The sequence below is a fragment of the Triticum urartu genome, chromosome 6A, assembly GCF_056163025.1.
Source record: "Triticum urartu cultivar PI428250 chromosome 6A, HENAU_Tu73, whole genome shotgun sequence".
NCBI classification, from domain to species: Eukaryota; Viridiplantae; Streptophyta; class Magnoliopsida; order Poales; family Poaceae; genus Triticum; species Triticum urartu.
In genome coordinates this window covers 34863497-35007675 of record NC_141878.1, presented here as the reverse complement: position 1 = coordinate 35007675, position 144179 = coordinate 34863497, and the positions used below count along the sequence as shown (strand labels likewise).

The window sequence follows — 144179 nt, the reverse complement described above, 5'->3', positions numbered from 1 at the left end:
TTTTGTACTACATCTCACATGGTTCCTGATAATAAACTATGTGCGATCTACTTGATTTTTCATCTTGATTTGAATTACATAATGGGGTCACAGCGGCAATGGACGGTGTTTGAATTGCTAGACCTTTCACTACAGGAATCAGACAGTTTGCCATCAAGCAAGTACAGAAGGCAAAGGCTGAAATACAGACGGCAAAGATTTTGCCGGCAAAGAGTGACGGCAAAGACTAAGTCGGCAAAGAGTACTTTGCCGTCAGCCAAACTGATGTTTTGCCGTCAGGCGATTTAATAACAGACGGCAAAGAAAAGCTCGTTTGCTGTCAGCCGATTTAGTAACAGATGGCAAAGGAGAGCTCCTTTGCCGTCAGCCTCATAAAATCACAGACGGCAAAGAATTTTGTCTATTAAAATAATCTGGAACAACAATCAGAGGCTACAAGGAACTAAACGGACAAAGATGAACACCAGAGTATCCATCGACACTTTGTTCGACGAATCAACGATGAATGAACAAATTTCACAATACAAAATTACTATATTTACAAAAATACATCATCACTTGGTGATCCAAGGCAAAACAGAATACATCATTACTCTATTTGCACATAATATTTCACAATAGCAGCCCGAGATCCAGCACATGCAGCCATTTTGAGTTCGATCCATGCCAGCGCCTCCCCTGCGAACATCCCCTGTGCCCGTGGTCGCCGGAGCAACCAGCAGCTGCGCCCCTCTCCCTTCTCCTTTCTTTCTCCAAAAACAGAGAACACCGATGCCAAGGAGCTGCAGCCACTCCTCGAGGCCGCGGCCGGTGCCATGGGTCGAGGCCGGTGGGGCCTGTGGGGGTGACGGGGCCGGGGCCGTTGGAGGCCGGCGAGGGCGACGTGGCATGGAGGCTGCTGGGGGGGACGAGCGACAGGGCTCGGAGGCCGCCGGGGGCGACGAGCGACAGGGACCGGAGGCCGCCGGGGGGCAACGAGCGACCAGGCCGGGGCCGGCGGGCAACGAGGGCAGGGCCGACGGGCGAGATGATGGCCTGCGAGGCCGGGGCCTGCCGGTGAGATGGCGGCCAGCGAGGTGGTGGCGGGCACCGGTGGGCCTATGGTGGCGATAGGGGAAGCGGCCGGGGCCGACGGCACTGGGGGTGAAGGGGGCAGTGGCCGCGGCCGCCGGGCGGAGTGGTGGCCGGCGAGGCTAGGACCGGGGGGCGAGGTGCTGGCCGGGGCGGGGGTCAAAGTGGTGGCGGGCGCCAGCCGGTGTGTTCGATTTGGATCGAGGACAGAAACGAGAGAGACAGAGAGAGACGTGCGGTGCGGGATGGGGATAAGGGCGGCAGGGCGTGGGGCGCGTGGGTGCTACCTGGGGGTGTGTGCATCGTGGGTGGGTGGGGTGTGCGTCCAGATAGCCTGGTGGGTAGGGATGTACGTCTTAGATCTTGCCATGTCATCGATCCGCGTGATCGATCCGCATGCTGTGCTTCTTCTTTGCTGTCTGCAGAATAAAACACAGACGGCAAATAACTCACTTTGCCGTCTGCCAAAAAAACACAGGCGGCAAAGGTTCTTTGCCGTCTGCCAAAAAAACACAGACGGCAAAGGTTCTTTGCCGTCTGGTTTGTTTTTTGCAGACGGCAAATGACTCACTTTGTCGTCTGCCAAAAAAATGCAGACGGCAAAGATTCTTTGCCGTCTGGTTTGTTTTTTGCAGACGGCAAAGTGAGGTCTTTGCCGTCTGTGTTTTTTTTTCAGACGGCAAAGTCTATTTTGGCGTTAGTGTTTCTTTGCTGTCTGCTGATGATGGTAAACCCTTTCTTTGCCGTCTGCCTGACAAAAAGCTGACGGCAAAGACGCCCCCTGACGGCAAATTAGCTGTTTCCTGTAGTGTTTTATCTGGAGTGAACATGCAGCTATATGTGTGTCGTAAAAGAATTGGAATTATTCCGGATTCGTTTGAACATTTTATACATTAAATTGGTTTTCTAGCCATTTCAGGTGAACAATTCAAATTTGAGCTACATGCACATGCTCCAGTGCATATAAATTGGTTGAAAATTCAAATCTGTGTCCTTGGGTGCATGCTTAGGTCCCATGCAAGAAATGAGAATGAATTTCAAACACCGGGGCGCTGTTGATTGCCGGCAAAACATTGAGATGCCTGGTTTTTAAATTCTAGTAAATCCAGAACTCTTCTGAAATTCATGAAACTTGGCATGCTATCATGGAGCGGCATCAACATGCCGTGGTACAAATTTTGTCCCATTTGGGGCAGGTTTGGGTATATGCTTCTCAGAAATCGGAGCTTCTCACAACAAGCATGATGGTCTTCGGTAGGGAATGTCCCACCTTTGGGGATGAAATGATATCAATTGCCTCTTATTTCTTTCAAATTTTTTTCTCGAGTCAACATGGAACAACAGGAGTGTTGTGTGAGTTTTTGTGATTTTTTGGGGTTCGTTTGGACATTTTTATGCATTAACTGAGTTTTCAATGCATTTTATGTGCATAATTAAAATTTGAACTACATGCACATGCTCCAGTGCATATAAATTGGTTGAAAAATCAAATCTGTGTCCTTGGGTGCATGCTTAGGTCCCATGCAAGAAATGGGAATGAATTTCAAACACCGGGGCACCGTTGATTGCCGGCAAAACATTGAGAAGCCTGGTTTTTGAATTCTAGTAAATCCAAAACTCGTTTGAAATTCATGAAACTTGGCATGCTATCATGGAGCGGCATCAACATGCCGTGGTACAAATTTTGTCCCATTTGGGGCAGGTTTGGGTATATGCTTCTCACAAACCAGAGCTTCTCAGAACAAGCATGATGGTTTTCGGTAGGGAATGTCCAACCTTTCGGGACGAAATGATATCCATTGCCTCTTATTGCTTTCAATTTTTTCTCGTGTCAACATAGAACAACAGGAGTGTTGTGTGATTGTTTGTCATTTTTCGGGGTTCGTTTGGACATTCTTATGCATTAACTGAGGTTTCAATGCATTTTATGTGCATAATTCAAATTTGAACTACATCCACATGCTCCAGTGCATATGAATTGGTTCAAAAAACGAATCTGTGTCCTTGGGTTCATGCTTAGGTCCCATGAAAGATATGGGAATGAATTTCAAACACCGGGGCACCGTTGATTTCCAGCAAAACATTGAGATGCCTGATTTTTAAATTCTACTAAATCCAAAACTCGTCTGAAATTCATGATACTAGGCATGCTATCATGGAGCGGCATCAACATGCCGTGGTAAAAAGTTTATCCCATTTGGGGCAGGTTTGGATTTATGCTTCTCACAAACCGGAGCTTCTCACAACAAGCATGATGGTTTTCATTAGGGAACGTCCCACCTTTGGGGACGAAACGATATCCATTGCCTCTTATTGCTTTCAATTTTTTTTCTCGTGTCAACATGGAACAACAAGAGTGTTGTGTGAGTTTTTGTGATTTTTCGGGGTTCGTTTGTACATTTTTATGCATTAACTGAGTTTTCAATGCATTTTATGTGCATAATTCAAAATTGAACTACATGCACATACTCCAGTGCATATAAATTGGTTGAAAAAACAAATATGTGTCCTTGGGTGCACGCTTAGGTCCCATGCAAGAAATGGGAATGAATTTCAAACACCGGGGCACCGTTGATTGCCGGCAAAACATTGAGATGCCTGGTTTTTAAATTCTAGTAAATCCAAATCTCGTTTGAAATTCATGAAACTTGGCATGCTATCATGGAGCGGCATCAACATGCCGTGGTACAAATTTTGTCCCATTTGGGGCAGGTTTGCGTATATGCTTCTCACAAACCGGAGCTTCTCAGAACAAGCATGATGTTTTTCGGTAGGAAACATCCCACCTTTGGGGACGAAACGATATCCGTTGCCTCTTATTGCTTTCAAACTTTTTTCTCATGTCAACATAGAACAACAGGAGTGTTGTGTGATTTTTTGTCATTTTTCAGGGTTCGTTTGGACATTTTTATGCATTAACTGAGTTTTCAATGCATTTTATGTGCATAATTCAAATTCGAACTACATGCACATGCTCCAGTGCATATAAATTGGTTGAAAATTCAAATCTGTGTCCTTGGGCGAATCCTTAGGTCCCATACAAGAAATGGGAACAAATTTCAAACACCGGGGTACTGTTGATTGCCGGCAAAACATTGAGATGCCTGGTTTTTAAATTCTAGTAAATCCAAAACTCGTCTGAAATTCATGATACTTGGCATGCTATCATGGAGCGGCATCAACATGCCGTGGACAAATTTTGTCCCATTTGGGGCAGGTTTGGGTATATGCTTCTCACAAACCGGAGCTTCTCATAACAAGCTTCATGGTTTTCGGTAGGGAACGTCCCACCTTTGGGGACGAAACGATATCCATTGCCTCTTATTGATTTCAATTTTTTTCTCGTGTCAACATAGAACAACAGGAGTGTTGTGTGATTTTTTCTGAATTTTCGGGGTTCGTTTGGACATTTTTACGCTTTAACTGAGTTTTCAATGCATTTTATGTGCATAATTCAAATTTGAACTACATGCACATGATGCAGTGCATATAAATTGGTTGAAAAAACAAATCTGTTTCTTTGGGTGCATGCTTAGGTCCCATGCAAGAAATGAGAATGAATTTCAAACACCGGGGCACCGTTGGTTGCCGGCAAAACATTGAGATGTCTGGTTTTCAAATTCTAGTAAATCCAAAACTAGTCTAAAATTCATGAAACTTTGCATGCTATCATGGAATGGCATCAATATGTCGTGGTACAAAATTTGTCCCATTTGGGGTAGGTTTGGGTATATGCTTCTCACAAACTGGAGCTTCTCACAACAAACATGATGATTTTCGGAAGGGAATGTCCCACCTTTGTGGACGAAACGATATCCATTGCCTCTTATTGCTTTCAAATATTTTTCTTGTGTCATCATAGAACAACAGGAGTGTTGTGTGAGTTTTTGTGATTTTTCGGGGTTCTTTTGGACATTTTTACGCATTAACTAAGTTTTCAATGCATTTTATGTGCATAATTCAAATTCGAACTACATGCACATGCTGCAGTGCATATAAATTGGTTGAAAAAACAAATATGTGTCCCTGGGTGCATGCTTAGATCCCATGCAAGAAATGGGAACAAATTTCAAACACCGGGCACCGTTGATTGCCGGCAAAACATTGAGATGCCTAGTTTTAAAATTCTAGTAAATCAAAACTCCTCTGAAATTCATGAAACTTGGCATACTATCATAGAGCGGCATCAACATGCCGTGGTACAAGTATTGTCCCATTTGGGGCAGTTATGGGTATATGCTTCTCACAAACCGGAGCTTCTCACAACAAGCATGATGGTTTTCGGTAGGGAACGTCCCTCCTTTGGGGACGAAACAATGTCCATTGCCTCTTATTGCTTTCAATTTTTTTCTCGTGTCAACATAGAACAACAGGATTGTTGTGTGATTTTTTGTCATTTTCCGGGGTTCGTTTGGACATTTTTATGGATTAACTGAGTTTTCAATTCATTTTATGTGCATAATTCAAATTTGAACTTCATGCACATGCTCCAGTGCATATAAATTGGTTGAAAAATAGAATATGTGTTCTTGGGTGCATGCTTAGGTCCCATGCAAGAAATGGGAATGAATTTCGAACACTGGGGTACCGTTGATTGCCGGAAAAACATTGAGATGCCTGGTTTTTAAATTCTAGTAAATCCAAAACTCGTTTGAAATTCATGAAACTTGGCATGCTATCATGGAGCGGCATCAACATGCCGTGGTACAATTTTTGTCCCATTTGGGGCAGGTTTGGGTATATGCTTCTCACAAACCGGAGGTTCTCACAACAAGCATGATGTTTTTCGGTAGGAAACGTCCCACCTTTGTGGAGGAAACGATATACATTGCGTCTTATTGCTTTCAATTTTTTTCTCGTGTCAACATAGAGCAACATGAGTGTTGTGTGATTTTTTGTGAATTTTCAGGGTTTGTTTGGACATTTTTATGCATTAACTGAGTTTTCAGTGCTTTTTATGTGCATAATTCAAAATTGAACTAAATGACATGCTCCAGTGCATATAAATTGGTTGAAAAAACAAATATGTGTCCTTGGGTGCATGCTTAGGTCTCATGCAAGAAATGGGAATGAATTTCAAACACCGGGGCACCGTTGTTGCCGGCAAAACATTGAGATGCTTGGTTTTTATATTCTAGTAAATCCAAAACTCGTCTGAAATTCATGAAACTTGGCATGCTATCATGGAGCGGCATCAACATGCCGTGGTACAAAGTTTGTCCCATTTGGGGTAGGTTTGGGCATATGCTTCTCACAAACAGGAGCTTCTCACAACAAGCATGATGGTTTTCGGTAGGGAACGTCCCACGTTTGGGGATGAAACGATATCCATTACCTCTTATTGCTTTCAAATTTTTTTCTCGTGTCAACATAGAACTGCAGGAGTGTTGTGTGAGTTTCTGTGATTTTTTGGGGTTTGTTTGGACATTTTTATGCATTAACTGAGTTTTCAATGCATTTTATGTCCATAATTCAAAATTGAACAACATGCACATGCTCCAGTTCATATAAATTGGTTGAAAAAACAAATATGTGTCCTTGGGTGCATGCTTAGGTCCCATGCAAGAAATGGGAATGAATTTCAAACACCGGGGCACCGTTGATTGCCGGCAAAACATTGAGATGCTTGGTTTTTATATTCTAGTAAATCCAAAACTCGTCTGAAATTCATGAAACTTGGCATGCTATCGTGGAGCGGTATCAACATGCCGTGGTACAAAGTTTGTCCCATTTGGGGTAGGTTTGGGCATATGCTTCTCACAAACCGGAGCTTCTCACAACAAGCATGATGGTTTTCGGTAGGGAACGTCCCATGTTTGGGGATGAAACGATACCATTACCTCTTATTGCTTTCAAATTTTTTTCTCATGTCAACATAGAACTGCAGGAGTGTTGTGTGAGTTTCTGTGATTTTTTGGGGTTCATTTGGACATTTTTATGCATTAACTGAGTTTTCAATGCATTTTATGTCCATAATTCAAATTTGCACTACATGCACATGCTCCAGTGCATATAAATTGGTTGAAAAAACAAATATGTGTCCTTCGGTGCATGCTTAGGTCCCATGCAAGAAATGGGAATGAATTTAAAACATCGGGGCACCGTTCGTTGCCGGCAAAACATTGAGATGCCTCGTTTTATATTCTAGTAAATCCAAAACTCGTCTGAAATTATGAAACTTGGCATGCTATCATGGAGCGGCATCAACATGCCGTGGTACGAAGTTTGTCCCATTTGGGGCAGGTTTGGGAATATGCTTCTCACAAACCGGAGCTTCTCACAACAAGCATGATGGTTTTCATTAGGGAACGTCCCACCTTTGGGGACGAAACGATATCCGTTGCCTCTTATTGCTTTCAAATTTTTTTCTCGTGTCAACATGGAACAACAGGAGTGTTGTGTGAGTTTTTGCGATTTTTCGGGGTTCGTTTGGACATTTTGATGCATTAACTGAGTTTTCAATGCATTTTATGTGCATAATTCAAATTCGAATTACATGCACATGCTCTATTGCATATAAATTGGTTGAAAGATCAAATCTGTGTCCTTGGGTGCATGCTTAGGTCCCATGCAAGAAATGGGAATGAATTTCAAACACCGGGGCACCGTTGATTGCCGGCAAAACATTGAGATGCCTGGTTTTTAAATTCTAGTAAATCCAAATCTCGTTTGAAATTCATGAAACTTGGTATGCTATAATGGAGCGACATCAACATGCCGTGGTACAAATTTTGTCCCATTTGGGGCAGGTTTGGGTATATGCTTCTCACAAACCGGAGCTTCTCAGAACAAGCATGATGTTTTTCGGTAGGAAACATCCCACCTTTGGGGACGAAACGATATCCGTTGCCTCTTATTGCTTTCAAACTTTTTTCTCGTGTCAACATAGAACAACAAGAGTGTTGTGTGATTTTTTGTCATTTTTCGGGGTTCGTTTGGACATTTTTATGCATTAACTGAGTTTTCAATGCATTTTATGTGCATAATTCAAATTTGAACTACATGCACATGCTCCAGTGCATATAAATTGGTTGACAATTCAAATATGTGTCCTTGGGTGATTCCTTAGGTCCCATACAAGAAATGAGAATGAATATCAAACATCGGGGCACTGTTGATTGCCAGCAAAACATTGAGATGCCTGGTTTTTAAATTCTAGTAAATCCAAAACTCGTCTGAAATTCATGATACTTGGCATGCTATCATGGAGCGGCATCAACATGCCATGGACAAATTTTGTCCCATTTGGGGCAGGTTTGGGTATATGCTTCTCACAAACCGGAGCTTCTCATAACAAGCTTCATGGTTTTTGGTAGGGAACGTCCCACCTTTGGGGACGAAACGATATCCATTGCCTCTTATTGATTTCAATTTTTTTTCTTGTGTCAACATAGAACAACAGGAGTGTTGTGTTATTTTTTGTGAATTTTCAGGGTTCGTTTGGTCATTTTTATGCATTAACTGAGTTTTCAATGCATTTTATGTGCATAATTCAAATTCGAACTACATGCACATGCTGCAGTGCATATAAATTGGTTGAAAAAACAAATATGTGTCCTTGGGTGCATGCTTAGGTCCCATTCAAGAAATGGGAATGAATTTCAAACACTGGGGCACCGTTGATTGCCGGCAAAACAATGAGATGCCTGGTTTTTATATTCTTGTAAATCCAAAACTCGTCTGAAATTCATTAAACTTGGCATGCTATCATGGAGCGGCATCAACATGCCGTGGTACAAAGTTTGTCCCATTTGTGGCAGGTTTGGGCATATGCTTCTCACAAACCGGAGCTTCTCACAACAAGCATGATGGTTTTCGGTAGGGAACGTCCCACCTTTGGGGACGAAACGATATCCATTACCTCTTATTGCTACCATATTTTTTTCTTGTGTCAACATAGAACTGCAGGAGTGTTGTGTGAGCTTTTGTGATTTTTCGGGGTTCGTTGGGACATTTTTATGCATTAACTGAGTTTTCAATGCATTTTATGTGCATAATTCAAAATTGAACTACACGCACATGCTCCACTGCATATAAATTGGTTGAAAAAACAAATATGTGTCCTTGGGTGCATGCTTAGGTCCCATGCAAGAAATGGGGATGAATTTCAAACACCGGGGCACCGTTGATTGCCGGCAAAACATTGAGATGCCTGGTTTTTTTATTCTAGTAAATCCAAAACTCGTCTGAAATTCATGAAACTTGGCATGCTATCATGGAGCGGCATCAACATGCCGTGGTACAAAGTTTGTCCCATTTGGGACAGGTTTGGGCATATGCTTCTCACAAACCAGAGCTTCTCACAACAAGCATGATGGTTTTCGGTAGGGAACGTCCCACGTTTGGGGATGAAACGATATCCATTACCTCTTATTGCGTTCAAATTTTTTTCTCATGTCAACATAGAACTGCAGGAGTGTGTGTGAGTTTCTGTGATTTTTTGGGGTTTGTTTGGACATTTTTATGCATTAACTGAGTTTTCAGTGCATTTTATGTCCATAATTCAAATTTGAACTACATGCACATGCTCCAGTGCATATAAATTGGTTGAAAAATCAAATATGTGTCCTTGGGTGCATGCTTAGGTTCCATGCAAGAAATGGGAATGAATTTCAAACACAGGGGCACCGTTGATTGCCAGCAAAACATTGAGATGCCTGGTTTTTAAATTCTAGTAAATCCAAAACTCGTATGAAATTCATGAAACTTGGCATGCTATCATGGATCGGTATCAACATGCCGTGGTACAAAGTTTTTCCCATTTGGGGTTGGTTTGGGCATATGCTTCTCACAAACCGGAGCTTCTCACAACAAGCATGATGGTTTTCGGTAGGGAACGTCCCACCTTTGGGGACGAAACGATATCCATTACCTCTTATTGCTACCATATTTTTTTCTTGTGTCAACATAGAACTGCAGGAGTGTTGTGTGAGCTTTTGTGATTTTTCGGGGTTCGTTGGGACATTTTTATGCATTAACTGAGTTTTCAATGCATTTTATGTGCATAATTCAAATTTGAACTACATGCACATGCTCCAGTGCATATAAATTGGTTGAAAAATCAAATCTGTGTCCTTGGGTGCATTCTTAGGTCCCATGCAAGAAATGGGAATGAATTTCAAACACCAGGGCACCGTTGATTGTCGGAAAAACATTGAGATGCCTGGTTTTTAAATTCTAGTAAATCCAAAACTCGTCTGAAATTCATGAAACTTGGCATGCTGTCATGGAGCGGCATCAACATGCCGTGGTACAAATTTTGTCCCATTTGGGGCAGGACTGGGTATATGCTTTTCACAACAAGCATGATGGTTTTCGGTAGGGAACGTCCTACCTTTAGGGATGAAACGATATCCATTGCCTCTTATTGCGTTCAAATTTTTTTCTCGTGTCAACATAGAACTGCAGGAGTGTTGTGTGAGTTTCTGTGATTGTTTGGGGTTCGTTTGGACATTTTTATGCGTTAACTGAGTTTTCAATGCATTTTATGTCCATAATTCAAATTTGAACTACATGCACATGCTCCAGTGCATATAAATTGGTTGAAAAAACAAATGTGTCCTTGGGTGCATGCTTAGGTCCCATTCAAGAAATGGGAATGAATTTCAAACACTGGGGCACCGTTGATTGCCGGCAAAACATTGAGATGCCTGGTTTTTATATTCTAGTAAATCCAAAACTCGTCTGAAATTCATGAAACATGGCATGCTATCATGGAGCGGCATCAACATGCCGTGGTACAAAGTTTGTCCCATTTGGGGCAGGTTTGGGCATATGCTTCTCACAAACCGGAGCTTCTCACAACAAGCATGATGGTTTTCGGTAGGGAACGTCCCACATTTGGGGATGAAACGATATCATTACCTCTTATTGCTTTCAAATTTTTTTGTCGTGTCAACATAGAACTGCAGGAGTGTTGTGTGAGTTTCTGTGATTTTTCAGGGTTCGTTTAGACATTTTTATGCATTAACTGAGGTTTCAATGCATTTTATGTCCATAATTCAAATTTGAACTACATGCACATGCTCCAGTGCATATAAATTGGTTGAAAAATCAAATAAGTGTCCTTGGGTGCATGCTTTGGTCCCATGCAAGAAATGGGAATGAATTTCAAACACCGGGGCACCGTTGATTGCCAGCAAAACATTGAGATGCCTGGTTTTTAAATTCTAGTGAATCCAAAACTCGTCTGAAATTCATGAAACTTGGCATGCTATCATGGAGCGGCATCAACATGCTGTGGTACAAAATTTGTCCCATTTGGGGCAGGTTTGGGTATATGCTTCTCACAAACCGGAGCTTCTCACAACAAGCATGATGGTTTTCGGTAGGGAACGTCCCACCTTTAGGGATGAAACGATATCCATTGCCTGTTATTGCTTTCAATTTTTTTTCTCGTGTCAACATCGGACAACAGGAGTGTTGTGTGATTTTTTGTGAATTTTCAGGGTTTGTGTGGACATTTTTTATGCATTAACTAAGTTTTCAATGAATTTCATGTGCATAATTCAAATTTGAACTACATGCACATGCTCCAGTGCATATAAATTGGTTGGAAAATCAAAAATGTGTCCTTGGGTGCATGCTTAGGTCCCATGCAAGAAATGGGAATGAATTTCAAACACCGGGGCACCGTTGATTGCCAGCAAAACATTGAGATGCCTGGTTTTTAAATTCTAGTAAATCCAAAACTCGTCTGAAATTCATGAAACTTGGCATGCTATCATGGAGCGACATCAACATGCCGTGGTACAAAATTTGTCCCATTTGGGGTAGGTTTGGGTATATGCTTCAAACAAACCAGAGCTTGTCACAACAAGCATGATGGTTTTCGGTTGGGAACGTCCCACCTTTGGGGACGAAATGATATCCACTACCTCTTATTGCTTTCATATTTTTTTCTCGTGTCAACATAGAACTGTAGGAGTGTTGTGTGAGTTTTTGTGTTTTTCGGGGTTCATTTGGATATTTTTATGCATTAACTGAGTTTTCAATGCATTTTATGTGCATAATTCAAATTTGAACTACATGCACATGCTCCAGTTCATATAAATTGGTTGAAAAATCAAATCTGTGTCCTTGGGTGCATGTTTAGGTCCCATGCAAGAAATGGGAATGAATTTCAAACACCGGGGCACCATTGATTGCCGGCAAACATTGAGATGCCTGGTTCTTAAATTCTAGTAAATCCAAAACTCGTCTGAAATTCATGAAACTAAGTATACTATCATGGAGCGGCATCAACATGCCGTGGTACAACATTTGTCCTGTTTGGGGTGGGTTTGGGTATATGCTTCTCACAAACCGGATCTTCTCAGAACAAGCAAGATGGTTTTCGGTAGGGAACGTCCCACCTTTGGGGACGAAACGATATCCATTGTCTCTTATTGCTTTCAATTTTTTTCTTTTGTCAACATAGAACAACAGGAGTGTTGTGTGATTTTTTGTGAATTTTCGGGGTTCGTTTGGACATTTTTATGCATTAACTGAGTTTTTAATGCATTTTATGTGCATAATTCAAATTTGAACTACATCCACGTGCTCCAGTGCATATAAATTGGTTGAAATATCAAATCTGTGTCCTTGGGTGCATGCTTAGGTCCCATGCAATAAGTGGGAATGAATTTCAAACACCGGGGCACCGTTCATTGCCAGCAAAACATTGAGATACCTGGTATTGAAATTCTAGTAAATCCAAAACTCGTCTGAAATTCATGAAACTTGGCATGCTATCATGGAGCGGAATTAACATGCCGTGGTACAACATTTGTCCTGTTTGGGGTGGGTTTGGGTATATGCTTCTCACAAACCGGATCTTCTCAGAACAAGCAAGATGGTTTTCGGTAGGGAAAGTCCCACCTTTGGGGACGAAACGATATCCATTACCTCTTATTGCTTTCAATTTTTTTGTCGTGTCAACATAGAATAACAGGAGTGTTGTGTGATTTTTTGGGAATTTTTGGGGTTCGTTTGGACATTTTTATGCATTAACTGAGTTCTCAATGCATTTTATGTGCTTAATTCAAATTTGAACTACGTGCACATGCTCAAGTGCATATAAATTGGTTGAAAAAACAAATATGTGTCCTTGGGTACATGCTTAGGTCCCATGCAAGAAATGGGAATGAATTTCAAACACCGGGGCACCGTTGATTGCCGGTAAAACATTGAGCTGCCTGGTTTTTAAATTCTAGTAAATCTAAAACTTTTCTGAAATTCATGAAACTTGGCATGCTATCATGGAGCGGCATCAACATGCTGTGGTACAAAATTTGTCCCATTTCGGGCAGGTTTGGGTATATGCTTCTCACAAACCGGAGCTTCTCACAACAAGCATGATGGTTTTCGGTAGGGAACGTCCCACCTTTGGGGATGAAACGATATCTGTTACCTCTTATTGCTTTCATATTTTTTTTTCTCGTGTCAACATAGAACTGCAGGAGTGTTGTGTGAGTTTTTGCGATTTTTCGGGGTTCGTTTGGACATTTTTATGCATTAACTGAGTTTTCAATGCATTTTATGTGCATAATTCAAATTTGAACTACATGCACATGCTCGAGTGCATATAAATTGGTTGAAAAATCAAATCTGTGTCGTTGGGTGCATGCTTAGGTCCCATGCAAGAAATGGGAATGAATTTCAAACACCGGGGCACCGTTGATTGCCGCCAAACATTGAGATGCCTGGTTTTTAAATTCTAGTAAATCCAAAACTCGTCTAAAATTCATGAAACTTGGCATGCTGTCATGGAGCGGCATCAACATGCCGTGGTACAAATTTTGTCCCATTTAGGGCGGGACTGGGTATATGCTTTTCACAACAAGCATGATGGTTTTCGATAGGGAACGTCCCACCTTTAGGGATGAAACGATATCCATTGCCTCTTATTGCGTTCAAATTTTTTTTCTCGTGTAAACATAGAACTGCAGGAGTGTTGTGCGAGTTTCTGTGATTGTTTGGGGTTCGTTTGGACATTTTTATGCATTAACTGAGTTTTCAATGCATTTTATGTCCATAATTCAAATTTGAACTACATGCAGATGCTCCAGTGCATATAAATTGGTTGAAAAAAAATATGTGTGCTTGGGTGCATGCTTAGGTCCCATTCAAGAAATGGGAATGAATTTCAAACACTGGGGCACCGTTGATTGCCGGCAAAACAATGAGATGCCTGGTTTTTATATTCTTGTAAATCCAAAACTCGTCTGAAATTCATTAAACTTGGCATGCTATCATGGAGCGGCATCAACATGCCGTGGTACAAAGTTTGTCCCATTTGTGGCAGGTTTGGGCATATGCTTCTCACAAACCGGAGCTTCTCACAACAAGCATGATGGTTTTCGGTAGGGAACGTCCCACATTTGGGGATGAAACAATATCCATTACCTCTTATTGCTTTCAAATTTTTTTGTCGTGTCAACATAGAACTGCAGCAGTGTTGTGTGAGTTTCTGTGATTTTTTGGGGTTCGTTTGGACATTTTTATGCATTAACTGAGGTTTCAATGCATTTTATGTCCATAATTCAAATTTGAACTACATGCACATGCTCCAGTGCATATAAATTGGTTGAAAAATCAAATATGTGTCCTTGGGTGCATGCTTAGGTCCCATGCAAGAAATGGGAATGAATTTCAAACACCGGGGTACCGTTGATTGCCAGCAAAACATTGAGATGCCTGGTTTTTAAATTCTAGTGAATCCAAAACTCGTCTGAAATTCATGAAACCTGGCATGCTATCATGGAGCGGCATCAACATGCTGTGGTACAAAATTTGTCCCATTTGGGGCATGTTTGGGTATATGCTTCTCACAAACCGAAGCTTCTCACAACAAGCATGATGGTTTTTGGTAGGGAACGTCCCACCTCTAGGGATGAAATGATATCCATTGCCTCTTATTGCTTTCAAATTTTTTTCTCGTGTCAACATAGGACAACAGGAGTGTTGTGTGATTTTTTGTGAATTTTCAGGGTTTGTGTGGACATTTCTTATGCATTAACTAAGTTTTCAATGAATTTCATGTGCATAATTCAAATTTGAACTACATGCACATGCTCCAGTGCATATAAATTGGTTGGAAAATCAAAAATGTGTCCTTGGGTGCATGCTTAGGTCCCATGCAAGAAATGGGAATGAATTTCAAACACCGGGGCACCGTTGATTGCCAGCAAAACATTGAGATGCCTGGTTTTTAAATTCTAGTAAATCCAAAACTCGTCTGAAATTCATGAAACTTGGCATGCTATCATGGAGCGACATCAACATGCCGTGGTACAAAATTTGTCCCATTTGGGGCAGGTTTGGGTATATGCTTCTCACAAACCGGAGCTTGTCACAACAAGCATGATGGTTTTCGGTAGGGAACGTCCCACCTTTGGGGACGAAACGATATCCACTACCTCTTATTGCTTTCATATTTTTTTCTCGTGTCAACATAGAACTGCAGGAGTGTTGAGTGAGTTTTTGTGTTTTTCGGGGTTCATTTGGACAGTTTTATGCATTAACTGAGTTTTCAATGCATTTTATGTGCATAATTCAAGTTTGAACTACATGCACATGCTCCAGTTCATATAAATTGGTTGAAAAATCAAATCTGTGTCCTTGGGTGCATGCTTAGGTCCCATGCAAGAAATGGGAATGAATTTCAAACACCGGGGCACCATTGATTGCCGGCAAACATTGAGATGCCTGGTTCTTAAATTCTAGTAAATCCAAAACACGTCTGAAATTCATGAAACTAAGCATGCTATCATGGAGCGGCATCAACGTGCCGTGGTAAAAATTTTTGTCCCATTGGGGGCGGGTTTGGGTATATGCTTCTCACAAACCGGAGCTTCTCACAACAAGCATGATGGTTTTCGGTAGGGAACGTCCGACCTTTGGGGACGAAACGATATCCATTGCCTCTTATTACTTTCAATTTTTTTCTTGTGTCAACATAGAACAACAGGAGTGTTGTGTGATTTTTTGTGAATATTCGGGGTTCGTTTGGACATTTTTATGCATTAACTGAGTTTTCAATGCATTTTATGTGCATAATTCAAATTTCAACTACATCCACATGCTGCAGTGCATATAAATTGGTTGAAATATCAAATCTGTGTCCTTGGGTGCATGCTTAGGTCCCATGCAATAAGTGGGAATGAATTTCAAACACCGGGGCACCATTGATTGCCAGCAAAACATTGAGATACCTGGTATTGAAATTCTAGTAAATCCAAAACTCGTCTGAAATTCATGAAACTTGGCATGCTATCATGGAGCGGAATTAACATGCCGTGGTACAACATTTGTCCTGCTTGGGGTGGGTTTGGGTATATGCTTCTCACAAACCGGATCTTCTCACAACAAGCAACATGGTTTTCGGTAGGGAACGTCCCATCTTTGGGGACGAAACGATATCCATTGCCTCTTATTGCTTTCAATTTTTTTTTCGTGTCGACATAGAACAACAGGAGTGTTGTGTGATTTTTGGTGAATTTTCGAGGTTCGTTTGGACATTTTTATGCATTAACTGAGTTCTCAATGCATTTTATGTGCTTAATTCAAATATGAACTACGTGCACATGCTCCAGTGCATATATATTGGTTGAAAAAACAAATATGTGTCCTTGGGTGCATGCTTAGGTCCCATGCAAGAAATGGGAATGAATTTAAAACACCGGGGCACCGTTGATTACCGGTAAAACATTGAGCTGCCTGGTTTTTAAATTCTAGTAAATCCAAAACTTTTCTGAAATTCATGAAACTTGGCATGCTATCATGGAGCGGCATCAACATGCTGTGGCACAAAATTTGTCCCATTTGGGGCAGGTTTGGGTATATGCTTCTCACAAACTGGAGCTTCTCACAACAAGCATGATGGTTTTCGGTAGGGAACGTCCCACCTTTGGGGATGAAACGATATCCATTACCTCTTATTGCTTTCATATTTTTTCTCGTGTCAACATAGAACTGCAGGAGTGTTGTGTGAGTTTTTGTGATTTTTCGGGGTTCGTTTGGACATTTTTATGCATTAACTGAGTTTTCAATGCATTTTATGTGCATAATTCATATTTGAACTACATGCACATGCTCCAGTGCATATAAATTGGTTGAAAAATCAAATCTGTGTCGTTGGGTGCATGCTTAGGTCCCATGCAAGAAATGGGAATGAATTTCAAACACCGGGGCACCGTTGATTACCGGCAAAACATTGAGATGCCTGGTTTTAAATTCTAGTAAATCCAAAACTCGTCTGAAATTCATGAAACTTGGCATGCTGTCATGGAGCGGCATCAACATGCCGTGGTACAAATTTTGTCCCTTTTGGGGCGGGACTGGGTATATGCTTTTCACAACAAGCATGATGGTTTTCGGTAGGGAACGTCCCACCTTTAGGGATGAAACGATATCCATTGCCTCTTATTTTGTTCAAATTTTTTTCTCGTGTCAACATTGAACTGCAGGAGTGTTGTGTGAGTTTCTGTGATTGTTTGGGGTTCGTTTGGACATTTTTATGCATTAACTGAGTTTTCAATGCATTTTATGTCCATAATTCAAATTTTAACTACATGCACATGCTCCAGTGCATATAAATTGGTTGAAAAAACAAATATGTGTCCTTGGGTGCATGCTTAGGTCCCATTCAAGAAATGGGAATAAATTTCAAACACTGGGGCACCATTGATTGCCGGCAAAACATTGAGATGCCTGGTTTTTATATTCTAGTAAATCCAAAACTCGTCTGAAATTCATGAAACTTGGCATGCTATCATGGAGCGGCATCAACATGCCATGGTACAAAGTTTGTCCCATTTGGGGCAGGTTTGGGCATATGCTTCTCAAAAACCGGAGCTTCTCACGACAAGCATGATGGTTTTCGGTAAGGAACGTCCCACCTTTAGGGATGAAACAATATCCATTGCCTCTTATTGCTTTCAATTTTTTTCTCATGTCAACATAGGACAACAGGAGTGTTGTGTGATTTTTTGTGAATTTTCAGGGTTTGTGTGGACATTTTTTATGCATTAACTAAGTTTTCAATGCAAAACATTGAGATGCCTGGTTTTTAAATTCTAGTAAATCCAAAACTCGTCTAAAATTCATGAAACTTGGCATGCTATCATGGAGCGACATCAACATGCCGTGGTACAAAATTTGACCCATTTGGGACAGGTTTGGGTATATGCTTCTCACAAACCGGAGCTTGTCACAACAAGCATGATGGTTTTCGGTAGGGAACGTCCCACCTTTGGGGACGAAACGATATCCACTACCTCTTATTGCTTTCATATTTTTTTTCTCGTGTCAACATAGAACTGCAGGAGTGTTGTGTGAGTTTTTGTGTTTTTCGGGGTTCATTTGGACATTTTTATGCATTAACTGAGTTTTCAATGCATCTTATGTGCATAATTCAAATTTGAACTACATGCACATGCTCCAGTTCATATAAATTGGTTGAAAAATCAAATCGGTGTCCTTGGGTGCATGCTTAGGTCCCATGCAAGAAATGGGAATGAATTTCAAACACCGGGGCACCATTGATTGCCGGCAAACATTGAGATGCCTGGTTCTTAAATTCTAGTAAATCCAAAACTCGTCTGAAATTCATGAAACTAAGCATGCTATCATGGAGCGGCATCAACATGCCGTGGTACAAATTTTTTTCCCATTTGGGGCGGGTTTGGGTATATGCTTCTCACAAACCGGAGCTTCTCACAACAAGCATGATGGTTTTCGGTAGGGAACGTCCCACCTTTGGGGACGAAACGATATCCATTGCCTCTTATTGCTTTCAATTTTTTTCTTGTGTCAACATAGAACAACAGGAGTGTTGTGTGATTTTTTGTGAATTTTCGGGGTTCGTTTGGACATTTTTATGCATTAACTGAGTTTTCAATGCATTTTATGTGCATAATTCAAATATGAACTACATCCACATGCTCCAGTGCATATAAATTGGTTGAAATATCAAATCTGTGTCCTTGGATGCATGCTTAGGTCCCATGCAATAAGTGGGAATGAATTTCAAACACCGGGGCACCGTTGATTGCCAGCAAAACATTGAGATACCTGGTATTGAAATTCTAGTAAATCCAAAACTCGTATGAAATTCATGAAACTTGGCATGCTATCATGGAGCGGAATTAACATGCCGTGGTACAACATTTGTCCTGTTTGGGGTGGGTTTGGGTATATGCTTCTCACAAACCGGATCTTCTCACAACAAGCAAGATGGTTTTCGGTAGGGAACGTCCCACCTTTGGGGACGAAACGATATCCATTGCCTCTTATTGCTTTCAATTTTTTTGTCGTGTCGACATAGAACAACAGAAGTGTTGTGTGATTTTTTGTGAATTTTCGTGGTTCGTTTGGACATTTTTATGCATTAACTAAGTTCTCAATGCATTTTATGTGCTTAATTCAAATTTGAACTACGTGCACATGCTCCAGTGCATATAAATTGGTTGAAAAAACAAATATGTGTCCTTGGGTGCATGCTTAGGTCCCATGCAAGAAATGGGAATGAATTTCAAAAACCGGGGCACCGTTGATTACCGGTAAAACATTGAGCTGCCTGGTTTTTAAATTCTAGTAAATCCAAAACTTTTGAGAAATTCATGAAACTTGGCATGCTATCATGGAGCGGCATCAACATGCTGTGGTACAAAATTTGTCCCATTTGGGGCAGGTTTTGGTATATGCTTCTCACAAACAGGAGCTTCTCACAACAAGCATGATGGTTTTCGGTAGGGAACGTCCAACCTTTGGGGATGAAACGATATCCATTACCTCTTATTACTTTCATTTTTTTTTTCTCGTGTCAACATAGAATTGCAGGAGTGTTGTGTGAGTTTTTGTGATTTTTCGGGGTTCGTTTGGACATTTTTATGCATTAACTGAGTTTTCAATGAATTTTATGTGCATAATTCAAATTTGAACTACATGCACATGCTCCAGTGCATATAAATTGGTTGAAAAATCAAATCTGTGTCGTTGGGTGCATGCTTAGGTCCCATGCAAGAAATGGGAATGAATTTCAAACACCGGGGCACCGTTGATTGCTGGCAAAACATTGAGATGTCTGGTTTTTAAATTCTAGTAAATCCAAAACTCGTCTAAAATTCATGAAACTTGGCATGCTGTCATGGAGCGGCATCAACATGCCGTGGTACAAATTTTGTCCCATTTGGGGCGGGACTAGGTATACGCTTTTCACAACAAGCATGATGGTTTTCGGTAGGGAACGTCCCACCTTTAGGGATGAAACGATATCCGTTGCCTCTTATTGCGTTCAATTTTTTTCTCATGTCAACATAGAACTGCAGGAGTGTTGTGTGAGTTTCTGTGATTGTTTGGGGTTCGTTTGGACATTTTTATGCATTAACTGAGTTTTCAATGCATTTTATGTCCATAATTCAAATTTGAACTACATGCACATGCTCCAGTGCATATAAATTGGTTGAAAAAACAAATATGTGTCCTTGGGTGCATGCTTAGGTCCCATTCAAGAAATGGGAATGAATTTCAAACACTGGGGCACCGTTGATTGCCGGCAAAGCATTGAGATGCCTGGTTTTTATATTCTAGTAAATCCAAAACTCGTCTGAAATTCATGAAACTTGGCATGCTATCATGGAGCGGCATCAACATGCCGTGGTACAAAGTTTGTCCCATTTGGGGCAGGTTTGGGCATATGCTTCTCACAAACCGGAGCTTCTCACAACAAGCATGATGGTTTTCGGTAGGGAACGTCCCACATTTGGGGATGAAACGATATCCATTACCTCTTATTGCTTTCAAATTTTTTTGTCGTGTCAACATAGAACTGCAGCAGTGTTGTGTGAGTTTCTGTGATTTTTTGGGGTTCGTTTGGACATTTTTATGCATTAACTGAGGTTTCAATGCATTTTATGTCCATAATTCAAATTTGACCTACATGCACATGCTCCAGTGCATATAAATTGGTGAAAAATCAAATATGTGTCCTTGGGTGCATGCTTAGGTCCCATGCAAGAAATGGGAATGAATTTCAAACACCGGGGCACCGTTGATTGCCAGCAAAACATTGAGATGCCTGGTTTTTAAATTCTAGTGAATCCAAAACTCGTCTAAAATTCATGAAACTTGGCATGCTATCATGGAGCGGCATCAACATGCCGTGGTACAAAATTTGTCCCATTTGGGGCAGGTTTGGGTATATGCTTCTCACAAACCGGAGCTTCTCACAACAAGTATGATGGTTTTCGGTAGGGAACGTCCCACCTTTAGGGATGAAACGATATCCATTGCCTCTTATTGCTTTCAATTTTTTTTCTCGTGTCAACATAGGACAACAGGAGTGTTGTGTGATTTTTTGTGAATTTTCAGGGTTTGTGTGGACATTTTTTATGCATTAACTAAGTTTTAAATGAATTTCATGTGCATAATTCAAATTTGAACTACATGCACATGCTCCAGTGCATATAAATTGGTTGGAAAATCAAAAATGTGTCCTTGGGTGCATGCTTAGGTCCCATGCAAGAAATGGGAATGAATTTCAAACACCGGGGCACCGTTGATTGCCAGCAAAAGATTGAGATGCCTGGTTTTTAAATTCTAGTAAATCCAAAACTCGTCTGAAATTCATGAAACTTGGCATGCTATCATGGAGCGACATCAACATGCCGTGGTACAAAATTTGTCCCATTTGGGGCAGGTTTGGGTATATGATTCTCACAAACCGGAGCTTGTCACGACAAGCATGATGGTTTGCGGTAGGGAACGTCCCACCTTTGGGGACGAAACGATATCCACTACCTCTTATTGCTTTCATATTTTTTTTCTCGTGTCAACATAGAACTGCAGGAGTGTTGTGTGAGTTTTTGTGTTTTTCGGGGTTCATTTGGACATTTTTATGCATTAACTGAGTTTTCAATGCATTTTATGTGCATAATTCAAATTTGAACTACATGCACATGCTCCAGTTCATATAAATTGGTTGAAAAATCAAATCTGTGTCCTTGGGTGCATGCTTAGGTCCCATCCAAGAAATGGGAATGAATTTCAAACACCGGGGCACCGTTGATTGCCAGCAAAACATTGAGATGCCTGGTTTTTAAATTCTAGTGAATCCAAAACTCGTCTGAAATTCATGAAACTTGGCATGCTATCATGGAGCGGCATCAACATGCCGTGGTACAAAATTTGTCCCATTTGGGGCAGGTTTGGGTATATGCTTCTCACAAACTGGAGCTTCTCACAACAAGCATGATGGTTTTCGGTAGGGAACGTCCCACCTTTAGGGATGAAACGATATCCATTGCCTCTTATTGCTTTCAATTTTTTTCTCGTGTCAACATAGGACAACAGGAGTGTTGTGTGATTTTTTGTGAATTTTCAGGGTTTGTGTGGACATTTTTTATGCATTAACTAAGTTTTAAATGAATTTCATGTGCATAATTCAAATTTGAACTACATGCACATGCTCCAGTTCATATAAATTGGTTGAAAAATCAAATCTGTGTCCTTGGGTGCATGCTTAGGTCCAATGCAAGAAATGGGAATGAATTTCAAACACCGGGGCACCGTTGATTGCCGGCAAAACATTGAGATGCCTGGTTTTTAAATTCTAGTAAATCCAAAACTCGTCTGAAATTCATGAAACTTGGCATGCTATCATGGAGCGGCATCAACATGCTGTGGTACAAATTTTGTCCCTTTTGGGGCGGATTTGGGTATATGCTTCTCACGAACTGGAGCTTCTCACAAAAAGCATGATGGTTTTCGGTAGGGAACGTCCCACCTTTGGGGACGAAATGATATATATTGCCTCTTATAGCTTTCAATTTTTTTCTTGTGTCAACATAGAACAACAGGAGTGTTGTGTGATTTTTTGTGAATTTTCGGGGTTCGTTTGGACATGTTTATGCATTAACTGAGTTTTCAATGCATTTTATGTGCATAATTCAAATTTGAACTACATGCACATGCTCCAGTGCATATAAATTGGTTGAAAAAAACCAATATGTGTCCTTGGATGCATGCTTAGGTCCCATGCAAGAAATGGGAATGAGCTTCAAACACCGGGGCCCCGTTGATTGCCGGCAAAACATTGAGATGCCTGGTTTTTAAATTCTAGTAAATCCAAAACTCGTCTGAAATTCATGAAACCTGGTATGCTATCATGGAGAAGCATCAACATGCTGTGGTACAAAATTTGTCCCATTTAGGGCAGGTTTGGGTATATGCTTCTCACAAACCGGAGCTTCTCACTACAAGTGTGATGGTTTTCGGTAGGGAATGTTCCACCTTTGGGGACGAAACGATATTCGTTGCCTCTTATTGCTTTCAATTTTTTTCTCTTGTCAACATAGAACAACAGGAATGTTGTGTGATTTTTTGTGAATTTCGTGGTTCAGTTGGACATTTTTATGCATTAACTGAGTTTTTAATGCATTTTATGTGCATAATTCAAATTTGAACTAGATGCACATGCTCCAGTGCATATAAATTGGTTGAAAAAACAAATATGTGTCCTTTGGTGCATGCTTAGGTCCCATGCAAGAAATGGGAATGAATTTCAAACACTGGGGCACCGTTGATTGCCGACAAAACATTGAGATGCCTGGTTTTTAAATTCTAGTAAATCCAAATCTCGTTTGAAATTCATGAAACTTGGTATGCTATCATGGAGCGACATCAACATGCCGTGGTACAAATTTTGTCCCATTTGGGGCAGGTTTGGGTATATGCTTCTCACAAACCGGGGCTTCTTAAAACAAGCATGATGTTTTTCGGTCGGAAACGTCCCACCTTTGGGGACGAAACGATATTCGTTGCCTCTTATTGCTTTCAAACTTTTTTCTCGTGTCAACATAGAACAACAGGAGTGTTGTGTGATTTTTTGTCATTTTTCGGGGTTCGTTTGGACATTGTTATGCATTAACTGAGTTTTCAATGCATTTTATGTGCGTAATTCAAATTTGAACTACATGCACATGCTCCAGGGGATATAAATTGGTTTAAAATTCAAATATGTGTCGTTGGGTGCATGCTTAGGTCCCATGCAAGAAATGAGAATGAATTTCAAACACCGGGGTACCGTTGATTGCCGGCAAAACATTGAGATACGTGGTTTTTAAATTCTAGTAAATCCAAATCTCGTTTGAAATTCATGAAACTTGGTATGCTATAATGGAGCGACATCAACATGCCGTGGTACAAATTTTGTCCCATTTGGGGCAGGTTTGGGTATATGCTTCTCACAAACCGGAGCTTCTCAGAACAAGCATGATGTTTTTCGGTAGGAAACATCCCACCTTTGGGGACGAAACGATATCCGTTGCCTCTTATTGCTTTCAAACTTTTTTCTCGTGTCAACATAGAACAACAAGAGTGTTGTGTGATTTTTTGTCATTTTTCGGGGTTCGTTTGGACATTTTTATGCATTAACTGAGTTTTCAATGAATTTTATGTGCATAATTCAAATTTGAACTACATGCACATGCTCCAGTGCATATAAATTGGTTTAAAAATCAAATCTGTGTCGTTGGGTGCATGCTTAGGTCCCATGCAAGAAATGGGAATGAATTTCAAACACCGGGGCACCGTTGATTGCTAGCAAATCATTGAGATGTCTGGTTTTTAAATTCTAGTAAATCCAAAACTCGTCTAAAATTCATGAAACTTGGCATGCTGTCATGGAGCGGCATCAACATGCCGTGGTACAAATTTTGTCCCATTTGGGGCGGGACTAGGTATACGCTTTTCACAACAAGCATGATGGTTTTCGGTAGGGAACGTCCCACCTTTAGGGATGAAACGATATCCATTGCCTCTTATTGCGTTCAATTTTTTTCTCATGTCAACATAGAACTGCAGGAGTGTTGTGTGAGTTTCTGTGATTGTTTGGGGTTCGTTTGGACATTTTTATGCATTAACTGAGTTTTCAATGCATTTTATGTCCATAATTCAAGTTTGAACTACATGCACATGCTCCAGTGCATATAAATTGGTTGAAAAAACAAATATGTGTCCTTGGGTGCATGCTTAGGTCCCATTCAAGAAATGGGAATGAATTTCAAACACTGGGGCACCGTTGATTGCCGGCAAAGCATTGAGATGCCTGGTTTTTATATTCTAGTAAATCCAAAACTCGTCTGAAATTCATGAAACTTGGCATGCTATCATGGAGCGGCATCAACATGCCGTGGTACAAAGTTTGTCCCATTTGGGGCAGGTTTGGGCATATGCTTCTCACAAACCGGAGCTTCTCACAACAAGCATGATGGTTTTCGGTAGGGAACGTCCCACATTTGGGGATGAAACGATATCCATTACCTCTTATTGCTTTCAAATTTTTTTGTCGTGTCAACATAGAACTGCAGCAGTGTTGTGTGAGTTTCTGTGATTTTTTGGGGTTCGTTTGGACATTTTTATGCATTAACTGAGGTTTCAATGCATTTTATGTCCATAATTCAAATTTGAACTACATGCACATGCTCCAGTGCATATAAATTGGTTGAAAAATCAAATATGTGTCCTTGGGTGCATGCTTAGGTCCCATGCAAGAAATGGGAATGAATTTCAAACACCGGGGCACCGTTGATTGCCAGCAAAACATTGAGATGCCTGGTTTTTAAATTCTAGTGAATCCAAAACTCGTCTAAAATTCATGAAACTTGGCATGCTATCATGGAGCGGCATCAACATGCCGTGGTACAAAATTTGTCCCATTTGGGGCAGGTTTGGGTATATGCTTCTCACAAACCGGAGCTTCTCACAACAAGTATGATGGTTTTCGGTAGGGAACGTCCCACCTTTAGGGATGAAACGATATCCATTGCCTCTTATTGCTTTCAATTTTTTTCTCGTGTCAACATAGGACAACAGGAGTGTTGTGTGATTTTTTGTGAATTTTCAGGGTTTGTGTGGACATTTTTTATGCATTAACTAAGTTTTAAATGAATTTCATGTGCATAATTCAAATTTGAACTACATGCACATGCTCCAGTGCATATAAATTGGTTGGAAAATCAAAAATGTGTCCTTGGGTGCATGCTTAGGTCCCATGCAAGAAATGGGAATGAATTTCAAACACCGGGGCACCGTTGATTGCCAGCAAAACATTGAGATGCCTGGTTTTTAAATTCTAGTAAATCCAAAACTCGTCTGAAATTCATGAAACTTGGCATGCTATCATGGAGCGACATCAACATGCCGTGGTACAAAATTTGTCCCATTTGGGGCAAGTTTGGGTATATGATTCTCACAAACCGGAGCTTGTCACGACAAGCATGATGGTTTGCGGTAGGGAACGTCCCACCTTTGGGGACGAAACGATATCCACTACCTCTTATTGCTTTCATATTTTTTTTCTCGTGTCAACATAGAACTGCAGGAGTGTTGTGTGAGTTTTTGTGTTTTTCGGGGTTCATTTGGACATTTTTATGCATTAACTGAGTTTTCAATGCATTTTATGTGCATAATTCAAATTTGAACTACATGCACATGCTCCAGTTCATATAAATTGGTTGAAAAATCAAATCTGTGTCCTTGGGTGCATGCTTAGGTCCCATCCAAGAAATGGGAATGAATTTCAAACACCGGGGCACCGTTGATTGCCAGCAAAACATTGAGATGCCTGGTTTTTAAATTCTAGTGAATCCAAAACTCGTCTGAAATTCATGAAACTTGGCATGCTATCATGGAGCGGCATCAACATGCCGTGGTACAAAATTTGTCCCATTTGGGGCAGGTTTGGGTATATGCTTCTCACAAACTGGAGCTTCTCACAACAAGCATGATGGTTTTCGGTAGGGAACGTCCCACCTTTAGGGATGAAACGATATCCATTGCCTCTTATTGCTTTCAATTTTTTTCTCGTGTCAACATAGGACAACAGGAGTGTTGTGTGATTTTTTGTGAATTTTCAGGGTTTGTGTGGACATTTTTTATGCATTAACTAAGTTTTAAATGAATTTCATGTGCATAATTCTCATGTTAACGTAGAACAACAGGAGTGTTGTGTGATTTTTTGTCATTTTTCGGGGTTCGTTTGGACATTTTTACGCATTAACTTAGTTTTCAATGCATTTTATGTGCATAATTCAAATTTGAACTACATACACATGCTCCGGTGCATATAAATTGGTTGAAAAAACAAATATGTGTCCTTTGGTGCATGCTTAGGTCCCATGCAAGAAATGGGAATGAATTTCAAAAACCGGGGCACAGTTGATTGCCGGCAAAACATTGAGATGCCTGGTTTTTTAATTCTAGTGAATCCAAAACTTGTCTGAAATTCATGAAACTTGGCACGCTATCATGGAGTGGCATCAACATGTCGTGGTACAAATTTTGTCCTATTTGGGGCATGTTTGGGTATATGCTTCTCACAAACCGGAGCTTCTCACAACAAGCATGATGGTTTTCGATAGGGAACGTCCTACCTTTGGGGACGAAACGATATCCATTGCCTCTTATTGCTTTCAAAAAAAATTCCCGTGTCAACATAGAACAACTTGAGTGTTGTGTGACTTTTTTTGATTATTCGGGGTTTGTTTGGACATTTTTATACATTAATTGAGTTTTCAATGCATTTTATGTGCATAATTCAAATTCGAACTACATGCACATGCTCCAGTGCATATAAATTGGTTGAAAAATCAAATCTGTGTCCTTGGGTGCATGCTTAGGTCCCATGCAAGAAATGGGAATGAATTTCAAACACCGGGGCACCGTTGATTGCCGGCAAAACATTGAGATGCCTGGTTTTCAAAGTCTAGTAAATCCAGAACTCGTCAGCTGGAATTCATGAAACTTGGCATGCTATCATGGAGCTGCATCAACATGTCATGGTACAAATTTCTTCCAATTTGGGCAGGTTTGGGTATATGCTTCTCACAAACCGGAGCTTCTCACAACAAGCATGATGGTTTTCGGTAGGGAACGTCCCACCTTTGGGGATGAAACGATATCCATTGCCTCTTATTGCTTTCAAATTTTATTCTCGTGTCAACATAGAACAACAGGAGTGTTGTGTGATTTTTTGTGATTTTTCGGGGTTCGTTTGGATATTTTTATTCATTAACTGAGTTTTCAATGCATTTTATGTGCATAATTCAAATTTGAACTACATGCGCATGCTCCGGTGCATATAAATTGGTTGAAAAATCAAATCTGTGTCCTTGGGTGCATGCTTAGGTCCCATGCAAGAAATGAGAATGAATTTGAAACACCGGGGCACCGTTGATTGCCGGCAAAACATTAAGATGCCTGGTTTTTAAATTCTAGTAAATCCAAAACTCGTCTGAAATTCATGAAACTTGGCATGCTATCATCGAGCCGCATCAACATGCCGTGGTACAAATTTTGTCCCATTTGGGGCAGGTTTGGGTATATGCTTCTCATGGAGCTTCTCACAACAAGCATGATGGTTTTCTGTAGGGAACGTCCCACCTTTAGGGACGAAATGATATCCGTTGCCTCTTATTGCTTTAAATTTTTTTCTCTTGTCAACATAGAACAACAGGAGTGTTGTGTGATTTTTTGTGAATTTTCGAGGTTCGGTTGGACATTTTTATGCATTAATTGAGTTTTCAATGCATTTTATGTGCATAATTCAAATTTGAACTACATGCACATGCTCCAGTGCATATAAATTGGTTGAAAAAACAAATATGTGTCCTTTGGTGCATGCTTAGGTCCCATGCAAGAAATGGGAATGAATTTCAAACACCGGGGCACAGTTGATTGCCGGCAAAACATTGAGATGCCTGGTTTTTTAATTCTAGTAAATCCTGTTGGGGAATGTAGCAGAAATTCAAAATTTTCCTACATGTCACCAAGATCTATCTATGGAGAGACTAGCAACGAGGGGAAGGAGAGTACATCTACATACCCTTTTAGATCGCTAAGCGGAAGCGTTCAAGTGAACGGGGTTGATGGAGTCGTACTCGTCGTGATTCAAATCACCGATGACCAAGTGCCGAACGCACGGCACCTCCGCGTTCAACACACGTACAGCCCTCACAACTCTTGGCCCATGCAACCTTCTGGGGTTGGTGGCCCCACTTGGTGGACCCCCGGGACCCTCCCGGTGGTCCCGGTACGTTACCGATAAACCCCGAAACTCTTTCGGTGACCAAAACAGGACTTCCCATATATAAATCTTTACCTCCGGACCATTCCGGAACTCCTCGTGACGTCCGGGATCTCATCCGGGACTCCGAACAACATTCGGTAACCACATACAAACTTCCTTTATAACCCTAGCGTTATCGAACCTTAAGTGTGTAGACCCTACGGGTTCGGGAGACATGCAGACATGACCGAGACGTTCTCCGGTCAATAACCAACAGCAGGATCTGGATACCCATGTTGGCTCCCACATGTTCCACGATGATCTCATCAGATGAACCACGATGTCAAGGACTTAATCAATCCCGTATACAATTCCCTTTGTCTATCGGTACGATACTTGCCCGAGATTCGATCGTCGGTATCCCGATACCTGGTTCAATCTCGTTACCGGCAAGTCTCTTTACTCGTTCCGTAACACATCATCCCGTGATCAACTCCTTGATCACATTGTGCACATTATGATGATGTCCTACCGAGTGGGCCTAGAGATACCTCTCCGCTTACACGGAGCGACAAATCCCAGTCTCGATTCGTGCCAACCCAATAGACACTTTCGGAGATACCCGTAGTGTACCTTTATAGCCACCCAGTTACTTTGTGCCGTTTGGTACACCCAAAGCACTCCTACGGCATCCGGGAGTTGCACAATCTCATGGTCTAAGGAAATGATACTTGACGTTAGCAAAGCTTTAGCATACGAACTACACGATCTAGTGCTATGCTTAGGATTGGGTCTTGTCCGTCACATCATTCTCCTAATGATGTGATCCCGTTATCAACGACATCCAATGTCCATGGTCAGGAAACCGTAACCATCTATTGATCAACGAGCTAGTCAACTAGAGGCTTACTAGGGACATGGTGTTGTCTATGTATCCACACATATATCTGAGTTTCCTATCAATACAATTATAGCATGGATAATAAACGATTATCATGAACAAGGAAATATAATAATAACCAATTTATTATTGCCTCTAGGGCATATTTCCAACAGTCTCCCACTTGCACTAGAGTCAATAATCTAGTTCACATCGCCATGTGATTAACACTCACAGGTCACATCGCTATGTGACTAACACCCAAGAGTTTACTAGAGTCAGTAGTCTAGTTCACATCACTATGTGATTAATACTCAATGAGTTCTAGGTTTGATCATGTTGCTTGTGAGAGAGGTTTTAGTCAATGGGTCTGAACCTTTCAGATCCGTGTGTGCTTTACAAATCTCTATGTCATCTCCTAGATGTAGCTACCACGTTCTATTTGGAGCTATTCCAAATAACTGTTCTACTTGGAGCTATTCTAAATTGTTGCTCCATTATACGTATCCGGTATCTCTACTCAGAGCTATCCGAATAGGTGTTAAGCTTGCATCGACGTAACCCTTTACGACGAAATCTTTTACCACCTCCATAACCGAGAAACTTCCTTAGTCCACTAGTTACTAAGGATAACTTTGACCGCCGTCCTGTGATCCATTCTTGGATTACTCTTGTACCCCTTGACTGACTCATGGCAAGGCACACTTCAGGTGCGGTACACAGCATAGCATACTGCAGAGCCTATGTCTTAAGCATAGGGGACGACCTTCGTCCTTTCTCTCTATTCTGCCATGGTCGAGCTTTAAGTCTTAACTTCATACCTTACAACTCAGGCAAGAACTCCTTCTTTGACTGATCCATCTTGAACACCTTCAAGATCATGTCAAGGTATGTGCTCATTTGAAAGTACCATTAAGCGTTTTGATCTATCCTTATAGATATTGATGCTCAATGCTCAAGTAGCTTAATCCAGGCTTTCCATTGAAAAACACTTTTCAAATAACTCTGCATGCTTTCCAGAAATTCTACATCATTTCCGATCAACAATATGTCAACAACATATACTCATCAGAAATTCTATAGTGCTCCCACTCACTTCGTTGGAAATACAAGTTTCTCATAAACATTGTATACACCCAAAATCTTTGATCATCTCATCAAAGCATACATTCCAACTCCGAGATGCTTACTCCAGTCCTTAGAAGGATTGCTGGAGCTTTGCATACTTATTAGCATATTTCAGGATTGACAAAACCTTCCGGTTGTATCACATACAGCCTTTCCTCAAGAAAATCGTCGAGGAAACAATGTTTTGACATCCTATCTGCAAGATTTCATAAATAATGCAGTAATCGCTAATATAATTCTAACAGACTCTTAGCATCGCTACGAGTGAGAAAGTCTCATCGTACTCAACTCCTTGAACTTGTCGGAAAACATCCTAACGACAAGTCGAGCTTTCTTAATGGTGATACTTACCATCATTGTCCGTATTCCTTTTAAAATCCATCTGTACTCAACAGTCTCACGACCATCGAGCAGTTCTTCCAAAGTCTACACTTTGTTTTCATATATGGATCCTCTCTCGGATTATATGGCCTCGAGCCATTTATCGGAATCCAGGCCCACCACCGCTTCTCCATAGCTCGTAGGTTCATTGTTGTCTAGCAACATGACTTCCAAGACAGGATTACGTACCACTCTGAAGTAGTACGCATCCTTGTCATCCCACGAGGTTTGGGAGTGACTTGATCCGAAGTCTTGTGATCAATATCATAAGCTTCCACTTCAATTGGTGTAGGTGCCACAGGAACAACTTCCTGTGCCCTGCCACACACTAGTTGAAGAGACGGTTCAATAACCTCATCAAGTCTCCACCATCCTCCCACTCAATTCCTTCGAGAGAAACTTTTCCTCGAGAAAGGACCCGATTCCAGAAACAATCCCTTATTGCTTTTGGATCTGAGACAGGAGGTATACCAAATTGTTTTTGGTGTCCTATGAAGATGAATTTATCCGCTTTGGGTTCGAGCTTATCAGCCTGAAACTTTTTCACATAAGCGTCGCAGCCCCAAACTTTTAAGAAATGACAGCTTAGGTTTCTCTAAACCATAGTTCATACGGTGTCATCTCATCGGAATTACGTGGTGCCCTATTTAAAGTGAATGCGGTTGTCTCTAATGCCTAACCCATAAACTATCGTGGTAATTCGATAAGAAACATCATGGTATGCATCATATCCAATAGGGTGCAGTTATGATGTTCGGACACACCATCACACTATGGTGTTCCAGGCTGTATTAGTTGTGAAACAATTTCCACAATCTCTTAATTCTGTGCCAAACTCGTAATTCAGATATTCATCTCTATAATCATATCATAGATCTTTTATCCTCTTGTCACGACGATCTTTCAACTTCACACTGAAATTACTTGAACCTTTCAATAATTCAGACTCGTGATTCATCAAGTAAATATACTCAACATCTACTCAAATCATCTGTGAAGTAAGAACATAACGATATCCACTACATGCCTCGGCACTTATTGGACTGCACACATCAAAATGTATTACTTCCAACAAGTTGCTTTCTAGTTCCATTTTACTGAAAACGAGGCTTTCAGTCATCTTGCCCATGTGGTATGATTTGCATGTCTCAACTGATTCAAAATCAAGTGAGTCCAAACGGTCCATTTGCATGGAGTTTCTTCATGCATATACACCAATAGACATGGTTCGCATGTCTCAAACTTTTCAAAAAATGAGTGAGCCCAAAGATCCATCAACATGGAGCTTCCTCATGCGTTTTATACCGATATGACTTACGTGGCAGTGCCACAAGTAGGTGGTACTATCATTACTATCTTTTGGCATGAACATGTGTATCACTACGATCGAGATTCAGTAAACCGTTCATTTTAGGTGTAAGACCATTGAAGGTATTATTCAAATAAATAGAGTAACCATTATTCTCCTTAAATGAATAACCGTATTGCGATAGACATAATCCAATCATGCCTATGCTCAACGCAAACACCAATCTCGATGGTAGAGGGAGCGTACGATATTTGATCAACCTTGGAAATACTTCCAACACATATCGTTATCTCACCTTTAGCTAGTCTCCGTTTATTCCGCAGCTTTTATTTCGAGTTACTAACACTTAGCAACCGAACCGGTATCTAATACCCTGGTGCTACTAGGAGTACTAGTAAAGTACATATTAACATAATGTATATCCAATATACTTCTATCGACCTTGCCAGCCTTCTTATCTACCAAGTATCTAGGGTAATTCTGCTCCAGTGGCTGTTCCTCTTATTACAGAAGCACTTAGTCTCAGGTTTGGGTTCAACCTTGGGTTTCTTCACTAGAGCAGCAGCTGATTTGCCGTTTCATGAAGTATCCCTTCTTGCCCTTGCCCTTCTTGAAACTAGTGCTTTCACCAACCATCAACAATTGATGCTCCTTCTTGATTTCTACTTTTGTGGTGTCAAACATCGCGAATATCTCAAGGATCATCATATATGTCCCCGATATATTATAGTTCATCACGAAGCTCTAGCAGCTTGGTGGTAATGACTTCGGAGAAACATCACTATCTTATCTGGAAGATCAACTCCCACTCGATTCAAATGATTGTTGTACTCAGACAATCTGAGCACAAGCTCAACAACTGAGCTTTTCTCCCTTAGTTTGCAGGCTAAGAAAATCGTCGGAGGTCTTATACCTCTTGACATGGGCACGAGCCTGAAACTCCAATTTCAGCCCTCGAAACATCTCATATGTTTCGTGACGTTTCAAAACCGTCTTCGGTGCCTCAACTCTAAACCGTTTAACTGAACTATCACGTAGTTATCAAAACGTGTATGTCACATGTTCGCAACATCCACAGACCGCGTTCGAGGTTCAACACACTGAGCGGTGCATTAAGGACATAAGCCTTCTATGAAGCAATGAGGACAATCCTCAGTTTACGGACCTAGTCCGCATAATTGCTACTATCAACTTTCAACTAAATTTTCTCTAGGAACATATCTAAACAGTAGAACTAAAGCGCGAGCTACGACATAATTTGCAAAATCCTTTTGACTATGTTCAGGATAATTAAGTTCATCTTATGAACTCCCACTCAGATAGACATCCCTCTAGTCATCTAAGTGATTACATGATCCGAGTCAACTAGGCCGTGTCCGATCATCACGTGAGACGGACCAGTCAACATCGGTGAACATCTTCATGTTGATCGTATCTTCTATACGACTCATGCTCGACCTTTCGGTCTTCTGTGTTCCGAGGCCATGTCTATACACATGCTAGGCTCGTCAAGTCAACCTAAGTGTTTGCATGTGTAAATCTGTCTTACACCCATTGTATGTGAACGTTTGGATCAAACACCCGATCATCACATGGTGCATTGAAACAACGAACTGTCGCAACGGTGCACAGTTAGGGGGAACACTTTCTTGAAATTTTAATGAGGGATCATCTTATTTACTACCGTCGTTCTAAGAAAATAAGATGTATAAACATGATAAACATCACATGCAATCAAATAATAGTGACATGATATGGCCAATATCATATAGCTCCTTTGATCTCCATCTTGGGGCTCCATGATCATCTTGTCACCGGCATGACACCATGATCTCCATCATCATGATCTCCATCATCGTGTCTCCATGAAGTTGCTCGCCAACTATTACTTCTACTACTACAGCTAACGATTAGCAATAAAGTAAAGTAATTACATGGTGTTGTTCAATGACACGCAGGTCATACAATAAATAAAGACAACTCCTATGGCTCCTGCCGGTTGTCATACTCATCGACATGCAAGTCGTGATTCCTATTACAAGAACATGATCAATCTCATACATCACATATATCATTCATCACATCCTTTTGGCCATATCACATCACATGGCATACCCTGCAAAAACAAGTTAGACGTCCTCTAATTGTTGTTTGCATGTTTTACGTGGCTGCTATGGGTTTCTAGCAAGAACGTTTCTTACCTACGCAAAAACCACAACGTGATATGCCAATTGCTATTTACCCTTCATAAGGACCCTTTTCATCGAATCCGATCCGACTAAAGTGGGAGAGACAGACACCCGCTAGCCACCTTATGCAACTAGTGCATGTCAGTCGGTGGAACCAGTCTCACGTAAGAGTACGTGTAAGGTCGGTCCGGGCCGCTTCATCGCACAATGCCGCCGAATCAAGGTAAGACTAGTAACGGCAAGCATATTGAACAAAATCAACGCCCACAACTACTTTGTGTTCTACTCGTGCATAGAATCTACGCAATAGACCCAGCTCATGATGCCACTGTTGGGGAACGTAGCAGAAATTCAAAATTTTCCTACGTGTCACCAAGATCTATCTATGGAGAGACTAGCAACGAGGGGAAGGAGAGTGCATCTACATACCCTTGTAGATCGCTAAGCGGAAGCGTTCAAGTGAACGGGGTTGATGGAGTCGTACTCGTCGTGATTCAAATCACCGATGACCAAGTGCCGAACGCACGGCACCTCCGCGTTCAACACACGTACAGCCCGGTGACGTCTCCCACGCCTTGATCAAGCAAGGAGAGAGGGGGAGGTTGAGGAAGACTCCATCCAGCAGCAGCACAACGATGTGGTGGTGATGGAGGAGCGTGGCAATCCTGCAGGGCTTTGCCAAGCACTGCGAGATATGAGGAGAAAGAGAGGGAGGGCTGCACCATCAGGCAGAGATCGAATCGCGTGTTATGGGCAGCCCCTAGGCCTCATATATATAGGGGAAGGGGAGGAGGCTGCGCCCCCTCTAGGGTTCCCACCCCTAGAGGGGCAGCAGCCCTAGATGGGTCTTGGGTGGCGGCCAAGAGAGGGGAGAAAGGGGGGGCGCCCCTAGGGTGGGCCTTAAGGCCCATCTGGACCTAGGGTTTGCCCCCTCCCACTCTCCCTGCGCCTTGGGCCTTGGTGGGAGGCGCACCAGCCCACTAAGGGGCTGGTCCCTCACCACTCTTGGCCCACGCAACCTTCTGGGGTTGGTGGCCCCACTTGGTGGACCCCCGGGACCCTCCCGGTGGTCCCGGTACGTTACCGATAAACCCCGAAACTCTTCCGGTGACCAAAACAGGACTTCCCATATATAAATCTTTACCTCTGAACCATTCCGGAACTCCTCGTGACGTCCGGGATCTCATCCGGGACTCCGAACAACATTCGGTAACCACATACAAACTTCCTTTATAACCCTAGCGTTATTGAACCTTAAGTGTGTAGACCATACGGGTTCGGGAAACATGCAGACATGACCGAGACGTTCTCCGGTCAATAACCAACAGCGGGATCTGGATACCCATGTTGGCTCCCACATGTTCCACGATGATCTCATCGGATGAACCATGATGTCAAGGACTTAATCAATCCCGTATACAATTCCCTTTGTCTATCGGTACGATACTTGCCCGAGATTCGATCGTCGGTATCCCGATACCTTGTTCAATCTCGTTATCGGCAAGTCTCTTTACTCGTTCCATAACACATCATCCCGTGATCAACTCCTTGATCACATTGTGCACATTATGATGATGTCCTATCGAGTGGGCCCAGAGATACCTCTCCGCTTACACGGAGCGACAAATCCCAGTCTCGATTCGTGCCAACCCAATAGACACTTTCGGAGATACCCGTAGTGTACCTTTATAGCCACCCAGTTACATTGTGACGTTTGGTACACCCAAAGCACTCCTACGGCATCCGGGAGTTGCACAATCTCATGGTCTAAGGAAATGATACTTGACATTAGCAAAGCTTTAGCATACGAACTACATGATGTGATCCTGTTATCAATGACATCCAATGTCCATGGTCAGGAAACCGTAACCATCTATTGATCAACGAGCTAGTCAACTAGAGGCTTACTAGGGACATGGTGTTGTCTATGTATCCACACATGTATCTGAGTTTCCTATCAATACAATTATAGCATGGATAATAAACGATTATCATGAACAAGGAAATATAATAATAACCAATTTATTATTGCCTCTAGGGCATATTTCCAACACATCCAAAACTTGTCTGAAATTCGTGAAACTGGCATGCTATCATGGAGTAGCATCAACATGTCGTGGTACAAATCTTGTCCCATTTGGGGTAGGTTTGGGTATATGCTTCTCACAAACCGGAGCTTCTCACAACAAGCATGATGGTTTTCGATAGGGAACGTCCCACCTTTGGGGATGAAACGATATCAATTGCCTCTTATTTCTTTCAATTTTTTTTCTCGTGTCAACATAGAACAACATGAGTGTTGTGTGACTTTTTGTGATTATTCGGGGTTCATTTGGACATTTTTATGCATTAACTGAGTTTTCAATGCATTTTATGTGCATAATTCAAATTTGAACTACATGCACATGCTCCAGTGCATATAAATTGGTTGAAAAATCAAATATGTGTCCTTGGGTGCATGCTTAGGTCCCATGCAAGAAATGGGAATGAATTTCAAACACCGGGGCACCCTTGATTGTCGGCAAAACATTGAGATGCCTGGTTTTCAAATCCTAGTTAATCCAGAACTCGTCTGGAATTCATGAAACTTGGCATGCTATCATGGAGGTGCATCAACATGTCGTGGTTCAAATTTTTTCCCATTTGGGGCAGATTTGGGTATATTCTTCTCACAAACCGGAACTTCTCACAACAAGCATGATGGTTTTCCGTAGGGAACGGCCCACCTTTGGGGACGAAACGATATCCATTGCCTCTTATTGCTTTCAAATATTTTTCTCGTGTCAACATAGAACAACAGGAGTGTTGTGTGATTTTTTGTGGTTCGTTTGGATATTTTTATGCATTAACAGAGTTTTCAATGCATTTTATGTGGATGATTCAAATTTGAACTACATGCACATGCTCCGGTGCATATAAATTGGTTAAAAAATCAAATATGTGTCCTTGGGTGCATGCTTAGGTCCCACGCAAGAAATGAGAATGATTTTCAAACACCGGGGCACCGTTGATTGCCGGCAAAATATTAAGATGCCTGGTTTTTCAATTCTAGTAAATCGAAAACTCGTCTGAAGTTCATGAAACTTGGCATGCTATCATGGAGCGGCATGAACATGCCGTGGTACAAATTTTGTCCCATTTGTGGCAGGTTTGGGTATATGCTTCTCACAAACCGGAGCTTCTCACAACAAGCATGATGGTTTTCGGTAGGGAACGTCCCACCTTTGGGGACAAAATGATATCCGTTGCCTCTTATTGCTTTCAATTCTTTTTCTCTTGTCAACATAGAACAACATGAGTGTTGTGTGATTTTTGTGAATTTTCGGGGTTCGTTTGGACATTTTTATGCATTAACAGAGTTTTCAATGCATTTATGTGCATAATTCAAATTTGAACTACATGCACATGCTCAAGTGCATATAAATTGGTTGAAAAAACAAATATGTGTCCTTAGGTGCATGCTTAGGTCCCATGCAAGAAATGGGAATGAATTTGAAACACCGGGCCACAGTTGATTGCCGGCAAAACATTGAGATGCCTGGTTTTTAAATTCTAGTAAATCCAAAACTTGCCTGAAATTCGTGAAACTTGTCATGCTATCATGTAGTGGCATTAACATGCCGTGGTACAAATTTTGTCCCATTTAGGGCAGGTTTGGGTATATGCTTCTCACAAACTTGAGCTTCTCACAACAAGCATGATGGTTTTTGATAGGGAACGTCCCACCTTTGGGGCCGAAACGATATCCATTGCCTCTTATTGCTTTCAAATTTTTTTCTCGTGTCAACATAGAACAACATGACTGTTGTGTGACTTTTTGTGATTATTCGGGGTTCATTTGGACATTTTTATGTATTAACTGAGTTTTCAATGCATTTTATGTGCATAATTCAAATTTGAACTCCATGCACATGCTCCAGTGCATATAAATTGGTTGAAAAATCAAATCTGTGTCCTTGGGTGCATGCTTAGGTCCCATGCAAGAAATGGGAATGCATTTCAAACACCGGGGCACCGTTGATTGCCGACAAAACATTAAGATGCCTGGTTTTCAAATTCTAGTAAATCCAGAACTCGTCTGGAATTCATGAAACTTGGCATGCTATCATGGAGCTGCATCAACATGTCGTGGCACAAATTTTGTCCCATTTGGGGCAGGTTTGGGTATATATGCTTCTCACAAACCGAAGCTTCTCGCAACAAGCATGATGGTTTTCGGTAGGGAACGTCCAACCTTTGGAGACGAAACGATATCCATTGCCTCTTATTGCTTCCAAATTTTTTTCTCGTGTTAACATAGAACAACAGGAGTGTTGTGTGATTTTTTTTGAATTTTCGGGGTTCGTTTGGACATTTTTATGCATTAACTGAGTTTTCAATGCATTTGATGTGCATAATTCAAATTTGAACTACATGCACATGCTCCAGTGCATATAAATTGGTTGAAAAATCAAATCTATGTCGTTGGCTGCATGCTTAGGTCCCATGAAAGAAATGGGAATGAAATTCAAACACCGGGGCACCATTGATTGCTGGCAAAACATTGAGATGCCTGGTTTTTAAATTCTAGTAAATCCAAAACTCGTCTGAAATTCATGAAACTTGGCACGCTATCATGGAGCGGCATTAACATGCCGTAGTACAAATTTTGTCCCATTTGGGGCAGGTTTGGGTATATGCTTCTCACAAACTGGAGCTTCTCACAACAAGCATGATGGTTTTCGGTAGGGAACGTCCCACCTTTGGGGATGAAATGATATCCGTTGCCTCTTATTGCTTTCAATTTTTTTCTCTTGTCAACATAGAACAACAGGAGTGTTGTGTGAATTTTTGTGAATTTTCGGGGTTCGGTTGGACATTTTTATGCATTAACTGAGTTTTCAATGCATTTTATGTGCATAATTCAAATTTGAACTACATGCACATGCTCCAGTGCATATAAATTGGTTGAAATAACAAATATGTGTCCTTGGGTGCATGCTTAGGTCCCATGCAAGAAATGGGAATGAATTTCAAACACCGGGGCACCATTGATTGCCGGCAAAACATTGAGATGCCTGGTTTTCAAATTCTAGTAAATCCAGAACTCGTCTGGAATTCATGAAACTTGGCATGCTATCATGGAGCTGCATCAACATGTCGTGGCACAAATTTTTTCCCATTTGGGGTAGGTTTGGGTATATGCTTCTCACAAACCGGAGCTTCTCGCAACAAGCATGATGGTTTTCGGTAGGGAACGTCCAACCTTTGGGGACGAAATGATATCCATTGCCTCTTATTGCTTTCAAGTTTTTTTGTCGTGTCAACATAGAACAACAGGAGTGTTGTGTGATTTTTTGTGATTTTTCGGGGTTCGTTTGGACATTTTTATGCATTAACTGAATTTTCAATGCATTTTATGTGCATAATTCAAATTTGAACTACATGCACATGCTCTGGTGCATATAAATTGGTTGAAAAATCAAATCTATGTCGTGGGCTGCATGCTTAGGTCCCATGCAAGAAATGGGAATGAAATTCAAACACTGGGGCCCCATTGATTGCCGGCAAAACATTGAGATGTCTGGTTTTTGAATTCTAGTAAATCCAAAACTCGTCTGAAATTCATGAAACTTGGCATGCTATCATGGAGCAGCATCAACATGTCGTGGTACAAAGTTTGTCCCATTTGGGGCAGGTTTGGGCATATGCTTCTCACAAACCGGAGCTTCTCACCACAAGCATAATGGTTTTCGGTAGGGAACGTCCCACCTTTGGGGACGAAATGATATTCGTTGCCTCTTATTGCTTTCAATTTTTTTCTCTTGTCAACATAGAACAACAGGAGTGTTGTGTGATTTTTTGTGAATTTTCGGGGTTCGGTTGGACATTTTTATGCATTAACTGAGTTTTCAATGCATTTTATGTGCATAATTCAAATTTGAACTACATGCACATGCTCCAATGCATATAAATTGGTTGAAAAAACAAATATGTGTCCTTTGGTGCATGCTTAGGTCCCATGCAAGAAATGGGAATGAATTTGAAACACCGGGGCACAGTTGATTGCCGGCAAAACATTGAGATGCCTGGTTTTTAAATTCTAGTAAATCCAAAACTTGCCTGAAATTCGTGAAACTTGTCATGCTATCATGTAGTGGCATTAACATGCCGTGGTACAAATTTTGTCCCATTTAGGGCAGGTTTGGGTATATGCTTCTCACAAACTTGAGCTTCTCACAACAAGCATGATGGTTTTTGATAGGGAACGTCCCACCTTTGGGGCCGAAACGATATCCATTGCCTCTTATTGCTTTCAAATTTTTTTCTCGTGTCAACATAGAACAACATGACTGTTGTGTGACTTTTTGTGATTATTCGGGGTTCGTTTGGACATTTTTATGTATTAACTGAGTTTTCAATGCATTTTATGTGCATAATTCAAATTTGAACTCCATGCACATGCTCCAGTGCATATAAATTGGTTGAAAAATCAAATCTGTGTCCTTGGGTGCATGCTTAGGTCCCATGCAAGAAATGGGAATGAATTTCAAACACCGGGGCACCGTTGATTGCCGACAAAACATTAAGATGCCTGGTTTTCAAATTCTAGTAAATCCAGAACTCGTCTGGAATTCATGAAACTTGGCATGCTATCATGGAGCTGCATCAACATGTCGTGGCACAAATTTTGTCCCATTTGGGGCAGGTTTGGGTATATATGCTTCTCACAAACCGAAGCTTCTCGCAACAAGCATGATGGTTTTCGGTAGGGAACGTCCAACCTTTGGAGACGAAACGATATCCATTGCCTCTTATTGCTTCCAAATTTTTTTCTCGTGTTAACATAGAACAACAGGAGTGTTGTGTGATTTTTTTTGAATTTTCGGGGTTCGTTTGGACATTTTTATGCATTAACTGAGTTTTCAATGCATTTGATGTGCATAATTCAAATTTGAACTACATGCACATGCTCCAGTGCATATAAATTGGTTGAAAAATCAAATCTATGTCGTTGGCTGCATGCTTAGGTCCCATGCAAGAAATGGGAATGAAATTCAAACACCGGGGCACCATTGATTGCTGGCAAAACATTGAGATGCCTGGTTTTTAAATTCTAGTAAATCCAAAACTCGTCTGAAATTCATGAAACTTGGCACGCTATCATGGAGCGGCATTAACATGCCGTAGTACAAATTTTGTCCCATTTGGGGCAGGTTTGGGTATATGCTTCTCACAAACTGGAGCTTCTCACAACAAGCATGATGGTTTTCGGTAGGGAACGTCCCACCTTTGGGGATGAAATGATATCCGTTGCCTCTTATTGCTTTCAATTTTTTTCTCTTGTCAACATAGAACAACAGGAGTGTTGTGTGAATTTTTGTGAATTTTCGGGGTTCGGTTGGACATTTTTATGCATTAACTGAGTTTTCAATGCATTTTATGTGCATAATTCAAATTTGAACTACATGCACATGCTCCAGTGCATATAAATTGGTTGAAATAACAAATATGTGTCCTTGGGTGCATGCTTAGGTCCCATGCAAGAAATGGGAATGAATTTCAAACACCGGGGCACCATTGATTGCCGGCAAAACATTGAGATGCCTGGTTTTCAAATTCTAGTAAATCCAGAACTCGTCTGGAATTCATGAAACTTGGCATGCTATCATGGAGCTGCATCAACATGTCGTGGCACAAATTTTTTCCCATTTGGGGTAGGTTTGGGTATATGCTTCTCACAAACCGGAGCTTCTCGCAACAAGCATGATGGTTTTCGGTAGGGAACGTCCAACCTTTGGGGACGAAATGATATCCATTGCCTCTTATTGCTTTCAAGTTTTTTTGTCGTGTCAACATAGAACAACAGGAGTGTTGTGTGATTTTTTGTGATTTTCCGGGGTTCGTTTGGACATTTTTATGCATTAACTGAATTTTCAATGCATTTTATGTGCATAATTCAAATTTGAACTACATGCACATGCTCTGGTGCATATAAATTGGTTGAAAAATCAAATCTATGTCGTGGGCTGCATGCTTAGGTCCCATGCAAGAAATGGGAATGAAATTCAAACACTGGGGCACCATTGATTGCCGGCAAAACATTGAGATGTCTGGTTTTTGAATTCTAGTAAATCCAAAACTCGTCTGAAATTCATGAAACTTGGCATGCTATCATGGAGCAGCATCAACATGTCGTGGTACAAAGTTTGTCCCATTTGGGGCAGGTTTGGGCATATGCTTCTCACAAACCGGAGCTTCTCACCACAAGCATAATGGTTTTCGGTAGGGAACGTCCCACCTTTGGGGACGAAATGATATTCGTTGCCTCTTATTGCTTTCAATTTTTTTCTCTTGTCAACATAGAACAACAGGAGTGTTGTGTGATTTTTTGTGAATTTTCGGGGTTCGGTTGGACATTTTTATGCATTAACTGAGTTTTCAATGCATTTTATGTGCATAATTCAAATTTGAACTACATGCACATGCTCCAATGCATATAAATTGGTTGAAAAAACAAATATGTGTCCTTTGGTGCATGCTTAGGTCCCATGCAAGAAATGGGAATGAATTTGAAACACCGGGGCACAGTTGATTGCCGGCAAAACATTGAGATGCCTGGTTTTTAAATTCTAGTAAATCCAAAACTTGTCTGAAATTCGTGAAACTTGGCATGCTATCATGTAGTGGCATCAACATGCCGTGGTACAAATTTTGTCCCATTTGGGGCAGGTTTGGGTATATGCTTCTCACAAACCGGAGCTTCTCGCAACAAGCATGATGGTTTTCGATAGGGAACGTCCCACCTTTGGGGACAAAACGATATCCATTGCCTCTTATTGCTTTCAAAAAAATTTCTCATGTCAACATAGAACAACATGAGTGTTGTGTGACTTTCTGTGATTATTCGGGGTTCATTTGGACATTTTTATGCATTAACTGAGTTTTCAATGCATTTTATGTGCATAATTCAAATTTGAACTACATGCACATGCTCCGGTGCATATAAATTGGTTGAAAAAACAAATATGTGTCCTTTGGTGCATGCTTAGGTCCCATGCAAGAAATGGGAATGAATTTCAAACACCGGGCACCGTTGATAGCCGGCAAAACATTGAGATGCCTGGTATTTAAATTCTAGTAAATCCAAAACTCGTCTGAAATTCATGAAACTTGGGATGCTATCATGGAGCGGCATCGACATGCCGTGGTACAAAATTTGTCCCATTTGGGGCAGGTTTGGGTATATGCTTCTCACAAACCGGAGCTTCTCACATGAAGCATGATGGTTTTCGGTAGGGAACTTCCACTACAAAAAATATACACTTCCGTGATGATACTTGTTTGTCACAGTAGGTCGCGTTTTTTGTCATGCATGTACATCCATGACAAATTTATGACAGAATCAAGATAGTCATACATGTGCTGTCGTAGAAGTGTTCCATGACATTACCAAAATTATCATCACGGAAGTGTCCACTTCCATAACGATAAATCGCGCGTCACAGAAGTGCTTTCGTCAAGGGTGACCGACACGTGGCATCCACCGTAATGGAACACCGTTAAGCTATCGGGTCGGGTTTTGGATCCGATAACCCGTTAACAGCCCCGACCAATGGGAAATTTCCATGTGTAAAATTCTTATTGGCGGACGAAACACGTGTCAGCTCGTCAGTGGGTCAGATAGGCGCCCATGATACGTCGACACGTGGCACGGCCCAACGGAGGCCCATTCCTGTGAAAAGGCCGGCCCGTTTGACTTGGTCAAAAGGTGGCGGGCTGGCCCATGGAAAGCCTGTTAACGGCATGTTCACATATAGCCCATTTACAGCCCGCTAACCCAAGGCCCGTTACGCCCTATCCGAATTAGGCCCAGTAGCGTCATCTGGGCCATCCAATATGATTCCAGCCCATTTTCACTTCTGGCCCATGATGTCTTTCGGCCCATATGAGGCCCTATGTAACTCTTGGCCTATTAACGGCCCGTGGTGAAACTGGCCCGTAATGAACAGTGTATAACTTTACACCCATTAACGGCTCATGGTGAAACTGGCCTGTAATGAACAGTGTATCACTTTATACCCATTAATGGCCCGTTATTCCGTTGGGCCGTTTCCAGCCCATGTTATCTTTCGGCCTTCTCAGAGCCCATTTATTCTTGGGCTCATTTCCAGCATTCTTTTACTTACGGCCCGTTACTGTCATTTTCTGCTTGTGGGCCAAATTCAGCCCGTGGTTACAGTCGGCCCATTTGTGGTCCGTTAATACGTTGGGACGTTTTCATAGCGTCATCAAATACAACCTATTAACGATGGCCCGTTATGGTCGGCCCATGAACGGACGATTCCAACTCTAGCCCATTTACGGCCATAATGCGGCCTGTTATTGGCCCATGTTTGGCCAATCGATCATACGGCCCGTATAAGGCCCATTGATGATACCGCCCGTAGAAGGCCCATTGTTTCTACGGCCTGTAGAAGGCCCATTGTTTCTACGGCCCGTAGAAGGCCTATTGTTTCTACGGCCGATAGAAGGCCCACTGTTTCTACGGCCTGTAGGAGGCCCAGTGTCACTACAGTAAATATTAGCCCATGGTTATTGTGGCCTAGTTTTAAAAAATAGGTTATTGCAGCCACTAGCAAACCATGGAAAAAGAACTGCACTGACTACAAGCAAACAAATAAACACGACAACAAGGAAATAAATAAGCAAGCAACTTATGCTAGGCTATCACGGCTATTACACATATTACATCCACTGGGCATCAAAGTTCGCCACCAGTGCAAATATAGGGAACAAAGCAGCATATAAACGCCGCAGCAAAACAAGTCCAGAACTGAAACCACTTCAGAAGAGTTCAAGAAACAATATCTTGGGTATCCATAATGCTGGCAAGATGCTTAGCAAGCTTATTAACTTTCTATTGTTTGACGCTTAAATCCTCCAGCGCTTGGTGTTGCACAAGAAAGTACGCATCTGAATTCTGCAGGGACTTCCTCAGTCCTTTGGCTTCTTGCCGCAGCACAACTGACTGATGCCTTTCAGCTTGTAGCTGAGAGTGAAGAAGTCGAAGTGATTCAGGCAGCGAGTTCGAAGAGCTTGTGCCAGCGGTACTGGCCAGTAACTCGAACACTACATCAACGCAGGACTGTGGGGTTTTCTCACTGTCTACAAGATTGTTTTTATCACCTTTCTTGGAGACCAACAGGGTTGTCTCACTATCTTGAACCTTATCTGCATTACTTTCTCTACCATTGCATAGTGGGGTGCTCTTCTCCAATATTCTGTTTGCATACTACAAGAGAAACAAGCAGACACATCACAGGTTTAGCTTGTAGTATACGAAACTCATTTTGGTAAACCGGTTCAGTAGTAAGGTGGACAGGATAATAGCATGAAACAAACATATATCTATGTACTATGGTCACTGTATTGTCCATATCATTCTAGTTTATGTTCCCTAATCAAGATAGAGACACAGTTGAACTCATATATTTTTAAGACACAGCAGCATAGACAGAATATAAGTGTGAGAAACTACACAGCATTGGCAACACTTGTAATGTGCATCACATGAAAACATAACTGTTTATACAACTTAAACTGAAATCAACATAGAGCAAGAAGTTAGAACAGCAATCTAGTTAAAGAAATAGGTTTAAAACATACCTGTTGCGCCATTGGAGTTTCAATTGGATCCTTCAAATTCGAAAGTAGTTGGTATGAGTAAATACAGTGATGCAACAGCAAAGGAGTATGGACCATACCTATGGAATCTGACCTGAGAATAGTTGCTCTTCTGCTTTAAACGTGGAGTTTGGGTTAGTTGTGGTGGTCTTCGTTCTTTGGGCACTGCAGTAGCTTTACAAACTGCTCGTGTGGGGGTACTCTGTGGTAGACATGGTGCTTTGTCAACTATAAGTGGGTTACTATCCGCTGGGGTTGCGGTTAGACTGGTTGTAGCTGGTTCTCTGCCCAACGGTGTAAGTGTGCAATCTGGAAGAGTCTCGATTATGTGTGGTGGGGCTAGTTTGTGGGCCAGTACAACCATGGTTCTATCTGCATCGACGGGTAGCACTGTCTTTGTGAAGAACGGGTTTTTGCTCCCTTAGATACTGCCATCACCCCCTCCAATTCAAATGGCTGATAAACAAGAAAAGAAACTGAACGTATAGACATTGTATGATAGACAGATGTGGTAATTCACATATATGTTGTCTAACCAAACAGGACAGCATGACAAATTTCACATATATGATGCCTAACTAAACATGATAGCATGACACAACTTCAGATATATGATGGATAATTTAACAGGATATAATGGCATAATTCAACATATGATGAGTACCTAAACAGGATGACATGACAAAATTATATGATGTCTTTCTAAAATAGGTTGGGATGAAATAATTCACATACATGTTGTCTAAGTATACAGGATGGCATGATATAATTGACATAATTGATTCATATACTAAGCAGCTCACACTCGCATGTATGATCTCTAAACTAAGCAGATAGAATTCAATATTGTGCATATGATATCTAAACTAAGCAATGCAAGACACCATATGCATCATATGAGAAATATAAACATTGCAACTTAGAGCATACACCTTAGGTGGGATATAGGACTGGTCATCTGTCTCTGAATCCTCCTCTGAGGAGCTCCCTGTAACCATCGAGATATATGCTTCAACAGGTACCATTGCCTACTCTGAAGACCTTGTTTTCACTCTAGATTTTTCCATAACCGGCTCAAATGGCTGATACACATGAAGAGTAGTTCAATATACACAGATTGTCGACAAATGGAATACGTAATGAAAAAAAAGATGGCATGAGATAACTCACATATATGATGCCTGGCTCCATGGCGGTGCATAATTCACATATATGATAACTGGCTGAAAAACATGGCATTGCATAATTCACATATCTGATATAGAAAGCAAACAGGAGGCATTCACACAAAGCATGTCTAATCTAAGCAGATGGCATGGCAATGCAAGACACCATATGCATGATATGAGCAATATAGCCCAGCCAAGTTAGAGCATGCACCTCGGGGGGGGGGGATACGACTGGTCATCTCTCTCTGAATCCTCCTCTGAGCAGCTATCTATAACCAGCAAGAAATCTGCATCGACAGGTAGCACTGACTGCTCAAAATACATTGTTTTCACTCCAGATTTTCCCATGACCGACTCAAATGGCTGATGCACAGGAAGAGTAGATGAATGTATAAACATTGTTGACAAATGGAATACATTATGGAAAAAAAATATGGCACGATACAATTCACATATACGATGACTGGCTAAACAGGATGGCATTGCATGATTCACGTATATGATGCCTGGCTAAAGAAGATGGCATTGCATAATTCCCATATACTCCCTCTGTTCCTAAATATTTGTCTTTTTAGAGATTTCAAATGGACTACCACATATGGATGTATATAGACATATTTTAGAGTGTAGATTCACTCATTTTGTTCCATATGTAGTCGCTTGTTGAAATCTCTAAAAGACAAATATTTAGGAATGGTGGGGGTATGATATAGAAACCAAACAGGTGGCATTCACACAAAGCATATTGAAGTTCGCCATCATTTCATTCGAGATCATGTTGCCAAAGGGGACATTAACCTTAAGCACGTTCGCACCGATAAGCAATTGGCGGATATATTAACTAAACCACTTGATGAGAAAGTGTTTTGCAGGTTAAGAGGTGAATTAAACATCATTGATGCTTCAAACTTGGAGTAGGAACTCCATTGGATACATGTGGGGCATGAGCCTATGACTAATCCTTGATATTTCTCTTATGATGCTATTCATATATCTTGGATATATTTGCACCTTGCATGTTATCTAACCCGTGTAGGTACTTGGATGAATCTAAATCTATGAGGTTGCTACTCACTTACATCTTGAGCAATCTCTACATCAAAGTCTCTACACAATGGTGGTTGACTACAAGGAAGCACGAAGCCATTCAAACATATCCTTTGATAAATTCTATGTTAAATCCTATAATTGTCATTTTGGATACACAAGTGCTTTTCCTTGCAAGACTAACCCATGTAGGTAGATGAACTCAAACTCCAAGTGGTGCTCCCGACTCTTGATGAACTACATCAACTTTGAGCAACCCACACAAGTTCAACTACATGAGCAAGATCAACACCACCACCCAAGGTATGTTATTCCATCTTAGAGAAGCTTTACTCCAAGTCATGAGTCAAAGCAACTCGACAAGATGTGAATACATCAAGATGCTTAAACGAAAAATGGTAACCCCATTTTGAGCTTAAACGATGAGTATGACCTATGATCAAGTGATCTCAATTGACTCCTAAGTCAATATACTCTAACATAGGTGACTTTGTCACCGCCCAACTCTAGATGAAGTTCTCTTGTGTTCTTTTATGTGTTATTGCATTTGTCCCTTGCATATTTGTTTCCCCTCTTCAAAACAAAAAAAACTTCATCTAGAACCTTGAGTTTCTTTTCTTTTCTTTTTGTTCTGCATTTTCTGCATCCAATTCATTGCAAATCTTTCAGTTAATTCCTTGCAAATCTTTGTGAGATCTTACTTGTCTAGTGAGCTGAGGTGACAAGTGGTTCCACTCTGATGAACTCGGTCACACCGGTTTAGTTTCTTCGGTCTAACCAAAATCTTTCGGTGCAACCGAAGCACACAACTCGGAGTCACCGATTTCATCACAGGAAAACCAACTTGCCACTTATTCCTGATTTCTATTTGCTCCAGCTCCACTCAATGACTCTTGTCCTCTACCAGCATCATGTTACCAATGCTGCTTTGCTCTGTGACTCAAGGACCAACCCATTTATATCAAATGTCCAGAAGACCCTTCTTGGAAATTGATGTCAAAGGGGGAGAGAGAGATCACATCAAAGCTTAATCTTTCCTATAGGGGGAGAAAGAGAGAATACTCAGGGGGAGAGAAAGTAATATCATCAATGACCCCAGATGCTTGGTGTTCAAGAGGAGAGATGTCACATGTCTTTAAAAGGTGAAAGACATGTTTGTTTGCTTGCTTTAGCTCAAGCTCTGTTGTTTATTTTCTATTGCTCTGAGTTTCTGTTCCCTATCTTCTCCCAATATCTCATGTTAGATTCAGGGGGAGCAAGACATCTAAGGGAAGGAAATCTCTGATCTTATTGCATATTTTTATCCTTTGGGACATGTCTATATCCAATGTAGTACTTAGTACTCACTCTAACGACTCGCAAGTAGAGCAATTGCCAATTGATGTAGGAGATAAAGACCCTTCGGAAGCAATTCAAGACTTGTCCATTGACAAGATTCGTCCAACGGATATGAAGGAGAGTACCTCGTCCGTCCAAGTGGAAGCTTCTACCTCACGTCAAGGTGAACCAAGAGTTGATATGGAAGCATCCAGAAGACACGTCAAGATGAAGAAAACGAGGAAGTACACCAAGATGAACACCAACAACCTCCTTCTCCACCACGACAAGAGAACAACAACGTCAACAATGAAGAAGGCCAAGAATAAGAAGAAGAACAAGATGAAGAGGATGTTCCACCCCGACCCAAGCAAAAGCTTACACGAGTTCGAGCAAGAATTGCCAAAGATCATCTCGTCGAGCAAATCTACAAAGATATCCAAACCGGGAGAATCACTCGCTCTAAAACTTGTTTAGCTAACTTTTGTGAACATTACTCATTCATTTCTAAAATTGAACCTATGAAGGTTGAAGAAGCATTGAAGGATCCGGATTGGATAAATGCTATGCATGAAGAGCTACACAACTTCGAGAGAAATCAAGTGTGGACATTGGTCGAGAAGCCCGACAACAACCACAACATCATTGGTACCAAATGGGTGTGTCACAACAAGCAAGATGAAGATGGACAAGTGGTTCGCAACAGAGCACGTCTCGTCGCCCAAGGCTATACACAAGTTGAAGGTATGGACTATGGTGAGACATATGCTCCCGTTGCTAGACTTGAATCCATTCGCATCTTACTTGCCTGTGCTAATCACCATGATATCACCTTATACCAAATGGACATTAAAAGTGCTTTTCTAAATGGAAAAATTGAAGAGGAAGTTTATGTTAAGCAACCTCCCGGCTTTGTCAATCCTAAGAAACCTAATCATGTTTACAAACTTCAGAAAGCCCTTTATGGTCTTAAACAAGCTCCTAGAGCATGGTGTAAATGCTTGACCAAGTTCCTTACTGAAAAAGGCTTTGAAATTGGTAAAATTGATTCCACTCTTTTTACTAAAAGGATTAATGGAGAACTATTTGTGTGCCAAATTTCTGTTGATGATATCATATTTGGTTCAACTAACCCTCATTTTAGTGAGAAGTTTGGAAAGCTAATGTCGGAGAAATTTGAGATGTCTATCATGAGTGAACTCAAATTCTTTCTCGGTTTGCAAATCAAGCAAACTAAGGAAGGTACATTTGTCTCTCAAACGAAGTACACCAAAGACTTATTCAAGAAGTTCAATATGCAAGAATGCAAAGGTATGCCTACCCCTATGCCTACTAGTGGAATCTTGATTTGACCAAAGATGGTGAACCGGTTGATCAAAAGGTTTATCACTCAATGATTAGTTCATTGTTATATTTATGTGCCTCCCGTCCCGATATTATGCTAAGTGTGTCATGTGTGCACGATATCAAGCTGCTCCTAAAGAATGTCATCTTAAGGCTGTGAAAAGGATAGTGAGATACTTAATCCATACACCAAATTTTGGCATTTGGTATCCTAAGAGGTCCTCATTTGATCTTGTTGGCTACTCCGATTCGGACTATGACGGAGACAAGGTTGATAGAAAGTCCACTTCGGGTACTTGTCAATTCCTTGGTAGATCTCTTGTGTCTTGGTCTTCCAAGAAACAAAACTCGGTATCCTTATCCACCGCCGAAGCGGAATATATTGCCGCTGGTTCATGTTGTGCTCAATTACTTTGGATGACCCAAACTCTTAAAGATTATGGGATATATGTGAAACATGTTCCATTGCTATGTGACAATGAAAGTGCTATTAAAATTGCTCACAATCCCGTGCAACACTCTCGAACTAAGCATATTGAAGTTTGCCATCATTTCATTCGAGATCATGTTGCCAAAGGGGACATTAACCTTACGCACGTTCGCACCGATAAGCAATTGGCGGATATATTCACTAAACCACTTGATGAAAAAGTGTTTTGCAGGTTAAGAGGTGAATTGAACATCATTGATGCTTCAAACTTGGAGTTGGAACTCCATTGGATACATGCGGGGCATGAGCCTATGACTAATCCTTGATATTTCTCTTATGATGCTATTCATATGTCTTGGATATACTTGCACCTTGCATGTTATCTAACCCGTGTAGGTACTTGGATGAATCTAAATCTATGAGGTTGCTACTCACTCACATCTTGAGCAATCTCTACATCACCAAGTCTCTACACAATGGTGGTTGACTACAAGGAAGCACGAAGCCATTCAAACATATCCTTTGATAAATTCTATGTTAAATCCTATAATTGTCATTTTGGATACACAAGTGCTTTTCCTTGCAAGACTAACCCATGTAGGTAGATGAACTCAAACTCCAAGTGGTGCTCCCGACTCTTGATGAACTACATCAACTTTGAGCAACCCACACAAGTTCAACTACATGAGCAAGATCAACACCACCACCCAAGGTATGTTATTCCATCTTAGAGAAGCTTTACTCCAAGTCATGAGTCAAAGCAACTCGACAAGATGTGAATACATCAAGATGCTTAAACAAAAAATGGTAACCCCATTTTGAGCTTAAACGATGAGCATGACCTATGATCATGTGATCTCACTTGACTCCTAAGTCAATATACTCTAACATAGGTGACTTGGTCACCGCCCAACTCTAGATGAAGTTCTCTTGTGTTCTTTTCTGTGTTATTGCATTTGTCCCTTGCATATTTGTTTCCCCTCATCAAAACAAAAAAAACTTCGTCTAGAACCTTGAGTTTCTTTTCTTTTCTTTTTGTTCTGCATTTTCTGCATCCAATTCATTGCAAATCTTTCAGTTAATTCCTTGCAAATCTTTGTGAGATCTTACTTGTCTAGTGAGCTGAGGTGATAACTGGTTCCACTCTGATGAACTCGGTCACACCGGTTTAGTTTCTTCGGCCTAACCGAAATCTTTCGGTGCAACCGAAGCACACAACTCGGAGTCACCGATTTCATCACAGGAAAACCAACTTGCCACTTATTCCTGATTTCTATTTGCTCCAGCTCCACTCAATGACTCTTGTCCTCTACCAGCATCATGTTACCAATGCTGCTTTGCTCTGTGACTCAAGGACCAACCCATTTATATCAAATGTCCAGAAGACCCTTCTTGGAAATTGATGTCAAAGGGGGAGAGAGAGATCACATCAAAGCTTAATCTTTCCTATAGGGGGAGAAAGAGAGAATACTCAGGGGGAGAGAAAGTAATATCATCAATGACCCCAGATGCTTGGTGTTCAAGAGGAGAGATGTCACATGTATTTAAAAGGGGAAAGACATGTTTGTTTGCTTGCTTTAGCTCAAGCTCTGTTGTTTATTTTCTATTGCTCTGATTTTATGTTCCCTATCTTCTCCCAATATCTCATGTTAGATTCAGGGGGAGCAAGACATCTAAGGGAAGGAAATCTCTGATATTATTGCATATTTTTATCCTTGGGGACATGTCTATATCCAATGTAGTACTTAGTACTCACTCTACATGTCATCCCAGTCTTGGTTCCCTTGTGGTTTCTCTTGTTTGCTCTAGTCAGTAGGTGTGTCTGTGTTATCTAACCTTGTTTGCGCAGGTTCATCCCATCCTAAGCCAACTCAAGACCACAAGGTAAGTATATGCATCTCAGTCATGTGAATGAGAACTTCTTGCTGATGTACATACTGTTTGCAAGAAGGACTCATGAGCATGAAGGTACATTTCTCATATTCACATCATTTGCTCTGATGCATATAGCCAAGATACATGTAACACATTGCTTACTCTGTCATGATCATGCATTCACATGCTCCCATATTCAATATTCACATGATTGCATACATGTAGGGGGAGCATATGCATGTTACATGTCTTTCCAAAGCTTTACTTGCTATTCTCTATATCTTTATCTAAAGCTTTGATGTATGTTGTCATGAATTACCAAAAAGGGGGAGATTGAAAGCACAAGTGTTCCCTGCGTGGTTTTGGTAATTAATGTCAACATATCTCTTGTTGGACTAACACTTTTACCTAGAATGTTTCAGATAAGTTCAACAATGGAGTGGCATGGACTAGAGGATGTGGAACCCCCTCAAGATGCTAAGGAAAAAAGATTGGCTCAAGCTTCAGGATAAAGACTCTACATTTTCTATTTTAGTGATCCAGGATCACATTGAGTCCATAGGAAAAGCCAATACTATCAAGGAGGGATTAGGTGCTTCTTAATGAGCCTCTTGCTTCATGTGCTTAGTGATATGCTCCAAAACCCTCAACTATTTTCCCACATCCACATATGACCTAAACCAAAAGTCAAACTCGGCCCCACCGATTCTTCCTATCCGGAGCCACCGAGTTTCACATGTCATAGCCACTGCCACAAACCCTAGCAAATCAGTTTCACCGATAGGGATCTCGGTCTCACCGATATGGGGTTGTAATCTCACTGTGTATGTTCATTGCCCAAAATCGGTCTCACCGAGTGTGAGCAATCGGTACTACCGAGATTACAATGCAAATCCTCTGGCTAGCTTATTACCAAATTGGTCCCACCGAGTTTGTGTAATCGGTCTCACCAAGTTTGCCTGACCAACTCTCTGGTTAGCCTATTACCAAAATCGGTCCCACCGAGTTTGTGTAATCGGTCACACCGAGATTACGTTATGCCCTAACCGTATCGGTCCTACCGAGTTGCATCTCAGTCCCACCGAAAATCCTAACGGTCACTAGGTTTGCTAAATCGATCCGACCGAGTTTAACGATTCGGTCCCACCGAGTTTGGCAGATTGTGTGTAACGGTTAGATTTTGTGTGGAGGCTATATATACCCCTCCACCCACTCTTCATTCGTGGAGAGAGCCATCAGAACAGATCTTCACTTCCAATACACATTTTCTAAGAGAGAACCACCTACACTTGTGTTGAGCTCAAGATATTCCATTCCTACCATATGAATCTTGATCTCTAGCCTTCCCCAAGTTGCTTTCCACTCAAATCTTATTTCCACCAAATCCAAATCCTATGAGAGAGAGTTGAGTGTTGGGGAGACTATCATTTGAAGCACAAGAGCAAGGAGTTCATCATCAACACACCATTTGTTACTTCTTGGAGAGTGGTGTCTCCTAGATTGGCTAGGTGTCACTTGGGAGCCTCCGACAAGATTGTGGAGTTGAACCAAGGAGATCGCCTACTTCGTGAAGATCTACCGCTAGTGAGGCAAGTCCTTCGTGGGCGACGGCCGTGATGGAATAGACAAGGTTGCTTCTTCGTGGACCCTTCGTGGGTGGAGCCCTCCGTGGACTCGCGCAACTGTTACCCTCCATGGGTTGAAGTCTCCATCAACGTGGATGTACGAGAGCACCACCTATCGGAACCACGCCAAAAACATCCGTGTCTCCAATTGCGTTTGAATACTCCAAACCCTTCCATTTACATTCTTGCAAGTTGCATGCTTTACTTTCCGCTACTCATATACTCATTGCATGCTTGCTTGATATGTATTGTGTTTGTTAAACTTGTGCCTAAACTTCACTTAAACTTAAGAATATTAAAAACTGCAACTTTTGGCACTTAGTGTCTAATCACCCCCCTCTAAACACCTCTTCTCGATCCTCTCACCACCCAACATGAACCACATAGAAGACCCCAGATGAACCAGATAGTAGACAGATACTATTCATTGCTGGCTCGATATGAGAGCCATGGGCAATTCAAAACTCAAGATTGAACGATAAAGTAGCAGGTAATAATAACCGATGTATAATGTAAGCAAACACGAAAGACTGCGACCTCTCTTCCGGAACTGTGTAGTCCTCAGGTTCATCTGCTCAGTCGATGATGGTAATGCAGTTGGCGTGGCTGCCGGCAATGGGGAAGATGATCTGAGGCGGCAAAAGGAAGTCTGCAGTGGGGATCTCTGCTACAGTGAACGCTTCTGTCGATGGTGCACCTCAGGTGGGGTGGATGATGGCACGGCAGGAGCAGGACATAACACAAAGAGTTTTCTTTGACGCCTACATGAAAATGAAGTAAATCTGTAAGGGCTCCTTAGAATTGGAGGATTCTATAAACGCAGGGATAGGAAAAACACAGGAATGGATAGGAATGCACGTGCAAAACAGAGCATTTGGAAACATAGGATTTCAGTCAACCTGGGTGTTTGGCTCACATGAATTGGATGAACAGAGGAATGGAGAAACAAAGTGATGCGACGAGTGTACAACCTCTTTGGCATAGCCTTGTGGACTTCAGCATCACTGGAATGGACGTGGAGGATGGTGATGATGCTGGTGTGACTCCCGGAGGCGGGGAAGAAGATCCGAGGCCCCTGGAAACGGCGCCGAGGGTACTGCTCCGTTGTGATGGACGGTTCCGTCGTTGGAGCAGCTCCGCTAAGGTGTACGGCAACGAGGCTGAAGCATGCCAAGACGGACAACGTTAATCTGAAGGGGGACCCTAACATCATCTGCAATAGATGATGTAAAATACATCACCAAAAAGTGCTAGATGTAAAACGCATCAGCCGCGCCATGGCCGCTCCGACAGATGTTGTAAGTATTGTGCACTCTAAACTTAACTGAAGAAAATGAACTTCACAGTCGAAACTGAATTTTACTGTCGAAACTGATTGAACTAGTAACAGAGCATTGCAATAGATGTTTAGGGCGTTCGAGCACTAGTAGCAGAGAAGCAGTGATCTAAATCAGCAGACGCTCGAGCAGGGAACGCACTAGTAGAGAGCAAGCCGTGCAGTAGCACCGCGAGCGAGTGCTAAAGCAGCAACTCCTATAGCTGCCGGAGGTCGTGCAGCAGTAGCAGCGCAAGCGAGAGTAAGAGTAGAGCAGCAGCACGAACGAAAGCAGGAGCAATGCAGCATCGTGACCGACAGCAAGAACAGAGCCGCAGCGCGAGCGAGAGCTGGAGCAGCTGCAGCTAGTGCCGTTGTGGAAGTCGCCGCCAAGGAAGCGACGACATGGGGGAGAGACGCCGTGGATGATGTGGCCGGTGACGGCGCCGTCGATGGAGACACGCCATGTCTACTCGGTATCGAGCAACGGCAGCCCCGTGAGATCGAATAAAAGATAAAACGCAGCGGTGAGTGCAGAACCTCCTTGGTGGGGCCAAGTTGGCCTCGGCTTCATCAGAGGAATTGGTGAGGGTGTTGCGGTTCCAGTGGGGCAGGTCAAGACGGCGCTGTGGGGATTGAGGTGGCGCAATAGACGAGGCGAACGTCGGGGCAGCTCCTTGGAGGTGGAGGACGGGGCGGCTGATCCGGTAGGACGACGAGATCGACAACGGATCCTCATCCGGTGCGGTGGATGAGGGACGGTGAGCTGTTGCAGTGGCCGAGTAGTCGGGGAAGAGTCTCCGGCTGGGCGGCGGTCGGGAGGCCGACGGAGGAGCGTGGGGTTTCACGGGTTTTGGCGTCCTCGGTGTACGAATGGGGGGCGAAGGGGGAGGGGGAGCCAAGCTTAGGTACGCGCTTGTCCAAAATGTAGGGTAAGTTACCAGCGTACCCCCACCGGTTTTGACACCGCGACATGGAGCTTCATTTCCGGCTGAGGGGTAGAAGGGGGATTTCGCGTGTGTGGGCTGCGGGAGCGATTTCGTATGAGGAGGGAGTTCTCGCGCGCGTCCAAATTTTGGGATAACAAGGCGCGGCGCGGGTTGAAGAGGCGGGAGTTTCAAAGCAGGTGAGACAAAAGATACTCAAGCTTGAAAATTTCGGGATAACAAGGCGCGACGCGGGTTGAAGAAGCGGGAGTTTCAAAGCATGTGAGACAAAAGATACTCGAGCTTGAAAAATTCGGGATAACAAGGTGCAGATTCCTTGTTCGGCAGAACAAACTTAACGTGTAAAAAAACAATTCATACAAGACACAAGAGAGTCATGTCCCCTTTTACTATATTGCTATAGATGCCATTGAAAAAACTACAAGAAAAATGTAAAAAAATCGGGAGAACAAGATTACCCTGCACAATACCAAATCGATTCGCACTTCCCTCAACAACAACAAAAAACAAATCAATTCCCACCAAAGAAAGAGTAATGTCCCTTTTTATATGATTACAGATGCCATGATCTCGAATTTCAAATTTTAAATCCACGTTATGTTGAATTTGAATATATCATTAGGTGACCTTGCGGTTTATAATTGATGTAGTCATACATTTTGATCTTCCATCATATATGAACATTTTACTCCACCATGTGAACATATATATTGTCGTCTACCATATGGACTAAATTTGAATCAATTTTCCTTATTTGAATACGATTGTTGTCAAGTTATACAATAATTTAAATATTATCTTGATATCAAAAAACATACATATAGCAGTAATCATATTTCACTATGAACTACATGTACCATACGCTCTCCAATTCAAATATTTGTATCAATTTTATGTTGAATTCAAATCATAGTACATTATTGGTCTAGGTAGCGAGATGTTTGGGATAATCTAAACCCTGTTTTCATATGTATAATTTTTGGCTGAATTGGGACAAGTTTTGGTATAAGCCTCTTGCAAAACCGGAGATTGTCTCAACAAGCCTCGTGGTTCCGAGAGGGAACGTGTCACCTTTGTGTGTGAAACGATATACGCTGCGTCCCCCCTGATTTTATTTACAGAGGCAACACTGAACTATATGAGTGCCCTGTTAAATTTTGGAATTATTTCAGGTTCATTTGGCCTTTTTATACATTAATTGAGTTTCTGGACTTTTAATGTGCATAATCTAAATATGAATTGCATGCACATGCTCCGGTGCACCAAAGTGGGTTGAAAAATCACATGTGTGTCCTTGGTTGAATTTCTAGGTCCCATGGAAGAAATGAGAATGAAATTCAAACATCTGGGCGTCATGACTCGGCCGAGAACATCGAAAAACTTTGATTTTAAATTCATGTAAATCCAAAACTCGTTTGGAAATCATGAAACTTGGCATGGTGTCATGTCATGGCACTAACATGTTGTGGTAAAAAATTGGGCCGATTTGGAAGCTCGTGGTTCTAAGAGGGAACGTGCCCCTTGAGTTTCTTAACAAAGGAAACATAGAACTACATTAGTGCCCTATTAAATTTTGGAATTATTCCGGGTTCGTTTGTCGTTTTTTATACATTAATTGAGTTTCTGGTCATTTAAAAATGTGCATAAGTCAGATTTGAACTACAAGCACATGCCCTCGTGACCAAAGTTGGTTGAAAAATCACATTTGTGTCCTCGGGTGAATTTCTAGGTCCCATGCAAGAAATGAGAATAAAATTAAAACATCTGGGCATCGTGGCTCGGCCGAGAACATTTAGAAACTTGGTTTTAAAATTCTTGTAAATCCAAAACACGTCTGAAAATCGTGAAACTTGGCATGGATGACATGTCATGGTACTGCCATGTTGTGGTAAAAATGGTCGAATAGGAACAGATTTTGGTATAAGCTTCTTGCAAACCGAAGCTTCTCTCAAGAAGGCTCGTGGTTCTGAGAGGGAACGTGCCACCTTTTAGTGCGAAACGATATATGTTGTCCCCCTTGAGTTTATTTACAAAGGCAACATATAACTACATGAGTGCCCTGTTAAATTTTGGAATTATTCCGACTTCGTTTGGCCTTATTTACACATTAATTGATTTTTTGGTCATTTAATGTGCATAATTCAAATTTGAACTACAAGCACATGCTTCCATGCACCAAAGTTGGTTGAAAAATCACATTTGTGTCCTCGGGTGAATTTATACTCCCTCCTTCCATCTATATAGGTCCTAATGCGTTTTTCGAGGCTAACTTTGACCAAACGTTAGAGCAATAATATATGACATGCAACTTACACAAAGCATACCTTCAAATTTGTATGTCAAAGGAGCTTCCAATAATATAATTTTCATAGTATACATCTCATGTGCTATTAATCTTGCCAATAGTCAAAGGCTGTCTTGAAAAACACATTAGGCCCTATATAGATGGAAGGAGGGAGTAGGTCACATGCAAAAAATGAGAATAAAATCCAAACATCTGGGCATCGTGGCTCGGTCGAGAACATTGACAAACCTGGTTTTAAAATCATGAAAGTTGGCATGGTGTCATGTCATGGTGGTACCATGCCATGGTAAAAAAATTGGCCGGATAGGAACAAATTTCGGTATAAGCTTCTTGCAAATCGGAGCTTCTATCAAGAAGGCTCGTGGTTCTAGGAGAGAACGTGTCACCTTTGTGTGCATAATTCAAATTTGAAATACAAGCATAGGTTCCAGTGCACCAAAGTTGGTTGAAAAATCACATGTGTGTCCTCGGGTAAATTTATAGGTTCCATGCAAGAAATGGGAATGAAATTCAAAATTCTGGGCGTCGTGGCTGGGTTGGAAACATTGAGAAACTTAGTTTTTTAATTCCTATAAATCCAAAACACGCATGAAAATAATGAAACTTGGCTTGGTGCCATGACATGGCACCAACATGTTGTGGTAAATTTGCAGTCCGATTTGCGAAGGCGCACACATTAATAATCAACAAAGTCATTTTGGAACAAGTGTTGTCACGTTACAATTGGAAACACAAGTATTATTGAAACCGTGGGCATTCTACTTACTAGTACCATTTACGTGCCGCCACGCGTCCCCATTTTTTATTAGCTAGGAGGCGTCGTGCAGGGTAGCTATTTGAGTACGAGAGGCGTGCGATCAGACCCCTACGCGTGCTCATCGGGAGGAGAGCCCTTTGACCTCCATCTGCCGTCCACCTCTCTTCCAAGGTCTCCATTAATGGCACCCGAGCCTCTGTTTAACGGTGTGGCTATGTCTCACTCGACTGAGATTTAAGAGAGAAAAAAGAAAATCTGAAAGCACGGATCTTGATGTAAGATCTGACGGACCTATATAGCATCTACTGCGACTTATAGCAAGACTGATGAATATATAAGGATGATTAATTTTTTTATCAAAGAAGGGCTTGCCCCTTCCGATTCTCATTACTGAAAACCACCACAATTCACAAGAAGTTCAGCACAACTCCAGCCTAACACGAAGGACTAAAGGCTAAAAGATTGAAATCGCAACATCCCAAGAGGCCAACAAAGGCCAAACATCCACGCTAGAACCCAACATTTCACAACCGATGACACAATCCACATCCTAAACCGATTATTACATCAAAAGAACCAGGAAACTGAAGGAAGCCCAGCAGCAACTAGAAGAACAGCAACGCCAGGGTCGCCACAACAAGAGTTTTCTTCATTCTAGCCTCGCAACATTGATCTTCCACAGAAAGATAAGGACGATTAATTATCTTACATAATTAGAAATATAATTAAAAAAGCCACATGCAGCTACGCCCAAAATACACAAGGCCAAAAGAAGAAAGAAGACAAGGATCTGGCTCGCTGATCTCTACTTTCTTGATGCGTTGCTGCAGGCCGTGGGAACTAGTCTCCGCAGCGAGTGGCGATGAGCTCTTTCGTGCCCTCAAGACGCTGCTTGAGAACATCCACGGATTCCTCCACCAGCCTTTGGCGCTCGTTGTGGAGCATGTCATTCTCGTCCATAAGTTTCTTGACGATGACGTCGATCCTCTTCAACAAGGCACTGGTCTCCTCCTGCTGGTGTGCACTTCGGACGATCTTCCCCCTCAGCAGGTCGTGCTCGGCCCGGAGCCTCTCATTGCCCTCCCTTAGTACGCCGATAGCCTGTTCAAACGAGGCTTTCATGTCGTCCTGCAACCTCGCACAGCCGGAGATCTGATCCATCTGGCTATGGACGATCGCATGCATGCTCCTGTAACAGTCGTCGCCTGCCCGCGAGAAATTTTCCCAGGCCGCCGTGGTGCGGCGGTACATCTCTGCTGCATTCATGGTGCGGCGGGACATCTCTGCTGCCTCCGCGGCGTGGCTGGACCAGTCTGCTGCATCGACGGTGCGGCGGGACCTCCGTGCTGCTTCAGCGGCGCGGCGGGACCTCTGTGCTACTACTTCCGCGCGGCGGGACATGTCGGCTGCTCTCGCAGTGAGGCAGGACATCTCTCGTGCTTCCGCTTCCATGCTCGCCTCTCCCTGGTGGCAATCTCTCGACCCAGAACTCAGGCTGGCCATGGCAGACGCAAGGGAAGGATGCTGAATGACTTGTTTGTTTTTGTGGATGAGGAGTTGAGGAGGAATGTGCAGTCATCTTGGCATACTAGTAGTATTATAACCGAGTACTAATACACTTCTAAGTGGGAAACCGTTTAGGTTGTGATCGGTGTGAACAGGTTTGCAATTCAATATAGCGTGGTACTAATACGCTCCTAAGTGGGAAACCGTTTAGGTTGTGATCGGTGTGAACAGGTTTGCAATTCAATATAGCGTGGAGTAATTTGGAATGTGACGAGACGCAAGCTCAAAATTTATTGACGGTTCTAGTTTCGAAGTGCGGCACTATTCCCGGATGGAGTACTTCTTTTTCTACTCCCTCCTTTCCGGTTTTATAGGGCTTATCTCAAAATTTTAGTTTTTCCATTTTATAAGGCTCAATTTGGTTGTTCCCCAACACATGTTCAGATTACAAGGTGCATTAAATCATTGCATGCAAGTATTAAGAGAAAATTGACCAATGCATGTACTTTATGCATGCATGCATTGCAATTAATGCATTGATAAACATAATTTTTTGAGAAAAACAAGAGCATTAATTAGGTGCTTTTGCAAACTACAAAAAATATTCCACCACTCACCATCTTTGTTGGTGAGATTTTTGAATTAAGCCCTATAAACCGGAAAGGAGGGAGTACTACTGTGTACGTGCAATAACTGGCACCATCGTATACATATCTTACGGTTAATGGGGCGTTCGACAGGAATAGCCACGTGGCGAGCTCTAGGCTAGTCTTTTTTTAGACGCATTAAACCTATCTCTCGGGACTTCTCGCACGCACCATCGTGCCACCCACAAAAACTTGTACTCTGAATTTAGTAGTACGTTATACAGGAAGAGAAGAGGTGCACGCACGCACTCGTCCTCTCACACACGCGTCTATTTTTTCTTGAAAAGGAGGATGATGACCCCCGGCCTCTGCATCTGGGAGTCACACACGCATCTGCAGCTACGAATTGTAGTGTTCTCAACCATCCGATTGGCTCTATCATGGATGTACCTATATACTAAAACATGTCTAGATACATCTATATTTTGACAAATGGAAGGCATGTATTGTGGAACGGAGGGAGTGCTTGTCATCAAAATGGATAAAAAGGGACGTATCTAGAACTAAAATACATCTACATACATCTCCTTTTATCCATTTTGATGACAAGTAGTACTTCTTACCCAAAGGAACTTTATATCCAACAGACACAAAATATCCGTTCGACTGTTGGAAATTACTGATCTGATGTCGAAGTAATTGCTGCATCGCCACCAAAACCCACCATTTCTTAAGCTAAAGTAGAGAAAGGTAATCCCTATATTAGCATATTACTAAGATAAATAGAAGGGACTGTAGAAACATTTAGGACGTGAGCTTGTCAATCTGAATGTGGAGGGACACAAGCTTAGCCCCGGCCAGCAGCTTGGGCGGAACTGTCAAGAAGGTCAGCTCCTGTACGTCCACGTCGCCAGGATCCTTGCTGCTTGTCACCTCCATTTCCACCTCGACGGCGTCGGTCGTGCCTTCAGGCTCCCCCGGCGGGCCGTTCGCCCACAGCTTGGCCACGTAGTGCGGCAGTGGGGATGCCCCCGCTCTGATGCAGACGACCGACACGGCGATAGGCGCGCCGATGTCAAGCATGCCGCCGACCAAGAAAAACGCGCGGCGGTCCTCCTCCTCGAACAGCAAGAGCCGTGGCTCCGACAATGGCACTTGCAGCTGGAGCACCTTGCCGTACTGGATCCTGTGCACGGGCATGCGATGCGCGGTGCTGATGTGGTGGTAGAGCACCGGCAGCGGGCCTTCGTAGCCACAGACGGGCACGCGGCATTTGCAGGGCGCGAGCGGACACACGCTCTGGTGATCGGCGAGCTTGTGGTAAGTGACGTAGAGCCCACAGCCTTCGTGCGGGCACTCCACTCTCACCGACGAAAGGACGGAGTCCACCGCCATGTTCCGCACGTCGAAGCCACCGCCGCGCTCGCACTTCTGGCACTACCGCTGGTTCCCGGGGTGCTCGACGCTGTAGTCCGCGCAGGCCAGGTGCCCTCCCTTCCATTGCAGAAATTATTCGAATAGCACATCAATCAAGAAACATGCACCTTGCTCAATCAGCCGAACAGACGAGGTGTATTTGAACCTCATACACTGGAGGCATGAAGGGGCGGAGGCACAAGGGGAAGTGGAGCACGGTGAGGTCCATCGAGACCTTAGAGAGCTCCATTGTCGGGTCATGTTCGGTCTGCATGATCTCGCCCTCCTCGTGCACAACCATCTCTTGACTTGGGCCGGGGTATTACAAAGCAAGTATCAAAAGGAGAGTCACGGCATGCATGCATGCATTGTAATTAATGCATCAGTAAACGCAAATTATTGAAATATATCGAGTGCAGTGCTTTGATGTGTCACGTCAACTCGTACATCAATGAGAAGTTTGATTATCCTCTCCCTCGCGGACTTAACTACACCTGCCTTTGGCTGTATGACAGGTTGGCCACACACCTGTCGGGCCCACCTGTCATACACGCAAAGGCAGGAGCGTCCCTCCCTCGCCCATGAGCGTGGTGGCTGGCAAGACTAGGAGAAGCTTTCGCTACACGCTCTCCCTCCCGCAGGCGGTGGACATGCAGCAGTTCAATCGGTGTCAGATGGCCAGAAGCGTACTGTAGTACTCCTCCAGTGCAGTACTAGTACTCCATCATTGTTCGACTTCCCAAAGAGGCGAAGAGCCAAGCACAGCCCGGACGCTCGCGTGGCAGTTTCATGTGTAGAGTAGTCTAGGATAGCGTGTACCGTGCCTTTAAGCTTAAAATAGTTGGGGTCGGCTCCATGCTATGTGGCCGTCTCGAAGTTTTTTAAAAAAATTAAAATAGTCTTCTGGCCCTACCTGACACCCTGGTGATTGTAGTTTGCACGCTCATCTGATCAAGACAGGAATATATATTTTAATTTGTTTTTTTTAAAAGGGGGGACTCCCCGGCCTCTGCATCAGAACGATGCATACGGCCACATATATTTTAATTTGTGGTGGGTAAATGTTAGAGGTTGCAGCAAATATATTGTACACTGCGGGTCTTTCAGCCAAGTTTAGAGGCAAGCATGTGGGGCCAGTGCTATGATGTGTCGCGTCAACTCGTACAACGAGGAGAAGCTTGATTTTACTACACGCCTTCTCCCTCACCCATGCGCGCGGTTGCTCGTAAACGAGGACAGGCTTTTGCTTAGTAGTACTTCTACAACAAGCTATCCGTCCCGCTCGCGGTGGATGGACATGCAGCAGTGGATTCGACACTGTAGAAGCAGTAGTAGTAACATCATTGTTCGTCTTCTCGAAGAGGCGAAGAGCCAAGCGCAAACCGAATGTTGCAGTTGCGAACATTGGAGCATGCATATAGCCAGGCTCTTGCATGAGACAAAATTGCTATGTGAGCCCACTATTGTACTAGTACGTACATCTACTTGCTAGTATAGCCCTGTAAACCAGAAAGGAGTATTTGCCCTTCTAGAGATTTCAACAAGTGACTAGACTACACCGAGACGGGGTACATATGGAGCAAAATGAGTGAATCTGCACCGTAAATAAATACGTACTAGTTCTATCATTTTCCTCTCCGAGGTGCACAATATTGAGTATACTGACTAGTCTCTTTTTGACACGCATTTACATTTTTTTACATGGTACAGACGCAAGCGCTCATATACACGCGCATACACTCACCCCTATGAACGCACACATGCACGGCACTATCATCTTGAAATTTACGAAGTCACCATAGGCACCTCGTCGTCGACGGGTCCATAGGTGCTTGAATGCCAGGGAGGGAGAGGGTAGCGGTCCCTGAGACGTTGAACGGTCAATGATGCATCCTCAATTACATGAAGAGGGAATTAATTGGAGAAGCAGAATAGAGCTAGCACGATGTGAATGCAACAGAGTTTGGACTCTCATATAATAAAGGCGCCCCACCACTCCAATCCATCTACTCCCAAGTCTCTGCGCAACACTGCTCACTCCAATCCAAGACTAAGTGACCAGAAGCCACAAGCACCTATGGAGGTGGACGCGAGCGGCAGTCGGCTGTGCCAAATCATCCAAGGCGCCGGCCTGCGGCCCCGCACCGCGCAGCGTTTCCAGACAGTGCTGGCGACCGCAGGCATCATAGCCCTCACCGACGCCGGCTTCGCCTCTCGCATGGACGACATGATGGTCAACTCCATCCGCAAGTTCACCGCCGTCAAGAAGCGCACAGACGACCTTGCCGTACTGCTCCAGCCCGCGGCCCAGGCTCCTCATTGCCTGCCACCCTCATCGGCCTCCATGGTGACGAACTCTTTCAAGCCCTGGTGGCCCTACAGGTGTCGAAGGTCGCGACGAAGAATGTGCACCTCGAGGCCACGCTCGCCGTGCAGCGCCTCGCCATGCAAGAAACCGTCAACCTGCACATCCACGTCTATGAGGAAATTGTTGGGGAACGTAGTAATTTCGAAAAATTTCCTACGCACACGCAAGATCATGGTGATGCACAGCAATGAGAGGGGAGAGTGTTGTCTACGTACCAACGCAGACCGACTGCGGAAGCGATCACACAACGTAGAGGAAGTAGTCGTACGTCTTCTTCCCGATCCGACCGATCCAAGCACCGTTACTCCGGCACCTCCGAGTTCTTAGCACACGTTCAGCTCGATGACGATCCTCGGGCTCCGATCCAGCAAAGCGTTGAGGAAGAGTTCCGTCAGCACGACGGCGTGATGACGATCTTGATGTACTACCGACGCAGGGCTTCGCCTAAGCACTACAACGGTATGATCGAGGTGGAATATGGTGGCAGGGGGCACCGCACACGGCTAAGGAACGATCTCAAGGATCAACTTGTGTGTCTTGGGGTGTCCCCTGCCCCCGTATATAAAGGTTGGAGGAGGGGGGCCGGCCGGCCAGAGAGAGGGAGGCGCAGGGGGAGTCCTACTCCCACCGGGAGTAGGACTCCCCCCTCCAATCCTATTCCAACTAGGACTCTCAAGGGGGAAAGGAGAGAGAGGGGGGCCGGCCCCTTCTCCTAGTCCTACTAGGACTTGGGGAAGGGGGGGGCGCCGGCCAGCTATGGGCTGCCCCTTTTCTCTTTTCCACTAAGGCCCAATAGGCCCATTAGTCTCCCGGGGGGTTCCGGTAACCCTGCCGGTATTCCGGTAAAATCCCGATTTCACCCGGAACACTTACTATGTCCAAACATAGGCTTCCAATATATCAATCTTTACGTCTCGACCATTTCGAGACTCCTCGTCATGTCCGTGATCTCATCCGGGACTCCGAACAACCTTCGGTACATCAAAATGCATAAACTCATAATAACTGTCATCATAACGTTAAGCGTGCGGACCCTACGGTTCGAGAACAATGTAGACATGACCGAGACACGTCTCCGGTCAATAACCAATAGCGGGACCTGGATGCCCATATTGGCTCCTACATATTCTACGAAGATCTTTATCGGTCAGACCGCATAACAACATACGTTGTTCCCTTTGTCATCAGTATGTTACTTGCCCGAGATTCGATCGTCGGTATCCAATACCTAGTTCAATCTCATTACCGGCAGGTCTCTTTACTCGTTCCGTAATACATCATCTCACAACTAACATATTAGTTGCAGTGCTTGCAAGGCTTATGTGATGTGCATTACCGAGAGGGCCCAGAGATACCTCTCCGACAATCGGAGTGACAAACCCTAATCTCGAAATACGCCAACCCAACATCTACCATTGGAGACACCTGTAGTACTCCTTTATAATCACCCAGTTACGTTGTGACGTTTGGTAGTACCCAAAGTGTTCCTCCGGTAAACGGGAGTTGCATAATCTCATAGTTATAGGAACATGTATAAGTCATGAAGAAAGCAATAGCAACATACTAAACGATCGGGTGCTAAGCTAATGGAATGGGTCATGTCAATCAGATCATTCAACTAATGATGTGACCTCGTTAATCAAATAACAACTCTTTGTTCATGGTTAGGAAACATAACCATCTTTGATTAACGAGCTAGTCAAGTAGAGGCATACTAGTGACACTCTGTTGGTCTATGTATTCACACATGTATTATGTTTCCGGTTAATACAATTCTAGCATGAATAATAAACATTTATCATGATATAAGGAAATAAATAATAACTTTATTATTGCCTCTAGGGCATATTTCCTTCAGAAATCATCTACATAGGCCACTACAAGGCAAGCGAGGACAGAAAGACGTTGGCCTTCTTCCAGCGGTTGGAATCTTTGGACGCCATTGTTCAAAAGCACGTCGACCTGGCCACGAAAGCCGCTGCTACTTGGCGCCGTTCGGTGGGCCGGCGCCCTGAGTCGAGGAGGTGGACGTCGTCGATGGATGCATCTCTTCTTCTTGCCTCTTGTAACCAGCACTGCATCGCCTCGTGGCCTTAATGTTTTATTAGTATAGTACTCCCTCTGTTCCCAAATATATGTCTTTCTAAAGATTCCAGCAAGTGACTACTACATACGGAGCAAAATGAGTGAATCTACACTCTAAACTATGTCTACATACATCTGTATGTTGTATTCCATTTGAAATAGTATCTAAAAAGGCTTATATTTATGAACGGAGGGAGTATATGGCATTTTTATTCCAGTCATAACGTTTTCACTGTGAGGTGGGGCCGCAGTTGAGCAAACCCACCCCGCCCACCGGGCGTTGGCCGAGTTTAGAATTAGAAGAGAGAAACGAGGGAGGAGAGCTAGCTGTAGCACGGACGCTGTTGTCAGATGGGACTCGTGTTTATAGAATAGGAGCACTGAGCACTCGTGTCTCTTTTTTTTGAGGGAAAAATTAGTCGTATGTCTAGTACCACTAGTTGGGTGCGTGCGACCTATAGCTGTCATCACTTTAGGTCTCCTTTTCGAACCGCGGCTACGCTTCACAGTACATATTATTTCACGCATTTATCCTCCTATATGTACTCCTAGGCTATTTCCACGTGCTCCCATTCACCAACATGCGGGACATAGAGCATCTGGGTCGTAGTGCATGCATGACTCGGAGCATATGCTGGGGTACTTTACATTTCAGACCTAACGAATTACATGCAAACCCCCCGCAGAAGAATAAATAAATGAATGAATTACTACATGAAACCGGATTATTTTCGTGGAAACCGGAGCACGCTCATTAAATTTTGGACATAACACGTTTATAAAAAATGACCGGACCAAAACCAGTCTAAGGGCCTCTTTGATTTTTACCGCAAAAAAGGGCCTCTTTGATTCTCGGGATACTAAAAACACAGGAATGGGGAAAGTATGATGGCGATGAACCGAGACAACGAGAACTCTAACTCAGTTAGAGGTTAGTGTTAGATTCTAACCCTGAACTAACTCTAAACCAAAGAGGTGTATGGATGGCAGGGTTAGATTGACAATAAATGCTCTATCTCAATCATTTGACTACTTTGGACCCTATTTCGTGCTGGATTTGGAGGGTGCTTGGATACGTTTTAGTTCCATGACTAAAAGTAGTGGGACTAAAACTTGCTAGCCTCATCCATGCTTGGATCCAAATACTAAAGACACTAAAATCAAGTTAATGAGCATTTATTATCCTCCAAACCTTCCAATCCAGAACTCGCATGTGTTAAAGGAGAGGAGTTAAATGAGGAGAGAGAGGACTAATCCACATTTTAGTAGGGGTACCCCTGACTAAAAAAATTTAGTCTCAAGACTAGTTTTAGCCCCTCTTTAGTCAGGGGTGCTTGGAACTTTAGCCTCTTAAAGAGACTATTTTTAGTCAGACTAAAATAAGTCCCTTGGATCCAAGCACCCTCTTGGTGTGCCCGGCTCTTCTGTGGCCTCCTCCCGCTCACAATTGACATAAACAAACTATCTATACAAATCAAGCATGCAAAACATGATAATTTTTACTTTGTCCATACAAATGAGATATCCCACTTGAACATACAAGTCGTCAATCAAGCTTCACAAAATAAAAAAACACTTCATGAAACAAAGAATGAGCTAACTCATCATAGAAGTCATTCACGATAGGGAGGGAGCCCGGAGCCCCTCATGCACCGAGGGAGGAGCTCGCCATCGTCGCTTTGGAGGAAGGCTCTATAGAGCCCAAGCCCTGGGAACCCCTCCGACGCCGGCCCTTGCGAGTTGAGGTCGACACCGGCATGGGTAGCAGGGCCGCTTGCCGCCGACTGGGAACTTAATCTTTGGGCCTCTAGAAATAATGCAAGCTTGTAACTAAAATACCTAGAAAGGTGAATTGAATCTTTGGGCCTCTAGAAATAATGCAAGCTTGAAACTGAAATACCTGGAAAGGTGAGCTGAATCTTTGGGCCTCTGGAAATAATGCAAGCCTGAAAGTGAAATACCTAGAAAGGTGAACTGAATCTTTGGGCCTCTAGAAATAATGCAAGCCTGAAACTGAAATACCTAGAAAGGTGAACTGAATCTTTGGGCCTCTAGAATAATGCAAGCCTGAAATTGAAATACCTAGAAAGGTGAACTGAATCTTTGGGCCTCTAGAAATAATGCAAGCCTAAAATTGAAATACCTAGAAAGGTGACCTAAATCTTTGGGCCTCTAGAAAGATTTATTACCTCCTCAAGTAGCATCAAACAATTCCATGTGTGCACCACAAATCTATACCAAGTTTGATCAGGATCTACTTTTCCAAATCAGAATTAGCGCTAGAGCAAGCAAGATCAATGATATGGCCGTGAGACAGAGAAGGAACGAACAAACTCACCCCTCTTGCGACCTCCCTGGTAGATTCACCGCCATCGCGCACGACAAAGGGAGAAAAACGACTGGTGAAGGGGGAGCGGGGTGACCTTCGAAGGCCGGAGGGAGAGGGCGGCCGGAGTAGGGCGGCGGAGGCCGGAAGGAGAGGGCGGCTGGTGGAGAGAAAGGGTGAGCGGCCCTACGGGGAATAGAGAGGAGTCGTGCGAGAGGGGGGAGCGAAATGGGTGTGGGCAAGGGAGATTTTTTTAGTTCTCTTTTAGTGGGCCCGAGGATAACTAACCCAATTAGAACCTCTCCACCGGGCTAGTTTTTTTAGCTGGGTTAGAGCAAACTAGCTCAAACTAACCGCTCTTGTTTTGATAATTTGAGGCTATTTCAACCCAAACTAGCTCTAACTCAGGGATCCAAACAAAGAGGAGTGTTACTGTACATGCTACAGTGTGGACCGTAGCACATTGTTTTTTATGGCCATATCACCACATTGTTTTCTACTGCTGGTTCACTGGGCTACCGTGGTTCGCACTGCTGGTTCACTGGACTACCGTGGTTCGCACTCCTCCGACCTGAGTAGTAGTATAGTACTAGTATATACCGCATCATTCTTTGCTCCTTCTTACTACTCCGACATGTGGGAGAGCCAGCATTCGGGTCGACGTGTCATGCACCAGATTAGAGCGCGAAACGGAAGGGGGGCATCACCCCGGTCGGAGCGCCAGTAATTCATGACTATAGTGAGTGGTCATATCACAAGTCTTTCCAGCAGTAACGTGCCGTCAAATTGCACAGCCCCACTCGCTCACCCTCCTCGCCTCTCTGTCAAACCGCCTACCCGAAAACTGCCGCGTGTACTGCCGGGGAAAAGCCCCCCTGTCGGTGTCAAAACCGGCGGATCTCGGGTAGGGGGTCCCGAACTGTGCGTCTAGGCGGATGGTAATAGGAGACAAGGGACACGATGTTTTTACCCAGGTTCAGGCCCTCTCGATGGAGGTAAAACCCTACTCCTGCTTGATTAATACTGATGATATGGGTAGTACAAGAGTAGATCTACCACGAGATCAAGGAGGCTAAACCCTAGAATCTAGCCTATGGTGTGATTGTTGTTCTTCGTCCTACGGACTAAAACCCTCCGGTTTATATAGACACCGGAGAGGGATAGGGTTACACAGAGTCGGTTACAATGGTAGGAGATCTACATATCCGTATCGCCAAGCTTGCCTTCCACGCCAAGGAAAGTCCCTTCCGGACACGGGACGAAGTCTTCAATCTTGTATCTTCATAGTCCAGGAGTCCGGACAAAGGTATAGTCCGGCTATCCGGACAACCCCTAATCCAGGACTCCCTCAGTAGCCCCTGAACCAGGCTTCAATGACGATGAGTCCAGCGCGCAAATTGTCTTCGGCATTGCAAGGCGGGTTCCTCCTCCAAGTACTTCGTAGAAGATTTTGAACACAAGGTTAGTGTCCGGCTCTGCAAAATAAGTTTCCACATATTGCCATAGAGAGAATGATATATACACAAATCTAATCTGCTGACGTATTCCGTAGCATGACATCACACCACGGCCAAGCCTTTATTCAAATCGTTTTTACTGCCCCACCTCAGCGTGTTTCGGGAGGCAGTTTCCTTGGCATGTCTTGTCAAAGCAGAGATCGTGTCCCCTTATTCTGGGATTCTCATCAATACGGGCGTGGGTAACCCAACCGCGCCATTGATTACGGTGCTTGGGAGATAAGCGAGTTTTCCCAGGCTGGTGGGGACGCATAGTTGCGTCCGCCCATATAAGGGGATAAGGATCCACCTTTTTTATCCACGCCTTCTTCCTCCTTTGCTCATCCATTTCCGCGCACTCGAGCACCAGCGCCCAAGTCTGCACTCCCCACCTCAACCTTCTCTAGCCATGTCCGGAGCGGGAGGCAAGTGGATGGTTTCCTCCGTCACGGAGGGACACATCAAAAAATTGAGGAAGGTCGGATACTTGTCTAACGATATAGCTCACCGGCTTCCCGAAGAGGGGCAGCTCATCCCCACCCCAAGGCCCCATGAGAGGGTAGTGTTCCTTCCCCACTTCCTTTGTGGACTGGGCTTTCCTCTCCACCCATTCGTCCGGGGGCTCATGTTCTACTATGGCCTGGATTTCCATGATCTGGCCCCGAACTTCATGCTCAACATCTCGGCGTTTATCGTCGTGTGCAAGGCTTTCCTCTGCATCCGCCCCCATTTCGGCCTATGGCTCAAGACTTTCAATGTCAAGCCAAAGATGGTGCGCGGCAACTAGGCGGAGTGCGGAGGCGCCATGGCGGGCAAGATGCCCAACGTCCTATGGCTCGAGGGCTTCTTCGTGGAGACCCTAAAGGGGTGGCAATCGGGGTGGTTTTACATCACCGAGCCGCGCGACCCTGAATGGGTCGCAGCCCCCGAGTTTCGATCTGGACCCCCTACGCGGCTCACCTCCTGGAAAGAGACGGGCCTGTCGTGGGGTAACAAAGGAGAGCTGACTGGACTGCAAACATGCATCCAAACCCTGGTGGACAAGAAGCTCAAACTTGTCAACGTAGTCCAGGTTATGCTCATCCGCCGGATCCTCCCGTGTCAACGGCGGGCCTTTAACCTATGGGAGTTCGACCCGACGCAGCACCGAACTCTGAGCAGGCTCTTCGACACGACATACGAAGATGCCTGGAAGGCGCTATTCAAGGGCGCCGAGGCTCCCGCATCCGCTACCGAGGATCGCGGATTCAGCACGCAGCGTCACGCTAGTGCAGTAAGCTATTTTTACCTTTTACAGGGTATTAGTTTTTCATAGTTTGACTCTATGCGGGATCTAAGCTCCCTTACCTTTGACAGGATTGGCAGGGACGTCCGGACAGATCAACTGTCCGGCTCCTTTGCCCGAAGACCCAGCCGATGCTCGCTTGGCGAAGCTGCTGGTTCCGGCGCCCTACGTGGTGCCGGAGAAGAAGGCCAAGAAGAAGGCCACGGGGACTCAAAAGAGTGCCCGGCGCCTGGAGGTGTCAGATTCATCATCCGATGACTCCGAGACGCACTCCTCTCGTGAAGACGACGAGGAGGAAGAAGAAACCTCTCCCCCTCCAGCGGGGGGAGGGAAGAAAAGGAAGGCCACCCCAACCGGGGAGGCCGAAGGGTCCAAGAGGGGGAAGACCCTTCCTCCAGACTACTCCACCAATGCCAACGACGGCGAAGAGGAGTGGCCGCATAGGGGCAAGCCCCTGGCGAGATTGTAAGTATTCGGACACAAGAGCAATTCATAGTGTTCCTTTCTTGCACAGCTCCTCCTTACGCCGAATATGACTATGCAGTCCGCCCAAGGCCGGGCTCGACGGGTCGTCGAGCGGCTCCCTGGATTCGTCGGACGTGAATTCACTTCCGCCCGCTACCTCCCCCCACCCTACGAACACCGCCGAGGTGCTGTCCCAACAAGTGCCAAGCCAGGAGGAGGTGGTCCTGGAGGCGCCGCAAGGAGACCTCCCGGACCCCAGGCGTAAAGGGGATAGGTCCCCCAAGGGCTCCGAGTCCGACCTTGAGCCGGACACCGCGCCGGAACCTTCAACGGTTCCGGACTCCGGTAGGCAGCCTCCTTCCAAGAGGAGCAAGCCTACCGAGCCGGTGACCTCCATCCAACCGGAGGTACCGGACAATTTGATGGAGGTGCTTAACGGCGCCTCCATCGACGAGGAGCACCGCACTATTATGAGTGCGGTGATCCAGAAGGTTCGGTCCGCCAAGGGCGGACTAACTGAAGCCTGTGCCAGCCTTCTAACAGGCTTTGAGGTAAGTAAAGAATATGTAAAAATATTACCGCATAGACAGTAGCCCCTGATGCTCTGTTCGGCGTTCGGAAAGAAAAGCCGAATAGAGGATCTAATAACATTCGCAGGAGTCTAACATAATCAAGTCAATATGCGTATGCAGGCTTCGCTGCTGGCCTCCGCCGCACTGACTGCGGAGGTGGGTACGCTGAAGCAAGACCTCGCGCGGTCCAAGAACGAGCTCGGCCATGCCAAGAGGCAACTCGAGGAGAAGGAAGGTAAGTAATACCTTACGCAAGTGTATAGAGAAGATGTGGTTGCAAAAAATGACAGGATCAACATGCTATTATAGGGGCCATGACCGAGGTGGCAACCCTTAAGAAAGCGCTGTCCGAGGCTGAAAACAAAGTGGCCGCGGAGCGCACAAAGAGAAGAAAGCAGGAGGCGCAGGTGGAGGAGGTGCAGAAAGAGCTCCAGGCTCTCGTGAAAAAACACGAGAGTTTGGAGCTTGACTCAAGGACGCAAGCGTCCGAGCTTGCGGCAGCCCTCGAAAGCGCAAAGTCTGCCAAGGCCGAGGCCCAGAAAGCCCTCCAGGAGGTTGAGGCGATGAAGAAGATAGCGGCGGGTAAGGCTTTCTTTATGCAAAGCAAGCATGTGAAAGTTAATTACTTGTTACTTACCCAAATCCGGAGCTCTCCAGGAGCATTCGCAGATTTGCCCCGCAGCGTATCCGATGCCGCCGCTTTCTACCGAGCCGAGGAGGGCAGCTCGACAGAGAAGGTGTTCTGGTCTCAATATGCTGAGGCCGGACACCTGGTGCCTTTGAGCGACCAGTTGAAGCAACTGGTCGAGCTCCACAAGGTGGCCGAACAGGCCCTGAAGGGCTTTATAGTTCGGCTATGGCCTGCAGAGGCCCTGCCTGGGAGCTACTTTGGGCTGGTGAGGCGGCTGGTGGACGCCTGTCCGAGGCTTGAAGTCGTCAAGCGCTCCATCTGCATCGAAGGTGCCCGTAGGGCGCTTGCCCGTGCTAAAGTGCACTGGGGCAAGATGGATGCGGAGAAGCTGGTGAAGGACGGGCCACCGCCGGGCAAGGAGCATCGTGTCCCGGAAGCGTATTACGAGGGCGTCCTGAAGGGTTCCCGCCTTATAGCGGATGAATGCTCCAAAGATTTAAGTTTTGAGTAAACTCGCATTTGTGATCCTGTAGGCTGTAAACTTGTTCATATGTGCTCAGCAACGCTTTTGAATTTAAAATATTACCTTCTGTGCGGTCGTTTATCAAATTTGAGAGATGGCGAGTCGTCGGCTTCTGTCCCCATGCCACGAGTGCTGGGGTGTTCGGGATAAACTTGAGCACTCTTTTTCCCATTCTTGGGTCCTTCGAGGGAGGCGCTCAACACAACGAACAAAGCAATCGGACTATAATGCTTGAACACTCTCACTTAGCCATAGAATTCTATAATTTTAAATTTCGGCGAAGCCCCTAGTATTCGGAAGACCGAGTTCGGGGCGCTATCCACGCCTAGGCCAGACAAAGCCGACTCCTCGCTCTAAGCAGCATAAGTCTTTAGGGACTCGAAAACCTCTCGAACAGCGACCAACTCTCGCCTCATCATGATGGTCAATTTTAGCTTTCTCTACTGAGGTGCTTAGCCCAGCTCAACTGGGGCACAATCGCAGTAGTTCTCCTAGTGCTACCTTAGCCGATATAACGGAACGTAAGGCACCAAAACATAGGAGCTGGGCAAACCCAACTATTGACCCAAGACATGATTCGGAGCCGATGCATATAATGCTATAAGTTCGGGGTGCCGCACTTGTGAAAGTGTTCGGACTTCTCACACCATATTGTGGGGTACTTAAGCCCCTGGCATATTGGCCGTACCAAAGTGTACGGGTGCAATATGTCATTAATGAACATATGTTCATAAAAAAGATTAATGCAAAAATAGACAAAAGCTATAAATTGTTTATTAAAAAAGCTGCGATCCAAGCAGAACGATACAAATAGTGCGATAAGCAAAAGGTGGGACTATTTAACATGTCCTTTCCAGGGGCAGGCTACGGAATGGTATGTGAAACGGGTATACTGCTCGTTATAGAGACCACCTGGGAGTTCCATAATGCGGCCTAGCTTTCTGCTTCCATGGTTCTTGCATCATTTGTTCGGCAATTGTACTGCCGGTTAGGCCTTCCGAAGAATGGAGTCCTGAAAGTAAGAGAAAATGAAGAAATCGGCAGCCCCTAGTGCGGTTTAAGCCCTGCCGTGATGGTGCCCCTCCCCCTGTGCCCATGGTATTTCCAGAGCGTAGTTATGTACGTGCAGCACTGGTTTCGCAATTTCGCGAGGGCTGGGGTTGGGGCCGCATTGCTACGCCTGCTCGGAACGTGCCAGGCGGTCTTGTTGTAGGTTACTCCGGGCGCGCTTGACGTTCCCCGGGCGTTTAATGGCCGGACTGGAGAATTGCCTTGAGAGGCTGCTTTGTATTTCCGCTACGAGAGCCGCCGTATGCTCCTCCGTTCGGAGAGAGCGTTCGGTGTTTCCATTGACCGTAATGACTCCTCGAGGGCCTGGCATCTTGAGCTTAAGGTATGCGTAGTGTGGTACCGCATTGAACTTGGCAAATGCGGTTCGCCCGAGCAGTGCGTGATAGCCACTGCGGAACGGGACTGTGTCGAAGATTAACTCCTCGCTTCGGAAATTATCCGGAGATCCGAAGACCACTTCAAGTGTAACTGAGCCTGTACAGTTGGCCTCTACACCTGGTATGACGCCTTTAAAGGTCGTTTTAGTGGGTTTTATCCTCGAGGGATCGATGCCCATTTTTCGCACTGTATCCTGGTAAAGCAGGTTCAGGCTGCTGCCGCCGTCCATAAGGACTCTAGTGAGGTGAAATCCGTCAATAATTGGGTGTAGAACCAATGCGGCGAACCCGCCATGACGGATGCTAGTGGGGTGGTCCCTTCGATCAAAAGTGATCGGGCAGGAGGACCATGGGATGAACTTTGGGGCGACTGGCTCCCTCATGGGGATGTGGGTTGCGTATATCATGTTCACCGTCCGCACTTGTGGGGGAAAACCCTTCTGTCCACTGTTGTTCGGCGGCCGGGGCTCCTCCTCGTCGTGGCTATGCAGCCCCTTGTCTCTATTTTCGGCATTTAACTTGCCTGCCTGCTTGAACACCCAACAATCCCTATTTTTGTGATTGGCTAGCTTTTCGGGGGTGCCATGTATCTGGCACAAGCGGTCGAGTATTCGGTCCAAACTGGACAGGCCCAGAGTATTTCTTTTGAATGGCTTTTCCGCTGACCGGATTTATAGCCTCTGAATCCGGCATTAACTGCCATATCCTCAGCAGTGTCGCCGTTAATGCGGCGCTTTTGCTTGTTGCGACATGACCTGCCAATGTTGTCCTTGGTATCCGAATTACCAGGGTTCTTGGTCATGTTATTGCTACGCGCCAACCAGCTATCTTCTCCCGCACAAAAGCGGGTCATGAGTGTCGTGAGGGCTGCCATAGATTTTGGCTTTTCCTGTCCCAGGTGCCGTGCAAGCCACTCGTCATGGATGTTATGCTTGAAGGCTGCTAGGGCCTCAGCGTCTAGACAGTCGATGATTTGATTTTTCTTGGTTAGGAACCAAGTCCAGAACTGTCTGGCCGATTCCTCTGGCTTCTGAATTATGTGGCTTAGGTCATCGGCGTCTGGTGGTCGCACATAAGTGCCCTGGAAATTGTCGAGGAATGCGGCTTCCAGGTCCTCCCAACAACCAATTGATTCTGCTGGCAAGCTGTTAAGCCAATGCCGAGTTGGGCCTTTAAGCTTGAGTGGGAGGTATTTGATGGCGTATAGGTCATCACCACGTGCCATGTGGATATGAAGGAGATAGTCCTCGATCCATACCGCAGGATCTGTTGTGCCATCGTATGACTCGATGTTCACGGGTTTGAAACCCTCGGGGATTTGATGATCCATTACTTCATCTGTGAAGCATAGTGGGTGTGCGGCGCCTCTGTATTGGGCTATGTCACGACGCAGCTCAAACGAGCTTTGTCTACTGTGTTCGGCCCAGCCGGATTTACTGTATCCGGAGTGACGATTACCGTCTCGTGCCGTGGGGCGCCCACGCGATCCATAGATCGATCTTGTTTGCCTTGCCTTGTCCTCCAATATATCTCGCAGGTCTGGCGCATTTTCCCGTGCCTTGGTATTTTTTGAGCGGCGCTGGGGTGCGGCTTGAGTGGAGGGCCGAGAGGCCTCTCTGTCGAGGCCACGAGGTGGCCAGTCAGCCGCATCATGCGCTGGTGATGTAGGTTTAGGCGCTTCCTCGTTTAGTCGGGGTAGCAACCTGCGCTTTGGGTAGCTCTTGGAGGGGCGTTCGAGTTTAGTCCATCTGTCGGCTAGCAAATCTTGATCAGCTCTAAGCTGTTACTGTTTTTTCTTGAGGCTTCTCGCCGTGGCCATAAGCCTGCGTTTGAAACGCTCTTGTTCGACGCGATCCTCTGGCACGACAAATTCGTCGTCGTCGAGGCTTGCCTCGTCTTCGGAGGGAGGCATATAATTATCGTCCTCAACCTCTCTGTCTGCCGCTCTCTCATGAGGGCTGGCCTCTCCATCCTCCTGTGCTGAATCTTGTTGGAGGGGGTTTTCTTCGGCATTGTCCGGGGTGTTATTATCTCCCGTGCCGGAATCAACGTTTTTGCTTTGGCGGGATTTAGAACGGTGCTGCTGATGCCGGCGCTTAGGCTGCTTCTTGGAGGAGTCATCCTCCGCTGTTCCATCGCCATTGCCTTCTTTTGGGGTGTCCACCATGTATATATCATACGACGAGGTGGCTTTCCAGTGCCCTATAGGCGCTGGTTCTTGATCGTCTCCTACATCGGCGTCCATACCGTCGATGTCTTCGGAGTCGAAGTCGAGCATGTCGGTTAAATCATCGACAATGGCTACAAAGTGGGTGGTGGGTGGGCTTTGAATTTCTTCATCATCCGCGTCCCAACCTTGCTGACTGTAGTCCGGCCAGGGCTCTCCTGATAAAGAGAGAGACTTTAGTCAATTCAGAATATCGCCGAAGGGCGAGTGCTGAAAGATGTCCATGATGGTGAACTCCATAATCGGCACCCAATCGGATTCGATTGGCAGGGGCGCGGAGGGCTCGGAGTCCGGAGAGGAGTCCGGCTCTTTGGAGTCACGAGCTTCGCAGAGGACAGGGCTGGTCTTCGGCTCGATCGCCGTAGAGATTGCAGCCCCCGAGGCGGTGTCCAACCACCCATCCTCGATCGGCGCAGTTGGCTCCGAATTAAGGGTCGGAGCCGATGCGGACGCGGCCTCCAGGGCACTGTTCGGCGGCAGAGCTAAATCATGCCCTTCGTGACAGTGCGGCATGCTCGGCTGTGGCTCGAATCCGTCGAAGATCAAGTCCCCGCGGATGTCAGCCATGTAGTTTAGACTTCCAAATCTGACCTAATGGCCAGGGGCATAGCTTTCGATCTGCTCCAGATGGCCAAGCGAATTGGCCCGTAGTGCGAAGCCGCCGAATACGAAGATCTGCCCAGGGAGAAAAGTCTCACCCTGGACAGCGTCGCTGTTGATGATCGGAGGAGCCATCGGGCCTAAAGGTGACGACACAGAGGAACTCTCAATGAAAGCACCAATGTCCGTGTCAAAACCGGCGGATCTCGGGTAGGGGGTCCCGAACTGTGCGTCTAGGCGGATGGTAACAGGAGACAAGGGACACGATGTTTTTACCCAGGTTCGGGCCCTCTCGATGGAGGTAAAACCCTACTCCTGCTTGATTAATATTGATGATATGGGTAGTACAAGAGTAGATCTACCACGAGATCAAGGAGGGTAAACCCTAGAAGCTAGCCTATGGTATGATTGTTGTTCTTTGTCCTACGGACTAAAACCCTCTGGTTTATATAGACACCGGAGAGGGCTAGGGTTACACAGAGTCGGTTACAATGGTAGGAGGTCTACATATCCGTATCGCCAAGCTTGCCTTCCACGCCAAGGAAAGTCCCTTCCGGACATGGGACGAAGTCTTCAATCTTGTATCTTCATAGTCCAGGAGTCCGGCCGAAGGTATAGTCCGGCTATCCGGACACCCCCTAATCCAGGACTCCCTCACCCGCCCTCGACTTTTAACTACGCGAAAATAGTTCGAGCTTGTTCGTTCTATATAAATACAATACTTACTATATGTTTATTCACCCGTGGAGTTGTTCAATGAATGGAGGGGCAGGGAGCACAAGTGAACAATACTGTAGTACTACTAGTAGTAAGTTGGAGTCATACAGTAGTCACCTTAAATAGATAGTTTCTTTTGTTTAATGTCACGTACACAAATTGAAACGCTTGTTGTGGAGAGAGAAAAGATAATCACTCCACTATATATGGACACAGGGGCCTGAGCGCTTGCTTTACTACGGTTGTTCTCTTCATTCTCTCATCCTCTCCAGATATAAACAAGACAGCGGTAGCGACATTTTCTCTCTGCTCACCGTTGGTCACAGATCTGGCCGGATCCCTTCGGCTGGTGTGTGTAGAGGACTAAAAGGTGCATCGTTCACGCGGTCATCGCCGCCAAGGGAGGAAACCCACAGCTGCCAGAGGGGCCCGATCCTTTGCCCATGTCGTTCTCTCCGACACAGCGTCGGCTCGGGAGGTCCTCCAACCCTTCTTCCTCCCTGCCGTATTGTCCGCAGATCCGACCTGCCGCCGCTGACATCCCGGCAACCCTCAGGTATAAGTTCTTCGAAAGCGGCCTTGCTCTACTGCCCCAGCTCCCCACGTGTCTGCATGTGCATCTTTTTCTACTCCCATCAGCTCTTCCAAAGCCACCTAAATTTTTAGTATTATTAGAGGTAAAGCTACTTCATGCATTCGAATCTAGGGCTTTGTTCAAACAACGAAGAAAGGGGGGAAGTTGTAGCATGAATCTAGGACTTGATTCAAAGAGGAAATAATATGGTGAAAGTAGTAGAGACCGGATACCCAACCGGTCTCTTGGTTGAAAAGGGAAATAATGGGAAAACGCAATACAAACTGGATAAGGAACATATCTATTATTGGTTGAAAAAAGGATAGAAAGTGGCGGCTGGTGGACAAGTCAACAGAGTATGTCCAGGATTAGATTTGTTGCGATCACATAGTAAAAGGTCTCCAGGATTAGATTTGCTGCCCTCACATAGTAAAAGGTCTCAGGATTAGATTTGCTGCCCTCACATAGTAAAAGGTCTCAGGATTAGATTTGCTGCCATCACATAGTAAAAGGTCTCCAGGATTAGATTTGCTGCCCTCACATAGTAAAAGGTCTCAGGATTAGATTTGCTGCCCTCACATAGTAAAAAGTCTCAGGATTAGATTTGCTGCCCTCACATAGTAAAAGGTCTCCAGGGTTAGATTTTCTGCCCTCACATAGTAAAAGGTCTCCAAGATTAGATTTGCTGCCCTCACATAGTAAAAGGTCTCCAGGATTAGATTTGTTGCCCTCACATAGTACAAGGTCTCCAGGATTAGGTTTGCTGCCCTCACATAGCATGAACAAACTCGGCATCACCACTTTATGCCTCCTTGTAGGTACATTGTGCTGATGCATCCACTGTCGCATGTCCTTATACCAACCTTTTGCTGTTGTTAATGTAAGGGCGCATGTAAAATGAAGCGATCACACTGTTACCTTAGGGACATGTCTAACCAGTGTTATTGTTAATCTAATGCCTCCAGTGATAAGATGCAATTAAACTGTGTTACAAATGGCACTCCTGCTGTTTTCCCCAGTATGATAAGTAAGTTGCTCCTTTACGCTGCTCACTATCCTGGTGTCCCCATGGTCCCATGCCCTTAAACCAACTCTTTAGCTGCTGTTGATTTACTGTGTTTGGTAAACAAGCAATGCCACCATTAAAGTAATCCCATATTTGAGGAATCTCATTGTTGATCGTAATGCTTCTGGTAACATGAAGCATTGCTGACGTTTTAAAATTTCTACTATCCTTGCGTGATTGCCATGAACATAATTAAGATGCTTCTTTTCATTTTGTATATGTTTCGTATATTCCTATTGACCAGCAACTATTTACTTTCTATATTTTTGTGCAGATAGGGATATCCATTTCACCTTGTTGCTATTGTGACCTTTTGGTGAACTGCACAAAACATTTTTTTGGAATGAGTGTCTTGTGCAGTTCAACTAAAATGTCACGTGGGCAACATCTCTCAATTTTGGTGGAACTGCACAAAATGGCGATTGGAGTTTCCAAAATCTCCGTCAAGTTTCTGCTGGTAATCTCGTGAAACATTTTATTAGCCTTTGCATGATGGAGCCGTCACTGTCACCACAACGGCACTTTATTTTAGTGGAACTCCACAAAAGGATAAGAAAATTATAGTTGCACCTTACATGAGCCGGACAGCCAACCTTAATGTTCCTCAATTTTAGTGCAACTACTAAAGAAGAACCTGCCAGCTCACAAGAGCAAGTACTTCTTGCTAGCTGAATGATGCAATCTTTGCTTCATTTCAGGTGAACTGCAGAAAAAGGCGCATGAATTGAATCATGGAACTCCAGGCAGACCTCATCCAAGTAGAGCTGGAGGTTGAGTTCAAGGAGGCCGTTATTAAAGCGAAATCATGCTCTCCTGTCCCTTGTTTGTGTTGTGCAAACATGCTGTGCAAACAGGAATACTCAACTACATATGTTGTGACGGTCAAGAGCATTCGCCAAGTTCTTCGATTGTATGACATGGCTAGCCAAGATGGATTTAATCCCGATATTCACTTTATCAAAAGGCTCTAATGGGTTTGTTCTGAATCTTGCAAGCTGGGAATCAGTGAGATGTGTAGGCATCTTTGTTGTACTTATTATTTGAATCTTATTTGTTGGTTCCGAATCTTGCAAGCTGGGAATCAATGAGATGTGTAGGCATCTTTGTTGTACTTATTATTTGGATCTTATTTGTTGGTTCTGAATCTTGCAAGCTGGGAATCAATGAGATGTGTAGGCATCTTTGTTGTACTTATTATTTGGATCTTATTTGTTGGTTCTGAATCTTGCAAGCTGGGAAACATGGCATGATGATGCAGAGGACCACAACCATAACAAACAGTTCAAACATGGGAGTATTATCTTTGTGAAAGTGCACCGAATGTGCTGATCGTGTGCGTCCTGATAATAATTATTCTAATTGTTGTGCATGTTGATCCTGTGGCACTGATAGAACGAGCGAATGCATTGCTTGTTTTAAGTATAAATTTCTATTAAAGCTAATTAAATTTAAGTAAAGTGACCACTAACTCCTGTTATTACAGTACCAATACAGACCCGCTCGTGAACCGATGTGTGGCCGAGGGTGCATCTTCTGCCGGGCGTGCAGCGGACGAGGGAGGGGTAGTAACTGTTGTCGCCTGTACACACTCAGCTTACTGTTGAATCCAGTTCCCCAAGAGCTGAAAAACAAACTGCTGCCGCCGCCTACACACTCGTTCACTCGAAGAGACTCCAATGGCGATCCGAGGGGTGAGCCTGCTGGATATGGACTTCAGCAAGGAGTTCCCCTTTGAGTTTGCCGTTCAGTCCTATGGCTGCACCAAGTTGAATGTGATGTACACCAACGATACGGACTCGGTGAAGCTCTGCCTCGCCTCAGTCCTATGGCTGCACCAGGTTCTGGAGCATTCGCCCGTTTCAACGGCAGCGCTGACTGCACCTTCGCTACGGTGGAGAGAAGGAAGAACGCGACGATTCGGCCATCTGGTGCAACAAGCTTGTCGACATCCAGAAGCAATACAAGATCATCAGCAACAGGCAGGAGAAGGACTCGATGGTTGACCTCGCTAAGACCATCATCGACCCCTGGTGCGCCAACATGAAAGAAGACGACCTGAACACGTGGGAGGTACCTCTGAATCTAGCCTACATAACCTACGCGGCCAAGGACGCATATGGATGCTACGACATGTACAGGAAGATCTTGGACATGAGGGCATGTCTGCTTCCCGTAACCGACGAGTACACAGACAGCCGCAGCGTCATGATCAAGCGTGCCAGGAAGGTCTAGATGCTGTACTTTATCTGTTTATAAGCACCTTTATCATCTGAGTGTTTCATGCATTAGCCTATGTGTCGTAATTATCTGTTTTGTCCGAAATATTTCTTTTAAGAACCCATTACCTGATTGCTTTTTTTAGTGGCTATTTGCTTATGTATGTAAACTAGTTCACTTGTCCGTAAGAAAAAGTAGTTCACTCTGCTGCCGTGCTTTGAATCTCCCTCCTCCCAACATATTCCCCTCCTCAGGTGGACCCAGCAGGTCTCTGAATTTTCTCTCACTTTTTTTATGTAAACTGAGTTTTCTCCCAGTACTTTCCCCTAGAACCAACTCAACTGTCCAACGTCTAGCCTAAAAAATAATAATATCCCACGTACTATTAACTCATCAAATTAAAATGATATTTTATTTCGTAAGTTGAAAGTTCTTACAAAATAATAATAATAATTGTTTATATATAACTTGGCAAGTTAACTCCTAGTGATTGCGTACATAAGCTTGCAAAGATTTTACTGACGTGCAATCATGTGTTTATGTTTTTATAACATTTCTCTATTTTCACCCAGCCCAGCAAGTCCACGGATTTCGAGAAAAATGCAAATGGGATTTAAACGGGATGCGTAGATGCTACATCATTGTTTCACCCAGCCCACCAAATGGACTAAAAAACAAATGGATTGGCTGACATGTGGGCCAGTAGGTCGAAGCCTAAGAAGGCGTTGGATTTACATCCAACGGCCGGGATTCTTCTTCGATCTCTCGTCTTCTTCCCCCAGCGCTGCCGGAACCGCCTGCTCCAGCCTTCGGCGTCCAGTGGCGTTGTTTTGCGCTCCTCAGCAAAACGCTACCCCGCCGACGGCCAGGCCATCCCTCCACTCCGCACCTCCTGTTATTCTCTGCCAAGTGTAGGCCCACCCCGCACCCGAACCAGTCAAGTCTCCCACTCCTCTCCGTCTGCGACTCCACTGCCGCGTCTTCCCCATCTCCGGGTCGTTCCAGTCTGGGGCCTTGCCGTCGTCCACTGCCTCGGTGCGCTCGGTGCGGCGTGGTCAACATACGAGAGTCATCGGAAGAGGACTGTACGTGGAGAGCCTGACGGCTGGGACCCACGAGGTCCATGGTTGCATGCAAGGAAAGTTCCTCCTTATTACGCACTGTACGTGGGAAGTTCTATATTTCACGAAAAAACGTTCCCCCCGCTGACAGGTCGGACCCACCAGCTATATCTTCGCACGCAAGGAAGTGCCTCCTTATTACGCAGCAAAAAATGAATACCCCCTGCTAGCTGGGACTCACCATAGTGGGTGGCTGACTTGTGGGCCTACTAAGTTGACGAGGACGGAGGGCTTTGTCAACTTAGTCAATATGAACGATTCTAGCTCCAGTGACCGTACGATGTCCATCCAACGGCCATAGTGCTTCTTCAACCTCTGGTCTTCTTGCTCCAGCCGCCCAAAGCAACGCTGGTCGTGCCGCGTGCTCCTGCCTCTCATGGCCGGCTGTGATGCCGCGGAGGCCTCACCGCCCCCTACTACTCCCACCGCTGGCCCAGGGTATCCGTCTACTCACCCACACCCCCTGTTATTCTGCGGCGACGGCAGCCTCACGCCGCAGCCGAACCAGTGAACCCTCATACTCCTCTTCGCATGAGCATCCACTGTCGCGTCTTCCCCGGCTCCACGTCGTCCCCTTCCTAGGCCTCGCCGTCGTCCACCACCTTGGTGCTCTCGGTGCGGCGTGGTCAATGTGGTCAACGACCGACTTCCATCGAAAGAGTATTGTACGTGGAGAGGCTGATAGCTGGGTCCACAGCCACAGCCTAGTTTTTTGTGATTTGCCAAGTAAGTCGCTTTGTCAGGCCTGTTGGGCTGTAAATCTTTCAAGATGAGGAGAGCTTCATTCGGTTGGCCGAGAAAATGGATTACTAGTAATGAGAAATGGGTTGTACATTTTTGAAACACATCAAACCGGCAATTAGTTTCAAATATCTTTCTTTCATTTCGAGATTTTAAATTACATTAATTTTTATGCGTGGAGAATTTGCTGGATTTTATATTGATATACATTTATTTTTAAAATCAGTTTGAATGTGAGTCGAAATTTCGGGATTAAAAATAGTTCAAACTGCACCGAAATATGCAAAATTTCGTATAATTTTTTAACCGTGGCCACAATATGGGCTGTAATGCTAACAAAAAGAATATGGACTCCAAAAAAACCTTAAGAATTAGCAAATGGGCTGTAAATTATTAGAAATAATGGCAGATGGGCTGTATGCTGTTTTCCACATATTTGAGGCTTTCCTATAAAAAGGTTGACGCACAAGCAGTGACTGTTGGATGTCCATCAAACGGCCATCGTGCTTATTCAATCTCTGCTCTTCCTGCTCCAGCCTATCAAACAAGCGCCGGCAGGACTGCCTGGTCCCTCCTCCCCCGGTCGGCTGTGTTGCCGCGCAGGCCTCACCGCCCCACCGTACTCTCATCGCTGGCCTAGCCATCCCTCTACTCACCGACACCTGCTGTTATTCTCCGGCGACGGCAGACGAATCAGTAAACCCTCGTACAGTCGTACTCCCCTCCGCGTGGGAAACAACTGTCGAGTCTTCCCTGCCTTTGTGTCATTCCCTTCCTAGGCCTCGCCGTCGTCCACCGCCCTGGTGCTCTCGGCGCGGCCTGGTCAACATGGTCAACGACCGACATGCATCTGAAGTGGACTGTACGTGGAGAGGCCGACAGCTGGGTCCACGGCCGCACGCAAGGAAATGCCTCCTTATTACGCGCAAAATAATGATTCCTCCACGTGACATCAGGGACCCACCGAAAGGGCCTCTGTATTTCGCAAAAAAAACATTACCGCCGCTGACAGCTCGGACCAACCAGCTATATCTTCGCACGCAAGGAAGTGCCTCCTTATTACGCACAAAAAAATGAATACTCCCCCTGTTAGCTGGGACCCAGTATAGTGGCAGGCTGACTTGTGGGCCTACTAAGTTGACGGGGACGGAGGGCTTTGTCAACTTAGTCAATATGCACGATTCTAGCTCCAGTGACCGTACGATGTCCATCCAACGGCCGTAGTGCTTCTTCAACCTCTGGTCTTCTTGCTCCAGTCGCCCAAACCAGCGTCGGTCGTGCCTCGTGCTCCTGCCTCCCGTGGCCAGCTGCGATGCCGCGGAGGCCTCACCGCACCCTACTACTCCCACCGCTGGCCAGGCCATCCCTCTACTCACCCCCACCCCCTGTTATTCTACGGCGACGGCATCCTCACACCGCAGCGAACCAGTGAACCCTCGTACTCCTCTACGCGTGGGCATCCACTGTCGCGTCTTCCCCGGCTCCACGTCGTCCCCTTCCTAGGCCTCACCGTCGTCCACCGCCCCGGTGCTCTCGGCGCGGCGTGGTCAACGTGGTCAAGGAACGGCTTCCATCGGACATGGACTGTACGTGGAGAGTCTGATAGCTGGGTCCACAGCCGTAGCAAGGAAGTGCCTCCTTATTACGTGCAAAATAATTATTCCTCCACCTGACAGCGGGGACCCACCGGACGGGTCACCGTATTTCGCGAAAAAAACGTTTGCCCCTGACTGCTGGGACCCACCAGCTACATCTTCGCACGCAAGGAAGTGCGTCCGAGCAAAAAAAACGATTTGCCCCCTGACTGCTGGGACCCACCAGCTACATCTTCGCAGGCAAGGAAGTGCCTGACAGTCGGGAACCACCTGGTCGAAGCGTACGTAGCGTTGTCATTCTGGTCGCGAATGTGTATGTACATATATACTGGTGGATGTAGAGGCGCGCACGTGTCGTAGTAGAGGCGCGTACATGTCATAGTAGAGGCGCGCATGTAGCATGTACACGTACGTACAGCGGCCAGGGTGCAAGAAAGAAAATACGGTCACGTATGTGTACATATGGGCGGGGTCTCGAACGCCTACTCGGGCATACGTACGGCCAGGGCTCGTGTACATGGTTGGGTCGGAACGGAGAAATAGCGTCCTCGTCGTGTTCATGGGGAGGCAACGGAATGCGTCGTGTTCATGGGGAGGCAACGGAATGCGTCGTGTTCATCGAGAGGGCTTGGATGAAACAGGCGATGGAAACGAGGCCTGGCGTACCGCAAACGGAGGAAACGGCCTTGTGTTCGACCGGCCACATTCGAAACGGGATCCTGTTCATCGGGAGGGGTGTGGCATACCGCAAAACGGAGGAAACGGACCTCCTACGGTCGAAACGGGGGTCCTGTTGATCGGGAGGGGTGTGGCGTACCGCAAAGCGGAGGAAACGGACCTCCTACGGTCGAAACGGGGGTCCTGTTGATCGGGAGGGGTGTGGCATACCGCAAAACGGATGAAACGGACTTGTTTTGGAGCGCTATGGTCGAAACGGGGGTCCTGTTCATCGGGAGGGGTGTGGCGTACCGCAAAATGGGACTCCATGGGATACTGTTCATCTCTACCGTCGACCTCCTCCAGCCTCCACGGGCTACCGTCGACCTCCTCCAGCCTCCACGGGCTCCTGTTCATCCAGCCGTCCACACCATGGGGTCCTGTTCAACCACCCCTCCACGGGCACCCCTCCACCGTCTACTGTTCATCCAGCCCTCCACACCACGGGGTCTTGTTCATCCACCCCTCCACGGGCACCCCTCCACCGTCTACTGTTAATCCAGCCCTCCACCACACCACGGGGTCCTGTTCATCCAGAGGCAAAGCCACTGCTCACTGTTCATCCAACCCCCCCCCCCCCCCGCAACGCTCATTGTTCATCCAATCGATCGGCTTCAGTTAGCAGCAGTAGCGAAGGAATCGCTCAATCGGGCTTAGTTAACAGCCATCGATCGATCGCTCGGGTTCAGTAACGCGTAGCCTGCAGTGTACTCGCTCGGGTTCAGTTAGAGCCCAACGCCTCGCTCGGGTTCAGTTAGAGCCAACGCCTCGCACACACGCGCGTACGTGTACGAGAGAAACGCACATGCTATCATAGAGCGGCATCGACATGCCGTGGTACAAATTTTGTCCCATTTGGGGCGGGTTTGGGTATATGCTTCTCACAAACCGGAGCTTCTCACAACAAGCATGATGGTTTTCGGTAGGGAATGTCCCACCTTTGGGGACGAAACAATATCCATTGCCTCTTATTGCTTTCAAATTTTTTTCTCGTTCCAACATGGAACAACAGGAGTGTTGTGTGAGTTTTAGTGATTTTTCGGGGTTCGTTTGGACATTTTTATGCATTAACTGAGTTTTCAATGCATTTTATGTGCATAATTCAAATTTGAACTACATGCACATGCTCCAGTGCATATAAATTAGTTGAAAAATCTGTGTCCTTGGGTGCATGCTTAGGTCCCATGCAAGAAATGGGAATGAATTTCAAACACTGGGGCACCGTCAATTGCCGGCAAAACATTGAGATGCCTGGTTTTTAAATTCTAGTAAATCCAAAACTCGTCTGAAACTCATGAAACTTGGCATGCTATCATGGAGCGGCATCAACATGCCGTGGTACAAATTTTGTTCCATTTGGGGCAGGTTTGGGTATATGCTTCTCACAAACCGGAACTTCTCACAACAAGCATGATGGTTTTCGGTAGGCAACATCCCACCTTTGGGGACGAAATGATATCCATTGCCTCTTATTGATTTCAATTTTTTTCTCTTGTCAACATAGAACAACAGAAGTGTTGTGTGATTTTTTGTGAATTTTCGGGGTTCGTTTGGACATTTTTATGCATTAACTAAGTTTTCAATGCATTTTATGTGCATAATTCAAGAACTACATGCACATGCTCCAGTGCATATAAATTGGTTGAAAAAACAAATATGTGTCCTTGGGTGCATGCTTAGGTCCCATGCAAGAAATGGGAATGAATATCAAACACCGGGGCACCGTTGATTGCTGGCAAAACATTGAGATGCCTGGTTTTTAAATTCTAGTAAATCCTAAACTTGTCTAAAATTCATGAAACTTGGCATGCTATCATGGAGTGGCATCAACATGCCGTGGTACAAATTTTGTCCCATTTGGGGCAGGTTTGGGTATATGCTTCTCACAAACCGGAGCTTCTCACAACAAGCATGATGGTTTTCGATAGGGAACGTCCCACCTTTGGGGACGAAACGATATCCATTGCCCTCTTATTGCTTTCAAATTTTTTTCTCGTGTCAAAATATAACAACATGAGTGTTGTGTGACTTTTTGTGATTATTCGGGGTTTGTTTGGACATTTTCATGCATTAACTGAGTTTTCAATGCATTTTATGTGCATAATTCAAATTTGAACTACATGCACATGCTCCAGTGCATATAAATTGGTTGAAAAATCAAATCTGTGTCTTTGGATGCATGCTTAGGTCCCATGCAAGAAATGAGAATGAATTTCAAACACCGGGGCACCGTTGGTTGCCGGCAAAACATTGAGATGTCTGGTTTTCAAATTCTAGTAAATCCAAAACTCGTCTAAAATTCATGAAACTTTGCATGCTATCCTGGAGCGGCATCAATATGTCGTGGTACAAAATTTGTCCCATTTGGGGCAGGTTTGGGTATATGCTTCTCACAAACTGGAGCTTCTCACAACAAGCATGATGGTTTTCGGAAGGGAACGTCCCACCTTTGTGGACGAAACGATATCCGTTGCCTCTTATTGCTTTCAAATATTTTTCTTGTGTCATCATAGAACAACAGGAGTGTTGTGTAAGTTTTTGTGATTTTCCGGGGTTCTTTTGGACATTTTTATGCATTAATTGAGTTTTCAATGCATTTTATGTGCATAATTCAAATTTGAACTACATGCACATGGTCCAGTGCATATAAATTGGTTGAAAAATAAAATATGTGTCCTTGGGTGCATGCTTAGGTCCCATGGAAGAAATGGGAATGAATTTCAAACACCGGGGCACCGTTGATTGCCGGCAAAACATTGAGATGCCTGGTTTTTAAATTCTAGTAAATCCAAAACTCGTCTAAAATTCGTGTAACTTGGCATGCTATCATGGAGTGGCATCAACATGCCGTGGTACAAATTTTGTCCCATTTGGGGCAGGCTTGGGTATATGCTTCTCACAAACCGGAGCTTCTCACAACAAGCATGATGTTTTTCGGTAGGGAACGTCCCACCTTTGGGGACGAAACGATATCCATTGCCTCTTATTGCTTTCAATTTTTTTTCTCATGTCAACATAGAACAACAGGAGTGCTGTGTGAGTTTTTGTGATTTTTCGGGGTTTGTTTGGACATTTTTATGCATTAACTGAGTTTTCAATGCATTTTATGTGCATAATTCAAATTTGAACTACATGCACATGCTCAAGTGCAGATAAATTGGTTGAAAAATCAAATATGTGCCCTTGGGTGCATGCTTAGGTCCCATGCAAGAAATGGGAATGAATTTCAAACACCGGGGCACCGTTGATTGCCGGCAAAACATTGAGATGCCTGGTTTTTAAATTCTAGTAAATCCAAAACTCGTCTGAAATTCATGAAACTTGGCATGCTATCATGGAGCGGCATCGACATGCCGTGGTACAAATTTTGTCCCATTTGGGGCAGGTTTGGGTATATGCTTCTCACAAACCGGAGCTTCTCACAACAAGCATGATGGTTTTCGGTAGGGAATGTCCCACCTTTGGGGACGAAACGATATCCATTGCCTCTTATTGCTTTCAAATTTTTTTCTCGTTCCAACATAGAACAACAGGAGTGTTGTGTGAGTTTTAGTGATTTTTCGGGGTTCGTTTGGACATTTTTATGCATTAACTGAGTTTTCAATGCATTTATGTGCATAATTCAAATTTGAACTACATGCACATGCTCCAGTGCATATAAATTGGTTGAAAAATCAAATATGTGTCCTTGGGTGCATGCTTAGGTCCCATGCAAGAAATGGGAATGAATTTCAAACACCAGGGCACCGCTGATTGCTGGCAAAACATTGAGATCCTTTGTTTTTAAATTCTAGTAAGTCCGAAATTCTGTTAACCATTCACATGACGCCACGTGTCTTGGTTTTAATGACTGTAGGAGGTGTCGTGCGGGCAGCTGCTTGACCTTGACTGAACGGGATGCGTGCGAGCGCCGTCTGGTACGCAGACTGACCGAGAGGGTTGCAAGCTGTCCTTGAGTGCACAGGCTCACTGGGAAGTGTGCGAGCTATACACTGTGCAGGCTCACTGGGAAGCGAGCCCTTTGACTTGCATGGCCACCTTCCCTGTTCGCATCCTCTCCATTAATGGCACCCAAGCCAAAGTTTAATTCGCTTTTTAAATATAAAACACTCATCGCAAACATTTTAGTTAGAACACCCGTATGCAAACCGACAGCTTCCCCAGGAAGCCAAGAGAAAATATGCCGAGCAGGATTTCTACAGCTATTGATCGCAAACATTTTAGATAGAACACCCGTATGCAAAGTTAGAGCGCATGATGCGTGTGGTCGCTTGCGGTTCAGGCGGCCGCGGCGCGCTCTGCTCGCGTCCCGCTGCGCGCGCTCTGCTCTCACGTCCCTCCGGGTGCTCTGCCCTCATCCCTCCACGCGCGCTGCCAGTGTTTTGGGGCAGCGCATGATCACGCACGTTCGTGTGCAAGCGGTTGCACCGGGCGCGGTGCGACGATGCAGTTACCCGCTACAAAAGCTGACATGCGGACGCGCCGAGAATCCACGCCGCCCGGCCCCCTTTTATTCCTGCGGCCATTTACCTTCATCTCTCGTCTCACATGTCACAATAAGCACACCCACGAGGACACATACAGAGAGGACATCCAGCGATTCCAATGGCGCTCCTCGTGGCTCCAATGGCGCTCCCAGTGGCCGACGACGACAACGGCGGGCAGTTCACCATGAATCATGTAGTGGACACCCACATGAGGAGGAAGGCCCTCTCGGTGGTGTAGACGAATGATCCGGTCTCGGTGGAGAGCTCCATCTAAAATATGGAGCAGTTCCTTGCCGAGGAAAAGTACCGAGTGGTCGGCTTCGACCTCGAGTACACCATCGGTCGTGCCGGGCACGATCAGAAGGTTGCCGTTGATACGTCTCCAACGTATCTATAATTTTTGATTGCTCCATGCTATATTATCTACTGTTTTGGACTATATTGGGCTTTATTTTCCACATTTATATTATTTTGGGGACTAACCTATTAACCGGAGGCCCAGCCCAGAATTGCTGTTTTTTTGCCTATTTCAGTGTTTTGAAGAAACAGAATATCAAACGGAGTCCAAACGGAATGAAACCTTCGGGAACGTGATTTTCTCACCGAACATGATCCAGGAGACTTGGACCCTACGCCAAGGCACCAGAGAGGCGGTCACGAGGGTGGGGGGCGCCCCCCCTTAGGGCGCGCCCCCCTGCCTCGTGGGCCCCTCGGAGCTCCACCGACGTACTTCTTCCTCCTATATATACCTAAGTACCCCCAAACGAACAGATATGGAGCCAAAAACCTAATTCCACCGCCGCAACTTTCTGTATCCACGAGTGGAGTAATAGTAGTAGATGAGTGGAGTAATAGTAGTAGATGCAGGCAGGAGTCGGTCTACTTGTCATGGACGTGATGCCTATATACAAGATCATACCTAGATATTCTCATAACTATGCTCAATTCTGTCAATTACTCAACAGTAATTTGTTCACCCACCGTAGAATACTTATGCTCTTGAGAGAAGCCACTAGTGAAACCTATGGCCCCCGGGTCTATTCTCATCATATCAATCTCCATCACTTTAATCTTGCTTTGCTTTTTTACTTTGCCTTTTACTTTTCACTTTGCATCTCTATATCAAAAATACCAAAAATATTATCCATCATCTCTATCAGATCTCACTCTCGTAAGTGATCGTGAAGGGATTGACAACCCCTAATCGCGTTGGTTGCGAGGAGCTATTGTTTTTGTGTAGGTACGAGGGACTTGAGCGTGGCCTCCTACTGGATTGATACCTTGGTTCTCAAAAACTGAGGGAAATACTTACGCTACTCTGCTGCATCATCCTTTCCTCTTCGGGGAAATCCAGCGCAAGCTCAAGAGGTAGCAAGAAGAATTTCTAGCGCTGTTGCCGGGGAGTCTACGCAAAAAGTCAACATACCAAGTACCCATCACAATCCCTATCTCCCGCATTACATTAGTTGCCATTTGCCTCTCGTTTTCCTCTCCCCCACTTCACCCTTGCCATTTTATTCGCCCTCTATTTCCCAATCTCCTGCTCCTTCTCCGCCTCTCTTTTCTGTTTGCCTTTTTCTCGCTTGCCTTTTGTTTGCTCGTGTGTTGGATTTATTGTCTGTCGCGATGGCTCAAGATACTACCAAATTGTGTGACTTCACCAATACCAATAATAATGATTTCCTTAGCACTCCGATTGCTCATCTTGCCAATACTGAATCTTGTGAAATCAATACTGCTTTGTTGAATCTTGTTATGAAAGATCAATTCGCCGGCTTTCCTAGTGAAGATGCCGCTACTCATCTAAATAGCTTCGTTGATTTATGTGATATGCAAAAGAAAAAAGATGTCGATAATGTTGTTGTTAAATTGAAGCTATTTCCTTTTTCGCTTAGAGATCGTGCTAAAGCTTGGTTTGCATCTTTGCCTAGAAATGGTATTGATTCTTGGAACAAGTGCAAAGATGCTTTTATCTCTAAGTATTTTCCTCCCGCTAAGATCATCTCTCTTAGAAACGATATTATGAATTTTAAGCAACTAGATCATGAACATGTTGCACAAGCTTGGGAGAGAATGAAATTAATGATACGTAATTGCCCTACTCATGGTTTGAACTTGTGGATGATTATACAAAAATTTTATGCCGGATTGAATTTTGCTTCTAGAAATCTTTTAGATTCGGCCGCGGGAGGCACTTTTATGGAAATCACTTTAGGAGACGCTACTAAACTCCTAGATAATATTATGGTTAATTATTCTCAATGGCATACTGAAAGATCTTCTAATAAAAAAGTGCATGCGATAGAAGAAATTAATGTTTTGAGTGGAAAGATGGATGAACTTATGAAATTATTTGCTACTAAGAGTGTTTCTTCTGATCCTAATGATATGCCTTTGTCTACTTTGATTGAGAATAACAATGAATATGGATGTGAATTTTGTTGGTAGGAATAATTTTGGTAACAATGCATATAGAGGGAATTTTAATCCTAGGCCTTATCCTAGTAATCCTTCTAATAATTATGGAAATTCCTACAACAACTCTTATGGAAACTTTAATAAGATGCCCTCTGAATTTGAGAATAGTGTTAAAGAGTTTATGAATTCACAAAAGAATTTTAATGCTTTGCTTGAAGAGAAATTGCTTAAAGTTGATGATTTGGCTAGGAACGTTGATAGAATTTCTCTTGAGGTTGATTCTTTAAAGCTTAGATCTGTTCCTCCTAAGCATGATATCAATGAGTCTCTCAAATCCATGAGAATTTCCATTGATGAGTGCAAGGAAAGAACCGCTAGGATGCGTGCTTCCAAAGATGCCTTTATTAAAGCATGTTATTCCAATTCTTATGAAAATCAAGATGAAGATCTAAAAGTTATTGATGTGTCCCCTATCAAATCTTTGTTTTGCAATATGAATCTTTATGAAACTGAATATGATCTTCCTTTACCTAGAAGGCGTTCTAAAAATTCGGAGTATTTAGATCTCTATGATGAAATTGATGAAAGTGGGATGGAAAGAAATAAAACCCTAGATGTTGCTAAACCCACTATATTGGATTTCAAGGAATTTAATTATGAAAGTTGCTCTTTAATTGATTGTATTTCCTTGTTGCAATCCGTGCTAAATTCTCCCCATGCTTATAGCCAAAAGAAAGCCTTTACCGAACATATCGTTGATGCCTTGATGCAATATTATGAAGAAAAACTTGAGTTGAAAGTTTCTATCCCTAGAAAACTCTATGATGAGTGGGAACCAACTATTAAAATTAAAATTAAGGATCATGAGTTTTATGCTTTGTGTGATTTGGGTGCTAGTGTCTCCGCTATCCCCAAAACTTTGTGTGATTTGCTAGATTTCCGTGACTTTGATGATTGCTCTCTAAAGTTGCATCTTGCGGATTCCACTATTAAGAAACCTATGGGAAGGATTGATGATGTTCTTATTGTTGCAAATAGGAATTATGTGCCCGTAGATTTCATCGTTCTTGATATAGATTGCAATCCTTCTTGCCCTATTATTCTTGGTAGACCTTTCCTTAGAACGGTTGGTGCGATTATTGATATGAAGGGAGGGAATATTAGATTCCAATTTCCATTAAAAAAGGGCATGAAACACTTTCCTAGAAAGAAAATAAAATTGCCATATGAAACTATCATGAGAGCCACTTATGGATTGCCTACCAAAGATGGCAATACCTAGATCTATCCTCGCTTTTATGCCTGACTAGGGGCGTTAAACGATAGCGCTTGTTGGGAGGCAACCCAATTTTATTTTTAGTTTTTTGTGTTTTTCTTCTGTTTAGGAATAAATAACCCATCTACCTTCTGTTTGGATGTGGTTTTGTGTTTTAGTTAGTGTTTGTGCCAAGTTAGACCTATTGGATCTTCTTGGATGATAGTTATTTGATCTTGCTGTAATTTCCAGAAACTTTGCGCTCAGTGCCCGAATTATTAGAAATCACCATAACGTGATAAAATACTGATTCCAATTGCTTCTGATCAATAAACAAATTTTCTAGGTCGTCCAAGTTTTGTAGATTTTTTTGAGTTACAGAAGTTTGCGTTAGTTACAGATTACTACATACTGTTCTGTTTTTGACAGATTCTGTTTTTCGTGTGTTGTTTGCTTATTTTGATGAATCTGTGGCTACTAAAATAGTTTATAATCCATAAATAAGTTGGAATACAGTAGGTTTAACACCAATATAAATAAATAATTAGTTCATTACAGTACCTTGAAGTGGTCTTTTGTTTTCTTTCTCTAACGGAGCTCACGAGATTTCTATTGAGTTTTGTGTTGTGAAGTTTTCAAGTTTTGGGTGAAATCTTTTGATGGATTATGGAACAAGGAGTGGCAAGAGCCTAAGCTTGGGGATGCCCATGGCACCCCAAAGATAATCCAAGGACACAAAAAAGTCAAAGCTTGGGGATGCCCCAGAAGGCATCCCCTCTTTCGTCTACTTCCATCGGTAATTTTTCTTGGAGCTATATTTTTATTCACCACATGATATGTGTTTTGCTTGGAGCGTCTTGTATTATTTGAGTCTTTGTTTGTTAGTGTGCCACAATCATCCTTGCTGTACACACCGTTTGAGAGAGCCATACATGAATTAGAATTTGATAGAATACTCTATGTGCTTCACTTATATCTTTTGAGCTATGTAGTTTTGCTCTATGTGCTTCACTTATATCTTTTGAGCGTTATAATTTTGCTCTATGTGCTTCACTTAGATCTTTTAGAGCACGGTGGTGGATTTGTTTTAAATAAACTATTGATCTCTCATGCTTCACTTAGATTATTTTGGGAGTCTTAATAGCATGGTAATTTGCTTAATAATAATTTGCTTGGTATTCAAGATTTGTGACACTTTCTTTTGAGTGCGTTGAATACTAAGAAAAGATTAAGGCTTGATAATTGTTTTGAGATATGAAGATGGTGATATTAGAGTCATGCTAGTTGAGTAGTTGTGAATTTGAGAAATTCTTGTGTTAAAGTTTGTGATTCCCGTAGCATGCACGTATGGTGAACCATTATGTGATGAAGTCGGAGCATGATTTATTTATTGATTGTCTTCCTTATGAGTGGCGGTCGGGGACGAGCGATGGTCTTTTCCTACCAATCTATCCCCCTAGGAGCATGCGCGTAATACTTTGCTTTGATAAATTCTAGATTTTTGCAATAAGTATATGAGTTCTTTATGACTAATGTTGAGTTCATGGATCATACGCACTTTTTCCCATCCTTCCACCATTGCTAGCCTCTCTAATACCGCGCACTTTTCGCCGGTATCATACACCCACCATATACCTTCCTCAAAACATCCACCATACCTACCTATCATGGCATTTCCATGGCCATTCCGAGATATATTGCCATGCAACTTTCGACCGTTCCGTTTATTATGACACGCTCCATCATTGTCATATTGCTAGCATGATCATGTAGTTGACGTCGTATTTGTGGCAAAGCCACCGTTCATAATCCTTTCATACATGTCAGTCTTGATTCATTGCATATCCCGGTACACCGCCGGAGGCATTCATATAGAGTCATATTTTGTTCTAAGTATCGAGTTGTAATTGTTGAGTTGTAAGAAAAATAAAAGTGTGATGATCATCAATTTTTAGAGCATTGTCCTAAGTGAGGAAAGGATGATGGAGACTATGATTCCCCCATAAGTCGGGATGAGACTCCAGACGAAAAATAAAAAAAGAAAAGAAAAAAAGAGGCCATAAAAAAAGAGAAAAGGCCCATACAAATAAAAAAAATTAAAAAATGAGAGAAAAAGAGAGAAGGGACAATGTTACTATCCTTTTACCACACTTGTGCTTCAAATTAGCACCATGATCTTCATGATAGAGAGTCTCTCGTTATGTCACTTTCATATACTAGTGGGAATTTTTCATAGAACTTGGCTTGTATATTCCAATGATGGGCTTCTTCAAAATTGCCCTAGGTCTTCGTGAGCAAGCGAGTTTGATGCACACCCACTTAGTTTCTTTTGATGAGCTTTCATATACTTATAGCTCTAGTGCATCCGTTGCATGGAAATCCCTACTCACTCACATTGATATCTATTGATGGGCATCTCCATAGCCCGTTGATACGCCTAGTTGATGTGCGACTATCTTCCCCTCCTTTTGTCTTCTCCACAACCACCATTCTATTCCACATATAAGTGCTATATCCATGGCTCATGCTCATGTATTGTGTGAAGATCGAAAAAGTTTTGAAAAAGTTAGAGTATGAAACAATTGCTTGGCTTGTCATCGGGGTTGTGCATGATTTAAATACTTTGTATGGTGAAGATAGAGCATAGCTAGAATATATGATTTTGTAGGGATAACTTTCTTTGGCCATGTTATTTTGAGAAGACATAATTGCTTTGTTACTATGCTTGAAGTATTATTATTTTTATGTCAATATAAACTTTTGTCTTGAATCTTTCGAATCTGAATATTCATACCACAATTAAGAAGATTTGCATTGAAATTATGCCAAGTAGCACTCCGCATCAAAAATTCTCTTTTTATCATTTACCTACTCGAGGACGAGGAGGAATTAAGCTTGGGGATGCCTGATACGTCTCCAATGTATCTATAATTTTTGATTGCTCCATGCTATATTATCTACTGTTTTGGACTATATTGGGCTTTATTTTCCACTTTTATACTATTTTTGGGACTAACCTATTAACCGGAGGCCCAGCCCAGAATTGCTGTTTTTTGCCTATTTTAGTGTTTTGAAGAAACGGAATATCAAACGGAGTCCAAACGGAATGAAACCTTCGAGAACGTGATTTTCTCACCGAAGGTGATCCAGGAGACTTGGACCCTACGCCAAGGCACCAGAGAGGCGGTCAGGAGGGTGGGGGGCGCCCGCCCCCTGCCTCATGGGCCCCTCGGAGCTCCACCGACGTACTTATTCCTCCTATATATACCTACGTATCCCCAAATGAATAGATACGGAGCCAAAAACCTAATTCCACCGCCGCAACTTTCTGTATCCACGAGATCCCATCTTGGGGCCTGTTCCGGAGCTCCGCCGGAGAGGGCCGTCATCACGGACGGCTTCTACATCATCATAGCCTCTCCGATGAAGTGTGAGTAGTTTACCTCAGACCTTCGGGTCCATAGTTATTAGCAAGATGGCTTCTTCTCTCTTTTTGGATCTCAATACAAAGTTCTCCCCCTTTCTCGTGGAAATCTATTTGATGTAATCTTCTTTTTGCGGTGTGTTTGTTAAGACCGATGAATTGTGGGTTTATGATCAAGTTTTCTATGAATAATATTTGAATCTTCTCTGAATTCTTTTATATATGATTGGTTATCTTTGCAAGTCTCTTTGAATTATCCGTTTGGTTTGGCCAACTAGATTGGTAGTTCTTGCCATGGGAGAAGTGCTTAGCTTTGGGTTCGATCTTGCGGTGTCCTTTCCCAGTGACAGAAGGGGCAGCAAGGCACGTATTGTATCGTTGCCATCGAGGATAACAAGATGGGGTTTATTTCATATTGCATGAATTTATCTCTCTACATCATGTCATCTTGCTTAAGGCATTACTCTGTTTTTAACTTAATACTCTAGATGCATGCTGGATAGCGGTCGATGAGTGGAGTAATAGTAGTAGATGCAAGCAGGAGTCGGTCTACTTGTCACGGACGTGATGCCTATATACATGATCATACCTAGATATTCTCATAACTATGCTCAATTCTGTCAATTGCTCAACAGTAATTTGTTCACCCACCGTAGAATACTTATGCTCTTGAGAGAAGCCACTAGTGAAACCTATGGCCCCCGGGTCTATTCTCATCATGTCAATCTCCATCACTTTAATCTTGCTTTGCTTTTTACTTTGGCTTTTACTTTTCACTTTGCATCTCTATATCAAAAATACCAAAAATATTATCTATCATCTCTACCAGATCTCACTCTCGTAAGTGACCGTGAAGGGATTGACAACCCCTAATCGCGTTGGTTGCGAGGAGCTATTGTTTTTGTGTAGGTACGAGGGACTTGAGCGTGGCCTCCTACTGGATTGATACCTTGGTTTTCAAAAACTAAGGGAAATACTTACACTACACTGCTGCATCATCCTTTCCTCTTCGGGGAAATCCAACGCAAGCTCAAGAGGTAGAAGTAGTCGCTCAGTTGTGCGTGCGAAATGACGTCCTCGTCTACCACTTCCACCTTGCCACAAGGCCTTGCGAGCGTTTCTCCAGGTTTATCAAGAGCTCCAACTACAGTTTCGCTACGGTGGACACCACCAACGATCTAAAAGCGCTCAAGGTTTCGGACTTGAGATTCTCGAATCTTGTCAACATCCAGCACCACTACAAGGTCTGGGGCACCGACAAAAGCAAACTGAACTCCCTGGTTGACCTCGCCTCGGCCATCATCAACCCCTACTACGCGAAGATGAAGCAAGAGAGCAATAAGGACAAGAACGCCTGGCACAGTGTGTGGCATAAGAGACTGGATGAACAACATGTCAAGTACGCGGCCATGGATGCGTACACAAGCTACGAGATGTACAGGCGGATCGTTGACATGAGGAATTGTCTTCTTCCTGAACCAGACGAGGGATCGAGCCACATAGCAGTGGCGGGAGCGTCACAAGAAGTTGATGACTAGACGATCGTTTCTCCTACTTTAGAATGCATGCAATTGTTTATCGAGGTGTGTGCGAATGATCTATATAGTCACTTATGTAATTGGATGTTTATTTCAGTTATATATATATATATATATATATATACATATGTTATTCTACTGTAGACAGAGCAATTCACACGGCTTATTAGCAGCAACTGTCTATGTTATTATTGGTCTTCGCACACATTTCAGATTACGGACCTGTTTGCCGCGTATCACACACATCTTGTTCAGTTGAACCGTTTCCATTGTGTTGCCTAATCACATACAGTTCATCCCAGTGAACTGTATGATGTATATCGCACACGCCTTCATCTGGCTGCCCGTTTCTTTTGTGTGTCCTCATCACAAACAGTTCATTGAGCTGAACCGTATGCCTTGCATCGCACATGCAACTAAATTCTGAATCATGTTTGATGCATCTGTCATCGCAAACGTTTTGCACCTTTTTGATGGTTTTTTTACACCACCGTTTGCGATTATGGCATCGCACACAATTTCGTCGACCATCCTGCAGTAGTGAAAGAAATTGTATATTTTTTTCTTGATCTGGTTGGTGCACAGAAAAAGTAAGAAAGTTAGCATGATAGAAAATCTGACATAGAATTCTCTGATTGTGTTGATTTTTTTCTTGCAGTTAGTTGATCTTGTTGGGAATTCAAATGCTGAGCATCTATCTGAAAATGAAGATTCTGATGATGAAACTGGAGCATGCAATGGCAAGGAAGAATATGCATTCCCTACACTAGATGAATTGGAGAAATCAAGTACACCCGCTGTTGGCATGGTTTTCTCTATGCTAGACGAGGCAGACAGATTTGTGAATGTATATACGCAGATGAATGGTTTTGCAATGAAAAAAAAGGAAGAAACTACAAGCAAAGGAAGATCACTATACAGTGCTTCAAGAGTAGGAAGACACGTGAAACCAACTCGGGTATTAGGAAAAGGAAGAGGAGTGTAATTGAGAGAACAAACTGCGCTATGAATGTGACAGTGAAGCTAAGGGAAGGAAATGGTTTATTCTGTCTGTTTGTCTGGAACATAACCATAGCTTTGTGAGCTTGCCTTCACTCACCAAATTCTTCCTCAGCCATAAACACATGAATGAAGCAGAAATACTCTTGTCTAAGTTGCTGCAAGAAAATAGGGTGAAACCACGAAGAATTATGAGCATATTTAGGAGGCTGCATGGTGGGGACTTTGGTAATTTGACATTTGACGTCAACAATCTTGATAACCTGAAATAGGATGAGCGGATAAAGAAGATGAAGAACACATATATTGAGTGGACTAGGTAGTATATTGAGAAGTTGCAGCTTCCGAACCCTGGTTTCATCTATAAGATGCAAATAGATGCTGATGACACTGTGCGAAGCATTTTCTGGATGGGTGCTCGGTCAAGATTGGACTACAAGTTGTATGGAGAGATCATATCCTTTGACACAACCTATAGCACTAACAAGTACAACATGCCGTTTGCACCGATTGTTGGAATCAATGGACATGGGCGAACAATAGTGTTTGGTTGGGCACTATTGCAAAATGAGAAAGCAAATACTTTCACATGGTTGTTTGAGACTTTTGTAGAAGTCATGCAAGGGCAGAAACCAGGGATAATCTTGACTGATCAAGATTCAGCAATGAAAGTGGTTGTTCCTCGAGTGTCCGGAGATTCTCTCCATAGGTTCTGCATATGGCATGTGCTGAAGAATATGAAGGAAACATGGGTGCATACATGGCTTTGAGGGGAAGAAATGAAAACTGTATTGATGCAATATGCCACTGTTGATGAGTTTGTTGCAAATTGGCAAGAGTTTTGTGCGAAGTATGACTATGCAGAGAAAGATCATATTAAAAGGATGTGGGAAATCCATGCCCATTTTGTTCCGGCTTACTTCAAAGGCATGTTTTGTCCATTCATTTGATCAACAAGCCGTAGCGAAAGTTTCAACTCCAACTTCAAGGACTGCATAAGAAGGAAAGACACGATAGAAGCATTCATGAAGCAGTATGAGCTATTTCAAGAAAATGTCATCAATATTGAGAATCAGGACAGATTTGTGTCTAATGAGAAAACTCCTATATTATGAAGCCGATGTCCTTTAGAAAGGCATGTTGCAAGAATTTTCACCTGTGGCATATATTTGAAGATGTTAACAGAATTTTTGAATGCAACAACTTTTGGTGTAATTGAAATAGAGAGACAAGTTGTATGACTTGAAGAGGAATTTCAGTTATGAACATCTAGAATTCAGTAGGAAGTTGTTCCGAGATGCTGTTGATAGGGAGGCAGCAACGTTTGAATGTTTATGTGGGAAGTTTGAAAGAGATGGAATCCTTTGTTGTCATATCTTAAGATTATTTACTCAATTTGATATTGTTGAGTTTCCGGAGTGTTACATTCTGAACAGATGGACTATTGCATTTAGAGAGAATGAGTTGAAGAAATTCAAGAACGATCTCATTGAAGTGACAGGAACAGACCCTTCTCATAATGTTGTTTGGTATGCTATCGTGATGAGTAAGGTTCCTGATGCATGCTCAGACCTTAGTAAAGATTCTGAGTTTAGTAAGGAATTGCTAGAGGCAGTGGAGAAGGTGCATGCAAAATATTTGGAGCGCAATAAGGCTGTTGAAATAGTTGAGTGTGATAGTACGGGCGCTTTGAATAATCCTACTATAATACCAACACAAACTGTGAACACTGCAGAGATGTTGAGAACACAATCTGAATGCTTAGGTACTTTGAAAGATCCTCCTATGATACCTTCGAAATCTGTCAACAAAGGTCAGAGGTTGAAATCACAATCTGAAAAGAACTCAGCCAAGAAAATAGCTGCAAAGAAAAGAAGCAAGGACAAGGACAAAATGGTTCAGCATAAGAAATGAATGGTATTGGATTAGTAACTAAGATGTACATTCTAATTTGACTTTGGGAAATCATATTCTAATTTTGGCTTTTCTGTCTGTACAGTTTTGACAGTTGAATAAGCTCTCTGAAAACCTATTTTCGTGGTCACTTTCGGTCTAGGAGTGGTACATTGGTGTCAAGGAAATTTTTTAGTGCCTCTCATGATATTGCTGCTATTTTTTCTACAAATTGTTAGGTATATTGATGAGGACTTGTTGCAGAGTGAAAAAACTATTTATTGTGTGGACAACTATTGAAAGTTTAGACAAATTATTTGGAGCATGTGTATTGTGGAAAAAAATTGTTAGCACATGCTTTTGTGGGTTGCATTCAAAAGCAGTTTTGAAATGAAGAAAAATTTATTTGGAGAATGTGTATTTTGATTGAATCCTTTTTTAATAATGTTTGCCAATTGATAGAGATTGTGTATTTGGAGAATGTGTATTTATTTGGTAAGAATTGAATTTGTACTAACACCCCGAGTTTAAAAAGAATGTTGAAAATTTAAGAAAAGTGTAGACAAGTTTACGTGGAAAAGTCCACGGGTTTAAAAAAAGTTGTTTCATTTATATAGAAAACAAATGTTGTAACAAAAAAATTCACTGGTTTAAGTAAAAGTCTTAACATTCGTATTTGCAATTTCTAACAAAAAAAAGTTTACAAGTTTAGAAGAACTTGTTCAAGAATTAAGAAAAAAATGTTGACAAGATATTAAAAAAATGTTATTGTTCAGATTTACGAGTTGGAAGAGAAAATGTTTACAAGTTTAGGACAAGTTTTTGATAAATTAATAAAAAAATGGTGTAAAAGTTCAGAAACAAGAAAACTGTTCATAGTTTAGAATAGCTGTCCTCTGGTTGTCAAGTTGACAAATTTGTGGACCGAGGTTAGAAAAAATGTTGACAAACTTAGAAAATATGTGAACAACTTTTTTAAGAGAGTTGTTCGCACGAAAATTACAAAATTGTTAACAAAAAATTTAAAAAATATATTAATAAAAATGTTAATGAATTTAATGCTCTGTGCACTATTTTCAAAAAAATGTAGATAAGCTTAGAAATGTAGGAATCTAAACATTAAACAATTCGTTAAACAATGAAAACACTATTCAGGATTATTAAAGAAAATTTGTTCATAAAATCGAAAAAGTTGTTCACACCTTTGAAGAAGAAGAAAATATTGTCAAAAAATTGTAAAATATGTTGGAATTTTTTTGTGGAAAATATGTTAACAAAAAATTGAAAGAAATAGTTAACAATCTATTCATGATTTTATTTAAAAAATGTAGACAATGTTACGAAAGTTATTCACAACTTATTTTTAAAAAATGTTCACAAAAAAGTTCACGGGATTAAGAACAGTGCTAAAATTCATATTAAAAATTTGAATCAAAAAAAGGTTGACAAGTTTACAAGAAGTTGTTCAAAAATTAAGAAAAAAAAGGTTGATAAGATATTGAAAAAATAGATAATCATGTGGTTTGCTTGACAACTTCTTCTAATTTGCTTGACAGTGGTCTAAAAGTACAAAAATAAGAAAAAATGTTCATAAGTTTGCTTGACAAGTTTTCAACTTTGTGGCCGAGGTTAGGAAAAAATGTTGCGAAATTTAGAAAATATGTGATCAACTTTTATAAAAAATGTTAACGTTCTGTTCACTATTTTCTAAAAAATGTAGATAAACTTAGAAAGTTCTTGACAACTTATTTAAAAGAATGTTGGCATATTTTAAAAACTTGCTCGCACGTTTGAAGAAAGAAGGAAAAATTTGACAACAAATTATAAAATATGTTGACAAAATTATAGAAAATATGTTAATGTTCGTATTTTCGAGTTATAACACAAAATAAAATAAATGTTAACAAAAAATAGAAAGAAAATGTCAAAAATCTATTCACGATTTTATTATAAAAAAATATAGACAAGCTTACGAGAGTTATTCACAACTAATTTTAAAAAAAATGTTTACAAAAATTAAGTTGTTGTTCACACCTTAGAAGAAAAAAATGTTGACAAACTTTTGGAAAATATGTTAACGTTTGTATTTTGAAGTTGTAACACAAAATACAAAAATGTTAACAACAAAATGGAAGAAATTGTTAACAATTTATTCACATTTTTATTTTAAAAAAATGTAGACAAGCTTACGAAAGTTATTCACAACTTATTTTAAAATAATGTTCACAAAAAAGTTCACGGGTTTAAGATCATTGTTAACATTCGTAATAAAAAGTTGTAACAAAAAAATGTTGACAAGTTTATGAGAACTTGTTCAAAAATTAAGGAAAAAAATGTTGACAAGATATTGAAAAATAGTTAATCTTTTGATTTACGAGTTGGAAGAAAAAATGTTTACAAGTTTAGGACAAGTTTTTGCCTAAAATAATAAAAAAATATTGTCTAAAAGTTCAGAAACAAGAAAAATGTTCATGAGTTTAGAAATAGTATTCCTTTAGTTGTGAAGTTGACAAATTTGTGGCCTGAGGTTAGAAGAAAATGTTGACAAATTTCGAAAATATTAGAACAACTTTTATACAAAAAAATGTTAACTGTCTGTTCACTATATTATAAAAAATGTAGATAAACTTAGAAAAGTTATTGACAACTTATTTTAAAAAATTGTTGACAAATTTTAGAAAGTTGTTCACACCTTTGAAGAAGAAGAAGAAAAATGTAGACAAAAAATTGTACAATATGTTGACAAAATTGTGGAAAATATGTTAATGTTTGTATTTTCGAGTTGTAACACAAAAAACAAAAAAGTTAACAAAAAATTTAAAGAAAATGTTAACAATATGTTAACGATTTTATTTAAAGAAAATGTAGACAAGCTTACGAAATTATTCACAACTTATTTTTAAAAGATGTTTAAAAAATTTAAATTGTTGTTCACACCTTAGTTAAAAATGTAGACAAGGTTACGAAAGTTATTCACAAATTATTTTAAAAATATGTTCACAAAAAAGTTCACGGCTTTAAGAACAAAATGTTAACATTCGTATTAAAAAGTTGTAACAAAAAATGTTGACAAGTTTATGAGAACTTGTTCACAAATTAAGAAAAAAAAAGTTGATAAGATATTGAAAAATAGTTAATCTTTGGATTTACGAGTTAGAAGAAAAAAACTGTTGACAAGTTTAGGAGAAGTTGTTGACAAATTAAGAAAACAATTTTCTAAAAGTTCAGAAATAAGAAAAATGTGCATAAGTTCAGAATAGTTTTCCTTTGGTTGACAAGTTACTTGCAATTTTTTAAACATTTTCTACTTGCAATTTTTTTCAACAGTTACTTGCTTGGAATGAACTAACATGTTTTGCACAGAAAAAATATACATGTTTGAAAGAAATGAACAATTTTTTGTCGATATTGGGTCTGTTTTCAGAGAACAATATGGCCAATTTAACTACTGTATAACGTTTGAACAAACATTTCGTAATAAGAGCTTACTTGGAGAACCATTGCTTACATGGAAAACCATAGGTACTCTTTTTGGTCGATGCTACTTTCTCAAAATTCTAAGAGTGAAACACAACCATGTTCATCATTGTACGCATATCACTGTAATTCCCATCGGAAACCTAACGGCGAACACGAAACACGAAAACATAAACAAGTTCATCTTAGTTCATTTCATACTAGTTTGACTATCAAAATTAACGGTGGGTTCTCCTCTTCTTTGTGACATCAGCATTCATCTTCTCAAACTGGAACTTGTTCTGAGTGAAGTTTCCTATCTTGTATGCAATGAGCTTACGGAATTGGGGAACGATTTCCTGAAAAGAAAATTGCATGATTTTTTTTAGTTTGAAAAGCATTACAAAAATAGTAACATAACTAAAAGAATGCAGTCTATGTGTGCAAAAAAGAAAGACTTGCAAAAGAATTAACATAATAATAAAAAAAGAAGTACAAAAGCATGATGACATTTGACACCAAAAAAAATTAACAGAATGTGGAAGAAGTATATCATGAAATAACTCTCTCTGGAACAGTGATTGTATTGCACACAAAAATAATATGGATAATTTGAAAACAAAAAAGGTAGCTGGTTACAGAGAGAGATGTAGTGGGTCTAGTATTTACTTGTTCAAACTCCTTCATGTCTTTTCCGTTCCAACAATCCATGTACAGCGTGCCATAGATAGCGCAGTCATGCCTGTCCATGTTTGCACAAAAAAACAGATGAATAAACAGGAAACGTAAATTAGAAAAGATGTAGAAAAGGGTAAAAATGATAATCTCACAAGTTAGGTTCTTTGGGATAGTTTTCAGGAGAAAACTTTACGAATTCTTCTATATTTTTGAAACTGCAGTTGGATGCCTTGAATAGAGTGCTGAGGTTGGTAATCCATAATATAAAACATGAAGATAAGTTCAAAGTTAGGTAGACCGAAAAAAGTAAATATATACTTATTACAAACAGAGTTACTTCATGGCCAGTGCGTTAAAAAAATATAAAATTCTTGAAAAAATAATTTATACTAATAGTAAAACTAACCAGGTTTGTTGTGAGGATGTTGAGTTCATCAGCATTGACACTATTTGCTGAACAAAGAAGTTGATTGTTTCGAAGAGATTGTTGACGCAAAAGAAAGTCCAATGGCAAGTCACAATCATGAAAACAGATCTAATATACCAAGTCACATTTGTGCAGGTTGTTTCCTGTGTTGATTCTCTTGAATTATCAAAGGCAAGACCTGGTGCCGAATTTTGCAGGCTCCACAAGCAATTTAGTCTGTAGAAAAGAAAGAGCAAAATTGCATTATCACATGTGGAGTAAAAAAAATGAAACCCCTGGGTAGTCATGAATGACTGACATCACATATGGGGAGAGAAAAGATAAAATGAAAGAAAAAGTTGAAGAGAATTACTGTAAAGTGTGTTGAGAATGAAAATTTTGAAGGCTTCTTTGATTTTGGATCAGGATTCAAATTCTCATGGTTGAAAACTGCAACATAGGCATCCATGACCTCATCATTGACTTTGCCAATTGGTTTTAGAGCGTTGTAGAACTTTACATATGACACCGTTTGGTCATTGAAATCTAGAACAGTGGGACTACAAGGACCAAATGATAAAAATGGAGATAGATTATTTGCATCAGTACCAAAAGTCGTGAAATGCACGACTCCAAGAACTTGATTAGTTACGAATGTGTACAACAAACTTACTTGTGTTTGAAGAACTTGTAGTTTAGGTACTTTTGGTAAAAGTTGTCAATAGCTGGTTCTAGATTTAGTGTTGATAATGGAGATGCAGGGGGCAACTTTTTTGCTTTTCTTTTCTTCCTGTTTTTTTCTGGATGGTACTACGACCAGATAGAACATTTGGAGTACTTGTCTCATTAACATCGGAGGGCATCGATCCTGCATCTAGAAAAACAACAAAGGAAACATGGATTAATGGTATGAGTGTTTGCCTTAAAAAGTGAATAGACGAGACATGGTTCGTGTACAAGGAAGGGAAAAAGGTGTTGAAATGGAGAAGATGTTGTTTCCCGAAGTAGTACCATCAGCGTAGATCATAGCAAGGGTTATGCCGTGCTGAATATCAGGAACCACTCTCGTAGAAGAACAATCTTTGTGTGGAAGTCCAAGTTCTGATTGTCCTATGGATTTGCCAACATCACTGTTCTTGTTAACTTGCTGAATATCAGGAAGATAATGTTGTTCTTGTTAACTTTCTGATCTTGACTGACAGCAGCCGTTGCCTGGTATCGCACAAGAGCACTGTCGTTGTTGTGGGTATTGCTACTGCGAGTAACAAGAGTTTTTGCTTCATTACACTGGGAGCACACATTTTGTGCACAAGGAATCGCACTTTTGCTCATATCTGTCAACACTTTAGATACATGTTCTTCATGGACTTTCTTCAACAAATCATCGTGTTTGGTAATCACCATTGATAACATTCCCTAGTTTTGGTGGTAGAAAAAAGGAAAAAATGTTGTTAGGTATATATCAAGGGAAAAACAGTAAGGAGGAACAAAAACAGTTAAGAACTATTGCGACCACCTGATTGTTATAGTCCACTGTTGACTGAGTTGCTATTGTCCCTTGGTATTGGCTGATAATAACAGGAGGGGTGGTAGTATTTGCCATCATAGAATTGGTGCTTGGAATGATGGAAGACACATTGCTTGCCAAATCTGCACGCATTCGAGACATGTGTTCTTCATGACTTTTTCTCCACAGCTCATCATGCTTGGCGACCACCTCTAATATAAATTGCACTACCTATATTTGTTATTGACCAAAAAACATAAGTTTATGAGCAAAAGATCTTGCAGAAAAAGAATAAAAATGAACAAATAAAACAGATTCAAAAATACTTCAGGTTGGTTGGATGATTTCAAACCAACATCTTCCGGTGGTCTTGTGGCCAATGTTCCTTGTTTGGCGTTGAAACATGTATCCTCAACCAATGCTAGTGGACGAGCTCCATATGGTGTGGTGGAAATGTCCCGAAGCTATTTTAAAGAATTGCATCAAAACTAAAATCTTCTCATACGAAGCAAACACTATTCATTGACATATGTGAAACAAAGTAAACTACAAATAAAAATCAAAGATATGTTTCTTCTGAGAAAAAGAAAGAAAAACCATTTTATGAAAACTTGAGCTGACTTCCTTCTATTTAAAATTCTTGAGCTGTCGTTGGTCACCAACATCATGATGTATTTTATACAATGCTATGAGCTTCATATCATCATGGTCTTGTTCTTACAAAAATGTAATCGTGATCCTCCTAGTTGTTAACATCTACCATATGCTATTTTGAGTTTCATTTATTCCTTTAACAAATTATGATCACACATAAAAAATGAAAATGGATTGCTGAATGACACGGGCTCAAACAATCCAAAACATCCACTTTTAGAAATTAAAAAATATACTTCACCAAATGTAGAGCAAAAAATGATTTGTGTATGCCTTTTTCTGTAAGAGCTAAATAAAATTGAGCATGAAATGCAAAAATTGGACATGAGTGACCAGAATAACTCCAAATAGCAAGATGAGAATAAAAACATAATAAGAGAGGCCACTACTTCAGAGGTAGAAACCCTAGCATATAAAAAGTGGCTCACTACTTGACGAAGAAGATTTAACCACATAAACTAAGCAGTTAACTAATAGGAGCACTAATATTTTCACAAAAAACAGTGCTAACAGTGATAAATTTATTTTTTCTAACAACGCTAAAATGACGAATCTGTTCGCGGAAAGTTGTTCACAAAATCATGAAAAAAGAAGTACTCTAACATATATGTGGATCCACACTTACAGGCAGTGTTCCATATGCTACTGGTTTGTTAGTTGTCCTTTTGAAATCAACATTAGCTGCATGAAGTAAATCAACATTCTGCACACGAACCATTCTGGGCACATTGTAGTTAATGCTCCTAAATGGCCTTGCAGAATTAAGATCCAGAAAATCCATATATATGATCTGCATAACAGGAAAATGTGATCAAAACAAAATGAATAAAAAAATACAATGGTGGAGAAAACAAACAAAAATGATACAAAAAACAAATAAAAGAAATAACTTACAACAAGCATGGGCAGGTAGCCGCCAACCCAGATGGGATCGTTCAAAACAATTGAGACTCTGTTAAAAATATTTTCGTGGAAGCTTCCGATCTCTTCACTGAGGTGATTGACGCAATAACTTGCCAAATCATAATTATACAACTTTGAAATGTCATGCAGACCGTACAGAAGCTTCCAGATCGCGTAGTTGCCAGTGATTGGACAAAGAACTGTTGAGATGAACAGAAACAGGAAACTACAAATAAACCCTTCCTCAGTTTCATCATTCTTCATCATGTTGACAATGTTTTCTATTGGAATGGTCCTACTTCCAGATTTATATTTATCACTGAGTGCCTTAACTTTTGCTACTACAGCAGGATCATTGCTCTCGGTAGGAAAAGGTTCAGAACCAGATTGAATTCCAAAAACCTGATTGACCATTTCCCTTTGGATTTGAATAACTTTGTTCTTGTACTTGAAGACAACATTTGAGTGAGTATGGTCGGCAAGCCATTGCATGAAACCGATGGGCACAATGAGATGCTTATTGATGTGCAACAGATTATCCAGATCATGTTTCGAAACATATCCTTTTTGCTTATCAGTTAAATTTGAAATGGCTTTGTTCCATCTGAGGGTCGAGAACCTATGCTTTATAGTCCCACGGTGTTTCAGAGTTTCAGACATGGTTACTAGATAGGGAGCTCTGTGGAACAAACATAGAAAAGGATAATAAGATTAAAAATGATGAACTGAAAAACTAACTAAGATAAAAATTACTTAGTTTGTTCCAATGTGAGGGAAAGGGGGCATGCAATATTTTCATGTAAAAAAGCATATCATAAATCATGATATAAGATTGTTGTTTTTGCGTGTGAGGACAAGATGGATATGAAAAGCATTAACACGTGGTGTTGCTCATAGCACTACTATTGTTAACAAAAAAAACGATGACACAAAAAATGTATGAAATACTTAAAGTATACTAAAATAGGCCTTAAATAAACAATTGGCATCGATCTAGAAACAAAGAAATTATGTAGGAGAATGTGAAGCACCAACAGCACTAATGTTATGTGTCGCCTCTTTATTGAGTTATAAGCCCCCTGCCACTCCCACCCCTGGGCGTGCAACACATTTGTTAACAGAAATAAGAAAGTTTGGTAGGAGAGGAGAATGTGATTTTTGCTGAGGTCCTTCAGTTCATCAAAAAGCAAGCGAAGCCCAGAGAGCAAGAGGTTGAAAGCAAGATGAGGGTGCGACTTTTGCATTCTGCTGATAACACTACTCCTTGAAATCTTTTTAAACTAGCTTTCAGGAGAGAATAGAAGCACCACCACCATAAAGATTCCATACAAATTTAACTGGTTGAATTAAGAAATATAAACTTCTAATATCCTTTTTGTAAGCATACAAATTTAAATCTATGCCCAAACCCTAGGTATTGGCCCTCTTTTAAGGTTAGTTTTCAGGCTGAAGAAATGTCTTTTCTTAGTAATAAGTATCGTTATTCATCACTTAATATTGCGCATTTTTATCAGGGGAAGGGCGTCTACCAGTTTACCAGCAAGTATGGAGCAAATGTTGATGGGTACAGGTAGAACATTCACCCCAATAAAATAAATAAATAAATAAAAGCAGTCTATATTGTTTAGAAATTAGATGATAAAAAGGTTCAAGAAGCTGCCCAAGTACAAAACTGGCAGGATGAAATGGTGAAAAAAATAGCATTCAGAATTCATCTACTCCCCTCAGTTTTCATTGCATTTCTGATATTTGTGATGTCTTCATTTTAGCCCAATATATAACCCAAAAGAATGGTTTCCAAGTGGTGACTACTATGCAGGTGGTAAGCACACACACAACTATCCCGAAACAAATGATCTTAAAGCTCTCCCGTTGGCCTAGGTAATTCCCACCAAACTACATCAGGACGACATGAATAAAATGGACAAACCTAATAAAAATCTATGAAGAAACCCTAGCTAAAATCGGAGCAAACAACACCAGCACTCCATCAAACAAAAATTGAAACCCTACCTATGAATCTAGGGCGGAACCCCGGCAAAATCGAAGCAAACTATAGCAGCACGCCTAGAATTAGAAACCCTAGCACAAAACTATGGTGAAAGCCTAGCGAAAGTCCACGATGGAATCCTAACTAAACGAGGCAAACGATATCAGCAGGCCATGATCTACAAAAATCCTACCACAAGACTATGCCGAAACCCTAGAAAATCCAATCGTCTCTACACAAATCCCTGCTCGGCGGAGGGAACAACGCACAACCGAGAAGAAGAAAAAGAGAGACAGAGACGGGGATGGCGGACAAGGTTGATTCACAAACCTTGGGCAAGAACGCCGGGCGGAGGGAGGAACTCCGTCCGCTGTCGATCTATAATCTGCAGTGCCGAACGAGAACGAGAAAGAAGAAGGCGAAGAAGACGGGGAAAAGAAGAAATGGAGATGGGGGAAAGAAAGCGAAGAAGAAGAAACGGAGGAGGAGAGGAAAAGGAAGTGGGCCGGCCCGATAAGTGAACGACGGACGCAGCGGGGGGCGGGGGTACGCGCCACGACGCTACGCGACGACCTACGCGCCGTATAATTTGGCGCCCACGTGCGAACACTGGAGTGCCGGCCCATGTAGAATTCACATTTTATTTGCCCATGAATTGCTTAATGCATTTATAACAAACGAAGAAAAAAATGAAAACTTACGTGAATTCAAATATGTACATGATTTTGAAAAAGGGTTCATGAATTTGAGAAAAAACATATATTTGAAAAACTTTGATTGAATTTGAAAACCAAACCATCTCTTTGGGAAAAGTTCATTGAATTATAAACAAAGATAGTCGATATAAAAAAATCATCGAATTTTGAAGAAGTTCGTCCTATATGAAACAAAGTTCATTGATTTTGAAAAAAGTTCATCAAAATTTAAAAGTTCATGCATGTTCAAAAAAAGTCCAAAAAATGAAAAGTTATCAATTTGAAATAAGTTCATCAAATTTGAAAAAAAGTTCATCGATTTTTGAAAAAAAATCATTGATCCGAAGAAAATGTTTATAGATTTTCAAAAAAGTCCAAAATTTGTAAAAAGAAATCATCAATTTGAAAAAAGTTTATCGAATTGAATAAAAACCCATCAATTTGGGAAAAAAATCATCAATTTGAAAAAAAATCATCGAATGAGGATGAAGAAAAGACAGAACAGGTAAAAATAAAAAAGTAAAGACGAAAGAAAAAGGATGGAAAAAGAGGTTAGTTTTTCAGATTGGGGAAGGAGGCGTGGTGGTTACTGCCTCGTACATCGATGCTCGGGGGGTGCTGGTTTGATTCAGCACGGGTGCGCATTTTTTGCGTTTCACAAAAAGGAAAAACGGTGAGATGGACGGGCGGGAGGTGGTATGTGCGCCCGTTTTCAAAGTTTATACTAACGGGCGGCAAATTGGAAACACCTTGTGCCTAGACTAAAAAAGGCCACCTATTGAGTCCTGCAAGGTGAGTCAGCGCCTTTGGCGCCAACTAGGGGTTTCGGCGCATTTTCAAGGGATTGCCAAGCTAGGCTAGGGATCGTCCGCGGGTACCAGGAATATCGTATTTATCTCTTATAATCTAGATCCCACTTCCCTCCACTTCTTGCCTCACGCCCGTCCTGACTCCACATTAACGACTGTCCTTCCACCCAATTCCCCGCACCCTTGCATCACATCTCCAACCCCTGCCTCCACGCGATCTTCCACAATCGTACCCCCCACCTCTGAAGCTTGCCCCCGACGAACCTGTCTGCACCTGCGAGCCAAAAGATGGAGGCACGTTGACTGGCTGGTCATGTCGTTTCTGTGTTGACCGTTTTGCCTACTACTGATTGGTTAACCTTAGACTTAGAAAAAAAGAAAAAAAATAAATATTGGTGAATTCGAAAATATGAATTAAGTTTTAAAAAAAATTGACAAATTTTGAAAAAGTTCATAGGTTTTGAAAAAAAGTTTATGAATTCTTAAAAAAAATCATCAAAAATGGAAAAAGTTCATGAATTTCAAAAAAGTTCAAAAATTGAAAAAAAAATATTCAAATCAAATTAAAAACACATCAGTTTTGAAAAAAAATCATCAATTTGAAGAAAAAGTTCAGGAAGTGCAAAAAAAATCATCGAACCAGGAACAAAATAAACAGGAATAAGGAAAGAAAAAAAGAGAGGTTAACTATCAGATCGAGCAAGGTAGCGTGGTAGTTACTGCCTCGTACCTTGATGCTGGGATCATTATTGCGATTCACCGCGGGAGCGCATTTTTTTGTGTTTCAGAAAAATAGAAAAAATGTGGAGATGAGTCGTGCCAGCGTGGAGTTGGTGTGTGCACCTGTTTGGAAAGCATATACTAACGGCCCCAAATAGGAAACTCCCTATGTCCAGACTAAAAAAAGGTTACCTATTGGGTCCTGCATGGTGAGTCAGCGCCTTTGGCGCCAACTAGGGGTTCTGGCGCCCATGCAGCCGCAATCTGGCCCCAGCCCAAAAAGGAGGGCGCGTTCGCTGGCTGGTCACAATTTTTCGGTGTGTTGACTGGTCATAGTTGATCGGCCAACCATTGAGTTACAAAAAAGGAAAAAAACGAGAAAGAGAAAAAACGTGAGTTCGAAAATGTGAATGAAATTTTCAAAAAAGTTCACAAATATGAGAAAAAGTTCATCAAATTTAAAAATGATCATCTAATTTGAAAAATGTTCACTGAATTTGAAAAGAGATCATCGAATTTGAAAAAACCTTCACTGAATTATAAAAAAAGTTCATAAAATTTTAAAAAGTTCATTTATTTTGGAAAGAAAGTTCATCAAATTTGAAAAAGTTCATCAAAATTTAAAAATGTTTGTAAATCCGAAAAAAGTTCATTTATTCTGAAACAACATCATTATTTTTTCTAAAAACAGAAAATATGAAAAGTCATCAGTTTTGAGAAAAACAAGAATTCCGAAAAAACCTTGCATTTAAATAAAGAAAACCCGACTAAAACCACCCCAGAAATGACCAGCGAAGTGGGAAAAAACTGGTTTGGGAAGCTTTAAAAAACCTGAGGATTCCCGCAACTGAAGAGAACAATAAGAAAAAAACAATTTAGAAAGCACTAATTGTTTGATGGCGTAGTGGTTAATGTCGTTGGCATCGAAAGAACACGACTATTTTTAAGCTCTCTAGACTCAGCCAAATCCTATTCGGCTATTTGGTACAGGGCACACACCCCGTCTGTACACTTGGTATTATAGCTGGGCCGGTCCATTCTATTTTTTCTGTTCGTAAAAAACAAAAAAGATCGTGCGCATTCCCAGATTCGAACCGGGTATAGAAAGAATTCCTTATTTGGCCCTTACTTAAAACTAGTAGAAGGCCCCTGCATTGCTACGGGCAAAATCCGAATAACCATGAGTTGTCACCGAATACTAAAAATAAGAACAGATTGATCAAATTATTCTTTTTACTTAGAAATACACGTTAAGCATGGTGGCATCCAGTTTTCATCATACAACGGCAAATACGAACTCTCTTCCACAGCCTGTAGGTGGGACAACCTGCAGGTGCCCACTTCCTGCCACATATGTCCACTTATTTAAGTGGGCTGCCCACATACTGTATGTGGTATTATGTGGGCTGCCACATACCCACATAATTCATGAGACATGAAAATACAAAACTTGAGATGTAAGACAACTTAACACAAAGGCACGTAAGTCTAGATTGAAGTAAAGAACATGCCCACATATGATACAACACAAACTACAATCTTCAGCAGTACAAGACTGGAGGTTAACACAGACGGCAAACATTTCCTCAGATTATAAACTATATATGAATGAGCAGGCTAGTACTCATGAATCAGCAAGATTGTTTGTTCATATCTTTAGGATTTTTAAATGTCAACCTGTCCATTTCTTCATGCTTACTTGCTTTTTCAACTCAGCTGACTAAAAGCTAACAAAAAAAGAACATGAATAAGCACTCTGAGTCAGAATTCGAAACTTGGCAAATTTTAGAAGTACAATACGGAGTATGAGCTGAGTTAAATAAAAGTACATTACAAAGATGCCATTTTTTACACAATTAGAGAACACAAGGATGCATTCAGCAAGTCATAGGAGAAAAGAACTTAAGGAAATTTCGGTAACACTTGTAAACTTGTTTTGTTATCTTCTGCACATCATTCAGGTCCTACTGGAAGGTGTGCGTGATGCTTCTAGGCAAAAGAAACAACACTGTGTAGTACATGATCCGGATTTGAGAAGGTTAAATGACTGAATTATTTTTTGATTTAGGCCAAAAAATAATGCACTGTGTAGTACATGTACGCACAACAGAATAGATGATTCAGGCCAAAAAAGCATAAGAAATTTACCATTGTGTCTAATCAAGCTATATATACATACCTTGATCTTCTTCCTCTCGCATGCATAAAATTGGATACATATATAAGAAAGCCCTCCTGACATATCTGATCAGTCGAGTCTTTCAGTTACTCTTTGCAGACTCTGCACAAATATGCACCCTGCTCCATCAGTACAAGTCGTTGTAAATCTGAACAGTAAAATAGGATATACAAGTAGAGAATTTACAAATTAATCCTTTGATTGAAAATATTTCTTCACACATGGAGATTTGGAATACCAAGATATAAGATATAACAGACTGAAATGAATACCTAATTCGGTTCAGATTATAGAGCTGCAGTTCTACATCATTCTATTTCATATCCAGCTCATCGCACGCAGAAAGATCAGAAGTTCCCATTTTCAGAAGGTAAATCATGAGCACATTAATCTTCTCGAAAGGTTTAATTTGGTGTGCACCCATTTAGAAACAACAAAAGTGGCTCTCAACTATTTCAAATATACGCCTGCTAAAATACAACACCCACTCAAGAGGGAAGTCGCACAACTTGATGATTTGAGATGCTGTCATTGAAGCTATTCTTGTCTGTACTAAAAAACAAATATCAAAGCAATTAGACAGGTGACTCGAGGAGTGGAGCGGTGGCATCACATCCCCGCAAAGGGAGTATTCGTGACAAATATTAGACAGGTGACTCGGAATAAATATAAAAGGTTCATTGTTTTCAGAATACACTGAATTACAAGAGAATTAAACTGACGTCAACGTGAACCTCAAAGAGCCATGGTATGAAAGATAGCCTTGATGATTTTCTTTTGCATTTATCCTCAGCAACCAAGGTTGAACATTGTATGTCTAAGAGCTCCCCAGTGCCTCATCTTCTATTGTCCTTTTAGCTTCTCCTTGTTCCTCCAGCTCTCTCGAGCTTCTCAGCTCTTCCTTTCATCTTCAAATCACCACATCTGGGCTATATGCATATTTTCCTGCTATATATAGATCTCATTTAGCTTTATAAACCTAACATATTGGTGCCAGAAAACACAACCGTGAGCTATTCCTAAAAGAACACCCAGATGAACTGAGATCAACTTACAAAACATACATCTACAGAAAGGTAATAACAGAGATGACTATTGATTGTAATCATTTGTCGCAATCTTGTATCATAAGCAGGCATTTGCACAACTGAAACGGGATGGAAGTGGAAAGGATACCATGCGATCCTACCTGCGGTACAGCCAGAACCATGCATGGACCAGCTTGTTCATGCCTTCATCGTGGTGGCATCTCCCGAGCACCGCACGTCACCCGACGTCATTCACGTGCAAGCCCAGAAGCACTCTCAAGCCCTGTTTCAGTGAACTCAAATCAACTCTACATAGAAAGTGAAATCAAATCATGATATCTCACTGAATTCAACATTACATATGTTGTCCAACTCGAGTTGAAGACTTCAAGTAGTCATTGAATTCAAGAAAACATTTTACCTCTAGATGTAGGCCAAACAACAACAAATGAGTGGAAAGTTCCATTCTAGAAAGCCATACCGGGGAAATTGTACGGCAATTGGAACTGATTTTTTGTAGAGGGGGAAAGAGAAGAGGAGCACTCATCTGCCTTGTTCCATTATGTTCGTCGAACCAACAGGAAATCTGTAGTACAAATCATGAAACATCGAGTACCCTGCATACAAAACAAAACCAAGATCAATACATGCTTGTAAAATCAAGAACTACCATAGCACAAACATGCGATGCACCTTTAGACCTACTGCTACACATGTTGAGTCTGATTTTTTTTTGTACCACAACACAAGATGAGTAGAGAGGGAGGAGGACGGACCTGAGTTGCTGGTGAAGTGACGAAGCTCGACGATGGCTGCACTTGCTCAACTTGTTCCCCAGAGCCACGACTCGAAATGCAAGTATCACTTCTGATCCATAAAACATACGGTCTCTCGTTTTCTAATCATTATATAGCAGTCTATATCTATAAAAGATGTAAAATTTCAACCAAATTACAATCTCAACTCTACATAGAAAGTGAAATCAAATCACGATATCTCACTGAATTCAACATTACATATGTTGTCCAACTCGAGTTGAAGACTTCAAGTAGTCACTGAATTCAAGAAAACATTTTACCTCTAGATGTAGGCCAAACAACAACAAATTAGTGGAAAGTTCCAATCCAGAAAGCCATACCGGGGAAATTGTACGGCAATTGGAATAGATTTTTTGTAGAGGGGGAAAGAGAAGAGGAGCACTCATCTGCCTTGTTCCATTATGTTCGTCGAACCAACAGGAAATCCATAGTACAAATCGTGAAACATCGAGTACCCTGCATACAAAACAAAACCAAGATCAATACATGCTTGTAAAATCAAGAACTACCATAGCACAAACATGCGATGCACCTTTAGACCTACTGCTACACATGTTGAGTCTGATTTTTTTTTGTACCACAACACAAGATGAGTAGAGAGGGAGGAGGACGGACCTGAGTTGCTGGTGAAGTGACGAAGCTCGACGATGGCTGCACTTGCTCAACTTGTTCCCCAGAGCCACGACTCGAAATGCAAGTATCACTTCTGATCCATAAAACATACGGTCTCTCGTTTTCTAATCATTATATAGCAGTCTATATCTATAAAAGATGTAAAATTTCAACCAAATTACAATCTCAACTCTACATAGAAAGTGAAATCAAATCACGATATCTCACTGAATTCAACATTACATATGTTGTCCAACTCGAGTTGAAGACTTCAAGTAGTCACTGAATTCAAGAAAACATTTTACCTCTAGATGTAGGCCAAACAACAACAAATTAGTGGAAAGTTCCAATCCAGAAAGCCATACCGGGGAAATTGTACGGCAATTGGAATAGATTTTTTGTAGAGGGGGAAAGAGAAGAGGAGCACTCATCTGCCTTGTTCCATTATGTTCGTCGAACCAACAGGAAATCCATAGTACAAATCGTGAAACATCGAGTACCCTGCATACAGAACAAAACCAAGATCAATACATGCTTGTAAAATCGAGAACTACCATAGAACAAACATGAGATGCACCTTTAGACCTACTGCTACACATGTTGAGTCTGATTTTTTTTGTACCACAACATAAGATGAGTAGAGAGGGAGGAGGACGGACCTGAGTTGCTGGTGAAGTGATGAAGCTCGACGATGGCTGCACTTGCTCAACTTGTTCCCCAGAGCCACGACTCAAAATTGCTCATCACTGCTAGATAGAACATGACACCGTTAAATTCAGTTCATCATCGGGAAAGCAAGAAGAAATCGACCAATCTGGGAAAATTCGAAGCAGCAGACCTTGACGGGGTTGAAGGAAATTAAAGAGGAGAAGAGCAGCAGCGCCCCCCTCGTGTATCTTGCAGGGCATCCAGGTCCCTAGTAACTTAGTTGATCTTAACTTAATTGGAGCAATTTCCAGTAGACTCGAAAATCACCTATTCTGATATGTTTGCTCTGTATTAACAGTCAAACAATTTGCTTGATGGATGCACTTCATCATAAATTAGGTGCTATACTTGATGGATGCACTTCATCTAAAGGCTACAATAATAATCCAGAATTAGACCGGGAACTTGCATTGGGCGGTAAGGGAAGACTGCAGTTTTAGCCCCTCACAGATTTTCCTACCAACTATGTATCATCAATTTTTGCACGGAGAGGATCCAGTCATGTGCAAACTAACCGGAAATTTTCTGTGTACACCTACATCCTAGTGTATCATCTTTATCAGATTAAATCATCAAAGCAATGCTATCTAACAAGTAAGCGCAGAGAATGTTGATTTCCTAAGATCAGCAAGACTGTCACTAAAGGCGAGTATATATAGGTCACAAAGAAAAAATTGTGGTGGATGGTTGCATAAGTTTAGTGTCGAGGAAGCCGCAATGCTGACCTGGATACGCTGCGACAGAAGGTGGAGGTGTTGGGGAACGTAATAATTTCAAAAAATTCCTACGCACACGCAAGATCATGGTGATGCACAGCAACGAGAGGGGAGAGTGTGTCCACGTACCCTCGTAGACCGAAAGCGGAAGCGTTAGCACAATGCGGTTGATGTAGTCGTACGTCTTCACGATCCGACCGATCAAGTACCAAACGCACGGCACCTCCGAGTTCAGCACACGTTCAGCCCAATGACGTCCCTCGAACTCCGATCCAGCCGAGTGTTGAGGGAGAGTTTTGTCAGCACGACGGCGTGGTGACGATGATGATGTTCTACCGACGTAGGGCTTCGCCTAAGCACCGCTACAATATTATCGAGGTGGACTATGGTGGAGGGGGACACCGCACACGGCTAAAAGATCAATGATCAATTGTTGTGTCTTTGGGGTGCCCCCTGCCCCCGTATATAAAGGAGCAAGGGGGGAGAGGCGGCCGGCCAGGAGAGGGGCGCGCCAGGAGGAGTCCTACTCCCACCCGAAGTAGGACTCCCTCCCTTCCTTGTTGGATTAGGAGAAGGGGGAAATAGGAGAGAGAGAGAGAGGAAGGAAAGGGGGGCGCCGCCCCCCTCCTTGTCCAATTCGGACTAGAGGGGGAGGGGGCGCACGACCTACCCTAGCCGCCTCTCCTCTTCTCCACTAAGGCCCATGTAGGCCCATTAAACCCCTGGGGGGTTCCGGTAACCTCCAAGTACTCCGGTATATATCCGATAACCCCCGGAACCATTCAGATGTCCGAATATAGTCGTCCAATATATCAATATTCATGTCTCGACCATTTCGAGACTCCTCGTCATGTCCGTGATCACATTCGGGACTCCGAACTACCTTCGGTACATCAAAACATATAAACTCATAATATAACTGTCATCAAAACTTTAAGCGTGCAGACCCTACGGGTTCAAGAACTATGTAGATATGACCGAGACACGTCTCCGGTCAATAACCAATAGCGGAACCTGGATGCTCATATTGGCTCCCACATATTCTACGAAGATCTTTATCGGTCAAACCGCATAACAACATACGTTGTTCCCTTTGTCATCGGTATGTTGCTTGCCCGAGATTCGATCGTCGGTATCTCAATACCAAGTTCAATCTCATTACCGGCAAGTCTCTTTACTCGTTCCATAATACATCATCCCGCAACTAACTCATTAGTTGCAATGCTTGCAAGGCTTTATGTGATGGGCCCGGAGATACCTCTCCGACAATCGGAGTGACAAATCCTAATCTCGAAATACGACAACCCAACAAGTACCTTTGGAGACACCTGTAGAGCACCTTTATAATCACCCAGTTACGTTGTGACGTTTGGTAGCACACAAAGTGTTCCTCCGGTAAACAGAAATTCCATAATCTCATAGTCATAGGAACATGTATAAGTCATGAAGAAAGCAATAGCAAAATACTAAACGATCGTGTGCTAAGCTAACGGAATGGGTCAAGTCAATCACATCATTCTCCTAATGATGTGATCCCGTTGATCAAATGACAACTCATGTCTACGGCTAGGAAACATAACCATCTTTGATCAACGAGCTAGTCAAGTAGAGGCATACCAGTGACACTCTGTTTGTTTATGTATTCACACATGTATCATGTTTCCGGTTAATACAATTCTAGCATGAATAATAAACATTTATCATGATATAAGGAAATAAATAATAACTTTATTATTGCCTCTAGGGCATATTTCATTCAGTCTCCCACTTGCACTAGAGTCAATAATCTAGATTACACAGTAATGATTTTAACACCCATGGAGCCTTGGTGCATGCTGATCATGTTTTGCTCGTGGAAGAGGCTTAGTCAACGGGTTTGCAACTTTCAGATCCGTATGTATCTTGCAAATTTCTATGTCTCCCACCTGGACTAGATCCCGGATGGAATTGAAGCGTCTCTTGATGTGCTTGGTTCTCTTGTGAAATCTGGATTCCTTCACCAAGGAAATTGCACCATATTGTCACAAAAGATTTTCATTGGACCCGATGCACTAGGTATGACACCTAGATCGGATATGAACTCCTTCATCCACACTCCTTCATTTGCTGCTTCCGAAGCAGCTATGTACTCTGCTTCACACGTAGATCCCGCCATGACGCTTTGTTTAGAACTGCACCAACTGACAGCTCCACCATTCAATATAAATACGTATCCGGTTTCTGACTTAGAGTCATCTGGATCAGTGTCAAAGCTTGAATCGACGTAACCATTTACGACGAGCTCTTTGTCACCTCCATAAACGACAAACATATCCTCAGTCCTCTTCAGGTATTTCAGGATGTTCTTGACCGCTATCCAGTGATCCACTCCTGGATTACTTTGGTACCTCCCTACTATACTTATAGCAAGGCACACATCAGGTCTGGTACACATCATTTCATACATGATAGAACCTATGGCTGAAGCATAGGGAATGAATTTCATTTTCTCTCTATCTTCTGAAGTGGTCGGGCATTGAGTCTCACTCAACTTCACACCTTGTAATACAGGCAAGAACCCTTTCTTTGACTGATCCATTTTGAACTTCTTCAAAATCTTATCAAGGTATGTGCTTTGTGAAAGTCCAATTAAGCGTCTTGATCTATCTCTATAGATCTTTGAGGGAGTCCTGGATTAGGGGGTGTTCGGGTAGCCAGACTATACCTTAGTCGGACTCCTGGACTATGAAGATACAAGATTGAAGACTTCGTCCCGTGTCCGGATGGGACTTTCCTTGGCGTGGAAGGCAAGCTTGGCGGTGCAGATATTCAAGATCTCCTACCATCGTAACCGACTCTGTGTAACCCTAACCCTATCCGGTGTCTATATAAACCGGAGGGTTGTAGTCCGTAGGACAATCAATTCCATACACAACAATCATACCATAGGCTAGCTTCTAGGGTTTAGCCTCCTTGATCTCGCGGTAGATCTACTCTTGTACTACCCATATCATCAATATTAATCAAGCAGGAGTAGGGTATTACCTCCATCGAGAGGGCCCGAACCTGGGTAAAAACATCGTGTCCCTTGTCTCCTGTTACCATCCGGCCTTGACGCACAGTTCGGGACCCCCTACCCGAGATCCGCCGGTTTTGACACCGACATTGGTGCTTTTATTGAGAGTTCCTCTGTGTCGTCGCCTTTAGGCCCGATGGCTCCTTTGATCATCAACAACGATGAGGTCCAGGGTGAGACTTTTCTCCCCGGACAGATCTTCGCCTTCGGTGGCTTCGCTCTGCGGGCCAATTCGCTTGGTCACCTGGAGCAGATCGAAAGCTACGCCCCTGGCCATCAAGTCAGGTTTGGAGGCTTAAACTACACGGCTGATATCCGCGGAGACTTGATCTTCGACGGGTTCGAGCCACAGCCAAGCGCGCCGCACTATCTCGAGGGGCATGATCTAGCTCTGCCTCCGAACAGTGTCCTGGAGGCCGCACACGCACCGGTTCCGACCCTTAACTCGGAGCCTATTGCACCAATCGAGGATGAGCGGTTGGACGTCACCTCGGGGGCTGCGATCTCAAAGGCGATCAAGCCGAACGCCAGCCCCGCACTCCGCGTGACCCGTGACTCCGAGGGTCCAGACTCTTATCCGGACTCCGAACCCCCCGTGCCCCTACCAATCGAATCCGATTGGGCACCTATAATGGAGTTCACCGCCGCGGACATCTTTCAGCACTCGCCTTTTGGCGACATCCTGAACTCTCTCAAGTCTCTCTCTTTATCAGGAGAGCCCTGGCCGGATTACGGTCAGCGAGGATGGGATACGGACGATGAAGAAATTCAAAGCCCACCCACCACCCACTTTGTAGCCACTGTCGATGATTTAACCGACATGCTTGACTTCGGCTCCGAAGACTTCGACGGTATGGACGACGAGGTAGGAGATGAACAGGAACCAGCACCTATAGGGCGATGGAAGGCCACCTCTTCATATGACATATATATGATGGATACTCCAAAAGATGGAGATGGCGATGGAACAGCGGGGGATGATACCTCCAAGAAACAGCCAAAGCACCGGCGTCAGCGGCGCCGCTCTAAATCCCGCCAAAGTAAAAACAGTGATTCCGGCACGGGAGATAATACTACCCCGAATAGCGCCGAAGAACACCCACCCCAGCAAGATTCGGCGCAGGAGGATGGAGAAGCCAGCCCTCATGAGAGAGCGGCAGAACGAGAGGTTGAGGATGATAACTATATGCCTCCCTCCGAAGACGAGGCAAGCCTCGATGACGACGAATTCGTCATACCATCAGACCCCGCCGAACAAGAGCGTTTCAAACGCAGGCTTTTTGCCACGGCAAACAGCCTCAAGAAAAAGCAACAACAGCTTAGAGCTGACCAAGATTTGCTAGCTGATAGATGGACTGAAGTCCTTGTGGCCGAAGAGTATGAACTCGAACGCCCCCCAAGAGTTATCCAAAGCGCAGGCCGCTACCCCGATCAGAGGAGGAAGCGCCTACATCACCAGCGCACGACATGGCAGACCGGTCACCTCGCGGCCGCGACAGAGAGGCCTCTCGGCCCTCCACCCAATCCATACCCCGACGCCGCTCAACTAAGGCACGGGAAAATGCGCCAGACCTGCGAGACGTACTAGAGGATAAGGCAAGACAAACAAGATCGATCTACGGATCGCGCAGGCGCCCTACGGCACGTGACGATGATCTTCACTCCGGATACAACAAATCTGGCCGGGCCGAACACAACAGACATAGCTCTTCCGAGCTGCGTCGTGACATAGCCTAGTACAGGGGCGCCGCACACCCACTATGCTTCACAGATGAAGTAATGGATCATAAAATCCCAGAAGGTTTCAAACCCGTAAACATCGAATCATACGATGGCACAATAGATCCGGCGGTATGGATCGAGGATTATCTCCTTCACATCCACATGGCACGTGGCGATGATCTACACGCCATCAAATACCTCCCGCTCAAACTTAAAGGACCGGCCCGGCACTGGCTTAACAGCTTGCCAGCAGACTCAATCGGTTCTTGGGAGGACATGGAAGCCGCATTCCTTGACAACTTCCAGGGCACCTACGTGCGACCACCGGATGCCGACGACTTAAGCCACATAATTCAGCAGCCAGAGGAATCGGCCAGGCAATTCTGGACACAGTTCCTAACAAAGAAAAACCAGATAGTCGACTGTCCGGACGCAGAGGCCCTAGCAGCCTTTAAGCATAACATCCGCGACGAGTGGCTTGCCCGGCACTGGGACAGGAAAAGCCGAAATCTATGGCAGCCCTCATGACACTCATGACCCGCTTTTGCGCGGGAGAAGATAGCTGGCTAGCTCGCAGTAACAACTTGGCAAAAGCACCCTGGTAATTCAGATACCAAGGACAAAAGTGGTAGGACATGTCGAAATAAGCAAAAACGCCGCGTTAGCAGCGACAGCAATGAAGATACGGCAGTTAATGCCGGATTCAGAGGCTATAAATCCAGAGAGTGGAAAAGCCATTCAAAAAGAATACTCAGGGCCCGTCCAGTTTGGACCAAATACTTGACCGCTTGTGCCAGGTCCATGGCACCTCCGAAAGGCCAGCAAATCACACCAACAGGAATTGTTGGGTGTTCAAGTAGGCAGGCAAGTTAAGAGCCGAAAACAAAGACAAGGGGTTGCATAGCGATGACGAGGAGCAGCCCAGGCCACCGAAAAACAATGGACATAAGGGCTTTCCCCACAAGTGCGGACGGTGAACATGATATACGCAACCCACATCCCCAAGCGGAAGCGGAAGCGTGCGTTACGGGACGTATATGCGATGGAGCCAGTCGCCCCAAAGTTCAACCCATGGTCCTCCTGCCCGATCACTTTTGATTGAAGGGACCACCCCACTAGCATCCGTCATGGCGGCTTTGCCGCATTGGTTCTCGACCCAATCATTGACGGATTTCACCTCACAAGAGTCCTCATGGACGGCGGCAGTAGCCTGAACCTGCTTTACCAGGATACAGTGCGGAAAATGGGCATAGATCCCTCAAGGATTAAGCCCACAAAAACGACCTTTAAAGGCGTCATACCAGGTGTAGAAGCCAACTGTACAGGCTCAGTAACACTTGACGTGGTCTTCGGATCCCCGGACAATTTCCGAAGCGAAGAGTTAATCTTCGATATAGTCCCGTTTCGCAGTGGCTATCATGCCCTGCTCAGACGAACCGCATTCGCAAAATTCAATGTGGTGCCGCACTACGCATACCTTAAGCTCAAGATGCCAGGCCCTCGAGGAGTAATCACGGTCAACGGAAACACCGAACGCTCCCTCCGTACGGAGGAGCACACGGCGGCTCTCGCAGCGGAAGTACAAAGCAGCCTTCTTAGGCAATTCTCCAGTCCGGCCACTAAAAAGCCGGACACTGCCAAGCGCGCCCGGAGTAACCTACAACAAGACCGCCTGGCACGTTCTGAGCAGGCATAGCAATGCGGCCCCAACCCCAGCCCTCGTGACATAGCGAAACCAGTGCCTTGCGCACATAACTACGCCCTTGAAATACCATGGGCACAGGGGAAGGGGCACAATAACGGCACACCCAAAATACGGCTTAAAACGTACTAGGGGCTGCCGGATCCTTTTTTTCTTACTTTCAGGACTCCACACTTTGGGCGACCTGTTCGTCAATTCAACTGCCGCACAAACGATGCAAGATCTAGGGAGGCAGACAAGCCATGCCACATTATGGAACTCCCAGGTGGTCTCTGTTATGAGCAGTATACCTGTTTTGAATACAATCCAGCGGCCTGCCCCTGATCAGGACATGTTAAATAGTCCAATATCTTTTTGCTTATCGCACTACTTGTATCATTCGGCTTTGATAAATAGCCTCTCTATAAACAATGCATAGCTTTTTGCCTATTTTTTTGCATTATCCTCTTTTCATATATATGTTTATTAAATGACATGACTGCACCCGTACACCATGGTATGACAAACACGCCAGGGGCTTTAGTACCCCTCATTATGGTGTGAGAAGTCCGTGCACTTTCACAAGTGCGGCACCCCAAACTTATAACACTATATGCATCTGCTCCGAATCATGATTTGGGTCAATAATTGGGTTTGCCCGGCTCCTATGTTTTGGTGCCTTACGTTCCGTTATATCGGCTAAGGTAGCACTAGGAGAACCACTGCGATTGTGCCCCGGTTCAGCTGGGTTAAGCACCTCAGTGGAGAAAGCTAAAACTGACTGTCATGATGAGGCGAGAGACCGGTCGTTGTTCGAGAGGTTTTTCGAGTCCCTAAAGACTTATGCCGCTTCGAGCGAGGAGTCGGCTTTGTCTGGCCAAGGCGTGGATAGCGCCCCGAACTCGGTCTTCTGAACTAGGGGCTTCGCCGAAATTTAAAATTATAATGTTCTATGGCTAAGTGAGAGTGTTCAAGCATTATAGTCCGATTGCCTAGTTCGTTGTGCTGAGCGCCTCCCTCGAAGGACCCAACCATGGGGAAAAGAGCGCTCGGGTCTATCCCGAACACCCCAGCACTAGTGGCACGGGGGCAGAAGTCGACGACTGGCCATCTCTCAATTTTTGATAAACGGCCGCACAGAAAATAATATTTTAAATTCAATAAGCATTGCTTAGCGCATATGAACAAGTTTTCAGCGCACAGGATAAACACGAGCGAGTTCATTCAAAAATTACATCCTTGGTACATTCATCCGCCACAAGGCGGGCACCTGCAAGAACATCCTTGTAGTAGTTCTCGGGCTTGCGATGCTCCTTCCCCGGCGGCGGCCCGTCCTTCACAAGCTTCTCATCGTCCAACTTACCCCAGTGCACCTTTGCACGGGCAAGGGCCCTCCGGGCACCTACAATGTAGACAGAGCGCTTGATGACCTCGAGCCTGGGACAGGCCTCCACCAGCCGCCGCACCTGCCCAAAATAGCTCCCAGGCAGGGCCTCTCCGGGCCACAGCCGAACTACGAAGCCCTTCATGGCCTGTTCGGCCGCCTTGTGGAGCTCGACCAGCTGTTTCAGCTGGTCGCTCAAGGGCACAGGGTGTCCGGCCTCAGAATACTGAGACCAGAACACCTTCTCCGTCGAGCTACCCTCTTCAGCTCGGTAGAATGCGGCGGCGGCGGACACGCTGCGGGGAAGATCTGCGAATGCCCCTGGAGAGCTCCGGATTCGGGTAAGTAACAAGTAGTTTACTTTTATATTTCTGCTTTGCATTAAGAATGCCTTACCCGCTGCTATCTTTTTCATCTCCTCCAATTCTTGGAGGGCCCTTTGGGCTTCGGCCTTGGCGGACTTGGCAGTCTCAAGGGCCGCCGCGAGCTCGGACGCTTGCGTCTTTGACTCAAGCTCCAAACTCTCATGGTTTTTCATGAGAGCCTGAAGCTCCTGCTGCACCTCGCCGACCTGGGCCCCAAGTTTCTCTCGCTCGGTGCGCTCCGCGGCCGCTTTCTTTTCGGCCTTGGACAACGCCTGCTTGAGGGTCGCCACCTCTGCCGTGGCCCCTATAATAAGCAGTACGATCCTGTTATTTTTTGCAATCACGCCTTTCTATAGGCACCTTTTTTGTAGGGTATTTCTTACCTTGTTTCTCCTTGAGCTGCCGCTTGGCAAGGCCGAGCTCTTGCTCGGTCCACCCGAGGTCCTTTTTCAGGACACCCACCTCCGCAGTCAGTGCGGCGGTGGATAGCAGCGAAGCCTGCATACGCATATCGACTCTTTTTGTTAGACTCCTGCGAAATTTAATAGATCCTCTATTCGGCTTTTCTTTCCGAACGCCAAACAGAGCATCAGGGGCTACTGTCTATGTGGTATTATTTTGACATATTTTTACTCACCTTGAAGCCTGTCAGAAGGCTAGCGCAAGCTTCAGTCAGTCCACTCTTGGCGGACTAAACCCTCTGGATAACCGTACTCATGATAGTACGGTGCTCCTCGTTGATGGAGGCGGCGTCAAGCACCTCCAGCAGATTGTCAGGCGCCTCCGGTTGGACGGAGGCCGCCGACTTAGAAGGCTTGCTCCTCTTGGAAGGATTTCGCCTACTGCAGTCCGGAACTGTTGAAGATTCTGGCACGGTGTCTGGCTCAAAGCCGGACTTGGAGCCCTGGGGGGCCCTGTCCCCTTCACTCCTGGTGTCCGGGAGGTTGCCTTGCGGCTCCTCTGGGACCACCTCCTCCTGCCCCGAAGCTTGTTGCGATGCCACTTCGGCGTCGTCCGTAGTGCGGGGGGAGATGGCGGGCAGAATTGAGTTCACGTCCGATGAGTCCAGGGAGCCGCCCGACGATTTGTTGAATTCGGCCCGGGGCGGGCTGCATAATTACGTTTGACATTAGGAAAGCTGTGCAACAAAGGAACATCATGAGTTACTCTGATATCCGAACTTACGATTTCGCCGAACGCTTGGCCCTGTTTGGCCACTCCTCTCCGCCTTCTTCGGCGTCGGGGGAGTAGTCCGGCAGATCGGTCTTCCTTTTCCTAGACCCCTCGGCCTCCCCCGTTGGGGCGGCCTTCCTCTTCTCTCCTCCCTCCGCTGGGGGGGGAGAGTTTTCTTCTTCCTCCTCCTCGTTTTCACGAGAGGAGGGCGTCTCGGACTCGTTAGATGACGAGTCCGACACCACCACGTTACGGGCACTCTTTCGAGTCCCCGTGGTCTTCTTCTTCTTGACCTTCTTCTCTGGCACCACATAAGGTGCCGGAACCAGTAGCTTCACTAGGAGCGCAGGGGCTAGATCTTCCGGAAGGGAGCCGGACAGTTAATTGGTCCGGATACCGCCTGCCAAGCCTGTCAAAGGCAAGGGAGTTTAGATCCTGCATGGAGTCAAACTATGAAAGGAAAAAAGAGCTTAATATCCTGTAAAAGGTGAAGATAGCTTACCTCGCTAGCATGACGCTGCGAGCTGTATCCGCGGTCCTCGGAGGCGGATGCAGGAGCCTCGGCGCCCTTGAATAGCACCTTCCAAGCATCTTCGTACGTCGTATCGAAGAGCCTGTTAAGGGTTTGGTGCTGCGCCAGGTCGAACTCCCACAGATTGAAGTCCCGTTGTTGGCACGGAAGGATCCGGCGGACGAGCATAACCTGGACTATATTAACAAGCCGGATTGGCTTGTTCACCAGGGACTGGATGCATGTTTGCAATCCGGTCACCTCTTTTTCGTCACCCCACGACAGGCCCTTCTCTTTCCAGGACATAAGACGCGTGGGGGGTCCAGATCGAAACTCGGGGGCTGCGACCCATTTTGGATCGCGTGGCTCGGTGATGTAAAACCACCCGGCTTGCCACCCCTTTAGAGTCTCCACAAAGGAGCCCTCGAACCAGAGGACGTTGGCCATCTTGCCCGCCATGGCGCCTCCGCACTCCGCTTGGCTGCCGTGCACCACCTTGGGCTTGACGTTGAAGGTCTTGAGCCAAAGGCCAAAATGGGGGCGGACGCGGAGGAAGGCCTCACACACAACGATAAACGCCGAGATGTTGAGGATGAAGTTCGGGGCCAGATCGTGGAAATCCAGGCCGTAGTAGAACATGAGTCCCCGGACGAATGGGTGGAGTGGAAAACCCAGTCCGTGGAGGAAGTGGGGTAGGAACACTACCCTCTCATGGGGCCTTGGGGTGGGGAGAAGCTGCCCCTTCTCGGGAAGCCGGTGCGGGATGTCCTTGGACAGGTATGCGGCCTTCCTTAGCTTTTTCACTTGGACCTCCGTAATGGAGGAGACCATCCACTTGCCTCCCGCTCTGGACATTGCTGGAGAAGGTTGAGGTGGGAAGAGCGGGCTTGGGCGCTGGAGCTTGAGTGCGCAAGAGATGGATTGGCAAAGGAGGAAGAAGGCGTAGGTAAAAAGGTGGATCCTTATCCCCTTATATGGGCGGATGCGGTTATGCGTCCCCACCTGCCTAATAAAATTCGCTTGCCTCCCAAGCGTCGTGGTAAATGGCGCAGTTGGGTTACCCACGTCCGTATTGATGAGAATCCCGTAAAAGGGGCACACGATCTCTGCTTTGATAGGACGTACCAAGGAAACCACCTCGCAAAACGCGCTGAGGTGGAGAAGTGAAAACGATTCGAATAAAGGCTTGGCCGTAGTGTGATGTCATGCTACGGAATACGTCAGCAGATTAGATTTGTGTTATTATTATTCTCTCTATGGAAATATGTGGAAACTTATTTTGCAGAGCCGGACACTACTCTTGGTGTTTGCAATCTTCTATGAAGGACTTGGAGGAGGAACCCGCCTTGCAATGCCGAAGACAATCTGCGCGCCGGACTCATCGTCATTGAAGCCTGGTTCAGGGGCTACTGAGGGAGTCCTGGATTAGGGGGTGTTCGGGTAGCCGGACTATACCTTCGCCGGACTCCTGGACTATGAAGATACAAGATTGAGGACTTCGTCCCGTGTCCGGATGGGACTTTCCTTGGCGTGGAAGGCAAGCTTGGCGGTGCAGATATTCAAGATCTCCTACCATCGTAACCGACTCTGTGTAACCCTAACCCTATCCGGTGTCTATATAAACCGGAGGGTTGTAGTCCGTAGGACAATCAACTCCATACACAACAATCATACCATAGGCTAGCTTCTAGGGTTTAGCCTCCTTGATCTCGCGGTAGATCTACTCTTGTACTACCCATATCATCAATATTAATCAAGCAGGAGTAGGGTATTACCTCCATCGAGAGGGTGCGAACCTGGGTAAAAACATCGTGTCCCTTGTCTCTTGTTACCATCCGGCCTTGACGCATAGTTCGGGACCCCCTACCCGAGATCCGCCGGTTTTGACACCGACAATCTTGATGCCCAATATGTAAGCAGCTTCACCGAGGTCTTTCATAGAAAAACTTTTATTCAAGTATCCCTTTATGCTATCCAGAAATTCTATATCATTTCCAATCAACAATATGTCATCCACATATAATATTAGAAATGCTACGGAGCTCCCACTCACTTTCTTGTAAATACAGGCTTCTCCAAAAGTCTGTATCAAACCAAATGCTTTGATCACACTATCAAAGCGTTTATTCCAACTCTGAGAGGCTTGCACCAGCCCATAAATGGATCGCTGGAGCTTGCACACTTTGTTAGCTCCTTTTGGATCGACAAGACCTTCCGGTTGCATCATATACAATTCTTCTTCCAGAAATCCATTCAGGAATGCAGTTTTGACATACATTTGCCAAATTTCATAATCATAAAATGCGGCAATTGCTAACATGATTCGGACAGACTTTAGCATCGCTATGGGTGAGAAAGTCTCATCGTAGTCAATCCCTTGAACTTGTCGAAAACCTTTCGCAACAAGTCGAGCTTTATAGACAGTAACATTACCGTCAGCGTCAGTCTTCTTCTTGAAGATTCATTTATTCTCAATGGCTTGCCGATCATCGGGCAAGTCAACCAAAGTCCACACTTTGTTCTCATACATGGATCCCATCTCAGATTTCATGGCCTCAAGCCATTTTGCGGAAACTAGGCTCACCATCGCTTCTTCATAGTTCGTAGGTTCGTCATGGTCTAGTAACATAACCTCTAGAACAGGATTACCGTACCACTCTGGTGCGGATCTTACTATGGTTGACCTACGAGGTTCAGTGACAACTTGATCTGAAGTTTCATGATCATCATCATTAACTTCCTCACTAATTGGTGTAGGTGTCACAGGAACCGTTTCTGTGATGAACTACTTTCCAATAAGGGAGCAGGTACAATTACCTCATCAAGTTCTACTTTCCTCCCACTCACTTCTTTCGAGAGAAACTCCTTCTCTAAAAAGATTCCAAATTTAGCAACAAAAGTCTTGCCTTCGGATCTGTGATAGAAGGTGTACCCAACAGTCTCTTTTGGGTATCCTATGAAGACACATTTTTCCGATTTGGGTTCGAGCTTATCAGGTTGAAGTTTTTTCACATAAGCATCGCAGCCCCAAACTTTAAGAAACGACAACTTTGGTTTCTTGCCAAACCACAGTTCATAAGGCGTCGTCTCAACGGATTTCGATGGTGCCCTATTTAACGTGAATGCAGCCGTCTATAAAGCATAACCCCAAAATGATAGCGGTAAATCAGTAAGAGACATCATAGATTGCACCATATCGAGTAAAGTACGATTACGACGTTCGGACACACCATTACGTTGTGGTGTTCCGGGTGGCGTGAGTTGCGAAACTATTCCGCATTGTTTCAAATGAAGACCAAACTCGTAACTCAAATATTCTCCTCCACGATCAGATCGTAGAAACTTTATTTTCTTGCTACGATGATTTTCAACTTCACTCTGAAATTCTTTGAACTTTTCAAATGTTTCAGACTTATGTTTCATTAAGTAGATATACCCATATCTGCTTAAATCATCTGTGAAGGTGAGAAAATAACGATACCCGCCGCGAGCCTCAATATTCATCGGACCACATACATCTGTATGTATGATTTCCAACAAATCTTTTGCTCGCTCCATAGTTCCGGAGAACGGCGTTTTAGTCATCTTGCCCATGAGGCACGGTTCGCAAGTACCAAGTGATTCATAATCAAGTGGTTCCAAAAGTCCATCAGTATGGAGTTTCTTCATGCGCTTTACACCGATATGACCTAAACGGAAGTGCCACAAATAAGTTGCACTATCATTATCAAATCTGCATCTTTTGGCTTCAATATTATGAATATGTGTATCACTACTATCGAGATTCAACAAAAATAGGCCACTCTTCAAGGGTGCATGACCATAAAAGATATTACTCATATAAATAGAACAACCATTATTCTCTGATTTAAATGAATAATCGTCTCGCATCAAACAAGATCCAGATATAATGTTCATGCTCAATGCTGGCACCAAATAACAATTATTTAGGTCTAAAACTAATCCCGAAGGTAGATGTACAGGTAGCGTGCCGACCGCGATCACATCGACTTTGGAACCATTTCCCACGCGCATCGTCACCTCGTCCTTAGCCAATCTTCGCTTAATCCATAGTCCCTATTTCGAGTTGCAAATATTAGCAAGAACCAGTATCAAATACCCAGGTACTACTGCGAGCATTAGTAAGGTACACATCAATAACATGTATATCACATATACCTTTGTTCACCTTGCCATCCTTCTTATCCGCCAAATACTTGGAGCAGTTTCGCTTCCAGTGGCCAGTCTGTTTGCAGTAGAAGCACTCAGTCTCAGGCTTAGGTCCAGACTTGGGTTTCTTCTCCTGAGCAGTAACTTGTTTGTTGTTCTTCTTGAAGTTCCCCTTCTTCTTCCCTTTGCCCTTTTTCTTGAAACTAGTGGTCTTGTTGACCATCAACACTTGATGCTCCTTCTTGATTTCTACCTCCGCAGCCTTTAGCATTGCGAAGAGCTCGGGAATTGTCTTATCCATCCCTTGCATGTTATAGTTCATCACGAAGCTCTTGTAGCTTGGTGGCAGTGATTGAAGAATTATGTCAATGACGCTATCATCCGGAAGATTAACTCCCAGTTGAATCAAGTGATTGTTATACCCAGACATTTTGAGTATATGCTCACTAACAGAACTATTCTCCTCCATCTTACAGCTGTAGAACTTATTGGAGACTTCATATCTCTCAATCCGGGCATTTGCTTGAAATACTAACTTCAACTCCTAGAACATCTCATATGCTCCATGACGTTCAAAACGTCGTTGAAGTCCCAGTTCTAAGCCGTAAAGCATGGCACACTGAACTATCGAGTAGTCATCAGCTTTGCTCTGCCAGACGTTCATAACATCTGGTGTTGCTCCTGCAGGAGGTCTGGCACCTAGCGGTGCTTTCAGGACGTAATTCTTCTGTGCAGCAATGAGGATAATCCTCAAGTTACGGACCCAGTCCGTGTAATTGCTACCATCATCTTTCAACTTTGCTTTCTCAAGGAACGCATTAAAATTCAACAGAACAACAGTAAGGGCCATCTATCTACAATCAACATAGACAAGCAAAATACTATCAGGTACTAAGTTCATGGTAAATTTAAGTTCAGTTAATCATATTACTCAAGAACTCCCACTTAGATAGACATCCCTCTAATCCTCTAAGTGATCACGTGATCCAAATCAACTAAACCATGTCCGATCATCACGTGAGATGGATTAGTTTCAATGGTGAACATCACTATGTTGATCATATCTACTATATGATTCACGCTCGACCTTTCGGTCTCCGTGTTCCGAGGCCATATCTGTTATATGCTAGGCTCGTCAAGTTTAACCTAAGTATTCTGTGTGTGCAACTGTTTTGCACCCGTTGTATTTGAATGTAGAGCCTATCACACCCGATCATCACGTGGTGTCTCATCACAAAGAACTTTCGCAACGGTGCATACTCAGGGAGAACACTTATACCTTGATAATTTAGTGAGAGATCATCTTATAATGCTACCGTCAATCAAAGCAAGATAAGATGCATAAAAGATAAACATCACATGCAATCAATATAAGTGATATGATATGGCCATCATCTTCTTGTGCTTGTGATCTCCATCTCCGAAGCACCATCATGATCACCATCGTCACCGGCGCGACACCTTGATCTCCATCGTAGCATCATTGTCGTCTCGCCAATCTTATGCTTCTACGACTATCTCTACCGCTTAGTGATAAAGTAAAGCATTACAGGGCGATTGCATTGCATACAATAAAGCGACAACCATATGGCTCCTGCCAGTTGCCGATAACTCGGTTACAAAACATGATCATCTCATACAATAAAATTTAGCATCATGCTTTGACCATATCACATCACAACATGCCCTGCAAAAACAAGTTAGACGTCCTCTACTTTGTTGTTGCAAATTTTACGTGGCTGCTACGGGCTGAGCAAGAACCGTTCTTACCTACGCATCAGAACCACAACGATAGTTTGTCAAGTTGGTGCTGTTTTAACCTTCGCAAGGACCGGGTGTAGCCACACTCGGTTCAACTAAAGTTGGAGAAACTGACACCCGCTAGTCACCTGTGTGCATAGCACGGCGGTAAAACCAGTCTCGCGTAAGCGTACTCATAATGTCGGTCCGGACCACTTCATCCAACAATACCGCCGAACCAAAGTATGGCATGCTGGTAAGCAGTATGACTTATATCACCCACAACTCACTTGTGTTCTACTCGTGCATATGACATCTACACATAAAACCTGGCTCGGATGCCACTGTTGAGGAACGTAGTAATTTCAAAAAAATTCCTACGCACACGCAAGATCATGGTGATGCACAACAACGAGAGGGGAGAGTGTGTCCACGTACCCTCGTAGACCGAAAGCGGAAGCGTTAGCACAACGCGGTTGATGTAGTCGTACGTCTTCACGATCTGACCGATCAAATACGAAACGCACGGCACCTCCGAGTTCAGCACACGTTCAGCCCGATGATGTCCCTCGAACTCTGATCCAGCCGAGTGTTGAGGGAGAGTTTCGTCAGCACGATGGCGTGGTGACGATGATGATGTTCTACCAACGCAGGGCTTCGCCTAAGCACCGCTACGATATTATCGAGGTGGACTATGGTGGAAGGGGGCACCGCACACGGCTAAAAGATCAATGATCAATTATTGTGTCTTTGGGGTGCCCCCTGCCCCCGTATATAAAGGAGCAAGGGGGGAGAGGCGGCCGGCCAGGAGAGGGGAGCGCCAGGAGGAGTCCTACTCCCACCGGGAGTAGGACTCCCTCCCTTCCTTGTTGGATTAGGAGAAGGGGGGAAGAGGAGAGAGAGAGGAAGGAAGGGGGGGGGGCGCCGCCCCCCTCCTTGTCCAATTCGGACTAGAGGGGGAGGGGGCGCGCGGCCTGCCCTAGCCGCCTCTCCTCTTCTCCACTAAGGCCCATGTAGGCCAATTAAACCCTCGGAGGATTCCGGTAACCTCCCGGTACTACAGTATATATCCGATAACCCCCGGAACCATTCCGGTGTCCGAATATAGTCGTCCAATATATCAATCTTCATGTCTCGACCATTTTGAGACTCCTCGTCATGTCCGTGATCACATTCGGGACTCCGAACTACCTTCGGTACATCAAAACATATAAACTCATAATATAACTGTCATCGAAACTTTAAGCGTGCGGACCCTATGAGTTCTAGAACTATGTAGACAGGACCGAGACACGTCTCCGGTCAATAACCAGTAGTGGAACCTGGATGCTCATATTGGCTCCCACATATTCTACGAAGATCTTTATCGGTCAAACCGCATAACAACATACGTTGTTTCCTTTGTCATCGGTATGTTACTTGCCCAAGATTCGATCGTCGGTATCTCAATACCTAGTTCAATCTCGTTACTGGCAAGTCACTTTACTCGTTCCGTAATACATCATCCCGCAACTAACTCATTAGTTGCAATGCTTGCAAGGCTTTAAGTGATGTGCATTACTGAGTGGGCCCAGAAATACCTCTCCGACAATCGGAGTGACAAATCCTAATCTCGAAATACGCCAACCCAACAAGTACCTTTGGAGACACCTGTAGAGCACCTTTATAATCACCCAGTTACGTTGTGACGTTTGGTAGCGCACAAAGTGTTCCTCTGATAAACGGAAGTTGCATAATCTCATAGTCATAGGAACATGTATAAGTCATGAAGAAAGCAATGGCAAAATATTAAACGATCGTGTGCTAAGCTAACGGAATGGGTCAAGTCAATCACATCATTCTCCTAATGATGTGATCTCGTTGATCAAATGACAACTCATGTCTATGGCTAGGAAACATAACCATCTTTTATCAACGAGCTAGTCAAGTAGAGGCATACTAGTGACACTCTGTTTGTCTATGTATTCACACATGTATCATGTTTACGGTTAATACAATTCTAGCATGAATAATAAACATTTATCATGATATAAGGAAATAAATAATAACTTTATTATTGCCTCTAGGGCATATTTCCTTCAGGAGGTGACTACCGGCCGACCACCATGCATCAGAGAAAATGGAATCAATAGGGGGGGGGGGCTGCACTAAACTTGACCAAGCACATCAGACTCCTGAAAAATAACATTTTATTAGGAATTCATCAGAAGTAGCATAAACCTATGGTTATGAAATACAGACCACTATTGAGACTGGGCACCTTAAACATTACTAATTCATGAAATGGACTATTAAACATGGCGTCTGTAATCTACGAAATAGTGCTTATTCACATAAAAAATTGAAATCATGACAGACTATCTAGCAAGGATTGAAGAGTTAGCAGCTTATAAGAACATTTTTTCCGAAGTTTTGATGGTCCATTGACATCTACCAGCAAATACTAATTGCACAGAATAGTAGTTGGTGCATGAATCAGAACCAGTGGAGATCCCACTTGTGTTCGTGAATGAATTGCATTGCATACGGACAGCTGCAATAGCATCGGGGCATCAACGAACAGAAGGGCCAAGATCAGAGAGAGACTGGAGCGCTACCAAGGTCAAAATCATATATGTGCATGCACAGCGGTGAAGAGGACGGCAGCAACAGCAAGCCTACAAAGCCCTCGAGCTGGAGCGGCGCGAATCCTGAAGGTGTGGCCGGAGGAAAAGACGCGGGTGGGGGACGTGCCGAGCGGCGCAAGCCTCCGAAGTGCGTACCAAAGCCGGAGTTGGAGGCGACCGAAGCCCTTGCCACCGAGGAGCGGCGAATCCAGCCCGATGGGTGGACGCAGTGGCGCGAGGCGAGCACATGAGGAGTGTCTGTGCGCCCCCGGAATCGGCCGGCCTAGATCCAGATGGCGACGACGGAGAGAGAGTTGGGTTAGTGCGAGGGCCGGATCTAGCCGCCGGCTGAGCTCTCTCTCTCTCTCTCGTCCTTGGGTGCGGGTGCGGGGAGAGGGCGGCGGTGGTTGGGTGGCACCCGCGGAGGAGTGGAGGACGGCCGGGGTTGGGGAGAGGATGGAGGTGGCGGCGGCGGCGGCAGGAGGCAGGGCCAGTCGACGAACACCCATGCAGCGGCGGCGGCGACGGCGACGTGAGGAACCCTAGCGCACGCGACGGGATAGGGATAGGAGCGACTCATCGCAGCGTTTTTCTTTTGGACGGGAGATCAGGAGGAGAAAAAACCGACGAAAAAAAATCAGACGAAAGTGGTGGGACTAAAATTAATCCGGAACGAAGACTACCAGCTGAGACATTAGGAGTAGAGATTTGGTTCCCTATTTTACCCATAATATATTTTCTTCCTTATGTGACACCCAATTTAAAATTTGTTCCCTATTTGACACTTTCATATATTTTGACCACTAACGGTGTTAAGTGCAACATGAAAAGACCATTCCACCCCTGATGTTATACATGGCTAAAAAAGATGATTCGTTTCTTCGGCATGACAGGCTCATAACTGCCTCGCATACAGACAAATACTATTTGTACTGCAGATATGAACATGGTATGCATGCATGCATAAGGGACTTTAGTTTCCTGCAAAAATAAATAAATAAATAAGGGACTTTTAGCAGCACCACCGTACCGTTCTTGCTGCATGTACTAACGTACGTACGTACCGTCAGCCTCTTGCGAGTGCACGAGGTGGTGCATGCTACACTCCTAGCTAGCTAGCTCCTTGACATAAGCAAATGCAAATACATATACACCAACGACGGCCTGTTGGAGTTAATCACAATTAACTTGAATTAGTTTGAGTTACTATAGCACACGTACTATACACACGGAAACACACTAGTGAATATACATGCATGCATACCAAACCGCGGAGGGTTCTTCCCCTTTTCCTTCTTTAATATAAGATACGCACACTCGTACGTATTTGAGAAAAAAATAATACATGCATGCATGCGTGCAAGTACAAAACTTGCAGCACAATACGTACATTCGTCCGCTGGCGAGCTCTACCGATAAGGCATCAAGCTGCTCTCTATTATCTTTCTTTGGCCTCTAATAAACCAGTTCATTGAAACAAATGAAAAATCATTTTTTCAACCTTGTATATGGTATCAAGGGTAGAATGGTCTTTTCATGCTGCACCTAACACTGTTTGTGGCCAAACTAGACAGAAGTGTCACATAGGGAACAAATTCTACATTTAGGGTCAAATAGGGAAGAAAAACTTTTTAGGGCCAAATAGGAATGCAAACTTTAAGAAAGGGCCAAATAAGGAATTCTCTCCAGGGTATATCCTGGTCGATACTCGATGCGCTAACCACCCCGCTGCCATCACCTTCAGTGCTAAATTGAAGCTTCTTCTCTCTTTTCTTCTCATGTCCTTTTCTTTTTTCTATTTTTCTTTTTCCTTTTCCTTTTTCCTTTTTTCTTCTCTCTTCTCTTTCCTTTTTCTCATTCAAGAAACTTACTTTCTTTATGATTTTTTCTGCAAAATTCATGAACGTTCTTTTCAATTTTTGAGGAACTTTTCAAATTCAATAAACTACTTCTCAAATTCAACGAACTTTTTTCAAATTTTGATGAATTTTTTTCCAATTTCGATGAACTTCTTTCAAATTTAATGAACTTATTTTCAAAATCGGTGAACTAATTTCAAACTCGATGAACTTTTTTCAAATTTTGATGAACTTTTTTGAAATTCCATGAAGTTTTATTAAAATTCCATGAACTTTTTTCAACTCGATGAACATTTTCATATTTGATGAACTTTCAAATGCTATGAACTTTTTTTCCAATTTCGTTAACATTTTTCAAATTGAAGGAACTTTTTTGCAATATCGGTGAAGTATTTTCAAACTTGATGATCTTTAAATTTTTTCAAATTCCATGAATTTTTATTGAAATTCGATGAACTCCTTTCAAATTTGATGAATTTTTTTTCTGTTTCAATTTCCATGAACTTTTTTTCGGTTTCATTTCTATTTTTCTTTTATTTTCTCCTTTTTCCTTTTTCATGTTGATATTTGTCTTTTTTTAGAATTCATTTTTTTCAGATTCTAAAATATGTTCAACTTTGTAAATATGTTGATAAATTCAAGCAATGTACAAGAATTTCAGAAAATGTTCTGGTTTTTGAAAATTTCTTCACAAATTTAGAAAATGTTCATATTTCAAAAATACTTCTGGAATTGTAAAATATGTCCGCGGTTGCAAAATTTGGTCTGAAACTTAAAAAATGTTTGCGTTTGAAAAAGTGTTCAGGAATTTCAGAAAATGTTCGTGGTTTCAATTTTTTTTGTTAGATATTTCATGAAGTTCCATTTTAAAATTTTTGCTCACAAATTCGAAAAATGTTCGCGGTTTCATATTTTCATCAAATGTTCTATTTT

At 43.4% G+C, this 144179-nt stretch overlaps 2 protein-coding genes and 1 pseudogene across 2 annotated transcripts; 1 reads left to right on the top strand and 2 right to left on the bottom strand.

Moving 5' to 3' along the window:
* Positions 1 to 63701: 63701 nt before the first annotated feature.
* LOC147963588 (putative E3 ubiquitin-protein ligase SINA-like 6) lies at positions 63702 to 64292 on the bottom strand. The gene has a single exon (XM_087529629.1). It carries the CDS (start codon positions 64290 to 64292, stop codon positions 63702 to 63704), a length of 591 nt encoding a protein of 196 aa, XP_087385755.1.
* A 2098-nt stretch (positions 64293 to 66390) lies between these two features.
* On the top strand, positions 66391 to 105122 carry LOC147963587 (uncharacterized; annotated as a pseudogene).
* Positions 105123 to 108329: 3207 nt separating this feature from the next.
* Positions 108330 to 115158, bottom strand: LOC125514067 (uncharacterized). Its single transcript, XM_048679315.2, has 12 exons — positions 115026 to 115158; positions 112697 to 113384; positions 112428 to 112592; positions 111475 to 111612; positions 111158 to 111379; positions 110653 to 111057; positions 110315 to 110515; positions 110015 to 110201; positions 109642 to 109878; positions 109388 to 109477; positions 109227 to 109299; positions 108330 to 108916 (listed from the first exon to the last, which is right to left on the bottom strand). The coding sequence occupies exons 2-6, from the start codon at positions 113363 to 113365 to the stop codon at positions 110752 to 110754; spliced, it is 1500 nt and encodes a 499-aa protein (XP_048535272.2). The 5' UTR covers positions 113366 to 113384; positions 115026 to 115158; the 3' UTR covers positions 108330 to 108916; positions 109227 to 109299; positions 109388 to 109477; positions 109642 to 109878; positions 110015 to 110201; positions 110315 to 110515; positions 110653 to 110751.
* Between the last annotated feature and the right edge of the window lie 29021 nt (positions 115159 to 144179).

Bases quoted from the DNA above. Each gene is read 5' to 3' on its own strand.
- LOC125514067 (XM_048679315.2), bottom strand. From the start codon at position 113,365: ATGTCTGAAACTCTGAAACACCGTGGGACTATAAAGCATAGGTTCTCG. The intron at 112,593-112,696 runs GTAAGTTATTTC...CCTGTTATGCAG, and splicing joins GCTACCTGCCCATGCTTGTT to ATCATATATATGGATTTTCT. The intron at 111,613-112,427 runs GTAAGTGTGGAT...TCTTTAAAATAG, and splicing joins TAGCATATGGAACACTGCCT to CTTCGGGACATTTCCACCAC.
- LOC147963588 (XM_087529629.1), bottom strand. From the start codon at position 64,292: ATGGCGGTGGACTCCGTCCTTTCGTCGGTGAGAGTGGAGTGCCCGCAC.